The 144,179-nt window shown below is 35.9% G+C and overlaps 3 protein-coding genes across 3 annotated transcripts in view; 1 reads left to right on the plus strand and 2 right to left on the minus strand.

Annotated features, from left to right (window-relative positions):
- The first annotated feature begins 19,579 nt into the window (after positions 1-19,579).
- Positions 19,580-37,863, plus strand: sinu (claudin family member sinuous). The gene is made up of 3 exons (XM_081769813.1): positions 19,580-20,271; positions 30,645-30,800; positions 33,952-37,863. The coding sequence occupies exons 1-3, from the start codon at positions 19,998-20,000 to the stop codon at positions 34,185-34,187; spliced, it is 666 nt and encodes a 221-aa protein (XP_081625939.1). The 5' UTR covers positions 19,580-19,997; the 3' UTR covers positions 34,188-37,863.
- An 11,731-nt stretch (positions 37,864-49,594) lies between these two features.
- Positions 49,595-95,279, minus strand: pck (Claudin superfamily protein pickel). The gene is made up of 6 exons (XM_081769814.1): positions 95,044-95,279; positions 88,587-88,653; positions 79,283-79,458; positions 69,171-69,332; positions 65,635-65,789; positions 49,595-56,524 (listed from the first exon to the last, which is right to left on the minus strand). Exons 1-6 carry the CDS (start codon positions 95,084-95,086, stop codon positions 56,435-56,437), a joined length of 693 nt encoding a protein of 230 aa, XP_081625940.1. The 5' UTR covers positions 95,087-95,279; the 3' UTR covers positions 49,595-56,434.
- A 26,177-nt stretch (positions 95,280-121,456) lies between these two features.
- Positions 121,457-144,179, minus strand: part of LOC145693636 (uncharacterized) — a 265,246-nt gene continuing 242,523 nt past the window's right edge. The window contains exons 6-8 of the mRNA XM_081769816.1: positions 144,146-144,179; positions 132,514-132,653; positions 121,457-121,767 (exon numbers count right to left, since the gene is read on the minus strand). The exon at positions 144,146-144,179 is cut by the window's right edge and continues 97 nt beyond it. Of these exons, the coding sequence (XP_081625942.1) occupies positions 121,593-121,767; positions 132,514-132,653; positions 144,146-144,179 (349 nt within the window). The 3' untranslated portion in view covers positions 121,457-121,592. The remainder of the gene's footprint in view (positions 121,768-132,513; positions 132,654-144,145) is intronic.

Consider the following 144,179-nt stretch of genomic DNA (forward strand, 5'->3'; position numbering starts at 1 on the left):
GGGGCTGGATCGTTCTATACTATTTTACTGGCAACATACATTAGTTCGTTTAACCAGGATTTCGTAATGCGGGGGGGGGGGAGAGAAAGAGTCGTAACATGAAATATTGTGATTACATATCAGGGGATCGATCAATCTAAACTATTTTACTGGAAACATACCCATATTGGTTTATTATAGTATTCGCGCCGACTCGTGAAGCTTGGCCTAGATCTACTGATTTCACTACCCAATAGAACGAGAGGGTGTGTTCCATTCGTCCACCTCCACCCATCAGATGTTGTCAGTGTCTTCTCTCGCGCTACACGGAAAACATCTCCCGAGAGTACATTGTTGTCGGATTGGCGCCAAGTTCCGTTTTGTTAATTGTTTTTTTTTATTGCGTTCTATTTTCGTTGTTACTATTCGTGTTATTGTTACAATTTTAGAACAATTGTTACACTGGTTAGTGTTGTGGGGTGTTATTATTGGTAATATTTAAATTCTTTTTTAAATATTCATTTACTATGCCTTCAAAGTTTGGCAACATTGTTGGTGAATTTCAGCTGTTTGACGATTCCCCAAGTGTGCACTCGGGAAGCGGCTCCACGAATTGTACCGAAGTTTTCCGATGCATCGGAGCTCAAGCAAAATATTTCTATGATTGGTTTAGAGCCTAAGCTTCACGACTCGGCGCGAGTACTATAGGTCAATAAAATGAGGACGTGTTAGTAAGTATTTTAATAACAAACTATAAAGAAATCTCCAGTAAAAGAATGTTTTAAAAATATTGAAAAATATATAGCCTTTCGAGGTCGTTCGAACTCGGTTCGTCTTGTCTTCTTTTTTCTTATCTTCGTTTAATGCCGTCAAGGATAGCAATGAGATCTCTTTGCCAGCAAAGACATCCTATAAAATGGATTAGTGTTGCTACGAAATTGAAAATTTCTTTAACACGTGTACTGGAATCTAAGTTGCCAGGCTCATATTATTGGTGATTGTGGGTATTTCGTAAGTTCTACCTGAGAGTCTATCTGATCGAACCGATTCATCGATTGTCATTTGTAGTCCATAGGATTAGCATGGAGTTAGACGTAACTCGGAATGCTCCGTTCCAATAATGTCCATTTTAAACTTGAACCCCTTCCGTTTCCTCTTCACAAAGCTTCTCATAAAAAAGAGTAACCAAACGTTTGCTGTAGTTTTATATTTTTAACGCTGATTTTTCTTTTTCTCGTTTCTTTTTGTTTCATTGTTCCTTAATTTTTTCATTTATGGTTTCGAAGGGGGGGGGTCCGGACCCACTTCTAATTACTTTTATCTGATGTTTTTACAGTCTCAAAGTGGAGGAGTAAAACGAGTATCTTGCCCTCCATGAAAATTTCAGAGAGGGGGCAGTTGCCCCCTTTGCCCCTCGGTTCCGACGCCCCTGGTTACGATGTTTTTTGAACCTACCAGGAAAAAAAAACAGGTTGCTCCTGAAAAATAAGAAAACTACATAAAATAGGTCGAGGACATTAAAGGTTATCTTGTCTTGCAAAATGTTTTTGATGGGGATAATTATCATATTACGATCGTCGTAAAGTATGTAAATCCTCATCACAAAGCGAAAGCAAAGACAAGCTTTAAAAGTGATATGTTCAAATTGCTTATTTTATCCATCTATATGAATAAGAATTTCGATTATAATATTCAAGCAGGTGGAGTCCAATACTTTACGTGAGATTGATTCCAAATTGGAAAATGATATCAACAAGAAATAATAATAATAATAATAATAATAATAATAATAATAATAATAATAATAATAATAATAATAATAATAATAATAATAATAATAATAATAATAATAATACGAGAGAAAACTACCTCGTTAAATGAATTGTATTTAATCCTACTTGGATTTTTTATTGATTTTCAACATTGAAAACTATTCAAAGAAATGCCAATCTTATTCCTCCTGGTGGCAGTAGAAAGCGGCCGACTTTTTGTAGTGGCAACATCGGACTCCTCTATAGGGCCGCTAGTGCTCTGTTAACAGTTTTACTGCCAATAAGGAAAACTGGTTATGTTTTTAGGCGAACTATAGAACAACTATAACTACTTGAATAAAAGAATAAAATTAAAGATAGAACCTGTTGTTCAGACGCTGAATCCATATGTAAAACCCATTACTCGCTGTCTTACTGTTGTTGTTCTATGGAGATAAATATTGAAACCGGAAATAGATTATTTGAACCGCTTCCGGTTTGAATAGAGGGCTAGCGAAGATGAAACCTATTCTTCGGACACTGGAATCGATTGCAAATATCCACTTTTTGATATGTCTTATCGATTTTGCTGTGTAGAAATTAGTATTGAAACTAAAAATACTAGAAAATTTCAATTACTTCCAGTTCTTGTAGAGTGTTGTGGCTGGTGATTGTATATTCTCTTAAGACGATAAATCGATTTCTAAGAGCCGTTTCTCACTATCTATTACCATTTTTGATCTATGACGATCAACCTTGAAACCGGAAACAATTGATTTTCACGACTACTGGTTTGAATAGAGGGTTAAAGATGAAGATGGCAATTATTCTTGGGACGCGGAATCGATTGTTAAAAGAACCGCTCCTCGATATCTCTTATCGTTTTTATTCTATAGAAATCAGCATTGAAACCGAAAGCAGTAATAAACTTCAAACTTCCGGTTTTGATGGAATGTTGTAAGTTGTGATTATGTTCTCTGGAGGTGTTGTATCGATTGCAGGAAACAGCATACTGTTCTCTATTACCGTTTTTGAAACCGGAAATGGTTAATTTGAACCACTTCCAATTTAAGTAGAGGGTTAACGGAGGAGAGGAAACCTATTTTTGGGACGCTGAATCGATTGCAAAAAACTGCTTTTTGATATCTCACTGTTTTTGTTCTGATACCTGTGACAGACGGACGAACGGACATAACTGTTCGACAAGGGCGCCGATCCTGGGGGGGGGGGGGCGATGGGGCCCGGGTCCCCCAAAGCTCATGTGGGCCCCCTTTTATATATACGAGTATACAATATTTGGCATAATTTGAGTGCAATTTGTCTTTAAATCTTCATCTATATGCCTTCTGCATCTGAATGCCACCCCTTCCAAAAAAAAAAAAAAAAAAAAAACAGAGAAATCGGCGCCCTTGCTGTTCCGAAACTTATACATTGCATAGTTTGTAAGTCTAAAATGGCCTAAACAAGTCATTGAACGTGTTGAAGAAAATTAGATCAAATTATAGCCTCGGTATTTTAGTTTTAGTTTAGCTTATGTATTAGCTGAATTCATATGAAAAAATGAAATGAAATCTTTAAGTTTTACATCCCACGGTTATGCCGGTTAGGCTAAAGGAGACGGTGATGATGAGAAATGAATGAAATGGTGGAATGAAGAAAGTGGGAGGAAACGGGAGAACCCCGAGAAAACCCACGAGCAAGGTGTTTGTTCACCACAAAGTCCACATGGCGCGAGCTGTTATCGAACCAGGGACCCCACGCACCTGAGATGAACACTCTACCACTGAGCCACCGCGCCCCCTGGATTCATATGATTTTGCTTGACTCATCTGTGGCATAACCAGGATTCGAACCCGCAATAGATTTATTTGTGATCACTTCAATTGATCATCCCAGATAATTACATTTTCACCTGTGCCTTTTTCTTCTTTATCCTACAGAATATATCAGCGAGTTGTAGAACTAAAGATTTAATTTCATGTTTATTATATATAAGGATTATGACAGAAGACAAGAATTGTAGTACCTGGTTCGAAACAACGTTACAAACGCAATCTTACGAAACTTAAGCTAATTTTCTCAGTTTGTTTTGTCTAACCACGCTCATTATTCTTTTCCAATAGTCTAGTTTGAATCATTTCCTTGAGTTACGTAAACATGTTCTTGAAGCACTCTTTTGACTCACTAATTTATAGTAGTCTTTTGAATAGCAATTGACGATTGGGTGACACAAATTGAAAATTCTTAAAAAAAAAAAAAAAAGAACAAAAAGAAAGAAAAGAAAATCTTTGAAGGACTTTTAAAAGACTCACACCCAAAAGTATTTGGTTATAAAAGAAAAAAAGACATAAGTTAATACAGCTTGTGTTTTGTTTCATTATTTCGTGTAATGGCATGCGTGCATGTCAGTGTCACGTAGGTGTCTGTGATTCAATGTATTTCCTGTTTCTCTTCGATAACGAATTCTTTTTACTAAACTCTGAAAGCACATTTAGCTGTTTTAACAAGTCGTACAATAAAATTTCAGTTTCTCTTTTTATATTTTTAATGTGTTTTTTCTTAAAAAAAAAAAAATACCCTGTAAAAATATGCGCGTAGAAATTGTAGTGAGTTGGATCCTTTATCGTCCACCAAACTTTTGTAACAACTCTTGCTTCTTCTTCTTTTGTTAGAGCAGTATTTCCAAATTCCTCCGTGAAGGCAGTGGCGGCGCTAGGCTCGTAATATTAGGGGGGCAAGAGTGGAGGCAAGAAAATTTGGGGAGGCGAGGCAACCTCACTTGTATTGCTTTGATTTTTCTTATTATTATTATTAGGTTATTATTAGAGACCGGATTTTAAGGTGCAACAATGTGCTAGGAAAAAGGGAATAAAAGGTGCTGAAAAATCATTCAAAAAGGTGCAAAAAAAAAAAAAAAAGTGCTAATAGGATATCTTTATTAAGTGCTATAGTATACAGTTACGTGAACATTCTTTATTCATTACACCAGTAAATATTATTAAAAACTTGGCTTTAAACATTTGACATAAAATGCAAAATTGTTTTATTTAATGTCAAACTTGCACAACATTCAACATACTTGTAATAAAATTGTTGTTAAAACCACCTCTATGTTTAAAAAAGCATTAATTTAGCAATAATGTGGCTTGAGAAACCGTTACATATTACTTGGTTTATGGAAACTAGTTATACTGGATTATGCACAACATTTCTATGGTTTCGAATGTTAATTTCTGTCGCTTGGAGTTCAGGAGATCCTTAAACATTGCTCGACATCAATGGAAACTAGTGGTGCATATCTTGTAAGCACAGCGACAGGAAGTTCAGTTGACGTTGCAAAGGTTTCTACATCCGGATTGTTTCGCAAATTCAGTTCAAATTTGTCCCTAGCAAATCCGTCAAGATTGTGGAATATTATATATAAACCAGATTGAAAATAAAAATATTGTTCTATCCATTTTTTTAAAAAAAAAGGGAAAATAAAAGTGCTGGAGGCTAAAAGAAGTAAGAAAAAGGGGAATTTTTATTAATTTAGCAAAAAAAAAAAAAAAAAAAAAAAGGTGCAACATTCACGAAACAGGTGCAATAAAGTGCGTTCATTTAAGTTCGTTTTATACCCGGAAATACATATTTTTAACTTTGATTGTTTAACAACTACATTTTTTAGAAAAGGTGCTGCACTTTAAAATCCGCTCTCTAGTTATTATTATTTAATTCTGAGCTACCACTTAATGTTAAGTGAGTTCCACTGTAACATTTTTAATATAATGAATATTTCCATGATTCTTTTGCAATTCATAAACCAATTATGGAATTATGTTATTTCCAGAAATACAAAGGGGGTTATGTTTATGTTATTTAACTTTATAACACACATGTGGTTGCAGGTTATCAATAGTTATCAATAGACGGAAGTACAAAGATTGTAAAATGTTCAAAGTTAAACATGGAAACACTCAGTTTTTAGCCATGTTCAGAAGAGCTTAGTTAATTAGGGATCAGAACCAGCATTAAAGAATGCGTCAATGAACAAAGGCAGTCTCTATATCTGTAAACATGTCAATGAACAACAAATATTTCAATGTCATATAGATTTCAGTGGCAAATTCAACAGCAGCAGTTCATGATCATGAGTTCACCGGTTGTAAATAGAAAAATGAGGAAGGGGCGAAAGGGGAGCTAGAAAAAATATTGGGGTGGCGGTCGCGCTTTCTCGTCCCCCTGTAGCGCCGCCACTTCGTGAAGGTTCTGGCTTCTTGACTCTATCGGAAGTCAGAGAGTTTATATCTGACGAGCGGTAGCGTACGCAGAATTCCGTCTAAGGGGGCGAAGCTTCCAAGTTCATATTATATCAGAAATTTGTATATACCCGTACTTTGAACTTCAGGGGTAACTTTGCACAAAATATGAAAAGAGTTGCACAGTCCTCTGTCAGTAAAACCATAAACTGTAAAGAGAAAATTTCAACTGTCACCGTAAGATAGAATATCTAACTGTATTTTGGCTATAATGTTGGCGGTTAACATTAATTACCTGGAGGGTTTGTTGTTGTAGAAGTATGTATAGAAAACAGTCACTGAAATTTGAAAAATATATCATCTACAAGAATTTCCGTCAAAGTTTCGTAGAACACTACTGTGTATAATGGGACTTTGAAGCAATAGTTGAAATTGAAGTGTGAAACGTTATAAAGTCATTAAAGAAAATAAATAAATAAATAAATAAAACTGAGAGAAGGTGGTTTCAGCCTCTAATCGGAGTTACGTCGCACCGGTTCAAAGTAACCCCTTAGATAGGAAATAACTATTGCTGGTACCTCCTGCCTTCTAATTTCAATTAAATTGCCTATTTAGGTAGATGCCGGAATGGATTTCTTGTTGCAAAATAAATTACGAACAGTGGTGAATCCAGAAAAATAGTGTGAGAGGAGATTCATTCAAAAAAGCCTTGTTTTTCCTTTTTTTTTTTTTTAAGAAAGAAATCATTAGACTTTCGAGGGGCTTGAAGCTTATATGCATAGGAAAGACTAACATTAGATTTTTTAAAAAAGAAATCATGCAATTTGGCTGGGCTTCAACCTAAAAGTCCCAAACCCTGTAACTATTCCATTGATTACGTTTGGGATTATATTCTTGGACATAAAGAGCAATCAAGGCAGATCAGTTCACGGGGATTTTTTTCTGTTCCTGGGTTGGCATTTTTGTGAGGGATATGCTAAACTATCAGAATGTGGTTTCTGTGCCGGTAACAGTTGCAAATATCAATATTTCACAATACGTACTGTTACCGGTACCATCATTCTAATATCAATCTTTGTGGACTGCATGCAGTTTTGTGTAGGAAGTGAAATGTATAAATACTGAAGGGAAAACATTGCACAGAAACATTGTTTGTATGATGAACATACTTTTTGGTATGTTATGTAAAGTATCCCCACCTATGGGATAACTTTGTACCAAAGTTTGTATTTCAGTAACTATGGTCATACTGAATATTTACTAATGCACTTGTACGAATCTTTTTGCTTATATATCTAGTTATTATATGTTTAAAATACAGTGTTGTAAATCATTACATTTGTAAGTTATATGCGATTTAAATTCCTTAAATCTGGTGGTGCAAAGTAACCCTGTCTTACGGTATTTTTAATACGGTAAAGGTTAATTTTTGCATGATATTTTGTTCAAAGAAGAGTTTAAACCCGGAAACCACCATTACATACGCCTCTGCTGACGAATATAAATCAGGGACATTATTTCGGGGAGGGGAGGGAGTAATTGCTCCCGCTGGGTTTGAGAGAGAATACTTTTAATCAATAGAGTAGTATCTTAATACACTAATAGCAAAGGTTTCTGTACTTAGAACGGTGGATAATCATCCCCCCCCCCCAAAGTAAAATTTGAAATGACTCCGCTGAATCAATTGATAATACAATTGTCTAGCTGTGTACACGTAACACAGTACTTGAATATTATGATGAGGATTAGGGACAGTATCGGATCTATAAACCGCAAGACCCCGTGGCACGGTTGAACCCGGACCCTAAGGGACACAAGGGCTTTCATTCAAAGGTGCCCCTGTACCTTGCCTGTAAATACTAATTTTTAAAACACTTAAAAGAGATTTATATTTTCTCAATAGTTTAATTATTTGAACCAAGTAATGAGGTAGCAGGACTAACAACCACGCACGAGATATCTCTTACTTTCACTAATCAATCTATCCAAAGGTCAGATTAAGTATTTCATCCATGATATTCAAAATTAAATCATCCATTACCTGTCTTCATAGTTAGAAGCTAGTTTGTTGAAGGAAACTAAAAGAGTGCCATTTTTGTCATTAATCATTGATACAACTCAAGATTTATTAAAGAAAGATCAAATGCATTTCTTTACTCGCTATGTAGCTTTTACAGAAGTAAATGATAGATTAGAAAACTAAGTTTCTAGACAGGTCGAGATTGAAAAAGTGTTTTTAGGATTTTTACATGTACGAAATCCAACTGCATCCGGACTTGCAACTCTAGTGTTAAGTCATTTGAAGAAATTGGGATTGTCTGTGAAAAATGCAGAGGGCAGGGATATGATGGCGCTACTGTGCTGAATGGTGCTTACTTAGGTGTTCAGAAGAGACCTCAAGAAACTGGGGAACGAACTATATACGTACGTACTTATATTAACTGCGCAGTACATGACCCAAATCTTGTCATTGATGATGCCATCAGAGGTGTAAAAGAAGTTGCCAGTTACTTCACAACGCTCCAGGATCTGTACATATTTTGGCCAAAGTATAAATAGGTGGGATATTCTGTCATCACTGACAGGAGAATCAGATGTCGCTTTCAAAAAGCTCAACCCAATCAGATGGGCCTCACGGTATCAATCCATTGTAGCTATTACGTTGAGGTATGCTGATGTAATAAAAAGCTCTCCGTAAACTTTCACTGACAAGTAAGAAGGCTAACGAGGTATTAGAAGCAGAGTGATTGGCGAAAGTCATGGGTTCCATCGATTTTGTGTTTCTGACTGTGGTGCTGTCAAAAATCTTTTCACAACCTAACCTCGCATCGCAACTTCTCCAAACTAAAGAAATTGACTTTGAGAAAGCTTGAAGAGAGCCGAGAGGAACTGACGAAAATGAGAGAAGAATACCATCAAATAAAACGCAAGAGTTCACAGCTGTTGCTGCGAAGTGCAAAATTAACCCTGTGTTCTTAAAAAAAAAAAAAAAAAAAAAAAAAAATGGAAAAAGCACTTCGATGAACGAGTAGAAGATCATCGGTTTTCGGACATAGAGGCTTGCTTCAGGATTAATGTTTACAATAGACTTCTAGATATCACGTACAATGAAATAGAGAACTGTTTTACATTGTTACAAACAATTTTTGATGTATTTTCGATCATATTCCCGATAGCACTTGTGAACCTTCCAGACGAAGAAATTTTAGTTAAGGCTGAAAAACTACAAAAGAAGTACCAGCAAGACATTGGTCCATCGCTACCATTGGAATTAATTTCCATTCGCACTGTACTTTAAAACCATATTTCAAAGATCAACATTGTTCTTGAATTGGCACTATTACTATACTTCCAATTTAATACTATTGCCCCAAGTTATCTTGAAGTTTTGACCGCTCTTGTTTTATTCCTGACTTTATTCGTGACTGGTTTCTGCTGAAAGGTCATTCTCAGTACTAAAGAGGACCAAGAGCTATTGAAGGTGTCTAATGACATGGGAAAGAATGAACTACTTGGGAATGTTGGCAATCAACCATGAGAGGGCTTCGATCATTGAAAAGAGAGATCTTATACGGAAGTTTGAGGGAAGTATTTCTTGTAAAACGTATTTGAATTTCTGTTCCGTAGCAAATAGAACACTAGGAATATTTCATTAAAATAGTACTATTAGAAAAAATATTGAATAAATAGGGCGGCCCTTTCAAATATTCTTGCAGGGGGACCCGAAATTTCTAGATTCGGTACTGATTAGGAATTAAGTTTCTGGACTTTCGGCATCCACTTGTTAGCACTTTCCTCGGCGATCGTATGAGGCAGTAAGTACGCCAGAAATTTTAACTTGGGGGGTGTTCAAAATAAAAGGGGGTGTGTGCTCTCGGAATAGTGATATACATTTTTAAACAAACTCAAAGAAAATAGTATATTTTGTTACGAAACTATTGCAATACTACTACTACTACTACTACTACTACTACTACTACTACTACTACTACTAATAATAATAATAATAATAATAATAATAATAATAATAATAACAGCTCTTCGCAATGGTAGGTTCAATAAAGTAAGTCCACACATTTGAGCATTTATTATTATTATTAAACTAAGTGATACAGTGAAACCTCTCAAAACGGACATCGGTAGAACACGATTATTTGTCTGTAAATGAGAGGTGTCCTTAAAAGGAAAGGTTCTCTCTCATAACACCAGACCAGACATATTTATGGCATGGAAGAATAAGAAAGTTTGTCCTCTTATGAAGATGTCCACTATTGAGAGATGCCCGATAAGAGAGGTTTCACTGTGTTAGGAATTAACCTCCACTATTTTACCCAGTAATTACATGTGAATTGATTACATACGAATAATTGTAATTGTTTTGCAAAATTCTGCTATTATTTCAATTTATTCACCCCAGAAAGTTTTAGTAGGTGTTTTTTTTTTCCAAAATATTAATTGGGAAAAAATTCCCTCGTTCCAATGCTGAAATCACATTCGTTTAGTAATTAATACTGTACATAGTTCCAATTTCATTATTTTAATATTCTAACCCTGTTGTTAACGTTAATTGTTGTAATATTATTTGATCTCTTTATCTCCATTCCTGCCCCTCCCTGGCTACGTGATTGGCTCTGAATATCTTTCATAAGAAAATTATTCATTGATTTAGCTGTTTTCCAGAAATCCAGTTTTTCAATTTACAAATATTTTGTATCTTTCTGTTTTGTCTTTTTTAATATACCCTAATTTTAATAATCCCAGGGCTCATAGAGGGCAGGGTTCATAGTTGTAAATAGTTGAAAAGTGACCAAAAATCGCCAAAGCACACGAAAAAGTGACCTAAATCTCATCATACCCCTTTTTTCGTTTGTCAATTTTCCATCACTCATCTCTTTGTTTGTTATTTTGTTTCATCTTTAATTCTTCTTTTTGAGCTTCTCCTTTCTTAGGTTTTTAAAGTATGCTTTGTAGTTACGGTAAGCAGACTTAACAGATGTAAGAAGCTTCTGAGTAAGTGGAACCAGTTCTGGCCTAGTTCCGAATTTCTTCATCCCAGACATTATATTTAACTTAGCATTGAGAGTTCTCAAAGCCATGAAATATTCAAATTCATCATCTACTCGTAAGAAGAACATGCAAGAAGTATAACACAAGACGAACATGATGAAACACACACACAACGTTGAGCGGAGCGTTAACTATTACGAGAAAAAACTAAAAGATTATTATAATAGAAGAAAGAATAGACACAGAAGGGTTCTCAACCCCACCTTGAGAGCTTAAGCATCCACCAACCATCCACTATGCTTTCGAAGGAATAAAAGCTGAAGTGAGAATAAAGCTGACTCTTTCACATATGGCAGCAAGTACTGTAGCTTTCAGAAGAGTAATGAGTAACAAGTTTCGCCTTTTCCTTTTTTTTTTTTTTTTTTTTTTTAAGAAAACTATAATGCAAAACATAAATCACACGAAAAAGTCACTTTACCTTTCAAAAAAGTAACTTTTAGTGACCAACTTCAAAAAAAGTAAATTTTAGTTAAAAAAGTGACTCGCTATGAGCCCTGCTCAATGAATTTACGTGAATAAAAATATACTTTACAAAAATTAAGCTAGCGCCAAATCCGTTCGTGCATAACACTAGACTCAGTCTAAAATATATATAATTCTTACTTCGATGGATCTCTTCATTTCTAAAAACGTTTTGACTACACCCTTCTAACGTCCGTCCGTTGATACACCACTTGAAGAGCAGGCTCGAAACCAGCCACAGAGCTTTGGGGGGCCATGAATATGTTAGGAGGGACCAAGCCATTAAATATCCTCTTACAAATATCTAAATTGTGGATTTTGTATTGAGGTCTGGAGGAGACATGAAAAATTTAGGGAGGGCCAGGTCCCCCCTAGCCCACCTCTGGTTGCGAGCCTGTTGCAGAGTAGCACTTACCAACTGAATCTGGTATAGCCTTATTTCTATATTCTCACACTTTTCCTTGTTGAGGAGGAGGTAAGTAAATGACCGCTCAAGACGTTGCCAGTTTCAGTCATCTGCATCTGTCCATCAATCTCTTTTCTCGGAAACGACCGCGGAGTCCAGGAGGCAGTGGCGGATCCGGAGGGGGGCGATCGGGGCAATTGCATTCGTCCAGAACAGGAAACTTTCTTATTTTATATATAAATAAAACCCATCCCAGAGTTTGGAGCTCCTAAAAGTAGCTCCAAGTAGCAGTATTACAACCCACTTCCCCCCAGAAGTCCGTCCTGGATCCGCCCCTGCCAAGACGGTAGGTATGAGCGGTCTGTTTTGTCAATTGTTTCGATCGAAACACCGCCTAAAACAATGTGATGTGGTTCTCGAAGCCGTACATTAGAACGAGGTCGCTTCGTATTTTGAAGTGAAACAAATAAATATTGCCTTCTTTCCTAAACGCTAAACCTCAATCTATTCTTCTACTCCAGTCCTTAATTTCCAGTTCCCCATGTCCTTTCTTGAACCACAGGGGGAAGAAACTGGTCACCCTACTCCTGTTTACTGGCTTAGTACTGTCTCTCGGATAAGTGCAGTAGAACCTGCGTTTGGGCGGAACACTCATAGTCAGAAAGACAGTAGCTCCTAATCTGAGAGCACGGCCGTGAGGGGAAGCACTGAAAGATAGTGATGTACGGACTAAATAAGATTTTATATATACAGATATAAATAAGGTTTACACGGATCCAGCGACGTTGATAGATCACCCTATACCTAATAGACGACTTCAGTGTGAATGCATCATGCTCTAGAACACGCTGAAATAGAAGACGGTTGAAAGTGTGGTGGACGTAAAATGTGTTTTGTTTTAAGGACAAGAGCCAAAATATTTTATATAGTGTACGGTCTCTTCGATAAAGTTACTTTGAAGTACAATGCTCTAAAGCTAGAATTGTAATCTACGGAAAATCTTACTTGCACTTTAGTCTCGAACTTCTACAAACCTCATTGGTGGTCTAGTGGTTACTTCTATATGCCAAGTCAACAGTGTGGATTTATATATCGATAGAGATGGGCACGAGCGAGTTCGAGCGAGTTTTCTCTGAAACTCGACTCGACTCGAAACAGACATCTTTGAGCTCGACTAGAGAACTCGGCTCGAAAAATTTCCTCTAACTCGACTCGAATGTGGTCGAGTTTCGAGTCGAGACGAGCCAAAATAAGCCCAATCAATCTAAATCCTGTGTGTAGTTTCAAGTATCCTACATAGACAAAAAAAATTAAATGAAATCTTTGAGTTTTACGTCCCACGATTATGCCAGCTAGGCTAAAGGAGAGGGGATCCCGAGGAAACCGACGCACACGGTGTTTGTCCACCACAAGGTTAACTGGTGGGAACAGGGTTTGAACCCGGTATCCCATGTACCAGAGTTGAACGCTCTACCACTGAGTCACCGCGGCCTCTCCTCAGGCCCGTATACAAGGGGGTCTAGGGGGCCCGGCCCCACTAAATTTTTACCGGCCCCCCTAAAATTTTCACAGTAGGCTTACAAATGAACTATATAATATGGTAATGAACTATAATGTGTTTGTATCGGGCCCCCCCTAACTTCTTCCGGGTCCCCCCTACATTTTTGGGCTGGCTACTGGCCTGCCCCTCCTACATAAACAATATAATTAACAATGATACTCTTACTACTACTACAAATTATTATTATTATTATTATTATTATTATTATTATTATTATTATTATTATTATTATTATTATTATTATTATTATTATTATTATTATTATTATTATTATTATTATTATTATTATTATAACAACAACACTGTGTATAACCATGGAAGATAGGCGGTTTGTATCTGAGTAGAAAGCTAATTGACTGACAATCTTGATCGTCGAGAAGTCTTCATAAGGCAAGGGCATCGCCAAGGAAATTATGGGTTTGAGTTCCAGAGGAGCAAGTATTCGGCCTCGAGGCAAAAATTGTTAAAATTTATAGGGCGCCGGCCAAACATGTTCAAAACTGCTCAGCCTGGATTGAAGGATGTCAACTGCTCGAGCGGCTCGGCTCACTATCGAGCCGAATCGAGAAGTGAGCCGAGCAAAGAACTCAACCAACCGAGCCAGCTCGAGCTGATGGCTCACCCGAGCCGGTTCGAGCGATCGGCTCAGTTTAGCTGAGTCGATCTGAGCCGATAGACTCATTTCAATGAAGCTGGCTCGAGCCGATAGTTCACCTGAGCCGAGTCGGTGGCTCATACCAACAGAGCCGGCTCGAGCTGTTCGCTCAGTTGATCCGAGCAGGTTGACATCACTACCTTGGTTAAGTTTCTGCTTGAGCTAAAAAAATTCGACCGTGCAGGTCTCAGCCTTGGTGGTAAGAACTACAGTAAATACTTATATTGGTGCTCATGACATTTGAGGCTGTCTCGGTATCGAGACGAGACGAGATGCGAGTAGTATCCTCTGTCGTCAGGAACACTGAAAGTATTCCACATTACTGCTTACATTTTTCATGGCTTTCGCTTTTTCAGTCAAATTAGGCCATGATTTCTAAAAGAGTTAAAACGAGCTGAACTAGCGAGCCATTTATCAAACTTGACTCGACTCGAAACTCGACCTCAAAAACAGTGACTTGGCTCGGAGCTCGACTCGAGGAAATTACCTTTGATTCGACACGAAGCTCGAGTCGAGTCGAGTTTTAGCTTGACTCGTGCCCATCCCTATACTGCATATCAGACAACTAACATTTATATATATATATATATATATATATATATATATATATATATATATATATATATATATATATATATATATATATATATATATATATATATATATATATATTATATATATATAAAAGATGCAAGCAGTAGTGTCCGCTTCGCACGCGAGAATAATGTTTATGCACAACATTTGCAGCAAAAATAAAGAACTGAGCAAAATAAATAACAACAAACAACGCCATCAGTGTTGCCCTGTTAGAAAATAACTTAGCCATTGTCCCTGTTAATTCTCGTGCCACTTGACATTCACGTTCTTGACTAAACTCAGGGGCGTAAATAAGGGCTCCGCAGACCCCGCATTGCGGGGAGGCCTCGAACTATCAGGGGCCCCCAAATTGTGAAGTGGGATGTAGAGAAGGGGCCCCAATCCATGCTGTCTGCGGGGAGGCCCCCAAACCTTTAGTTACGCCATTGACTAAACTTAAATGTCATCTGGACTGTCACCAATTAGCTTATCCACCCTGAAATCTATGGATTCGACACAATCTAGGTCATTTTGGACATTCTATCTTTCATCGTCCCTTATTTTCCTGAGTTGGACTTACATGGCATCTGGAGTGTCGGTATTCATCTTAGTGACCCCGAAAAATATAAATTTGGCATTAATAACCGTCGTTTACGATTATTTTTACACGTAATCCTGTTTCCATCCCCTGGGATGTCTTACCATCATAGTATTTTTTCCAGATTATTAATCTATACTATATGTATGCCTACTTATTTTTAGAAATGAGTTTACACACTGATTTTAATCTTTCTAACATGAGTACTTCGTGAAATTGTTTTTTATGTATATTTTAAGCCCCCTTCTTTCCTCTTAAGGTACGTATTTAAAAAAAATCTAAATAACTACTGTCTTTTCCAGACTTCGTTGTGTTTCGATAGAATTATTTAGAAGCATGACAAGCCAACGATATGAATTTGTATACCCGACAAACAAACAAACATTAACTTTTATATATGAGAAGAAATATTAAGGATGCGCACGAGACGAGTCGAGACATGATTTTCCTGACAAAATTCGAGTCGAGACATCACTTTTACAGCACCTTTTCGAGACGAGACAGGCACAAATCCTGTCTCGTACGCATCCCTAAGAAATATATAAAAGATCTTCTTATGCGTCTTTTATATGTAACAAGATACGTATGTATGTTGGTATGTGTTCCACAATAATTTTTAGAACACCTGGAGCAATTTCATTTCAACAGAACTTGGTACGGATACGACTTACGATGGGCAAAATATAGTAGGGGTAGAACACTCCAACAGCCGCTAGTTGTAGTCAGGGGGATACATGTAATAATAATCGAAAATGACTGATATTAGTGTCGAATCCATAGTTTTCGGGGTTGCTGAGATGAATAGTGACAACCTCGGTGCCGTTTAAGCCAAAGTTCAGCTTACATTGGTATAGGGGTGCGTAAGAAGAAGTAAAAATAAAATGTTCAAAATAACTTAGATTAGTTCCGTGTACATAGTTTTCCGGCTCCAGTTTGCCAGCTCCGCTTGAAATGACTTTGGGAACATGTACTCTGTAATAACTTCAAGCTGTTTTTTAAAGAAATAATAAACACTTCTGACCAGAGTATATACACTTGTTTATTAAAAACTAAATTCCAGTGTAAAAGTTTCAACAACGTAACGTTGTCTTCATCAGACACTAACTCTGGTCAGAATTTAAGGCAATTGGTCAAGTATAAACAACAGGTGTGTCTGGAAAAAATAAACACAGGTGGGAGAGTAATTAAGTCAGGGCAGGTGGCCGAAAGATGACGCCCGGGGAAGTCCGACCCAGGTGGCTTCCCATGCACACAAGGACTTTCACTTTTAGTATAAATAACTGCGCTCTAAGATATCTCTTTTAGTTAGTGTCTGATGAAGACAACGTTACGTTGTTGAAACGGTTACACTGGAATTTAGTTTTTAATAAACAAGTGTATATACTCTGGTCAAAAAAAAAAAAAAAAGAGTTAGTGTCTGATGAAGACAACGTTACGTTGTTGAAACTTTTACACTGGAATTTAGTTTTTAATAAACAAGTGTATATACTCTGGTCAGAAGTGTTTATTATTTCTTTAGTGATTTCCAGAGTCGTGATGGATACTGTTTTTTAAATAATGTCGCTTTGATTAATGGGTGCATTCTAGGGTTGGGGGATAAGATGTTTGAAAATTTATGCCAAATGTAGAGTATCTTGCACATAAAAAAATATGTGGCATACACAAAAACGTAGGTTACATGCGTAAATCCTGTAATTTTTGAATTTAAAGTATGACGATATATAACTTCCTGCAGTAAACGTATAGACTTAAGTGAAAACGTATGTTTTATAAAACTGTTCGTATAAATGTTACATCTATACGTATTTTCCGTATGACTTATATAGGCGTTAAGGATCTCATATGCAGATAGACGTATGTAACATATAGCTGACGTAATGTATCACGTATACGAACGTAATATACGGAAGACTGTTAAACGTCAGACATCCTGCAGCGACATGACGTAACATCTAAACGAGAAAAAAGCTGTACATATATAGCATATGGATAATGTATGTTCCGTACAGATTTTCGTAGTAAACATATGGATTACCGGTAGTATATTTGTACAATATAGCGCTTTCCGGATAACGGATTTTTCTCAGTATGTGGATTTTTATCATTACATTTTTATCGACATACGTATCCTAAGGGAAAAGGAGATTGACATATTTTTCGTAAACCTATTTTCCCTGTGCGTAGAACGGGAATTTCAACTAGTGAGCAATAATTACTACTTGTCATCTAAAGTCGAACTCAGTATTGTTTGCTGATATATTATGAAACAATCCTACGAAGAGGCATTGATTTTTCATCTATTGGAGTAGCTATAACCGTTAGCTCCTTAACCTATGCTATAGCGTCCCTTATCAGGACGGGACTTTATTGGAAAATGGTCTTTATTTGGACGGGACTTTATTTGAGCTTTTATTCAGGCCTTTATCTAATCAAGATCTGGCTCCATCACAGGTCCTCAGTTACAGATGGTCATGGGCCCCCGATCGAGAACTTTTCAAAGTGTATCTTCGGTACTTGTGACAATGATGATTAAATGTTTATGAATTATTTTAAATCTATTTATATAACGATAAACAGCAAGGTAAGAGTCATATTGTAGTGTCATTAATGAAGTTTTTATTTATGAAAGATGAAGAAAGTCGCCTGAGTCGTTTTGAGAAAATCGTCTAAAGATATTCACTCCCAAGAATACATTTCCCCTTCTCGATTTTTCCCAGGGAAATGACATACCAGACGATGGGATTGTTTTTGAAATATTGATTTATGAAATAAAGATAAAATCGTTAGAATCTTTTTTTTTTTTTTTTTTGGACAGAATCGTATCTTTTTATTTTTACCCTTCAGTAAACTACTCTTAGTATTAGGGGCAGGAAAAAACTCGAAAATTTCCCCTGGAGAATGACATAAAAACACTGGTTTAAAATTTGATTGAATGGTAAGGCCTCAGGACGAACAGGCAGATAGATGTTGGAAAAAACACTTTTTTGGTATCTATGTTCAACGAAACGTGTAAATCCATCGAAATCTCGAATTCGATTGTCTTCACGGTCACCATAATTTCTCTCCTTTCGTCGCTCGTTAGTGAAAACAATGTGATTCAATTGTGTGGAGTGAAGCATCCGTAGAAAATTGACTTTTCGAAAAAAAAAATCGATGCTTTACATAATCGACACTTGGACCTACAATTGAAGATGAAATTCAAACCATCGTAGTGGGTTGAAATTTCAATTTTCTCCCAGCGGAACCCTATGCACCAAACAGCCATGTGTGCTAGGTTCTATAACAACAGGGACGGCTATTTCTATCTAAGCATTGATAAAATTGTTTCACAATTTTATGGCATTTTCATTTTACTTTATTAATTATCGGTTTTGTTTCAAAACCCTAGCCCTCAATAATAATAATCTAATTTTCTCATGTTCATAATTTTATCCATTAAATTTTACATTAACTTTCGCAATCCATAGGAATTATTATTGCATAGTATTGAGAATTGTCAATTTTACTTTTAATTTTGTGGTAAATTATTTGCAAAGTATAAAACAACTTTCCCAAGGGAGAGACAAGGTTCAAAATTTCCGTTGTCCACCAACCTATGGTTGAGGAGAAAAATATGATTTAATTTTAATCAGTTCATTTTGAAATTAGCTTTAATATTAAGCGTTACTTTTTCATTCATTAATTTAAAATTTAATAAATTATTTATTTCAGAGTCATAATTTGTAACTTTAATCCGTTAAAATTTTTAATTGATTTCCTAACTGTGAATCTAACCAACGAGAATTGAAAATGATAATGTCGCATTTTAACCAAAAATTATATGCACTTACATATTTTTTTCTATTATATGCTATTATATTTACTTTCTTTATTATTTTTACTTACTGCTTGCAATACTTTCCACATTTCTGTTTTCATTTGAACAAAAATGGAGACAATAAATTCATGACTCAATAAATTATTTCACAACTAGAACTATGAGTAAGCACCAGTTAGAGCTGGTAGCATTGAAGAACCTAAAAAGATGCCGTTCGAAATTGTATGCTAAAATCGTTGCCAACTTAATTTTACTTTCGCTTCCAGATTCGTTTGCTAGAGAAAACTTTGAAACATACCATTTGAAACAAAATAAGAACAATTCCTGGACAGTGTAAATGTTTTAATTTTCTTACTCAATGTTTAATAGATATATATATACCTTCTTGAGACGTACTAACAGAAAATTTAAAAGTAAATCCTCCGGAAAATTCAATTTTTTTTTAAAGACAAAAAATTGAATTCGTATAGGAGTTGGCGCTCCTGTTTCAGGGCGTAGACATGATAATGAAGACAAAACGAGCGTCAAGTGAAAGTGTTTATATAGTTAAAAGTTAGTAACAATGGCGAAAAGCAAAAGATAATGACTGTGTGGTACTTTATGAACCGCTAGGTACTGTTAACGATAATTCTTATCGTGCTCCACATTCTACCAAGAGGTAGACATGTAAGATTCGTTAGGAAGACACGACTGCTGCTGTTTGCTTGTAAGGCGGTACCGTTTTTATTTGTTTATATATGTACATGCAATGTTAGTCTGTTAAATCTTCTGAACGTAATACATAACATCCGTGAGGTTCACACTGTAGCTGTGTCCACGTTTTAGCAAAGCCAGGCTTTGAAAAAGTAAAAATTACGAAGAGGAGGTGGAAACCTGAGTGGCCCAAAATGAAGAAACGTACGTTATCTGGAAACACAGGAATTGGTATTTTCGTTATAGCATTTGTATGCGTTGCAGTTTCCTTTTGTTCACCAGCATGGCTTGTGAGTGACTATAGAATAACAGGTGCAAAGTTAGACAAGCTCGGATTATGGACGCATTGTTTTAGATCTCTTCCAGACCCTCAAGATGACTATCAACGCAGATTTTTTGTTGGGTGTCGGTGGGTTTATGACCCATTCACAACGGGATACTATGAAATACGTGATTTTCTTCTACCACGTAAGTTTGGATTTCTTTCACATTTTAATAGATGCACAGATTAAGAATACGGAGTTTAATCTACACAACAATTGACCCATATTTCTTGGTAGAAATAATACTGTAATGCCTTGTACATTTTTTGGAATAATTTTGGATTTGGGGGGCCAAAAAGAGATAAAATAACCATGTTTACAGGAGAAATGAGTTGATGTTACGTAAGTGTAATTACTAACATAACCTAACCTAGCCTAAACCATCAAAAACACAGAAAATATAAAAAGAATGTAAGAATTTTAAGTAAAGAATTATGGCCCCCCAAATTCAAATGTCCTAACGTAACCTATCTAAACCATCAAACAATACAGAAAATATAGCAAGACAGCACGAAATTTAAGCAAAATATTCTGGCCCTCCAGTTCCAAAAATATGCCCATTTTTTCTGTTGGGAAATACATACCCCAGATGTCAGGTGTAAAGGGTAGGTATTACAGAAGGAAAAGAAACTACCCTACTCTACTTCACTGCACCTACCATACTCTTGACGCCTATACTCTCCTAGAATTTGTTTGTAAAGGGGGGGGGGGATTTGACATTTTATGCAAGTGGCTCCTGCTGTAACACATTATCCTAGGTAAAATTGCGGAGCGCCAGTAAAATTGTTCAAAAATAATTTTTCTTATTTCATTAGCGGTAATTATCTCCTAATACCACTTAGATAAATTATTTTTTTGGCGCCCGTCCACAACTGTGTACAGATTTATAATATATCTGCAAATATCCGGGTTTAAGTGCTGTATCGCCGGACCAATATTAGGAAATTTACCGAGTTAATTGGAGAATGTATTTAAGTTAGTGAGAAAGAATGAGTACAAGGGAGATAAGGGGAATAGTAAAAGTTAAGAGTGGTATTTGTTTGTTGTTTTTTGATGTTGTAAGCGGCACTGTTTGTGGAGGCGGATGGTCTATTTAGCTGAGAGGTACACTTGTTTTACTATACGGATCCATAGATTGTAAAATTTACAGAAAAATTTCTGGAAGCCTTTAATTTGTCCATTTTATGTCGAGAACAGAACCCAACCAACCCCTGTGGGGCTTCTAACCCGTTCCTACTACTACTACTTATACTATGAATCCGTGTAGTGAAACTGCACGCCTAATAACGTAATCTAACGTAACTGAAAGTAATCTAGCCGAATGCAGTATATTTTGGAATTTTTTTTCGATTTTCAAATTGGTCCGGCGATACAGCAGTATGTACCAGAAATAATATCCCTCACATTTATATGCCATAAAAACGACAAGTAAATAAATAATCACAAACACCAACTTGTGTTTGATTATTACTACGACCTAATTTTGCATTGCAATTGCATAGTGAAGAACCACAATTTTCAATCCTGTCTATGTTCACGGGTGACTTACATGTTTGCTGCGTACACAAGTAAACATTACTTTTCTTCTGTGAATTATCCGATTTTACTTTTTCTTTAAGTGACCTCGTAATCTTAACCTGCACTGAAATTTTAATAGAATTTATGTTGTTACGAGGTTGTTTTAAACTGAGGGCACAAAGTAAGTGTTCTTAAATAAGTATTCCAAAGTAAATGAATTGATACTCATCCGTGAAACTCATCCGTGTCTCCGATCGTGGCTATTGCCATATGAAAGATAATGAACTGTTGTTTATTTGCAATTCTGCTTCCCGGTGAAGGTGTAGAGTAGTGTCTGAAACGTTTTATTAGTCTGAAGTAAGGATATCTTTTATTAGTCAGAATGTTCCGTGGACCCCTAATGCCGACAGAAAATTTATCATAAAAAAAGTTTCGAGCGTATGCTCTGTCTGCTGGCCTAGTGGCTAGCGCTCGTGCGTTTGGTGCACGGGGGAAAGGTTCTAGAACAGGTCCCCTTCCCACGTAGCTGTAATAAACACAGAAATCGTGCCCTGCGGGGCTCTAACCCGCCTTCACTCGCTAACGCTCACTCGGCACTACTATCTGAATTAAATATTAAACTTTGGTACAACCTAGCTACTAACCTATATGGGGGTTCTAAATTCTTCTCGTGCACGGGGTCGCAGGCGCGTTTCCCGGTAGGAGAATCTACATTTGAACGCATATGGTGGTTTGGATTCTACCTTAAACCGTAGGTTGACGTCTCGTGTAACCTCAGTGTTCAAAGGAGGCGCTAGACTCCAACCAACTCTTGAGCATCATATGTTAATACCAGTGAACTTACATTTTTAAACTCGTATCAGTAAAAATTTCCTTTATCAACAAACTTAAGAAATTCGTTACTGAATTCTCAGTGTGTGTGTTATTGGCGAATTTTTCAATTTTGAGCCCTCCAATCGATAGAGCATCAAAAATTATCTAAGAAAGTGATGGAAATTTCTGCGCCATTCTTCCCTTTCCAAAGAAGTTCGGATTTCGGGAGATTTAAGGAGCCATATCTCGGGATGATATTTTGCGAATTTTTGAATTTTCAGCATGTTTTCGTAAAACAGCGTCTCGTTGAACGTTTTTACAGAACTCTTAAACGAAACATGTGGAACAATTCAATACTCAAGGAATTTGTAAATGGATAGCTATATTAGAAGTATTGTTTAATGAGTATAATAATAAAGTACATAGAACACTTGGTATAAAGTCTGTAGAAGTTAATAAGAAAAATTAATTCTTTTTTAAGTTCATTCTGGCAGTGCTCTTAGAGCATTCTCAACTGGTTTGATTTTGGTATTATTAAAAGAAAATACATATTAGATTATACTGAACGATTTTTAACATACCAATTCTTTTATAGCACAGTCAAGTAAGAAGGATAGTTCATTCTAAGTAGAAAATATAGCATTATAACCAGTTGAGAATGCTCCAAGAACATTGCCAGAACGAACTTAAAAAGGATGGAGGGGGAAGGATAACTGTGATTATCACTACATGTAAAAGTAAATCATTATATCCACACCTTCTTCTGTTTCTTGCAAAATATCATCTCTCTACGGAGAAAAGGCTCTTCAAATCTCCCGAAATTCGAACTTTTTGGGCCAATATCTGGGAAACGGTGGCCAGTTTGCCAGTGGCCACCGATTACTATTTGGTACCAAAATATTCACCATCCTCTTAGGTATTGATCAACACTAACATCAACTCTCTATGGCCTATGGCTCCAGAGATCTGGATGCTTAAATCTCCGGAAATCGGCCATTTTTGGCCAATATCGGGAACGGTAAAAATAACGCGAAAAATTCCATCGCTTTCTCAGAGTTTTGGATGCTCTATCGAATGGAGGACTCAAAATTGCAAAAAAACGCAAATAACAGACAGACATACAGACATAGAGAATTCAGTAACGAACTTCTTAAGTTCGTTGAAAATGCACGAAGGTTATTGTTTATATAACTGTTTAGCTAGGTGAGTGTGTATCAGCATTTTGGGGTTCCAAAATATTGTAGGATAAGATAAGATAATTTGGATGTATCACTTAGTTTCTCTTCACAGCTAACAAGTACGCTCATCTGTAATAGCCACTTTTAAATATCGAAAAAGTATATTCGACACATATGCCATACTGTTGAAACTAAAAGTGGCAAGCAGTTGTATCCCATGAGCTCAATTGTTCAGAATGCCTTATTCCGTATATTGTGCATGTTATGTCCATGGGTTGATGTGTAGAAAATGCCAAATTTGTTGAAGTAACATGTCGAGAGTTACGATGTAATAAATTGTCTCCCAATTATCCCGTGTAGGGTAGTTGGGTGTCAGAGTAAGGGGCAATGGGGAGGCAACATTTATTATGGCAAAAGTAGAGTAATTGGTGAATTTGTTGCGTTTCCTCTTATTTCTGTTTGCCTTAAAATCCTTATCCTTCGCTGTCATCACGTATTATTATTATTATTTTCATTGTACGAAATTTTTATTACCCGCATTATAGGCTATTTTGTACTTCATTACCTTTAAAATTAGGTCTAATCTATTAATAATTTTTTTTTCAGTGGAAGAGTTTACAGTTTTGTTCCAAAGTAGGCATAATAGGTCTAGTAAGGATACAAAAATGTATACTTCAAATGCCTACAATGCTCTCATGTAACAGTTTTATTAATTCGCCCCTGTTATGTCCTGCTTTTGTTATTTCAGTGGTCATAACTTGCTGATCTAATTTTTTTCTTTAAATGTGATTAACATATCATATGATAGAGTTGAATTTGTTTAAAAACTATCATAATTCTATGGGCCAAAAAGCAAATTGTTAAAATTCTTTTGTATAGTCCTATGCAATGCGTTCAAATGTGCCAAGAAACATCCGATTATTTTATGTGATAGGTACTGTACGGTTAGGGGCAGAAAGTGCTAAGAATTAGACATAGCATTTCGAGAATTGGAAAAGAAAATGAACCGAATTTTATTTCTCGCATCTTCTGATTGTGGGGATAAATTAAATGATTAAATAAATGATCATTACAACTAGATCCGGTAATTCCTAGTTCTATATTTCATGTTGTACGGTTAGAGGAAAAAAAAAAAAAACGCCAACAATACATTTAAAGAATTGAAGAGAAAAGAAATAGAACTTTTTTTTTTCATTCTTGTTGATAAATAGTATTGGCGAGTATAATGCCTATTGAAATAAAAGTATCGAAATGAACCAAAGAGTTTCTGTAATAGTTTATCTAGGTGAGATTTACTTGATGTGATATAGAATAATATGGATTAGTTATAATCTTGTAGGTATGAAACTAATAGTATGGATTCATGATTGTGTTATGACAGTGGTACGGAACTTAGCAGTGATAATGTGTATGCTAAATTATTACAACTGGCGGCGAATTTTAGTGAAACCACGCGGAAATATGGAACTAGTAATTAATGTAATGATCACGTATTTAATTTAACTAAATTGTTATCCCCACAGTCAAAGGCTACGAGAAATCACATTTGGTTCCTGTTCTTTTCCAATCTCGAGATGCATGTGTCTAATTCTTAGCAGTTTCTGCCTCTGACCGTACATGTACCATTATGTATGACCATTTTAAAGAAAGTTTTGTCACGCCTTAACTTCTATTTTGCAAGTTCTTTTTTTTTTTTTTTTAATTTAACTTTTATTTTGAAGCTGAATGTTTAGTATTTTCATACCATTAAATATAGCAATCCTTGTATAAATTAACAATTTTAAAACCAACGTTTTGTTAGCGTTGATATAATTATCCATAAGTTGCTTCTTTTTTTCTTCTGTTGAATAGAAAACTGCTTACAAATTTGAAAAGAGTAAAGTTTCTTTTTTTTTTGTAATAAATTATCCTTCACAATATGTGTATCTCAGGATACATTTTACAACCGTGCCTTCGAATTACCCCTCATGGAGTAATTTGTAAGCAGTAGAGATAAATTCAGTCGTAATTGTGCGACTGCCAAACTAAAAGCTTTAAAATTGTTTGAATTGATGGATTATTTCTCTCTTCATTGCCTTGAAAACAAACTTAAAATTAACTTATCTAACAGGGCCGCGGTGGCTTAGTGGCAGAGTGTTCACCTTTGTTGCGTGCGGTTCCTGGTTCGGTACCAGCTCGCGCCAAGTGAACTTTGTGGTGGACAAACACCATGTGGTTTTCTCGGGGTTCTCCCGTTTCTTTCCACTTTCTTCATTCCGTCATTTCATTCGTTTCTCGTCATCACCGTCTCCTTCCCACCTAGCCGGCAGTCATGGGACGCAAAACTGAAAGATTTCATATATTTTTTTTAGTTTATCAAACTTATAGTTTTTTTAAAGAACTTGAGAAATAACAAAAACTACTGCCCATTTACCTCGTCAGAGAATTGGAACTAAATTATTTCGACATATTGTGATGTCTTCTTTAATGATCCATAACCTAGTTACAGGTACCAGACTCTTCTTACAAGGATCTTCTTAATGTTGGACTATCCTAGAGGAGTTAACTGAGTCGTGAATCATCAGAAACATGTACAGAAATTCAGGAAAGCCAATCATCACTTTCTTCTCTAAAATCATTTTTATTTGCCCAACTTCTTCGCGGAAAGTCAATTTCCGGCTCTTACAAATGATTTTCTCTAACCAGTTGTTATTAATGTAAAATGACCTTTACGATTTATATGGATTAGTGTGGCTCAACTGAACACAAATTTCAAGAACTGGTTTAAATGTAGAGAAGTGACAGTTCACATTTTTCTGGTTTGGTGAGGCTAAAGTTGCAGACAATTTTTTAAGAAGAAAGGAGAAGAAAGTTACGAGTACTTTAGTGCAGAAAGTAATAATTAGCTTTTGTGGAATATCTGTGTTTATGTTTCCGATAATTCACGTCTCGTTAAGTCCGTATCAACATTGATAAGATCCTTTTAAAGTGTCTGGTATGTTATTAGGTTATGATTTACTGAAGGAAACATAAGAGTGTATTCAAATGATTTAATAACAATTGCATGAATTGGATACTAATAGTAAGAAGTTATTTTCATTTACTGTGCAGCAATAATTTGGTTGTTCAGAATAATAACTATTTTAGATTGTAGTAGTTGGTAAATATTGTAAAACTTTGAGTGAGATTTTATTGATTATTTTTTGTTAGATTTAGTTTTCAAATGTGAAAATCAACCAGTATCTTATAGAGAGAAAGTTTGAGCTTAAATGTGTGGGCATGTGCACCCAGTCTTACCAAATTCAAACCTAAAAACTTTCCTTAATATATGTATCCCAGCTGTGTCTACCAAATATATGAAGATATAAATAATAATATTTCGTTACATATTAAATTACTTGTATCTAGAGATGCAAGGGCTCGGAAAAAAACCGGCATTTTTTGGAAAAAAACTCGGTTTTTTCTGCCTTGCTTTTTTGCTTCGGAAATTTTGGGCTTTTTTCAAAATACTGCTTTAAATTGATAAAACAGACTTTGTATCGCTTCTCTATAACACAAAAAATAATTTAATTAGTGGTTGATGCTGATAATAATATAAAACATCGAAAATAAACTATGAATTTCGAAAAAATATTTCAAACAATTTTTCTTCAACATATTTACATTATGAATTCCACAGGATTAACCAATGTATATAATAAGAATTTTTTAACCTCCTATATACAAAAGTAAGCAGAGTTGGCAAGAACCGAGGTTGCTTTTGAAAATGCCGTTTTTTGGGGGATGTTTAAACCAGGCTTTTTTGACTTAGATGTTTTGCTTTATGTATTTATATTACATATTCACAGAAATAGCCTAAGTTTGTTTCGCCTTGATGTTATTATGCAACAGTGGGGTTATGCCAGAAGAACTCCCATAAGCTTAAAGAAGTGCGGTCAGTAAATTTCTTAAGTTGAGAATCTCCCGCCCTAGCCATTGGGAAAATCCCGTCATTACTTGAAATGTAAGACAATAACGGGAAAATCCTGTTATTGCTTTGCATGTAAAATTTAAAGGTCAACGTACCATAATCAGTACGCTAAAACTGAGGTATTAAATTACAAATTTAGTACCGGTACGTAGATATCATTGAAAGTCCAATCCAAGCTAATGTTGGAAGCTACGTAGGCAATCGATAAATTTTGCCAATTTCTATCAATATATTTAAGCAATCTTGGCTTCTTTATAAAACAGCACGCATTTAGGCATGTAGAAATATACAATTTGGTTTGTTTCGTATATTTAGGCTTAACATCCTTACGAAATACCGAGGTTATCAAGGAGAAGACTTTCGCTTAAACTGACATCCGAACCGCTACTTGGGTTACGCATGAAAGAAGGATTGTGGTTCGACCGAGAATTGAACATGGGACACCTTGATTAAAAGGTGAAAGGGAAATAAAACTATTGCAGGTAGTTTGATATCTGGAAACGTTACCATGAAGTTCACACGATTCGCATTTTTCATTCTTTTTATTTTTGTGGTTTAAACCAGTTATTAAAAAAAAAAAGTTGGTGTAAATCAGCCAACCCTAAAAGTAAACACTTCTTTTTAAAAAATACACAAATAACTAGCAAAATAGTATGTAGTATTTTTACTTCAAAATATTCCATACCCTCTTTTTGAAACAAAATAAAATTAAAATAAAACATAAGAGAAATACTTAGATTTATATGATACACTTAAAGGCTGCACATCTAGAGCTTTTGGTTCTGTATATTCTTGAAATTCTACAGTTAAGTTTTATAGAACCACCATCACAGTTTACCCAATCCTCAAGTTTTCTGAATTTTTAACAAGAGGGATTCAACTTATCATTACGGAACTCCCCCCCCCCCAAAAAAAGACTACGGAATATATTTAAGTTAAGCTAAATACAACTGCACAACAAACATGACTGATTGATTAGCTTTTGCGCTTCTATCGGGAAGTCCGGGATTCAACCAGCATTCGACCATTCTGACAAAGCTTTTCTTCATTCCATCTGTGAATGTAGAAATAATGCGTGTACTGTGAGTTGGGCGACTTCCTTTTTTATTGTTTTTAAATCGTTATTATTACTAATTACCAGCAGTGACGGTTTTGCGAAGGTTAGGGGGGCGGTCTTTCGAACTGAAGTCCGTTCCCCAAAGTTACGGAATGTCTGCAACAAACGAAATATCTATTATTTATGCCTTTACTCATAAACTTTAAGCTCCCGTCAAATAAAAATTACGAATGTTTATAAAAACTAAACATTAGTAAGAAACCCTTCCCAAAATACTTTTCTAAATCCGCCACTGATTCTCAGTATAAAATGATTTTTAAAGTTGTATCCGGAAGATTATTGCTAAACATATAAACGAAACGAAATATTAGTTATGCCTGTACTCATAAACTTCAAGCACTTCCCAAATAAAATTAGGACTTTTTAGGAAACGAAACAATCAGAAAAAAACCTCCTAAAGTACTTTTCTAAATCCGCTACTGATTATTTGTATAAATTGGTATTCAAGGTTGTGTCCGGAAAATTATTGCTAAATCACTTCACAGCTACAGTATAACAGAAATGTGGAAGTACGGTTTGACGGATATATTGAAAAACGTACGCTTTGACGGATAAATAGAAAAACGGGCAAGTTTAACTTTTGCGCTAGAAGCTAGAGTACTAAAAGCTCTTAGAAATGAAACACGGACTACAAACTAGAGAAGAAAAAAGATGTCGATAACTCAAAAGTTAAAATAAAGTTAAATAGCCTCTAAAATTACCCTCAAATACTACATTCTTCATGTTAGCTTTAATTCGTAAAACATGTGCTCCATCCATCTTGATGGTGAATTCAGAGCGAAATATCACATTCAGGTCATGGAATTTTTATCTAACTATAGAATATACTATAAGAAAGCTATTTAGATAGAAAAATCATGAAGTTGAAAAAAGCCAAAATTTCCAAAATTCTCGTTTTTTTTCCCAAAAAAGCCGGCTTTTTATGTGAAAAAAAACCATCGATTCAAAAAAGCCGGCTTTTTTTGCATCTCTGCTTGTATCGGAGAGGTAGGATAAGTTTATTTATTTGTATAATTAGTTATTAACAAATCTTTTTCTTCCAAAGAAGAAAGTTTATTTTTATTTTTTGATTTTTTAAATAACGTTTTACTTTCCCGAAAGAGAGGAAGTGTGTGTTACTTTTTGGAAGTGAAAGATTCCAGTTTTACAGGTAAAAATGTCATCGAGAACTAATTTTATTTCATGTCGAATGTGAATTATTTCGTTTCATTTCTTGTTTACATTTTGTATATTCTTGTGTCAATAATAAAGAGCAAATAGTTGTTGCAGGTGAGATGACATAATGAAATTGAACTAAAGTGGAATGAGAGTTTACTATGGATAAGATCGTATCTATAGAATTCTACTGCCCTTTCCTACTTCTTTTCCATTCCATAGATTTTCTTTTCATTTCCCTCATTATCAACTTCTCCTTTAATCCCCAGGGAAATTGTGGGACTGTAACAATTGATTTTATTTGATTGATATTATGAACATGTTTCTTTTAAAATTAGTACGGATACATTAACGGAATATTATATAAAATTATTTTGTTTAACTCTTTGAGGATAAAAACATTAATCTGATAAAGAAATTTTGGCGGCGTGTATCTAATATTTTAATTAGATACTTAGAGACGAAACGAGAAAAATGATAAATAATATTTTCTATGTAATTTTTCACTGCTGTTTTTCCACGTGGTTTCTGTACGTAAGGGGTAGGTGTACTTCTGTACAGAAGATGGCAACAATAATAATCAGTGCTGCGACGTGGTTTCATCGTGTAACTACCAGAAAGTACGGGAAGCAGAAAGGAAACATACATTAAGGTGGCTTCATGGAGTAACTACTAAAACACAAAAGGTTAATTCAGTGAGTGTTTTATAATGAACAAAATTTTTCAGATTCACTCTCGTGAACACAGGACTTCTGTTTGAGTAATATAACTTTAATTTTGTTTTCCAGCTTTCATTATTGCTACGCAGTTTTTCTTCACCCTGTGCTTCTTATTTGTGCTGATCTCCTTCGGATTGGTTCTTTTGTACTTCCTGTGTTGTGGACCAGATCAAGAGAAATTCGTGAAGCTGATATACGTTATTGGACTCATTCTGTTAGTAGCAGGTATGTGCATTTTAAAACAAAGAGAAAGAAATATTACATAGGTAAATACATGAAGACTAATTAGTAAAGTGATAATATTTATCAATATATATATATATATATATATACAGGGTGACTGGTAATTCGATTCATTTCTTGAAAGGCGTTACTGAACAATTAATTTGGTACAAATTTGTCCCTGTGAACCGGGGGCCGGAAATCAGTGATTTCGGAATAATCTGCAAATTTGTGATTTTTTAATAATTTGCCGACTTGCAACCAATAACTGCCAATAGTGAACAAACTACCTCACTCTGACCACCAAATTGATACTTCTCTAATAGCTGATGAATGAAATACTTCTGCAAAAATAATAATAATAAATAAATAAATAAATAAAGGAACGTATCCAAAATCACCAGAAAGTTTGACATGAAGGGGTCATAAATCGCAAATCAGCATTTTTAATTGCTTTATATCAAAGCGAATAACTTAAAAATAAATAAAGGCACGTGGTGTACAAATTGTTAAAGTATTATTTATAGCTGAAATGACTAACTCATTTCATAAGCTTTCCACAAAGGTATAAATGTCGTCAAGTTTCGAAAAAATTAGGACAAAAACTCATTGTAGCACTAATTTGAATTTGATTTAGAAATTCTCTTGAGCGTGAAAAAGTTGTCAGTGTAGAGAAGTAAATGAGAGAAAGTTGCAGAGTAGTTAAGATTAATGAAGAGAACCGAAAATACATTTACAAATTACAAATCTTGTTCGAAGTGCCTCCCTTGGTTGGGTATACAAGCATGCAGCCTACGACATACTTCAGTCACTGTCATTCGCGTTGGAAGCATGTCTTTTATGTGCTTAGGCTGGTACTAAAATCCTCTCTCTATCTCTCTCTCTTTCTCTTTCTCTCCCTCTCTCTCTCTCTCAACTCATCTACGGTGCTAGCGGTACGACATCTTTCATGTGACTCCAAACGTAGAAGTAGCATTCATAAATCCGGATTTCGTGCTGGACATTATATCGGGCCACTTCAACCGATCCGTTTGAGTGAATAATTATTGTCCAGCCACTGTTGTACGCCTCAGTAAAAGTGGACTGAAACGTCATGTTGGTAATTTTTTTTTTTTTTTTTTTTTTTTTTTTGGTAGTTAGCGGCACATCCTCGAGCAGCATGGCCATTTTCTCTCGTAAAAACATACATGATGCACACTAAGTTTTGCGGCAGATTTTTTTTTTTTTTTTTTTCGTAGAGGAGATGAACTTTTCTAATAGCTGATGATTAAAGTACTACTGAAAAAAGATGCCATATCTTCCGCGTAGCCGGTTTTGGAAAATCGAACGAGTGTGGAAGTGGCCTGATATGCTTGGCGCGAAGTCAGGACTTCCCATTTACTTCTCCACATTAACAACTTTCTCACGCTTAAGTGAGTGTACAAATTAAATTCAAATAAGTGTTACAGTGCTTTATCTTCTAGCTCTTTCTAAATTTTAACTTTTTTTTTTTTTTTTTTTTTACCTTTGTGGAAAGATTATTAGATGACGTAGTCGTTTTAGCTATTGTACACCAAACGTCGTAACTTTTTTTTTTATTCACTTTGATATAAAGGAGTTTTTTAAAAAAGCAATAGTACAATTTACGATTTATGACCCATTCATGTCTGACTTTGTTTCTTTTCTTTTTATTTATTTATTTATTTATTTTTAGAAAAAAAAAAACAGTAGTATTTCTTTCGTTAGTTATTAGAAACTTAACAGTTTGGTATCAGAATGGAATAGTTCGTTCACAATTTACAATTTTTGGTTGCAAATTGATTTTTTTTTTTTTTTTAAGTGCAAATTCCTCCGAAACCACTGATTTCTGACCTCCGGTTCATAGGGACAGATTTGTTTCAAATTTTTTGTAGTTTAACCCCTTTTTAAGGAATAGGTCGAATTACCAGTCACTCAGTGTATAGGGCTATGTATTGAATGAACATTTTATAATGTACCTGTTAGATCGGTCTAGAGGTGTTCAGAATTTTTGTAATCATCTGATCTATTTCAGGTTTTGATTTCCATTGTGTTCTAGAAGTAGGAAGCGAGATAATACAAGGATTCCGCAGAAATGAAAATTGTAAGAATAATGAGAAAATGTCTGTTAGAATTCATTGTGCAACTAGTGCTGTTTTCTTCTCTTAAAATAGAAAACGGAAATGTGGTTGTTTTAGCTTTCATAAATTGGACTTATTTTTTCAGGGTAGTTAGATCTACATAGCGGCATGTGAATTAAATGATGAACTACAACTAAACGAGTATGATTGGTTATTGAGTATATGGAACAAATTATAATAATGATCGAAACTAACCATGAAGCATATATATATATATATATATATATATATATATATATATATATATATATATATATATATATATATATATATATAACATTGTTCAGGTTCGCTTTAATTATTGAACGAACATATGTTCTTGGGACATAGGAACTGAAAATAATATGGAAACCATCATAAATCTGTAATTATACTGTTAATAAATGTGTACACCAGTCACGTACTCATTTTATGTGATGCATTTTCACAGTGGATAGTTCATTTCTCTAACTAGTGAAGGAACTGAACTGACTCAATTATAATAACTATTAACAATTATAATAACTCGGGAATGCATTTAAATTTTCAATGGGGACCCCCATCTGCGTTAGCGGTTCGTTTATTTACATAAACCACTGTTGTTTGTCACATTTCAGAGCTTCCATTGTATAATGAAAAGCCATTTTAGGTATGTTTAAGCATACCTGTTCTCACTGATACAGATACGTAGCATTTTGAATAGATAGAAAGATTCCTTTGACGATTTGCTTAATACTCAGTCAAGAATTAATGTTCGTAGAGAACATACTTGGACCTCACCAGATGGAAAAACACATAATCAAATTGATCCCGTTTTAGCAGATATACAGGTCTCTGTTTTATTTTAATTATATGGTTATTCCGATAAAATTCATTCAATCAGTATCTATTCCCGGCGGGAGCTCATGTGGTTCGGATTCCACGTTAATCAGTAGGTCCACGTCTCATATAGCATCGCTGCTGAACGGGACGTTAAACTCAAAATCAATTCAATTCAATTCAATCAGTATCTATGATTATTAATATTATTTCCACAGGATTCGTTGGTTCAATAGCTGTGATTGTATTTGGTTCTATAGCCAATGGTAAAGGATGGATGCCTGAACCGGAGAATAACTACTTTGGTTGGGCATTTGGCTTAGCAGTTGTCGGAGTGTTCATGTGTTACATTGCTGGAATTCTGTTCTTAGTGGAGGCAAACATTCAGAAAAAGAAGCGGAAATATTTGAAGGAATCACAGTCAAGATTTACGCTGGAAGAAACTAAAGCGTAATGTTGTCTATCAGTGTACGGGTAACAGCTCATTTTTAGTATTACATTGTGAGATAATGTATTCTTTTAGTTTTCATACCTTTACATTAAGGTAGTGTGATTTGGGACAACGCGAAAAGTCCTGCGGTTGCCTTTTATGTATGGATGTGTATATATGTTATTTTGTATTATGTGTTATAATGATTTAGTAAAATGAGTATGTTTACTAATTACGTAATAGATTAACAAGATATTGTTCTGCGTTAAATATGTGAGAAGCAGGATTTATGGTGTAAAGCTGCCGAGCGGTAGGAAATTGAGTTTGTATATTTCGTAAATACAACCTTTGGCATAAACACAGTTTTGCTCACGGATGTTACAATTGCTACATTTGTCTTAAGATATTTCTCTGCATACAGAGGATGCATATGCCATGTTTGTCTCAGGTACAGTATTCTGTATACACGAGTTGTAAATACTGTACTTTTTGTCTTGATATCAACTTGTATGCTAGCAGAAAGCGAAGATAGAGCGGTCCATATGTCCAAATTTTGATCTTTTTTATGGATCTTTCAAGAAGCAGATTTTTAAAAATTATTTTTATAGTATTTTGGCATTTACAAACATTCCAGATTGCGTATCTCAGTGCTTTGTTGAGATTTTATGATAGTACAGTGAGTTTTATATAAATATATATATTTATATATTTAAGTATATGAGTTTTATCAATCAGGTACATCCAGTCGATCATTTTTTTTAAAGTAAGTGTTAGGTTGAATGCATAATTCAATCAATGTGTGTGATGGATCAGCTATATTTTGCCATATTGTAAAGGTAGGCCAGTGTTCAAAAAAGGTAAGCGATGTGAATGCCATGTTGATATTTTAAAACATTTTTATGAAAGTTAATTTTTGTCACATGTATATACAATCATTAAGATAATTTTCTGTGTGGTGTGGTAGTTACGTTTCGTTGTATGAACAGGGTACTTAATGTTGGTAATAGTTTAGACCAGAATCAGCCGTGTTTCATTTCCAGAACTTCCCCCTCTCCCTCTTTCTTTGTTATTCCACTAAATGTTTCATCTGTATTTCTTTTTGAGTCACAGCCGTGACTTGTTACTGAATTGAAATATTTTTGATTATTGGAAAAGTGTTTGTTTTGTCCTCTACAATATGCATCATGTAAAGGATACAAAAAATAAAAACCACTATGCATGATTGATGCCTCTTTCCCTGTCCATCAGCAGATGGATGTACCATACAGTTGCTTAAAAGCGAACTAGTATATGTATGTATAGGAAAGTTTAGTAATTCACTGCAGAAAGTCTATATATGTGTACGATTTTATTAAAGTACTAATATTTTGTCAAGTAGCGTTTTGTACATATTAATACGGTCAGTGATTAAGGAGTTAACTGGTACATTTGTTGCTCCATAAATCATACTATTATTTACAAAAAGCTCTGTCCATGTTTCGTAATTTATTTTGCTAGTTCTTTGATTTCAGAGTTAATTAACAATTGAATATACAAATATATACATCAGTTTCACCTGTCTTACATTGAACACTGGCATTTAATGGTTAGCTTTTGTCATTTTTCGTATACTTACATAAATTTTACGAGATAAATAAAATTGGAGAGGAATGGGGAGGTTGCGATCACATTACATAGCGACAGGCTATGTCTGTATAGTTAGAATACTGTTAGAGCACTTATCTTTCAGTAAATAAATAAAGCAGGGTGTTTTGCTAAACTTTATGAAGAACGACCTTGACATGTGAAAGAATGTCGAAATTAACTTCCCTAGCTCAAAAGAATACACCCTCTTCGTAGATGATCCTTCGTTATTAAATTCCGAACACTTGCCTCTGTTTATTTGTAGTTCGCTTACAGAAAATTATCTTGTTTCAACATCAAAGAAAACTACTTAAATGGGCCGTTCCATCCGGCTCATGCTTAGGGTGGGTACTTTTATTAGCTGCAATACTATAGGTAAACAATGGATCAGATTTAACACATAGTAACATTCCAAATAATATGAAATTTTTGTTTGTACAATTCTTCATTAAATCTTGATCTTACGATAAACTTGTTACGAGATAACAAAGTTTGGCTACTTTTAAGTTCTGAACTATGTTGCTGAATCTAAAACGACTTCTGTTTCGTACACATGTTTCTATGATATAGTCATTTTATCGGTAATGACATGTCTATATTAAGCATACCAGTAAAGAAAGTAGTTACCCAGTAGTTTGAACCTCTTACGGCATACTATGAGTATGGTTCTCTTAAAATAGTAAGCTGTGAATGTTTTTTTGCCTTATTTTTCCTGTAGAATTCGCATCATCTTCATGCTTTGTATTGAAGAGTGATTATGTTAAAATCAACAGGTACGAGGAAGAATTTGATAAACATTTGAAAGAAGATAAGAAATCGTGCTTATATGTAATTTAAGGAAGATAACTTTATAAGAAAGGAATCTCAGTAGGGGCATATGAAAATATTGAAGAAAACAATATTTAGAGGAGTTAAAGTTCAAGGAGACAGCCAGATGTGTAACGTCGTTGAAGATGTGAACCCTTGTATGTCCAATTTTTGCGATTTTGAGTTTTTGGCAGAAACCTGATGAGAAAGCAGTAATCTATGTTCTAGCAAACCGTCATGTGTTACAAAACATCGATTGCTGAGAAACAATCGATTAGAGCGTTTGCATGCATGTCGATTCTTGGCAACTTCAGGTGATATCTCGTATGCCAGTGAGTTCAATGTATTATAGCCATATGTGCTGTGATGAGAGCAGCTGTATCAGTGTGTTTTTAAAGAATAAAACACCTTTTAGGTCTGAAATGTTAATATTGTGATTAGATATAGTAACTTTTTTTTTTTTTTTTCGTCTCCTGAAAAATCAACAAATTGTACATACGAGGTTTCACATCTTCAAGGACGATACACAGAAAAGTTTTGCAGTATAAAAAGTACCTGATTGACTTTTTTTAATGAGCAGAGAGAAATAAAATAGTAAGGTTGAAGAGGGCAGCCAGAAAATTTTGTATTTTTATACAAGAAGTTTTTATGTATCTAAAAATATCACGTTAGTAGTACTAGTTACTCATTTTAGTTATAGTACTTCATTTCTTTTCTCATTAGTATTATCGTAAGTAAGATGCACCGTAACCGTCCATTTTAATGAGATTTGTGTAAGATTGTGATAAGAGATTATATGATACTTATATTTTTGGTGGTAAGAGGGCGAATAATGTTGTAAATGCATATAGATGTACTTAATTTTTGATTGAGAGAGATTATGTCCTTTTAGAACAACCAGTTGAGCATTGTGTACTTCTAGAACTATCGAGAAGAAGTTACTGTTTTTTCTGCTCATAGGGAGAAAGATTTCGGTAATATTAAGGATAAATGCGTTTTTTTATATTTACATTATGTTCATTTGTAATTGTATGTTTTTTTTTTTCTTCTAAGATGTAGAAAATGTTTTGTTGTTGATAGGAAAGCTTATAGGAAAAATCATCCGTTGTGAGTAACCTACTGTCAATGATTTCTGAATTGTATGGAATCTCCTAAGTTGTATTTCTGTCCATAAATCATTATGGAGTATTATTGGTTGCGATTTTAATCTTGTTTTTGAAACTTTTTATAGGTAGTTTGTAAGTGCCGTATTCAAAAAATATATTTGTATTCAATATCTTTTCAATATTCAATATTTTGGTATTAAAAAAAATAGTATAGGTTTTAATCAGCACTTAAAATTGAAATGTTTTTTTAATATGTTTAAAAGTATTTAAGCAGTATATTGTTAATATTTTCAAAAGAGTATTGTTCAAATTTTAAGAACACTAGTTTTAATCTATATATGGAATATTTTCTGGTTTCGCGTAACATTCCAAGTTGCACTTTCACCGTGTATTGGAACAAACTATGGTATTGTCCCGAATATAATATGATATTTTGAATATAGAAACTGTTTATTAAAAACCAAACTCGCGTTATAATCGCAGCCGAACCCTTTATGCTTTAAAATAACGTTTTATTTCATACCATGCGGGTAAGTACCGTCTGTGTCACTCTCCTGTGACCGGTACTATGCCTTTGCGTGACCCGTCAAAGTCAGACGTATATAGGAAAGGCAATGGGAATATGGCACGTTATGGTTTGATTTCATTGACACCTAAATGATGTTAATGTGTTTTCACTACGCTTCTGCAATGTTTTCAAATTGATCTGGGTATACTTTCCATACTCAATACAATCCTGACAGGGATTTAAATCTTAAAATAGCTTTAATAAAGAAGTTTTCCATTAGATAATATTTTCAAAATGTGTGTACTATTGGTATTTTATAATGAGTCTTTTTATTTTACCTTAAAATCATCTAAATTTAGGCTTGTACTATATTGAAAGGTCATACCATAAATTGAGTCCAATACAGAAAATATTCTTGTTCATGCTCATTCCGTCCATTTATAATGATCTGATATATGTAATATGTTTTGTGCTGTTTATATGTGCCTTAGATTATTATAAAATCATAAAAGCAATGTACGTTTTTTAACTTTGTACAGCAACTAACTTGTTATATAATACAAATAATTATTTTGTAGGAGCACAGCGATATTTCCCATTCCAGTACTGTAAACTTTCCAGTACTATATGTTTCAAACTGTAAACTTATTTATGTTAAAATATTTTTCCAAAGAAATTTGTATGTTATTCCGTCAAATATAAAAGAATTTAGAGAAAAATATTTTTATTTATTATTATACAACTACTGGTGTTTTTAAACGATGTGTGCGTACAAGTGCATGTTTATGATGGACATAAAGTTCCAGTAAATAGCAAAAGTTGCCTTATGTTCCGTAAGTTCAATTTATTTCGGTTGAACAGTTTTACAATCATCTCTGGCCATTCTCTCCGAAGTCGATTAATATTAACGTGTTAAATCCCGCTGAATGTGTTCTCTTCGTGAACTGAATATCAGTAAAGGGTAGATGCTGTCTTGTAATGGAACGGCTAACATGTAATGAGTTCCTTACTACAAAATGCTTTTATTTACCTCGATATATACTTCCACTCTGGATCTTCCCTAGCACCTTAAACTACTTACAGAAAAAAAAAAGTATCGTTAAGCTGACTGGCTACAAAATATGCATCAATTTTCTGTAATGACGACAGTACCCGAATAATGTGGTGTATTTACACTTTTGTTAGAATGTGAATAATATAAATAGTTAATTAGATTACTTTATCTAATGGTATTTTGACCTTGTACTGAGGTACTTTTTACTTATGATTTTCTGAGTTAATACACAGTATATCTTATTTCATTACTTACGACATGCTGGGCCAATTTTAACAAGCTTTTCTGTTTCCTGTCATCGAGAAAGGTTCTTCATCAATGAAGCCAGAGCTGCTGTTAAGGCAATAGGAGAAGACTGTAGTAGTCATTGTGCTGAACGTACGCTCTAGCCTTAGGGAGCGTTCTTGATCTTTATGTAACATTATAAATTCGAAAAAAATATTATCTCTCATTTTATGACTGCCCTATGACGAAGGCGGGGACGGGATGGTGGAAGTGAGTAGGGGCCAGTACAAATCATGGCAACCATGACAAGCTTCTCCAGACGTTAAATATTAGGATGTTCTTTTAATCGAAAATAAAATAACAGCTCGATACAACGAGAATTCTTGGAAATTTTTAATCTTATATTTATTTCTGAAATATAAATTTAACCCTTAAAGACGGTCCTGATTTTTCTCAAAATTATTTATGTATGTCCTATCATTTGGCTAAACTTTTCATGTTGTTTTAAAAGTAAATTTATAAATAACCATAATATTGTGTGTTATTACCACACGAAAATGGTAAATTGAAATGTAGAATTTTTATAAAAATCAAAATGGCAGATTTCTATGGGCGGCAAACTGGTAAATCCTCTCCCTGCTTGCATGCGATACTCGTGAAAGAATACAACTAAAAGGAAAGAAAAAAAAATGAAAACCTAGGGAACTGAGAGAGAACGGCTGATATTCTGTTTCTTTTAGTTTTAAGCTGTCTTGCAAAACAATAAACAAGTACGTATGTGCGGTATTGAACACAGTGAAAGCCATTTTTTTAAGGTTGTATGTTGGAAAAATGTATTGTTTCTAAGAGCAGTATCTTCAGTTCAAAAAATAATGGAAGAGAATATATTAATGCTGGTAGTGCAGTGATGGTTTCGAAATTTTCAAGCAATTTTTTTTTTTTTTTTTTTTTTCCACAGAAATGTAAATACTGTTTGGTTTAGTTAACCAGCCATCATTTCCATGGAAGATGATAATCTTGGCAAGAATACACTTGTGCAAAATCATTAATCACTACAGTTAAATCAAGACTAGACTAAACACATTTAAAAACAGCAATTCATACTTATTTCTTCAAGTAAATAGTTAGTTAAACTCTGGCTACTTTTTATGGCAATGTTGATCGAGAATGTGTTAGGGGTATAACACAGAATGAGACTTGAGATATATTTTAGGGAGGAAAATGTGTTAGTGTTAAGAATAGAAAAAGAGAGAGAGAAGTGGTGGTGCCAATAGTTGCTAGGTAGTTTGAGGAATATCAAGATAGTTATTTATGGAGTTTGAGAGATATCATTTTGTTATTGTAAGTTCAAGTTGGTGACAGAATAATGTAGAGTTGTAAACAGAGTTAAGTAAGAAAAGGCAAATCGAATTAGGTAAAGATATGTGTAGATCTTCGGAGAATATAATATAATGAAGAGAGTATCTTGAGAAATACAATGTTGTTGTAATGTCAGAAGTTTTAAAGGAGAAGATTATAGGATATTAATTAAAGGCTGACATTGTAAACTTGATTAAGGCAAGAGTTTACCTTAACTGATTTTAAAGAACAACAGAATGAAACGGAGAGGAACGAGTTAAGAAAATGGTGTACAATGTTTTCCATTAGATACATGGAAAACATTGTGAAGTGGACAGTGGAGTTAAAAACTGTCCACTCCCCAATTTTTAACACAAGAGAGTGGACAGAAACAAATTGAGAAAGTTCTTGAATCTTTATGGGTGACACAATGCACTCACTCAGATGCCATAGCTTGATCTTAGATTACTGCACCCAAGCGATGAATTACTGTTTTATATGCAGTAGTTTGTCATAGAAGCGATTTTGTTTCATATTAATGTCTGTGATACTGATACTTTTAGAGAAAATGCATCTATTTGGTCTTGATAAATTTAGTACAATTGTAATCAGGGGGAAAAAAATAATGATTTTTTAAAAATAATTTTTGTTGATTTTTTTTATTTAAATCGAATCTCCCATCATATAATACAAGTTGCGAACTGAAAAAAAGGAATTATTATTAAATGTTAATTATGCCATTTAAGTGAAAGTATTGGGATTGAATTTTGAATTAATCCCCAATCGTTATGCTATTTCGATCCCAAACAATGTTTCTTAAGCATTAAGGAAAAAGTACAGCAACGTTTTCAGGGGCATATTTTTAAAAAATCGGAAGTAGCTTGCGGCACGAAATATACACATTTCGCCTAAAGTTATAAAATTAAAAAAGAAAAACACGTTTCGGAGAGGGTATCTGATCCATCTAAATAGTCCCCCCACCCCTATTATCTGCGAACAAACAGACGCGCACACAAAAAAATTTTCATCTTAAATGTCGAATAGTAATTTCTCCGGTGCAATAGTTTACGATTTACAAACCCTATGTTACGAAGAGAAGAAAGCAAGATTCCCGCGTTACCCGTTCGAAACTAGATTTTCCCTAATTATCCTCTGCAAGACACTCGTTTTCATACTGTGCTGTAATACATTTAAGTCTCATTGTATTATGATTATTATCTTCCATAATCGAAATAACAGAACAGTAACGGTATTTTACTTATTTTCAATTTAAATTAATTTATTTCGGAATTTGATTTAAATCAACGATTTTTACTTAAAAAATCAAGTGATTTAAATCAGACTTAATTGTAATAACTAAACTATGTGTAGCAAAAATTTTTGTGTGTCAGATTGTTTTTAACATAGTGTTGAACACTGCGTTAGTCGCGCCCTCCATCGTTACGTAAGTGGTCGCGCGTTCTACTATTGTAGAACATCAGTATTATTCTATAGTGTTATGATATTTAGCAATATTCGGTTTTGGGTATGGTACTTGTACTATTATACACGTTTTAAAATTATTTTCTTTTTTAATACAAGAATATTGACAAAAATAAACATTTGGTACCTCTTATTTTAACATATAACAACGTTGAACAGAAAATCAAATAAGTGTTTAGGTATAAGTGCTGAAATAGCACCATAAACCTTCTTATATGATAGATCGTACAGGTAGAATGATTTGATGTACTCTTTTTGAATGATTGTCTACTCCAAGCAATCACCACACATGCTTTTGTGGTAGTCTGGGTCTCTCTGGTATTTTCTATAAGATTTTTCTTGACTTGTTGCGAGAACGGCTACAAAGGAAACATTTTTCTATCCCGGAAGTACTGTCTTTTGGTAATGAAACCCCTTTTCTGAAGCCAAGCACAGTCTTCCTCTGCGTCGAAGCTGTTTTGGCATGGATTCCATGGCTAAACGTTGGCTGATTACTGGTTTTATCAACTCAAAAGTTAGATCATGTAGGAAATTCTTGCGTCTAGAATTCTTATCGTCATAATTTGCTCTAGCTATATTAACCTCTCGGTATCATTTACCGTTTTTGGACGGACAAAGCCGTTCTACATGACTTCGACATTTATGCATAGCATAGTTTGGAAGTCTAAAAGGCCTATAGAATATTCACTACTTAAGGAGTGTATCGAAAAGTAGTTAGCAACATTGTGGTTGTCGGTGTGCACTTGCGAGGCTGCGTAGACGGCAAAACCTGGAAGCACCTGGTCAGTTGAAGTCTTGTAAACGGATAGCTGCGTGCTTGTTGCTGTGTTCCGAGTTGAATGGGAAATGTCGCGTGTGAAACGGGAAGTGAAGTGGGAAATCCTCCACAATAGGTGCACCGTCAAAGGCATAACATACAATCAGGTAGGAAAAAAGTGTGGGGTTCATCATACAACTGTGAAATCGGTCATTGAAAAATTCGGTGAACATTACAGCTTTGAAGATATGCCGAGATCCGGGCGAAAAAAGGGTCTCAGAAATCGTGAAGTTGTGCGGTTGATACACCAAAATCCATCAATGTCTGTGCGGGATTTGGCTACCAAAGCGAGAACGTCCATGGGAATGATTCAGCGTATCAAGGCCAGACATAATTTGAAGACCTATAAGAAGCAAAAACGTGCGAAACAAACACCAAAGCAGAGACAAACGGCACAAACAAGAGCCCGCAAGCTGTATGACAACATCGTAGTCACCAGAGCGATGTGTGTTGATGGACGATGAAACGTACGTAAAACAGGACTCAAAAACACTTCCGGGACCCCAATATTGTACTGCACGCAATGCTGGGGATGTATGTGCTGCACAGAGGTACGTTGACGTGGAAAAATTTGGGAAAAAAGTACTGGTGTGGCAGGCAATCTGCTCCTGTGGTTTGCGCTCCGGTATTTTTTATGCAGAATCCACCATAAAGGAATGTCTAGAAAAAAGACAGCTGCCATTGTATAAAAGGCATGCAATCCCCCCCCCCCCCTTGTTTTGGAGAGACTTAGCAACAGCACACTATGCTAAGACGACAGTACGGTGGCTCAATGAACGGAAAATCGAGTTTGTAGGGAAACACATGAATCCACCAAACTGCCCACAACTCCGTCCAATCGAAAGATATTAGGCAATTGTCAAACGCAACTTCCGAAAGAATGATAAACCAGTGCGCAACATGGCGGACTTCCAAGAGAAACTGGGCTGCAGCATCGAGGAAATGCACCGTCGAGACTGTGCAACGGTTAATGGCTGGAATTAAACAGAAACTACGTTCATATGTACGACGGGACATGTAAGTTGTATTTTCTTTTGTCATGTAGATACATAGAGGTTCTCTATTAATACAAATGTGGGTTTGCTTCACTTTTTATTTTTTCTTCTGACTTTCCTGACATATGCAATGTTGCTAACTACTTTTCGATACACTCCTTAAGAATCCTGTGTTCCGCAGAGGCTGGCTATCTTGATTGGTTTTCAAACTGGCATTTCTTCGGATGCCAGGAAATGTAAGTTACGCAACCTAATATATCCATGTCTGTTTTCTTAAGTGTAGTACAGTGCCTATGTTATACATCTTGCCATGTGTTTTACGGGCTGCCTAAATTCAAACTGGAAGCTAAGAAAGGAATCATATAAACCAGTGGTCGCTAAAGTTATGAACCTTCTGAGCTACCGTACTGTTTTTAAATCCTTCTGTTAGCTACCAAACAAAAGAACTACAGTGAAACTTCTCTAAAGCGGACAGCCGTAGGGAATCAAAAATTGTCCGCTATAGAGAGGTGTCCGCCTTAAAGAGGTTTCAATATTTTCTTACGTAAATTAGTAAATAAGGTAATATGCATTTAGAAAAAAAATATTTTTGCATGAATCATGTATTCACGAATATTACCAAAATGTTACTGTACCTGCATTATCCTTCGCCATCCAATACTTTATGTTCTAGGCACAACATGCAAATAAGATGTTATAGTCTCTGCACTTTACATTTATCACTACTTACTAGGTTTTCAGTATGTCGCTTTAATTTGTGAGTTAATTGCACTCCATTAGTGTCTTTTTTGAGACAATATGCGTACCGGCAGGCAAAAAATAACGAACATTTCTTCTGCTTTGTTAGAGATTCCAGCGGGACAGTAGAATAATGTGTCATCCCAAAATTCGGGCAACTGCCAGTCACTTCTGTGTCTAAAACAGCTTGGATGGGAGTGGAATGCAAGAAAGAAAAAAAAAACGAGAGTGTTGTTAAACAGAAGAAGCTTCGTCTGGGCTACTGAGCAGTCAGTTGAGGAGGCAAAATGTTGTCACAATACTTCCTTGGTGACACATGTATGAATTACTAAAGATGTACTTTTACAGTACTTTTCAATTTGTTTCTAGAGAAAGTGTCCGTAGTGCGGAGGTAAATAATACTTATAAAAGACAAAAGACTGTCCGTGTCCGTACTGGAGAGTGTCCGCTTTAGAGAGGTTTGACAATATGTTTTTTCCTATTACAGTGTTTGGGGATTACAAAATATGTCCGTTACGGGAGGTGTCCGTTAGTAAAGGTTTCACTGTGCCAACTTTCTTTTAAAAATCTTACATTTGTTTATCGTCTATAAATTTACATTTCTAATAAATATGAAATTAAACTATCTAAGTTAAGGGGCCGCGGTGGCTCAGTGGTAGAGCGTTCACTGATGCATGGGGTCCCGGGTTCAAACCCTGCTCCCGCCAAGTGAACTTTGTGGTGGACAAACACCGTGTGCGTGGGTTTTCTCGGGGTTCTCCCGTTTCCTCCCACTTTCTTCATTCCACCATTTCATTCATTTCTCATAATCACCTTCTCCTTTAGCCTAACCGGCATAACCGTGGGACGTAAAACTCAAAGATTTTAAACTATCCAAGTTAACAAATGTCTAATACACACACGAAAAACATAACGTGCACAACCCCACCCGTATACAATAAACTGTGAGATGAGGCTGATAATGGCATTTGCGCGGGAGAAACAAGCAGTTGTTGTCGTTAGCGTCAGCTTAGTGGAAGAAATCAAGGGTAGCCAACCGGAGCGTTAACGGGATCTACCGAAAATGTCCCCGCGAGCTACTAACACGTTTGGCGATCACTGATATATAGGGATATTATTAAATGCGTTTTCACCAGTGTATTTTGTAGGAGAGATATTGAAAGTCAAATTGATGTTGAAATTAAGGTAAGATTTGCATCTATTTGAGAAGAGACAAGTTTCAAGGACCCAACTTCGAAAGTAGGATATGTACGTTGACTGCTCTCCAGTAAGCGACTTTCGGACACATACGAATAAGAAATCTTATCTTCCTGTTATGAAGTATGTACAGGAAAAGCGACATTAATGAGTTTCTGCATAAACGATTTCGTCGAACGATTTTTCAGAAGTTGAAGTTTCATCGTGTTGCGGATATTCTGTAGAATTGTTAGCATACCTACGATTGATGAATGTTGACGTTAAGTTAATTTAGCACATGGGTGTTCCTTGAATAGCTAGGGTGTGAAGTAAAAAAGTACTTTTTGTGGTAAAGCTGGGAGCTTTTGGATTGAAGGTATATTGTTACGAAATGCATTTAAGTTACTGGTGACAAGGAAATGTACTGTTTAAAGATCGTAGAAATTGTTTCAATGTAGCTGCCCATAGGTTCAGCTTAAGAAGATATTTATGGATTGTAGCCGTATGAAATTCTTCACATTGAAAATGAAGTGCGATAGTTGGTTTCGGAAAGATATACATGATTTTCGAAATTCAAGGTATACGCTGAGAAAGTTTTTACGCACCTAAGGCCATAGGTAAACGGAATGTTAGTAAGATCTATAGAAATAGAATGGTGCTCGTATCGGTCTGTGATGAAATGTTGATTGAAAATGAAATGAAATCTTTGAGTTTTACGTCCCACGGTTATGCCGGTTAGGCTAAAGGAGACGGTGATTATGAGAGATGAGTGAAATGGTGGAATGAAGAAAGTGGGAGGAAACGGGAGAACCCCGAGAAAACCCACGAGCACGGTGTTTGTCCACCACAAAGTTCACTTGGCGAGGGCTGGGATCGAACCCGGGACCCCAAGCACCAGAGGTGAACGCTCTACCACTGAGCCACCGCGCCCCCGAAATGTTGATTGACATGAAATAACTTGTACCTTTGAGAAATGACAGAGTGAACTTTGAACATACGGGAAAATTATCTAATATTGGTCCTAAGAGCAACCCAAACTGACGAAGTTTGACATATTCAATTTCACACACTGTGCCTTTTGTACATATAAAAAAAACTAATTCTGCTTTGTCCAAATTCCGTTTACCTGAAGAGGACTGTATTGATCAGTTCTTTTAATACATAATAATATATAGAAAGAGGACAATGAAAGTGATTAACAAGAATTTTTTTTTAAGTTTTATTAATTGCGTAAAAAATATATTTAATTACAAAGTGATTATGTCCGTGCATATTACGTTTATCATTTTATAATATTTTAATAGCAAACTTCACGTGCTTACTACTAGTCACACACCACTTTAATACTACAGGAATACAAAAATGGAACTATTTACTATTTTCATCTTAGTACAAGGGAAAGTCATAAGTCTTGCAATATTTCCACAACCCAAACAGCAGGCGCGTGAATTCGCCGTGATCGACCGTAAGTAAGGGGTCGAATTGGCCCAAGAGCCAAATTGGATCAAATTGCGGCAAGTAGACTATTTAACAGAGACGCCGCCACTTCAGTCAGTTTTTGGTGGCAATGACGATACGTGAGCTGTTACTGCATGGGCTCAAGCTCGGGCCTAGTGTTGCAGCAGCAACCCAAAATATTTGTCATACGAAAAGGGAAGGTGCAGCAAACCACAGCACAGCCATTTTCAAAACCAGTCATCACACGTCCCTTTCGAGTATGAAGTCGCTCTGCGTGGTGGAACTACATGGAGGAATAATTCTTTTCGAGTTCGTTCGTAATGGTCATACCATCAATGCCGACCTTTATTCCGAACAGTTGGAGTGAATGCATGCTGCACTACGTCAAGAATATCCTGCATTGGTTAACGGTAAGTGCGCTTTGCTGTAACAAGATAACGCAAAACCACACTCGACTCGAAATGCAAAAAAAAAAAAAAAAAAAATTCAAGAACTTGATGGCATTAACTGATATCACACCTAGCACATGGTCCTGACCATGCCCTTCGGATTACTACCAATTTTGGTCCAAGGCACACCTCCTGCATGATTACCACCGACCTGCAATCCTGAGAAAGTCGGGGAATTCAGCTTACTTGTAACAAGTTCTGGACAAGTAAGGGAGTTTTATGAAATGGGTTAAAAACTGGAAAAGTCAGGTAATTTTAAGTACGAATTTTTACTTATCGGAACCCCATTTCTCTTTTTGCTTTACCAGGCTGTTTGGTAGAGGTATTTTATAAAATAAATTAGTTTATTTTGCAAAACTATCCTACCCATACACACCATTTACATGTACGTGCATAGTAGATGAGCAACCCCTGATTGAAAAAAAAAAAGTTTTTTTTTTTTTTTTTTTTTCACATCATATTGAAATTTGTAAATCACAACCTGGAAAAGTCAGGGAATTCGTGCTCGCCAAACAAGTGGGAACTCGGTCCTGAAATCACGTTGCTTCACCAACCAGCAGGGTTGACTAATTTCTCTGCCTCAAAGGACAAGACGTGGAATCAAGAAACTAGCAGGAAAGTGGCTGCAGACAATCCAACACGAAGGGCCTCAACTAAATACAGGTATGTAGTATACAAGAATATTGCAAGACATATGACTCTCTGTACATATGACAACGAAACAAGTATTTTAACAAAAATACTCTAACATAACAAACAAAGAAAAGCTTGGTCAAACGAAAATGGAATTTTATATTGCAGTTTGTACTTTTGTATATGTACTACAGATTTCTGAATAAAAGCCACACTGCTTACTCAAAACAAAATTACAACACTGTTTGTTATATGTACAGGGTGTTTCACAAATAGACAAAGCTTTTGGAAGAAATCATGTTTGCATATTGGTGATGGCTGCTATTATAAAATGGAAAATATTACGAGTTACTTTAGTTGGGAGTATAACTATACAATTCTCGAAAGAATTTTGCCTTTACTGCACGATCTTTGTCCTATTTCTTCGACTAAAAAGGCATTATTCAAGTTTTCTCGGTATGTAAGTGCGAGTTTATGTGATTGAGAAATAGTACACATGTAGTCCTAATCCAGTGGCCGTTTTTAAGGGAAATCACATCAGTAAATATTTATTTTTTTATCGCTTCAAGTTATATATAGCTTTCTGGAGTTTTATTCCCTTAGCTTCAGAAATAAAATTTGAATTTTTACTGGTGATTTCCCTTAAGAGCCGCCATTGCTGTAATCTCACTTCTCATTCTATTTCTATAATATTCACTTTCTCACAAATTTTTAAAACCAAATGGAAAGGAACTGATTCCACTTAGATAAGCTGAAAAAATAAACCAGATCCTGGGTTTAGCAGATAACAAAAGCTTTCTTACACATTATAAAACGACCTGTACATATAAGAGAAGTACTGTGGTTTTAACAACATATGCCTTATCAGGAGCTGAATAAATTTAATATGTACAATATATTCTATGTATATATATATTTCTTTCACAATGTTTCTGAGAAGTATATTGTCCACAAAGCATTCTTCAACTGTTATAATAGGAACACGAGACTTCTATTATATATATGAAAAAAGAAAATACATATTGCAAAGAAAAATAAATTTTATTTTGTTATAATATGGAATGGACGAATTTATTAGTAGGTTTTCTGTTTATATTTTTTTCCATTAAAATAGCAGAAAGCTATGAGATTCCGTAGAAAAATATAATTTTTAGATCCATGTGTCGAAAATTCAGCAACAGCCATTGTGGAATAATTAACATTGAGAAATCAAATCACGAAAAAATAATCTATATGCATTCAGTCTTGCAATATATCAAAATTATCACTACACTGGCCGCCAAAACAATTATAACTTAGGCTATTAAGTAAATTACAGCTACCGAAGCATTTATTAGACTGCTTTTGAGCACTCTAACCGTATTTCCACTGGTTCTATCAAAATTTTCTGTTGCACATTTAAATAAGTTTTAACTGATCATCTCTTACTGGAAACGTTTTTAATGAAAGCAATACCCGAAATTCCTTTCTAAGCTATGTCCAAATATTACAAACATCGAATTTTTAATCTTCGCATGGCCAAGTTGGATGAGTTACTCCACGTTTATTTCTTCCTATATATATATTTTAACGGTAGTTTTGAATATACTTTTCCTACAAAATGTGATTTTTTTTTTTTTTTTTTTTTTTTTTGTATGTACATATTTTTAAAGCTTTCACTTTTCCACGATTAGCGAATTGTTTTTATGATATGCTAATTGTTTATTGTCTCCAAATAGTTGGGTAGCTAACTCCCTCCACATTATATTACGCCATCCAAATTTTTTAATAGTATGGGATATCTAAAATCCAACAATGTTATACTGAATGTTTTTTAAAAAACTTACGTTGCAGTAAATAATACACTTGTGTAGAGATTTATTTTGATTATTAACACTTTTAAGAATACAGCCTACAGGGTTTTTCAGAACTATGGGGACAAAGTTTGGGAGGTGATTCTAAAGTGGAAAGAAAGGAAAAAAAAAAAAAAAAAAAATGTCCTCCGAATCCATAGCCAGCAATCAGTTCAGAAGTTACAGGTTTTTGCAATCATGGGATAATGCACTTGCGAGGTGAATATTGTCCAAATATGTGCCCATTATAGACTCGTAACTGATTTATCCAAAACTGAAATTAAAACTTTCAGTTTAACGTCCCACGCTTGTGGCCTTTAGCCTAAGTGAGACAGATGATTTAGGGCAAGTGGAATCAGAATGTGGGAGAAAATAGAAGTACCTGTGAAAGCCTACGGACACAATGTTGTCCACCACAAATTTACTTGAACAGGGATCGAACCAGGGACTCTATACACCAGAGGTACGTACTGTACCACTGAGGTCCTGATTTATCCAAAGTCAAACATTTGAGATATGTACTGTCGATGCTTCTGATTTTCTCATAGGGCGGAAGACTAATAGCAAATTTGGGAAGTAAACACGAGCCTAAATAAGCATGAATGGAACCACTGATTACTAACAAACGATAATTTGTTTTGAGATCTCGAAGTTTCACATACTAATGATATAAGTGCATAGTTCTCAAATGTTTGGCCAGATCAGGTCACGAGTCTGTAATGGAAGCATATTTTGCCAATGTTCAGCTCGAAAGTTAATTATTCCACGACTTTATTGCCAGACAAGAGTAGATAGGAACATTCATTATTACTTGTAGAATCATCTCCTTAAGTTTGTCCCCGTAGTTCTGAAACACTCTGTATTAAAACATAATAATAGGTCAGTGAATTATCCTAACTTTAATATTTACTTAATAATATTGAGTATGATCGTGCATTATACTAATTTTCAGATCTAAAATATAAAAGTTCTTCCTAAAAACTATAAGATCAAAGAATGCTATAAAAATATGTTCACAGATATTTAGAGATATGGATTCACACATGTTTATAATAATTTGTAAACGTACTCTTATTTACTGTCTAATACATATTTAATGTCTATTAAATGTACAGACACATTTCTCAGCAAACCGGAAAATCCACTGGCAATCTATCTCACTTCCTGCCAGTGAGTTATCCGATCTGCCGACGAAGGTGTCACGGAACACCGAAACAGTGTAGTTAATAGCACAGAATACACGTGGTAAATTAAATATTAAGGGTGGTAAATAAAATAGTTATAAGTTGCTTATAGCTAGTTTCTGAAAAGAAAGAAAGTCAGTTACATATTAATTTGCTGATGTTTATGTGAACTAACATTATGCAACTTAGCCGTACGAAGATTTTTACATAAGACGTCCAAATTGCTTTTAAAGTTGAATATTGCTGCAATCAGGTACTGCAGTATAAGAGAATGTCACGACTATACATATGAAAAAAGAAAATATATATATATATGCTCTTTTTGTGGTTGTACTTTTCTTCCAAAATTTGTTCATAACAATCCTAATGGTTTTCACAATTCGTTCGTTATAACATTTTCTTCTTTCTCTAAATATTAGGTTACCAAAGCATTTACTTAACATAACTTACAATCTTTATCCCAAAGGGAACTCACTGTTCGTTAGTCCTTTAAGAAATTATGATGCATGGGGTGGGTAACTACATTAATTATCAATTGAAACATTATCTTTACATCTTTAGTTTTGCAGTTATGCGGTGTTAGTTTAAATGATGATGAACACAAATGAATGATGAAGTAATAGCTACATTAATGGGAAGAACAAGAATATCTAGGCCACAAAGCTTGAGAATAAGGTTCTTCGAATATAAAGTCAATCCTCTGGAATTAAACGTGAAAATAAAATAAAAATTGAAATTTATTGAAGAAGCATAAATAAATTTTTTGCCATTTAACTGTTTAGTCAGTCATAACTATTCCGATTTTTCGTCACTGTTTTCGTACGGAACATCATCATCTGTACTGTCGAGGTTCAACTCAGTGTTTAAACACACTACCAACGATTTCTCTTCAGTCTCTACAAATCCACTACAATTAAAAAATAATCCATTGACTTGGCAATATTGAATCTGCATCAGGACGAAAACTTACTTGCGGCGTCTTCTGACGATACTTTTCGGAACCTTTTCCTATTCTGTTGATAAAGGGTGTCGTCTACTTTACCAGCCATGCTAACACAGTGATTCTAAGACATGGGTCTTTTTCGAACCAAGAAAAAGTAAGATTAAAAAGTCTGCTTACAATTGGGTCAGCATGGTAAGAGAAAAAATCAGAAACAGCTCGGAAAAAGCTCTAGGTAGACTACTTAAGCAAATTTCACACAATGTTGTGTAAGCTTCTGATGAGTTATTACGTTTCAAAGATTGTGACGCTATAGTGATCAATCAGGTCATTTCAGTCGGACTATAATAATCCGAGAGTTGCCCAGGATTGAAGCTGAAAGCCGTACATCTTAGATGTGCATTCCACTATTAGGCCACTTTGAAACACTATAGTTATATGAGATTTAAATATAAAGAAACAATTGCTTTCGTTACCAAGAAAAAACGTAAAATTCTTTAGTTTTATAATAGTTTTAATATGTAAAATAATGGACGGTTGAAAACTCATAATCTAAGAAAACAAGTAGAATTAAGTTCGTAAGTTATTGTAGATATTAGCTGCATTTTTTTGCTTTAAGAGAACTGATAATATATCAAAATTATCATTATTATTTGAAATACACACGATGACACCCTGACTCTCGCTTAAACCTTGCGGTATTATAGCTGACTTGTATGCTTTAATTTAGCAGGATAATATACGTGCAAAGTCACCAAGATTTGTGTTTTCTTTGCTTATGTAGCTAATAACTTCAGCAACCTTGTCTGTACCTTCTTCAGAGCATTTAGGGACAATGGGTTTGGAGTTTAAAGTGTTAACAAAAGGTAAATATACATCAATAATAACATAATGTCTCGTAACCTAATTTTCTGAGATAATCTTTTTTTTTCGCAAAGCGACAACAATTTCTATTTACTTGAACGCCATATTCAACGTAAAACGTGTATAGCGTTGGACTGATTAAAAGTTAAAGTATCTTTGAAAAGAAAAATATCGTATTATCGTGTATTTACATGTATCTTTTGTAACACCTTAAATTCGAAACCGTTCTTCTTAACTCCATAAACAAAGACCAAAATACGTATATTCAGTGAGGTTATGCGTTCAAAACACACACTCATTTCTTAATGTAACATACTATAACACATACAGTTGTTGTTGTTAATACATATCTAATAAATAATCAAAAACTTTACCAAATATGCTTAATATGATATGTAAACGCTTGATGGTATGCATGCACTTATGAATACATTTTTCATGTGTTCAAACTGCCTGTCACTGTTCAATATAATAAAACACTGTTAGCTTAGCTGCTACACTATTTAACTACTTTCGTTATTTCCATTTTCTTTATATATATATATATATATATATATATATATATATATATATATATATATATATATATTAAAAAAAAAAAAAAACTATACCACAACACACTGTAAAATTTTTGTATCAATACTAGCTAGTTTGTCCTAAGTAAGTGTCTTTAGTCCTACCTATAGAGATTCCTAGATAACCATTTAAAACTGTATTTTATTGTATAGAATAGACAAAATTGCGTTGGAAGAATAAATAGCCCCATTTCTTCCATTTTGCAAATGATAAACAAGTGATGAATGACGAACATGGAAACTATAGCTTAAGCTCTTAAGATTGTTTATCATCAGTTTATCTGGAATGTTTGTCACCTTATTTTTAAATACAATAAAAATTATCTTATTTCATACTGAAATACAAAACAGGTCAAGTAGGTTAAGGACGGAAATGAACTTGATAGATTTATCAACTAAATAATAGTACAATATCATGATTAGCTACCATTACAATAATAATAATAAAAAAAAATTACAATTACAATAAACGCAAACTGTAATACCCATTATATGTATCCACCAAAATACATGAGCTTCTGCTTAACACTGGACTCCAAACAGCTGCCAAGTTACCTCATTAATTAACTTCTAACACTTTACTACATTATTTATTCCTGAGCCAGACTTCACTGAACTAAAAAGTAGCGAAAGATTACCTTAAAAATTCATTGAAAACAACTGTTCATTTTGTTGTTCATGAACTATATTTTCTAAAAATCACAAAAATTTTGTTAAGAAATGGAAGTAGGAAACTATCTCCTCATTTGTTTTTAAATAATTATTTACAATTCATTGTTCAACATAGTCTTCGATATGCAATTAATTAAGATTACTTCTAAAAGGATAGAAAATTTATTTGTTAAATACTTAAAATTTCAACAACGAAATTAATGAATCTTTATGTAAATTAAAACATATATTCAGTCCTCCCAAGTGAAAAGATGTCAATTACACTATTGTTTCAACATGAACATGAACAATTTAAAACGTCATCGAAGTAACTACACTATTAGGTATTAAATGATCCTCAAATTCCGTGGTAATGAATACCTCTCCTTTGTTAACACTTCTGCAACTGCATATTGCATTTTGTCTATGCAGACTTCGATTTTCTTATGAACAGAGATATAGATACAATAACCATTAAATAACGAAAACTAAGATTTCAAAATGGCAATACATTAATTGTACAGCTTTGACTCTAAATGCTGTGAATAAAACTTCTATATGTAAACCTGCATTGCCCTGCCCACAGAAGAAAATTGATACGTCAGCACAACTTGCTTAGAGTATTGTAAGAGCTACAGTTGTTTTGATGTATATACATTTTTCCTATAACTGTAAATCAACCCCAATAGGAAAAAAGCACTATTAGTTTCTTTTTTCTTTTAGTATTATTTACTACGGATAACATTTCCCGCGACATCAAGACTCGTACTTGGCTAACAATGTGAACACATGACATAAGAGAAACAAAACACTTCAAAAATTCCATATTTATTAGTTTTAACTGAAGAGTATGTATGGTAAATTTCGTGTACCATATTTGTTTCTTGTGATCAGTATAAATACATACATCTTTTTGAATCTTTATATGAAATAATTGCATTTCAGTGCATTTTTTTTTTATATTTTTAATGCATTTTATTTAAGTATATATATTCCATAATAGATGACTTTCTGCTAAGAGATTCACGTACGGCATGATATACTGAGATATAGTGTATATTAGTACAAGATCATCACAAATATATATATTAAGGTTCCTTTCCCACCTCTTAAGACAGATTATGTAAGAAATTCATTAAGTACTTAACGCGACTTTTAATGACATATTCTGCTTATTGCGTGACTAGGTATTAACTAAGAACAACATATTTATTTACGTTTATACCTTCCATAACAAAAACACGACTTCACTACACCACAGAAGTTACACCACTTGCAATTCTACTTACTAGCCGTTATATATATATATACCAGTGTAAAAAGGTAAGGATATATATATTTATATAGTTTAACAAGTCCTACATTCACAAGTTGTGTGCGACATTATTATTATTATTATTATTATTATTACTTTAATTCACTTTCAAATATAAATTTACAGTATTTAAATTGAGCTGATGTGTTATGAATGAAAGTGAAGTTTGTTAAGGCAATATTGCTGAGCGTGAAGATGCGTTTACAAATATTTACATACCTATCAAATAACTTATGTATTTATTTGCCATAGACTAAAAAAAAAAAAAAAAAAAAAAGGAAAAAAATACTAACAAAATTTCTCCAACAACTTTCTTGCAATAAAACCTAATTTCTTTTATGTTTGAAACAAATATATCTATCTATATATATGTAAAAGAAATATCGCATATAAAAATTTATTTAATGTATACATGTTGTAAAAAAAATTCTAGAGATTCAACAGTTTCCTCATCTAACTCAGGAGCAGTAAAAACATGATTGTAACTTCTTATCAATAACTTCAGACGTAACCATTTCGACCAGGATTCGGGTGCATCTGAACTACCAAATTTTGACTTTGTTTTCTGTAGTACCAACCACGTCTTGTGTCCTGAAACAAAACAGCAATGTTATCATTAAGCATTATAAACGCTAGCAAAACAAGAAAATTTATTTATTTGCAGACTATAACTGACGCATTTTTAACACTAACTTTTAACCGAGAAATGCACAACACTTATCTTATTAACTGCGTCTATAAGAGTTGACCGGAAAGAGTTTCACCCGCTTAATTCTGTGGCCTTTTTCACCAAGTTGAGTCACTCATATAACGATAGATTCACTTTATAAAAAAAACGTTATGTCTTTTAGGTGCAGGGGCTCAAAACTTGGAATAAAGTTCTCGATAAACTGGTAATTAATGTGGGAACTTCTTTCGGAGATTCCTTGTAGAAAGTACTATCTATTCAACAGTTATTGTAACATAACAAAATGTGAAAATCACGGTAATAAATGTGGGAATTTCTTTCGGAGATACTTGAAGAAAGTATTTTCTATTCAACGGTTATTTTAACACAACAAAATGTGAAAATCACGGTAATTAATGAGGAAATTTCTTTCGGAGATTCCTTGAAGAAAGTAGTTCCTATTTAACCGTTACTGTAAAACAACAAAATGTGAAACTCACTTAGTCATTACTTCTCTTCTTGATGTAACTTATGCATATGATATTACCGTCTATCTAAGTATTGCATTTTAGTCGAACATGTTAAGATATAATTGAGCATGAAGGAATTATAAAACACGGAAACTCGGAAATGTTGAAATTAAACCTAACCCAGTTGTGTGTGACCACATTTAATTTATGAAAATTTCTTAATTTTAATAAAATGGTCGAAACCATTCAGATAAACTTTTATAGAAGCAATTAACAAAGTAAGTGTTACACCTTTCTCAGCTGAAAATTAGTTTAGTTTAGCATCTAAGCAGATATAAGGTAACACCAGGAAGAATTTGCACCTAATGTGGACAGATTAACATACATCGAGACTGTCTCCTGTGTAATAACACTGCGCATTGATTAAGTACAAATTTACGTTCAACGCTACACACAATAAAATAATTTATACACTACATAATTTATAACTAATCTTTATTATACTATAACCGCTACCAGGTTATAAAAGGATTTTTTGTGGACACCCTGTATATTTCGTGAAGACAGTAATTATTATTTTCAATTTATACTTTATTCTGCAACGCATATAAGTTCTTTCTTTGGTGGGAATTGCTTCTTTCCCACACAATTGGACAAAAAAGTCTTTCATCGTTTTTTCATATATATATTTAAAACGTTGCTTTTGCTGAAAACATTTCGGTTAGTGACTAACCATTTCAGTGTTTCTCCCTGACTTATTATATGCACAGTATATATTCTGCAGTTATTTGGAACTGAATTAAGTGCTTTCTTTAATCGTTTATGGAAACATTACAATAAATTAGAGAAATACGGGCTGACCAGATGTCCCAGTAGCCGAAGTGGCACCAACTGCGTTGTATTCCAGCCCGTTATCTGTACTTTCTCACGCCAGTGTTATCGCCGTGTCTAGTGCATTATAGGCAGTTGACTAAAATTAACATAAATTGTTTTCCGTATTCTGTTTGTATGTGCATACAGGTGAGTAACTGAGTAATTTTTGAAATGAACTGCCAACACTATTCCGTTGACCATTGCAACCCGTAGCTTGAGCTTGAACGCTCGAGGAGTTTAACTCCAGGTCTGAAAGATGTAACCACGCGTCTCGCGTTAAACTTCAAACATAAGTTTTGTAAAGGGGCACAAGCTATTTAGCCGGTGAAGGACGATTTCTTACGGCTAGCCCCAATCAGTGAAATCTCAGGTCCTCAAACCTTGTGCGTTTAAAATGTTATATACGCGCCCTCCAATATCTGTATTCCATTATAAAAATCTTCTTTTGTGTGTTTACTGAAGATTCACCTTTACGCTGCAGGGCTATTCAGCGTAACAACTGGATTCATCATGGAACAATCCACACAACTTTTCCCCAGTGCTAATCCCCCAAGTGTGTTAATGGTGTGAGCAAAGTATTTATAGTGGTACCTAAATTATAATCATATATATAGAAAGGGCTCTATTTCCCAAAAAGGGCAAAACGTAATTTCAGCGGCAAAATTTATTAGTGTCCAGTGTTGTATTCATTTCTCTTCGTTATTTTTTTTTTTCAAAATAGTGTTCTAATAAATAAATATAGTGTCAATCAATCCAGTGTGTTTTCGTTGTTTATATAAGTAATGTTTGTGTGCGTTATGGTCTAAATGACCGTCTAATCGTCCGTAAGGTTTTCGAGACAAAACACCCGAACCTCTCGGCGCCTAATGCTCATCTCATTATTAAAACCAACAAGCTTTTTAAAAAACAGTTTATAACCTTTCTTGGAGAGGTCTTCATCGTCCTGTCCAGGTAAGTTAAAGTATCAAAAATATACTCATTAATAATACCACAAGCCAAAAACAGCAAACAAAACTCCTGGCGGTTACAAATAAATGTTCACCCGAACAGTGACCAAACCTCTAGGTGGTTACAAATAAATGGCGCCCGAACAGGGACCCGAATCAAGACCGTTGGTGCTCGAATATACATATAAGATTAATATTTTAATATATCATTTCTCTTTCAGCTTAGTACCAGGAATTTAAAAAAAAAAATCTCTTTCAGGTGATTTTAATCATATATTCTTGTGATAGTTCATTTTATTCTAATTGTATGTTTTAAGCTTTATTCTTGTTCAAGATGGCACACCAGAGACTTAATGCGATGGCTAGGGTGATTTCACTTCTTGAAGAATTATTGAAACAAAGTAAAGAAAGTCGTGCTGAGTTTAAAGAGAATGTCGATAGATATATAAAGCAAAGTAAAGAGAGCCGTGCTGAGAATAAAGAAAACCTAGCTAGATTAAAACAAAGAAATAAAGAGAATATTGATAGATTAGGAAAAGAGCTAAAAACTAATTTAGGTCAAAAGATAGACGCTTTACGGGACGTGTTCCGTGAAAATGATCAAGAAACAGAGAGCGCTGAAAGCAAAACACCGGAATGTGAACCCCAGTTACAGTCAGATGTTCCTACTGGATACGAAACACCGGAATTTGAACCTCAATTAGTGACTGATATCCCTAGTGAAAACAAAACATCGGAATTGGAACCTGAGCTAAAAACTAACACTCCTAATGAAAAGGAAACGCAGAAATCTGAACTCCAACCAGAGACAAACAGTCTAAACCAACCTCGTAACAAATCTGGCAACGATTTTATCTATTCAAGATCTAGTGACGCCACTTGTAATAGAAGTAGTGAAATCCACAAACATATGATTGTAGACGACAGAAGTCGTAAGCGCACAACAACAGCTGTCACAAACCACAGAGTAAAAAAGCGCAAACGAGGTTACAGTGATAGCAATAGGCAAAGATACGCAGACCGGAGCGTAAACAATACGAAATTTAAAGGGAATCAGAACCAAAACCGCACTCAAAAAGGTAGTAACAGAAACAGAAGGAGTCGCAAATCACGGCCACGAAATATGAGTTATCACAAACGAAATTGGAAACGCAACTTGAGTGAGAACATTAAGAGTATTTTTGTACATAGAGGTAACCATCGTAAAAATAAACGAACAGACTGCAGTTACCAAGGCAGAAACAGTAATCATAGGAAAAGAAAAAAAAAAAAGAGGGGCAACCAAGACGTTGTGTGTTGATACAAATTTTTCTTTCAGAAAAGCGACACATTTCTAAGCGATAAACATGTATTCATTTTATTTCTTTTTGCTTTTAGTTTTTGATAGAACACCTGGATACGAAAAGAAGAACTACGCATTTCTCTCAAACTTATTTTTGCTTCTAGCTTTTAACTGTTCGGCAATGAGCAAATAACACGTTTTTCTTTCTTTATTTTGATAAGATAGTCGCTGCATTCTCGACCACCTGTGCTTATGGTTACGAATGACGAACGACACACAGCTGATTCTTTTCCGCTTTTGGTCTTTACTCCGTGTCGCGCCTCACAATTGAATACTAATGTTGCAAACCTTATCACTGGCTTACTATTAGTTTAATGTCATTAATTTTTTCTTGTTTTCATTTCAGATGTTTGAATTTAAATCTTTTAGTAAATAATTAACGTATCACATACGTAGGGAGATTGCATTTATCCAAAAGCAATCTTGAACTAGTGGCGCAGTTCCGTATTCCTAGCTAGTGGGAAGATGTTTTGGCTTTATAATATATATTTTTATTGTATTTTAAATTTTAAATCCCTTTTTAGGATCCCTTCCCACTTTCGAAATTCTTAAATATGTTATTACATGTTATTTAGAATTAATGTTTGATTTTCTTTTAGAAAAAAAAAATGTATCGAGATGCCCAGGATAAGAAAATTTTTAGTTGTTAGTTATGTATATATTTCTGTATTTGTAAATAAAATTTAGTATGTAATCACATACGTAGGGAGATTGCATTTATCCAAAAGCAATCTTGAACTAGTGGCGCAGTTCCGTATTCCCAGCTAGTGGGAAGATATTTTGGCGTTATAATATATATATTTTTATTGTTTTCAATTTAAAAAAAAATTTTTTTTTAGAATCCCTTCCCACTTTCCAAATCCTTAAACATGTTATCATACGTATGACTCACAATTAATGTTTGATTTTCTTTTCAGAAAAAAAAAATATCGAGATGCCCAGGAAGAGAAATTTTTTAGTTATTCATTATATGTACACTTATATATTTATGATTAAAACTTAGTATGTAATCTCATGCGTAGAATATAAAACTTTACATTTATAATCAACGTTAAATTTCTTTTCAGTGTTAATCTTAAATTTTCGTTTTCATTTTAAAGTGTTTACTGTAATTTTATTAAACCTCATTTACGTCATTTACCCGATTTTGACTTTATTTGAATTTCCAGGATGTAACATGATATATTTTGTTCGAAGAGAAAAGTTTAGAACGGAAAGTAGGCTAAGCCTTAAACAAGTGATAACAGACATTTCCTTGTTGGTAATAGAATGTGCAGGAATGTCGTGTGAATAGTATAATTCTCCGAACGAAAGCAGTAATCTTTTTATTGTAGAAGGAACTATATGAACAGATATTCTAATGGTGAACGGTCGTTTTTCCCCACATATTAATATGTATGTGGAAATATGTTTAACTTCTATATTTTCTTGTAATTTCTAATTAACAGTTTTTTTTTGTCTTCTCTAGACCACTGAACGACCGTAGGAAAACTTCTTCGGGTAGGATATTTTATGGGGATAAATATTTTTTTTTCAGGGAGGCAATATTTCCTGGAATTGCAGATCTCTTGCAAAAATGGATGTGGCTAATCCATTGGATATTCCATAGCTAACTGTATTTTCGCCATCAATCGCAAAATATAGTTTTTCATTTCTCTTCTTCCTTTATGGTACCCGTAACTAAGCATGCGTATTCTTAGGTTAGATTTTTAGAGTATATTTTAATGTCTAGTAACATTTCAGTGAATATTTTAATGTTTATGAATCGTAACTATATTGTGTACTTGTATGCTAATGAGTTGTAATGTTTATTTTTCATGTTAATTTTAAAAAAGTTATATTTTAGTCACAGTATGTCCCAAAACTATTTGGAATTTTTTAGTAAAATTGTTTTTGTTATGGAGGATTTCCTTCAGAAATCAACATGGCCAAAGGTTTTGAAATATAAACCTTTAGGTTTCAGCCATACTGCCAATGACAGATGATTTTCTTCAAAAATCGACATGGCCCATTATTTATGAGGTTTCAGCCGTCTTAGAGATATTAATATAAATCCCGAAAAATAAACTTATTTTCTTTTTTTCCAACAGTATGAAACCATAACGTTTTTTGAAAATTACTTTCTGTCAATTATTTCATATGCTCAATGACTGAATTTTAATATGTTAATAAGACCATTTTAAAAATTTTGTAGCGAAAATGCCTAAAAAAGCTTATTACAGCTGTTTTGTAGGGAATTTAATTGGATGTTTCAGACCAACCAGAAAGTTGTAATGTCGTTGACTATATTCTTGTTTGTATCTCATGTTTTTCTTTTAATAGGTCTTATGTATTTTGTCTTATAGAGACATATTTTACGGTGCTACGAGAGCATTTGTATTTTGTGTGTTTACACATCTTTCCTAGGTGGAAAACAACGTTATGTTCCAGGGAACATACGTGTATTTTACTAAATATTAGTGTTAATATTTCAGTTATGTATAGAAACATTTTGTAAGTGCCTATGGTTGCAGGCCTTTCCATGTTTCTAGTTTTTTGCCTCGCAGGTGTCGATGGCATATTGTGTGTGTAAGTACGTGTAGTATTACACATTTTTCCCACCTATGATTTTGGTCAATTCATGGCGTAATGACCATTTATTTTCAGGAATGTTTGGACTAGTGAGTCAACTTCCTTAATTCAGACCTTCGAAAAACTTGGATCAATATTAAATAGTTTTCAACGCTTTATTAATAAAATTTTTTGCAGATAATACCCACTTATTCTGGTAACCCTACAATGTTTACGTTTTTAAAAGTGAACAACAACCATTATTCTAGGCCTAAACTAATAATAACTTTGTTTCAGAACAAAACCATTTGTTGTATTAAGCATTATTGAATTAAAGTCTCGATTTTCACGACGAGCAGATGGCATTTAATCTTATGGCGTGCCAAATTTTCTTCATGCATGTCAACGAAATCACAATCTTTTTCTTTGATATGCAGAATCATGCTTATTTCTTAAAATTACTATAAACGTCAATTTTAACACTTAAGTTTATTTTTATTTTATTTTTAAAAAACGATTTTTCGTTCTTTTCTGCCAAACAACACGAGGCACAGTTAAAAAAAAAGGGACATACAGGTAAAAACCTTATTTTGTTTATATATTGTCAGTTTATCATGTGTTTATATTTCCATTCATTTTACTTTTTCAATGATTTTCATATTTTTCAAATATATCAGAGTGATATCAAAACTAACAATAATTTTAATATTTTAGTACCTTTAACATGTTTTGCTATTTGCTTATTCATTCACATTTTCATATTTTAAATACAGATACCAATATATTTACTAATTTTTATTGAAATATTTGATAAATTCTTTAAGTTAATGTTTTCATAAATAGTTATCGTGTGTGTATATTTATTTCATATTGCACAAAATAAAATAATCAAAACGGAACATTTCACAACGCAGTTCTTGAAGTATCACACTATTAAATACTGTGCTACAATAAAGATTAATAATTATGTTATATTGATGTGTCAGACGCTTTCGTTTACTAATTTATACACTGTTTTCTTCGTAATCGGACATTCTTTGAAACATAGGACACATGGTTCGGGGGATAAGGTATTTCAGCGGAAATTTTACCAAAAAATTCCCTTGTCGCAGTTTCCCGCCCTTGCATCATTGCAAGAGTGACGAAAACAATTTTGAAGTAACTCACAATATTGACAATAAACTACGAAATCTTAATAGCAACCGAACAGACAGTATTATTTGACAGTTTCTTTATTAGGTACAATTCATAATCTGGGATAATTATAGCTACTGCAGTGATAATTAAAACAAAATTAAACACACCATTTTGAGACAAAGAGGAGAAAACTACATATTATATTTAATCTCATTTGATATATATATATATATATATATATATATATATGAAATTGCAACATGTTTAAGGTTTTGCTGTTCAAAATGATGAATATAATTGTCTCTTTTTTTATCACGTTCCAGAGACATAATCATAGCTCACTATATTCGTAATAAGGCAAGCTTTCCATTGGTAATTCAACATCGTATGACTTGTAAGTCGGATTATAACAGAATTTTCGTCGAATTCCCACTTATCAACTCATCCAGAAATTTTCCATTTACGTTATCTCCTGGCTTATACATCCTATTGTATTATTTGAAATCTACCGTTATGAGGAATATAATATTGTTGGTTTAGATTTTCAAAGAAAATTACAATGATAAAAAGAAGAAGTTCATATCCGTCAATTCGTGAAATGAAGAAAGTATTATTTGAAGCTGTATCTCTAGTCAAGGGATGCAAATAAGCAACAAAATTTTAGTAGCCCAAGAAAAAAGCTACTAGTCCACATCCCACAATAGAAATCATTTACTTATCTTCGGTATGATATTAAATACGCGCCCGCACCGATGAACCACTAGCCCCGGGCGAGTGGTTATTTGTGTCCCTGCTCTAGTCGTATTCCTTGGATTGTTTTTCAAGTGACAAGTTTGTTTTTTTCTTTTTATCGTTTTTTGAACACTGCTTTCTGTGTCTCACTTTAGCGTCCACGAAAAGAGCAAGTGATGGTGTTCGTGAGAGAGGAGAATAATCAATAATGAAAATTGTCTGAAATTCCCTAACAATATATAAGAAGTGTTCAAATGAAAAGGTACGATACGTCGTACGAACCAAACCTGTTGAAATAGGAGTTGTCCTCGGTAGTTACGTGTTCGTGTCGTTGTCGTAATGGATCCAAGCCAAACTCCCGTAAGCTAAGTAAACCCAAGTAACCGAGGTTAACTGTTATACGTTCGGTACGTCAGATGAATGAGGAGGAAAAAAAAAGACATGACGTAAAGAACTAGTACTCCTTAATACAGGCGAAAGTGCTCTTAAATAGCTAGGTGAACCAAAGTTGAGTGTTACCAAGCGTTCAGTATGTTATACACAGAAAAGTATGTTATAAGCTACATTAAATTCATCCTTCTACTCAGTGGCGTATTTAGGGTGGGGCTTCCGGGCTTAAGCCTCCCCTCCGAAATCTTACTTACTATAGTAAAGTATATGAAATATCTTGCAGAATTTTCACATTTTCAGGCAAAGCCCTCCTCCCTCCCCCGAAACAAAATCGTAAATGCGCCACTGCTTCTACTTAATCCAAAACCTATGTTTGATAATTAACAAGAACTCTAAATACTATTCAACAGAAATAATGACCTAAGGATAGCATTCATAATTGTATAAAACGAAATTTAGAAATAAAGATAATTGTAACTTGAAGAAAACCTCCATAAATGCATTTAATTTTATGCATTCAAGGCAAGAATTGTTCACATTATTACCTAACTATGTTTCGTCACTGCCTGGATCTATATATTACTAGAACTTACCAAGAACAATAGGAATGCCGCCAGTCCATGTACGAAGAATGATATGACAGCGAAGGCATATGACCATGACAAGTAGTTGAAATTAGGATACATCAGCCAATCCCGTCTCCAGCATTCTCCACCAAATATTGATACAGCAAAAAGCAGGAACACAGCTACCAAAAGACATAATAGCATAAATCGAAAATTTTTCACAAGAACACTATTAACGACCTATTAATAACAATAATAACAAATAAAGTTAGCAATAAATTTCACAGGAACATAAGCAGGATGTCTACTAAAATTCCAAAATGAAATTTCGTGACCTTTCCTTTACCAAACCTAAAATTTCTTAACATTCTCAAATGCGAATTTGGGTTCGAATTAGACCGAGTTTTCATGCATGCGATAGTAGCATACTTTGCTTGCGATTTGGTAGCGTCTAAAGCCAACCATAGACATTTTTGATGGTATTCTTTTACGTTTTATAGAATAAAAGTTTCCAATCTGTACTTATATTTGTACAGATAAAAAAAAATAATAATAATAATAATAATAATAAAAAAAAAACGTAACCTAAAAGCTAAATTTCGTGACTTTTTATTGACTTTCATGACCGTTTTCTGATTTCGTGACTTTTTCATGACTTTCGTGACCGATAGACACCCTGATAAGGAACTCAACTTTTAAATAAGCACATGAGGTCAAAGTAATTTCAACTAATTAATGAAATAATTACAAAAAAAAAAAAAAAAAAAAAAAAAAAAAACTGACCCTTCTGCTTTAGAACTTTTCGTTTTCGGCAGCTTTCTGCCTTAGGGAGCCGTTTTCAATAGGAGTAAAGCACCAGTACTTCGTGCGCACGTTTCATCACTATTTAACCTGGTTGTGTGATTTGACCAATGCGTCTACTTAAGGTTTAAAATTCTTACATAGTACTGATTCAACGAAAGGAATGAATGTATGCGTTAAATAATTAATTAAAACTTACCATTAAATAAGCCATGTTGAAATTATCTTTATTGTTTCGACAGACACGCTTGTTTTTCTCGGTAGATCCGAGTTATTCAAAAAGTAATTCGGACCTATCGAAGAAGATACAAATACCTGTTGAAACCAAGGTTTAAAAAACAATTTTTTAAAAAAACGTTCACATTTAGGGTTTATTTGGGGATTTTTCCGATTCTCTCAAGTTATAAGGGGCAAAACTGTTAAAATTTGATTTATGTACGAGAACATTACGGTCATCATTTACAACATTCAGGTTATATCCTCCTCGCAGGTCTAATGGTTAGCAGGCGCGACTTTGGTGTACTTGGTTTCAGGTTTGATTTTCGGTGGGAGAGCATTGAACGCATTAGAATGGTTCGGATTCCACCTTAAACTGTAGGTCTACTCCTATAGTCTCGGTGTTGAAAAGGAAAGCTAAATTTCAACAAACGAACGAACGAATGCTTATCCCCTGCTAGATAAAGGTAGCTTCAAAATTTTCCCTTTATCCATTATAATGGTTGAATTTCGTGTTTTTCTGGTGGTCAGCGTTTGAGTATATGGTGTATCAGTATGCTAGTTAAAGGATTATTACACACCTTGTTACCCAGCGTTAATACACAAACTTTCAATAGTTCCTCAGTAGGTAGTCTAGGTAGAACTTTCTTCTTCATCATCTTCTATGTTAAGAATAACTTGTGGCTCAGCTAATATTGTTGGATGCAAAGCTCGAAGATGCTTCCGTAGGCTGCTAGTACTTCTAGTCGACTTAAAGTTTGTTTTACAATAAACCAATCAGTTTTATCTTTTCTAAAGTGCTTCCAAATTACAATTTTTCCCATAGCAAAGTGCAACTCACCAACATTGACGACACTCAGGGGAGCAAAGGAAGGGGGGGGGCGAGCGTTCCCGGTGGCATCGGTCGCCCTCCGACTGCCCCCAGATGCGTTGTAGGTCAAGTAACATAGAACTATCATTTTTAGTATACAAAAAAAGCTGCCCTCCCCCAAATGTCTGTCCCCTCCGCTTGTTCCCCGAGAAATTAAAGCTGATGTCGTAACTGCTCACCAATGGTAACGACTTGTTTGTGAAAACGTTTACTCGTACTTCATGAATTATGTTTACATACAGTTTCTACAATGGCTCCGCTTGTTTTCAAGTTATTGTCGTGAATTCTACTATTTGGTATGATTTGACTTTTATCGGCTAAAGATCCAACGTCGAACCACGTATTTATTTACAGTCACTTGCGACAAATCGGAACAACAAGTAAATTTTAAGTTTTTGACGGTAGGTGCTTTCCGTGACCTTCCAGTTTTTTTCTGTGGGGAATACTCTGCTTTCTAGACCTTCAGCAGGGAATACAAAGCAAAGGACCTTCTCAATATTCAAATTGCGTTTTCATCTCTCTCTCTCTCTCTTGTTGATGTCAAACTAATGCACACTTCCACATTTTGTCACAGAACTACAAATTAGCTAGCTATTTATCAGCAATGATCATATTAACTTGTGCTGTAATTAAATATATATATCTATAAAACGTGGCAGTGGGTACAGGAATGTAGAATATTAATCAATTTATCAAACATTTTGTTTCGCCATTTTTTTTCTTAACTTGAAAATTAAGCTACTGAACAGAAAAGAAAAGTGTTCGATAGCTAAGCATGGACCTGAATCTGAATAACAATAAGTAATTTTGTATGCTCTCTGACCTGACTGTCCTTTTAGAATTGCACGATTTCTATGGCGTTTTAATATCATAATCATATTTAATATATTGATGCAGTATGTATACGGATTTAAATAATAATAATAATAATAATAATAATAATAATAATAATAATAATAATAATAATAATAATAATAAAAATCGAAACGTAGAACCAAAAACCACGTACCTGGTTTCAGAATCAGAATCAGAATCGAGTACCCGGTTCTAGAACTTACAACAACAACAAAAATCAGTAACGTCCCACGTTATGCTCTTTCGGCTAAGGGAGACAATGATTGAAGCAAGTGAATGATGATGGAAGAATTGTTGGAATGAAAAGTGGGAGGAAACGAGAGTATCTCGAGAAAATCCACGGACACGGTGTTGTCCACCACAAACTTACTTAGCTGGGATCGAACCAGCGACTCCACACACCAGAGGTAAGCGCTCTACCGCTGAGCCATGGAGCCCCTCCTCTAGAACTTAGAATCGGGTACCAGGATCTATTATTATTATCCAGGACCCGGGTATTTAAAGAACCGGTTCTAGCCCTCCCTACCACAAACACGCAAAAGAAGAAATCTGAAATATATGAAATGTTTAATTAATACGCCGTATGGTTATGCCCTGTAGGTTAAACGAGACAGATGATTAGTGAACGAATATGAAATAGTTGATGGAATGAAAATGTAGACGGAGACGGAAGAACCACGAGATACACACGGAAACGATGCTTTTCACAAACTCACATGGCCGAGCATGAAACCAGAGGTCCGTCGCAGCAGAAATGAGCGCTCGAGAACAAATTTGTTAACTTAATTTGTTACGCAGTCAGTCCTGCACTATCACTTACCTGCAATAGCGTTGGCTATAAAAGCCACTCCTGACAACAACCACTCGTAGTTCAGGACAAATTTTAACGGCCAGCGAACTAATTCCAAAGCAATAATTCCTTGTGAGAAGAAGGACAACATCAAAGCTAGGGTCACAAATGCCTGTACAGCCATTAACCAACCTGCAATGAAATTTTTTTGTAAATATTTCAAATTAACTATACACTTATACTTTCAATTTGGTTGACGAGTAACATATGGCGTACTTTTTTTTTTTTTTAATTTCTTAAATACTTATTCTACGCTTTGACGACAAGTTACTAAGGATGAAAGCTCAGAGCCTTCGTTAGTACTTTCAGTTATATGGTTCTAAAGATATGGTGTAAATACCTACAGTACAGCGCGAAATATCAAAATTAGGATACTACTAACACAATGAGAGATAAAACAATATTGCATTCAATATAACAAATGCAGCTGTCTTAATTAAAATTCATTTTTGCTCTAGATCTTGAAACATAAAATGAGTAAATATACAATTAATATTATGTTGTGGAAAGAGTCGCGAGTTGCCTTAAATTCTATGCAGTGAAACATGAAGAATTGCTAGGACTTGAAAATTCTCGCGCGCCAGAACGCCATAGTGACTGCAAATACGAGTAAGTCACCTACCTTTGTTGATATTAGTACTCTCAGTTTTTACCTGCTAGTACTTCTGATTTTTATGTAACAACATAAAAGCAAATTGAAATAATATAACAAGGATTATACTGATCTTATTCATATTCCTAAGTAGACCAATATTATTTCAAATGTTTTGATATTTCGGATACCTTAATCGAGTATTTGCTCAGTAAAATTAGGCTTTAACCTCGAAGAAGTTCCGAACACGCTGGATTTTTGTAGAGACCTTTATTTTGATGTTTTCAGCATATCTTAAAACATGCCCTTATTTTAGCTGTTTTTTTTTGGGGGGGAGGGGGTCGAGTTTTTTTTTTTTTTCAATTATCTCGAAAACTCAATTTTTCGAAGAAAATAGTTGAGAGAAAAACTATAGTTTATAAAATTCTACACAGAAAGCTACTTAGACTTTTTTTCCCTCCCACAATCAATCGCTTCAAAGATATAGATTGAATTATGACTGAACAGAAATAGCGCATGGAGTATATCCTTTTATTTACTTTCTTTTCTGTCTTGGCATTAATCATACCAGGGTTGGCTGGTTTAAACCAGCTTTTTTTTTTCCAAAAAATTAACTGGTTTAAAAAAAAAACGAAAAGTGCTTTAAATCGTGTGAACTTCATGGTAAGGTTTCCACATATCAAACCATCCGCATTACGTTTATCTACTTTTCACCTTTTAATCAAGGGGTCCCGTGTTCAATTCTCGGTCGAACCACTCGGTAAACCAAGTAGCGATTCGAGGTGTCCCTCAAGTTAAAGTCTTCTCTGTGATAACTTTGGTGTTTCATAAGGATGTTAAGCCTAAACATACGAAATGAAACCAAATTTTATATTTTTACTTGAATGAATGCCTGTCGTTTTATAAAGAAGCCAAGATTGCTTAAATATATTGATAGAAATTTGCAAAATTTATCAACTGCCTACGTAGCTTCCAACATCAGCTTGGATTTGAGTTGGTTTTAATTTTATTGAATATCTACATGCCAAATTTGTAATTTAATACCTCAGTTTTAGCGTAGTGATTATGTTACGTTGACCTTAAAATTTTACATACAAATACATTTAAAGTAATCAGGATTTACCCAATGGCTGAGGCGGGAATTTCCCGAATTGTTGTATATAATTTTGTATAATGTTTTTACTTGTGTAACTGTTTTTTTCTTTTTGTCCTTCTGAGATGACTCTTGACATTTATTTTAACAAGTAGGCCTATGTAAAGATCAGTACAACGTATTTTTTATCACGAGTCCTTCGAGAGTAAGTCGGCAATCGCATTTATGACCAATTAGTCCCGGTTTCGTGCCCAAATGGACAATTTCTCTTGGATGTAAGCCGAGAAGCGGTTTGGATTCTGCTTTAAGCTTATGTGACCCCTTCCAGCATAACCCTACTGTTCCATAATAACACCAAGGCGAAACAAACTAATTTCTGTCCATATCTAATATAAATACATAGAGTAAATTATTTAAACCAAAAAAACCTGGTTTAAACAAACAAACAAACAAACAAACAAAAAAAGGTTTAAAGGAAAAAAAACTTGTTTTTTTTTTTTTTTTTCCAATAAAAACCATGGTTTATGCCAACCCTGAATCATACCATGCAGATTGAGAACATATCTATTAATAACATCTGAAAATAAATAAAGCGCATGTAATAATAATAACGAATAAATACTGGTAAACAATTACGGAACATTTGTAACGGCTCCTCAACAGTGAGACATTATAAAAAGATCAATAACATTATCCCAAGCATCCAAGAAAGTGTGTTTCCGCTAGCAGCTTCGATGTTGACCTAAAAGCATCCTTAGTGCAATGAGTAGACTACGCTGATTAACAGACGTTAGATAAATTCTGATATCTACATACAAGATTAGTTATTGGGGGGGGGGGGGGGGGGAGAGATTCGCGTCCATTTCAGCTACGAGGCTATATGAGACGTGGGATCTGAACCACATGAGCTCCCACCGGGAATCAAACGCGTCCGAAGATGGGTACGTTAATCATATAGCCACGACGGAGCTCTCTACTTAGAAGTAAACAAGAACTTAATATTTATGCATTGATTTGTACACTTTTCTCTAATTCTTAATTGCTCTCCCCGCTGGTTTAATGGCTAACGCGTGTGTCTATGGTGCACCTGGTCCCTATTTGATTTCCGATGGGAGAGTACACAAAATTTAATTTCACAACTATTCTCTCATTAACCATCTAAAGGGCATAATTGTGAAACATTATTATTATTATTATTATTATTTGTAAAACATCGACATTCACCCAACGACAAAATTCCTCATATACCGAGCTAAGTAGTTGACTACTCATTATACCGAGGATGATGTTAGCTGCATCTTCAAGCCGCAACCGGAAGAACGATTTCTTTGATGCTTCGGATAAGGACACTGATCAATTTTATCTACTATACACAGCAGCGTATTTAGGATATTGTTTCGCGGGGGGGGGGAGAGACTATGCGCAACACGGGGAAGCAGGGGGGCAATTGCCAACCTGAATTTGAAAATTAAATATATTTAAATCGATTGTCTACTAATATACTAGGAAAACGGTGAAACTCGTAAGTCGGTGGACGATCTCCCCCCCCCCCTTCCCAAGCAAATCTGAAATGACGCTCCTGCAAACATACATTGAATATTTGTAATCTAATTTCAACTTAATTTATTTAATTTTACAAAAAATGGAAATATTTAGTTTTATTTGTATACATTTCTACCTGGAAGAAAATGTTGAGACAAGTTGAAGGTGAAATATACTAATTGCAGTTTGTATGGCAAGAACTGCAGACTGGTGAATTTTATGTGATACGATACACACAAAAATTTAGCAGTGAATCTAACCTCTTATTCCATTCATAGAAGAAAAAGGAAGAATTCTCTTGGCCTACTTAATTTCCCGGACTACTTATTCCCCCACTTGATTTTCTTTATTTCAAACATTTACCTTTCTTTTAACTAGAAAGTAACAACTAAGAAAAAGAAACAGAAGAGCAGAATGGACGGCAGAAAGAAAAAAAAAAAACGCAGTTCTTACATGGAATGAAATTTGACACATACAGTATTATTTCTGAACAAAGAGCATAAGAAAATGGAAAGTCAATGAAATTCTTAGAAATGATAAGAAGGGCTTTTGTACATGGAATGCTAGAAACTAACAAATTTATTTCGAGGGGAGGCTTGAACCCGATACCCTCCCCTAAATACGCCACTGAGCAAGGTTGGAAAAAAATAGTTAAAAAAAAAGAAAGAACAAAACGTGTGTTTAAAACATGAAAAAGGTGTTCAAAATGTTTTAAACATTTTGAACAGTTTAAAACATCATTTTAAACTTATTTCAAAATCGTGTAATAACGCATTTAATAAGACTTTTTTGCTCTGGCAACCGATCTTTTCATTTATTTTATTCTCGTTAAGACTACACTGTGTTGGGTACATAATATTTCAGTATAGATTAGTATCTCAACTTATTTCATATTAAGACTCTCTTTTTAGGTAAGATTTTAAAATCTACCTACTATAGAGATTTCACACAACCTATTAATATACATGACAAAACAAGTCCTCACCATACTTGTGTATTGAGAACGGGGAAGAGGTCTGACACATCAGATGGTGCTATCAAGCATCACGGCGGACATCTTTGATTAGTAATCGAAATTTCAAATGCAAAGGGAGTCATGTTACATGTTTTAAGGCTAGACCAGAAATACGGTTGTGCGGTTATTTTAGTCCTAAAGCAAGTCATTTTGGAGTTACTGCTTCTGAAAGTGTTCTAGTTATGCCTTTAGGGGCTAAGCTCGCGTTTCAAGAAGGCGGCTGAGATTTTTGTCGCAAAATTTGATTACTATTTCAAAACACTGATGCTAATAAAATTATTTTAAAATAATGAATTTTAGAAAAGTATTATTTGAAGCATACTTCATGTTGTGCTAACTTTATAATATTTTCTGCAAGCCTATGTAATTTTTTTTTTTTTTTTTGTTTTGTTTTTTTAAGTCAATAATTTATTGAAGAAAGGTATATTTAGGGCGTTCAGTCCAAAACAAATTTAACTAAAACCATGCGAAATGGCGTGGGATAGTTTTATATGACAGCCGCTAGACAGGGGTATCAGTGGGGCAGGAGGGCAACCACCCCCATTCCCACTCTGGATTTCAGACTTTGGCGGCAGTAAGGCAGTTTTAGAAATCTTTTGATAAGCAAAGTCTAACAGAACAAGCTTGAGGTCCTTACACCAAATAAATACGGATAACATATATATGATTAAAACTGGAAAGTTGCTTAGGCCCGATTTCCAGAATTTTAAGCAGGCCCAAAACTCGAAAGTGGAAAGATCTGTGGAATCCTTGAGCCAAAAAATATACAAGAGATCAATATAGACCTATGGCTCTTTACGGCCAATGGAAATGGATTATAATTGTTTAAAATCCGTATTTATTCCGTGTAAGGACTTCAAATATTTTATGTTGGCCTTTGCTCAGCAAAAGGTTTCTAAATCTGCATTACTGCTCCCAGAATCTGAAATTCAGGATAAGGGGTGGATGACCTCTAAGCGAACGCCCCTCTCTAGGGGCAATTGTAGCGAACATGCAGCCAGAATGGGATAAATTATGAATTTAGCCCATTCTGGCTGCATGTTCGCTACACCTGTTCAGCGTAAGCTCTAAACTCCGATAAACAAAATATTTGTATCCTTCCGCCTGTCACAAATACGACTGGCTAGTGATGCACCACTCCCTCTCCCCACGGGGAGGAGCAAATTATACACGTGCATTTTTACAATACTGTCTCGTGTTGTCCAGGTACTTCCAGCAGCAGAAAAGAATGAAAAAACTGGAAAGATAAGAAAAAAAAAAAAAAAAAGAATTTCGCTGGTAAACAATTGTTGCTTAGTGAGTAAAAGTTTATCTTGTTGGTGTTTCATTACAACACTCGCGGAACCGGGATTCATGCCCGGAACCGGGAGCCGTCTTTCAGGCTTGAAAGCAGAACACGCGTCCACAGTTGAATTGGCGCCATAATTACTGCGCATGCTTAGTGTTTATTTCTATTGTTTCATTAGCAACACTTGATTGCAGCATTATTAGGTATTCCATATTATATTTTTATCATTTATAACAATGTAGCAGTTTTATATGGAGCTTCATAGTGAAAGTAATAATCAAATCATATGAACTATTTGGCGGAGGAGTACAAGCGTCGGTAGTCCAACAGCAAATCAGCGAGATTTAGTTTCACGTGGTTTTGTTTGCTGCAGCTTAGAGTTTAGGCCGAACAGGGTTTAGATTGCACCTTGTCACGTAGTTTTTCTTTCTTTCATTTCCGGATTCGTAGTTGCGAAGATATAACGTTTTCCGTCTTCTTTTTGACATATCCTGCATTTATTTAACATGATTATGCATCATTGACTATGGCATTCGGAGCTTGACTTGTTAATCATTCTCACGTTGCAGAGTAAACAATATAATGCTAATATCTTAAATTTATGAGCAAGGAGGGGGAATTTAGCCCTCCTCCCCCATTCATCAACGCCCTTGTCTAGCGGTTGTTCTGTAAAACTCTAGTCCACACCCTTTTACGTAGTTTTTGTTTCATTTATTTCGTACCCCTGGCTACGAAGATACTACGTTTGCTGAGCAAAAGTGAACCTTTCTGAAAATGGGACTTAAATCCCTTGTGCTCTGAACGCCCTATATCTAAAAATATTTTATAAAAACTGAGTTGGAGCCAAATTTATCCTGCAACCCAAGTTTGTTCGAAACGCATAAAATTAAGTTTGTTTAGTTTGATTGATTACACTCTTGCATCAATAGCAAGGCTATATGAGACAGGGCTTTTTGTTTAAGCGGGATCCGAACCACTAATTTTGAAATTTTACATCGGATTGCAATCAAAATCTATACAGCAAATTACTACGTCTCGTGCCTCTACCTTCAAGATTTAAGGTTAAAAGGCCGAAAATTGTTCCCTGTAGCGTGGTACATACATACAGACAGACGAAGAAATTGAGATCAAATTGTCCCAGACACTCACGTTCGGCATTGATGTTACAGTAAGTATCATGCTTTAATGGTTAGTTACACGGGCGACTGCCATACCTTGCGCTTCCTCACCTGGTTCCTTCATACAAGCTATGCCAAGGTGTAAAGTTTTTAAGAAACTTAGAACTGAGTCAGGGAAAACGGACGAAATAAAATTTTCATAATTTAATGAAAAAGATATTGTTGATACAAAATTAATTCTTACATCTCAGCCACATCACTGACGTTAGGATCAGCAGAAGCAATTTTCGGATCAACACTTTTACCATTTGTTTGGCTTTCCACTTTTTTTTACAGCATTGCATTTTTCATAATGATTCTTCATTCCTTGAACTAAACCAACCATTTCTTTCTTACACGTTTAGCAACGAGCTCGTATGTCGTTTTCCTATCTGATGGAGTTTGAATTACTTAGTTTGCTCCAAATGATGTCCTTTTTTTCTTCCCGTAAAACTCATGTTAAACGATTCCAAGTTTACGGAGACTGAGAACCAACATATACTGTATCAACGAATGCCTGCGATATTTTAATTTCAGAATCGGAATATAGCAAATAACCTTTTGTTTGTTTTCTGAATATAACAAAAATTTGTTTCCACGATAATTTGTTTTATTTATTTATTTATTTTTTTTATTTCAATGTTTCAAATATACTTACAATTTCTAGTACATAAAGTTGCATTAAGTTATAAACGAACATACATAATATAAAAATGTAAATTAAATGACAAACCAGAGAACATACAATAAATTAGACATGCAAAACATTAAAAGAAATATCCTCAACCTGTCATAGATAAAAAGTTAACTGAAATATACAAAGAATCAATGCATTACATAATATACGAAATTCCAGGCAACACTGTGCTGTGCAATGTGATATAATTGAACCTTCATATAACAGTACTTGATGGTAGATGTGGCTAGCGTGGAACGGATTTACTATTTAAGATAAAAAAACTTCTTCCATAATAGGAGCAGAGGGGAATCATTTAAAAATGCAAGCTGCGTTTCCCCGCTGAATTGCTAAACTGAGTCTCTGTATTAAAAATTGTTTGCTCCGCGGATCTCCTGTTTTCACAACCAGCTGTGAACTTATTTGTTTCACTAGATTCTTTGCCTCTTTGCTGAAAACACCATTTGTTTCAACAGCAAAGGGAATGAAAAAATGGTCTTCTTTTAAGCATTTATATTTTAAATGTTTTCGTCTGCACGCTGTTTCTGCCGCACTTCCAGCTTCCTTAGATGATGATACGATATGAGAAGCTGCAAAAGTATCAACACAAGTGACATCCCATACTAGACATTGCCCATTTTCCCAGGGGATTAACGTGATGCCATCTGGTCTTTTCCCATCATCCCTTGATAAACCTGATGGTTCTAAAATTGAAGGCACGTCTATGCTGGCCAAAGCACGTTTTAGGATATCATTTAATTTAGCGTGACGGGACACTCTGCCTGCGCTTTTGGGACAGCTCAATGGATGCAAACACTTTTCATTGACTTACTCCCGACAAATGCATGTAAATTTTTTACACATGTTCATGCCAAGGCGTAGAGCAACACAAAGACGAAAAGAATTATTATCCATGAAAGTTCCAATATTCCTCGATGGAATTGATTGCAATCATGCGTCAGATTCTTTTTCTTGTAAGGCCTTAAAGCGAGCTATATCAAATACATTATCCAAGAATAGCTCTTGTTCAATAATTGATTTTAAGATTATTTTGTCCCAGCTTTTCTGTACTTCCAATGTGGATGGTATATCTTGTCCAAATAAGAACTTCCATACGTCAATTGCCTCTATCAAGTGGTGGGTAACCACATCATCAACGGGAATGTTAAGAATGTTGGAGATGAGTGGTCTCACCCCATAACACAAGGAAACAAAAGCTGGAAGGCTGAGGTCGGAGACTCTGCGGATATTCAAACCTGCGAAACGAATTGGAAGACTAGCTTGTGTCCATTGTATTTGATTCATAGATATATTTACGATAGACTCTAATGCTCTTTTCAGGCAAGCATCCATTTGGAGAAGTAGAGATGGCATATACCATGTTGGAGTAGTTCGAAGAAAATATTGTAACTTTGGTATACCCATGCAATTTTTTAGGAGGAAATATGCCAAGTGAGATGGTAAAATTTTTAACCGTTCAATAACAGTTTTAAGCTGATTTAGGTGCTCATTAAAAGCTATTTCGTAACCTGTTTCATGCAGTGGAGCACCTAGAAGAAATAACTGGTTCGCATTAACTGTTCGAAGTCCAGGAAGAAGCTGTTGAAATTGTGATACAATCGTGGTGTCCACCTGTCCAGATGTGAAAAACAGTTCACATTTAGAAAGATTAACTTCTAAACCAATGCGTTTAGATTCTGCTAATAAAATATTCACATCCTGAAAGACGGATTGTGGGGAACCTCCCAAAGTACCATCATCCAGATAATAATTTGCGAACTATAGGATGGATTGATAAGCTGAAAAGCACTGGGCCAGCGGGATCTCCTTGTTGGCAAACGACCTGGGACAGTATTGTTTTCTCTCCAAAAAACAGCATTGATGGACAAGCATAGCTTTGCCAGAAAAAGGGGTAGGTGGCAGGGAGCTGTTGCTTTATTTCACTTAACATGATATCACGTTCCACCGTATTAAAGGAATTTTTATAATCTATTTTGAGAATGACGTGCTGTGAATTTTCATGGTTCTTGATAAAAGTTCGAGTTGAGTGAATAATTGCTTCACATCCTCTTTTCGTTGCGAACCCTAATTGGTTGGGCTGAAAATAGGAAGAGCATTGCTGGTAAACACTGGAGCATGCGAGCTTAGAAGCCAATCTTATTAAGGTGCAACCTACAGCTATGGGACGAATTCCGCCTTCTTTCTTACGGAGTGCACAATTTCCACGATAATTATTTTATTTATTTTTAATATCAATTCTACAAGTACTCCAACCTTCGACTACGACACTTTCTCACAAGTTAACTGAGAAGCATTTAAACAACACAATATACGTTAAAAATAAGAGTAAAAAGGGACAAAATAATTGTAGATCACCACATTGATCTGCTTTGGCTACGAGAAATCAAAACATTCACATGGGATGAAAATAGTATTCTGGATGGAGAGCACTTTTGACAATTTTCTTTCTCTGGCATTTTTTTTTTTTTTTTTTTTACAAAAATAAAATAAAATAAAAATAAACATATGTTTAAAACAAGTCTTAAAAAATACACGTTGTGTTTAAAACAAAATGTTTAAAACGTATACAAAATTTGTTTTAAACAAAACAACCCTGCCACTGAGTATACATATATGTCTCACACAGCCTTGGAGCTGAAAATAGAATATCAATTTCCATATAAACGCTCAAAATAACATTTCTAGTCCATTAACTTACCTGGCAACAACCACTCTCTAATAACATAATATTCTTCACTAAAAATATAATGACATCCGTCGAACAATTTATCAAATTGATAATGTGGATATCGAAATCGATCAAAACAGAACTCCCATAAGCCCATGTGCTTGAAATCACTGAATGTCTTCTCATACGACTGAAGCCAGTAGGGACTGCAAAAACAAATATACAAAGTTACAGTAGTATATACTGAGGCTAGTATATAATCACATTATAATAAACTATGCTGGATCACAATGAAACTTTTAATCAAGTTGGAACAATCTTGAACAACGAAAGTGTAAAATGAAATCTTTGAGTTTTACGTCTCTCGGTTATGCCGGTTAGGTTAAAGGAGACGGTGATGATGAGTAATGAATGAAATGGTGGAATGAAGAAAGTGGGAAGAAACGAGAGAACCCCGAGGAAACCCACGCACACGGTGTTTGTCCACCACAAAGTTCACTTGGCGGGGGCTGGGATCGAACCCGGGACCCCAAGCACCAGAGGTGAACGCTCTATCACTGAGCCACCGCGGCCCCCAACGAAAGTCTAAAAACTCAAAATTTTAATAACATTGAATAAATTTCAATTTTGAATATAAATATAAAAATTAAAAATAGTTTCCTTTCAAATACAAATATAATAATAATTCGAAGAAAAATTTTAATGGTATGAAAATATTCAGTACTGAAAATAAATTTAACTAAATTTTCTTTTAGCTGCGTGTCATAATTTCGACTACTTCTATTGTCTATAGATAAACAGAAATGCCCCTACTAAATTATTATTACAATGTTTACACTAATCTTCTAAATAACAACACATTTTTTTGGCAAATAACTATCAACACTAGCAGAGTTAGTGAGGCGCTTTGTTTTCTACATTGTTGCCAAACTGTGAAGCCAAATAATATGGTACAGACCATTAAAACTGTATAAAGTTATTTAACAGTAGAAACTTCAGCTGTAAAATATAACGTATTTTTATCTTGTATCTGAAGTTACGTGTTCTACAGTTTCGGTGTGCCTAGCCACTTTCTTTAGTAACTTCTTAAAAAATCCTAAACTGGACTGTTAATGCTAATTGACAAATTATATTTTTTATGAAGTTTCGCTGAAGTATGACTTTGTGTTTTTATGTGTATTTTTTATTATTTTTTATCGAGCTACCATAGGTATTTCGTACGATTTCTGAAAGAGACTGGATAGCAGAATAGCATTTCAAAAAGAAAGTGTCAATTCAATTCAAACTGCTTTCTTTCTTGCTTGCTTCGGCGTTCTGTCCAGTTCTGTTGCCGTATAAGCTATGACTCACTTTTGAATTCTGGCTAACTGAAAAGTTCCTATACACTCTATAGGATGTGCAAATCGAATCATGGACTATACAACGTCATAACTTAGGGTTCTGATGAGTTATAACTTAGGGGACACTTAAACATGTAGCTAACAATATTTATTTTTTAAAAGCATATACTCCAATTACGTGCATTTTTTAAAAGTAAATATAGTTTAAACTTTGTCCATGCAAGCTGGTCGGCTTCGTATCAGGAGTTCGTTTAGTTCATAAGCAACATGGAAAGGCGAGAAACATAAATTGATATGTGCAGTAAATATTAAAGGGAAATGCACATGAACCCGCCTCTTTGTATGACAATGTACTTATTGGTAAAATTCACCTGTATGTAGATCTTAGGTTGCGGCGCTTCTGTTTGAATGTTTCTGCTTTTAGGCATTCTGACCGATTTTGTGGGTATGACTGTATTTTTGGTAGATTAGACCGATCCGAAAGTCGAGCGTTCTGAACGTTAAAAAAATTGAAATAATTTTTATTAACAGCACAAAATAGGAATTTCGACTAAATAAAAACATTGGTTTTAAAACATTCACGAGGATTAATGTTCCACAATTTTCCCAGAATACTTCAATGGGGAACAGGATCTAATATTGAACCCAATTTAACAATTTTAAGATCTTACTGAAGAAAGTGGCACAGAAATTTGAAATTGTATCACCTAACTCGAGATACAAGATAAATACGTTGTATTCAAATTATGATCCCATAGTATTTATCAGTAAATACACTGACATCAAGCTTCAAAAACTAAATTTTATTTCTCTTATTAATAGCTATTAATAGTCGTAATCTCAATCTTTCTTTACGTTTCCTTTATCTGCATTAAGAGCTGGTCTATCGTGTTAGAAAAAAAAAGTTCAAAAATGTGTCTTTTCTATTTGTAAAGCTGATTTATATATAAGTTTGTTTTCATTGAGTATATTATGTGTTTCTTGAGCACGATTACCAATTATATTCCAAATATATTATTTTCATCATTAATACAGGGTGGACATAAAGTCTCTCCCTGATAACAAACATTAATAAGAAAACTAAGAATGATAGAAGCATGTGATTTGCGCAAATAATAGGCGAACTCAAACAGTTTTCTTTTTTCTTTTCTTTTTTTTTTAACCTGATTTAGAGAATTTCTACATGTGCTCTATTAGTTGCCAATGCGATGTCACATGCGAAATTTGCGCGTCGGGGACGGTCTTCTTGTGCTAACGCATGAAGAATCTGCACCTTGTATGCGTATAACTTTTGTGTTAAATTCTTAACACAGTTCATTTCGGAATGTCCAGTTGACATGATGTGCAACGCAAAGATTCCCTTCGGCTTAAAGCGACACGAACAGCTTCCAAATGTTCACTTACACTCGGTCTACCGCTTCTATCCGATCTAAAACACTTGTTGTTGGAATAAATTTGCTATACCATTCATTTATGCTCTTAATATCTGGTGGCTGTTGATCAGTGTTGGGCAAAATCAATTGAAATCAATTGCAATTGATCAATCAATTGCAAGTAATTGCTCTGAAAATCAATTGCAATTGATTTGAATTCCAATTGATTTCAATTTGTAATTGACAATTAATTTCAATTGCAATTGAATTCAATCATAAAATTAGCAATTAAATTTTCGTCAATTGTTAATTGTTAATTGGTCACCAGGCAATTGAAACTTTTAATTGTTAATTGTCAATTGCAAAGGGTGCAATTGAAACATTCAATTGTTAATTGCAATTGACAATTGAAACTTGTAATTGTTAATTGCAATTGAAATCAGCAATTAAAACTGAAGATAAGATGTGTGTATATTGTATTGTCCACTTGTTACTGTTTTACATATTTCAAATAAGGTACTTATAAGAAATGCTGGATACCTACCATCCATTCCCCCCCTGGGAAGAAAGCCGTCAAACTAAGTATTATTTAAATATATTATGTTTATGGTTCTATCCCCCTTGAAAGAACTCAATATGCCCGTCATGCATACAATAGGAATGAGCACGAGCGAGTTCGAGCGAGTTTTCTTTAAAACTCGACTCGACTCGAAGCAGACATCTTTGAGTTCGACTCGAGATCTCGGCTCGAAACATTTTCCCCCAACTCGACTCGAATTCGGATCGAGTTTCAGGTCGAGTCGAGCCAATTCGAGCTAAATCCTTTGTGTAGTTCCAAGTACTATTATCTTCAAGTATCCTACATAGACAATATAATTATCAATGATACTACTACTACTACTATAACTAATTATTATTATAACACCGTGTACATGTATAAACATGGAATATAGGCGGTTTGTATCGGAATACTAAAAATTAGTTAACTGTCGATCTCGGTAGTCAAGAAATCTTTAGGAGGCAAGGACATCGGTCACGAGGTTCTTGGTTTGAGTTCAGGAGGAGCAAGTATTAGGGCTCGAGCCAAAAATTGTTAGAAGTTATGGGACTCCAGCCAAACATGTTTAAAACTGCTCGACCCGGGTTTAGCGTTGTCAACGACTCAAGCGGCTCGGTCACAGCTCATTCACTTATCGAGCCGAACCGAGAAGTGAGCCGAGCCAACAGCTCATCCAACCGAGCCAGCTCGAGCCGAACCGAGCCGAGCTGATTGCTTACCCCAACCGAGCCGGTTCGAGCCATTGGCTTAGTTAAGCTAACTCGAACCCAGGCTATGGACTCGTTTCAACGGAGCTGGTTCGAGCAATTGGCTCCAATTGAGCCGAGTCGATAACTCGTCTTTACCGAGCCGGTTCAAGCCATTGGCTCAATTGAGCCCAGTCGATGGGTAATCCCAACCAAGCCAGCTCAAGCTGTACGCTCAGTTGAACCGAGCCGGGCCGGTTGACATCATCACTATTCCGATTGGGCTTCTACTTTGGCTAAAAAATTGAACCGTGCAGTTCTCAGCCTTGATGGTAAGAACTACAAAAAATGATATGAAATCTTTAGTTTTACGTCCCACGCTTATGTTGGTTAGGCTAAAGGAGACGGTGATGGTGGGAAATGAATGAAATGAAGAAAGTGGGAGGAAACGGAAGAACCCCGAGAAAATCCACGAGCACGGTGTTTGTCCACCATAAAGTCCAAACTGCGCGAGCTGGGATCGAACCAGGGACCTCAAGCACCGGAGGTGAACGCTCTACCACTGACCCACCGCGCCCCCTGGTAAGAACTACAGTATATACTTATATTGGTGCTCACGGCGTCATTAACTTGTTCCACTACCAACGAATTTCGAAGTACTTTGTTTTGCATCTTTTGTGCGTGTTTTGTGTCGCTTTGTGCGCCTATTCCCACATTTTGTGCATCACCGGAAGTGGGTCAAAATGGGCCTACAAATATGGCGGAACAAATTATTGCTCTTCCGCCACCAATGAATTTCGAGTTCGTTTCCTTCATATTGTTTTGTGCCGTTTTGTGCGTCATGGGAAGTGGGTTAAAATGAGTCCCCAAGGTGGGACGAAAATGACCAAGAGTTCCGCCACTATTAAATCTCGAGGTCGTTAATTTAGCACCGCGTACACTTTTGTGCGCCTATTTCGACGTTTTGTGCATTACTGGAAGACGGTCAAAATGGCCTCGAAGGTGGGACGAAAATGACCCACTGCTCCGCCACTACCGAATTTCGAGGTCCTTCCTTTTGCATCGACTACTGAATTTTCGTGCTGTTTCGTGCCCCCATTTTCACGTTTTTTGAGTCACCAGAAGTGGGTCAAAATGGGCTTCCAAGATGGGACGAAAATGACCCACTGTTCCGCCACTATCGAATTTCGAGGTCGTTAATTTCACATTGCGTACCCTTTTGTGCGCGTATTTCGACGTTTTGGCGTCACTGGAAGACGGTCAAAATGGGCCTCGAATGTGGGACGAAAATGACCCAGTGCTCCGCCACTACCAAATTTCGTGGTCCTTCCTTTCGCATCGACTAGTGAATGTTTCGTGCCCTTATTTCCACGTTTTGCCAGTCACCAGAAGTGTGTCAAAATGGGCCTCCAAAGTGTGACCAAAATGACCCATTGTTCCGACACTATCGAATTTCTAGGTGGTTTCTTTCGCATCGTTTAGTGCCCTTTTTTTAAAGTTTTCTGCGCCTATTTCTCGTCTTGTGCATCACCCGAGGTGAGTTAAACGGGGCTTTAAAGTGGGAGTTAAATGGCTCACTGTTCCGCCACTATCGAATTTCGGGATTGGTTCTTTCGCACCGTTTAGTGTGTATTTTGTACCGTTCTGTTCGCCTACTTCCACGTTTTGAGCATCACCAGAAATGCGTCAAAATGGTCCATCAATGTGTGAGGAAATAGAGCCATTGTTCCGCCACTATCGAATTTGGAGGTCGTTTCTTTCGCATCGTATAGTGCCTACTTTGTACTGTTTTGTGCTCATATTTCCACTTTAGTGAGACAACAAAAATGGGTCAAAAGGGCCTACAAGTATAGCGGAATAACATAATGCTGTTCCGTCACCATCGAATGTCGAGGTCGTTTTCTTCACATTTTTAATGCATGATTTGTGTCGCTTTGTGCATCAGTGGGAGAGGGTCAAAATGGACCTTTAAAGTGGAATGGATATGTCTTTTTCTGCCATATTGGTAGGTCGTCTTTGACCCACTTTTGATTGATTGATTGATTTTGAGTTTTACGTCCCGTTCAGCAGCGAGGCTATATGAGACGTGGACCTACTGATTAACGTGGAATCCGAACCACATGAGCTCCCGCCGGGAATCGAACCCGGGTCTCCCGCATTGACCCACTTTTGTTGGCCTACAAAACGTGAAAATATGCCCAGAAACGGTAAAAACATGCACTAAACAATGCGAAAAAGCGACCTTGAAATTCGATACTGGTGGGAGAGTGGATCATTTTTCTTCCCACTTTGAATGCCCATACGTGGAAATAGGCTTACAAAACGGTAGAAAACACGCACAAAATGATGTGAAGGAAACGACCTCGAAATCGTTCCTGACGGAACAGCATTAAATTGTTCCGCCATATTTGTAGGATAACATTGACCCATTTCCGGTGACGCAGAAAACGAGGAAATAGACGCACAAAACGACGCAAAAAATTTCCATGTAATTAAGCTGAATTTCCATTTAAGTTTGTAAGCTTAATTATATGGAAAATTTTATACATTTTTCCTTTACGTTGGTCTACTTTACGTTGATTTTGGACTTTTAAATTTTATTCAGTTTTCCACTGAAAAGTATCTATAATTCAACAAGGAAATAATTATTAATTATAATTATTATCTATATAATTGAATTCATTGTAATTTGTTCCATAACAAACACTTTACCATTTCGTACTAGCTTTTATGCCCGTTCTTCGCATGGATCAGATAAAATATCAATGTAAACGAACTGAACAACGGAAGAACAATCAAAAAACATTTCTAAAATTGGATATATTTTGTGTGAATATATATCCAACAACCGTTTCCGTACATGTGTTTTCATTGGGAAGGCTGATGGGGGCTGAATTTGAACGTATACACTATCGGGGGTGTCACTATACGTCTGAGCAACTCCCATAAATATGGATTCGAAACAAATTCTACTACTTCGACATGTCCCGGTGAACCACCCCTCAGACCCCCTTGGTTCATATTGTGAAAAAATCTCCTCTGGCCCCCACCAATCCCCAACCAATACCGCGAAAACTATGAATGTGATACTAACATCTGCCATTTTCTACTACTTTTTACATATGCCGGTATAAGTCCCTATAATCCTCTGGTTCCAATTTTGAAAAAAAAAAAAAAAAAATGCCTCTGGCCCACAGCCGATGGGGGCTGTATTTGGAAGTCAACGCCTGTGAAAGTATCACCATTCATCTCAGCGACAGCGAAAACTATGGATTTGAAACTAATATCGGTCACTTTCCATCATTTTTACATGTCTCGCAATTTCCCACCCCGGTGACTCCCCGCCCGCATACAATGGTGGCTAAATTTGAAAATCATCGCTAATGAAAGTATCATCATTGATCTCAGCCACCGCGAAAACTACGGATTTGACATCGGCCATTGTGGATTATTTTTACATGTCTCGTGATCCCTTTTATAATGCCCCCTTTCTTAGCTGATGGGGGCTAAATATGAAAGTAAACGCGGTCTTGAGTTTCACCATTGAGCTCAGCTATCCCGAAAACTATGGATTTGACATTAATATCGGTCATTTTCGATTATTTTTACATGTCTCGGAATTCCCCCCTCTGCTGACCCAAGGCCCGCATACAACGGTGGATGAATTTGAAAGTCATCGCTAATGGTAGTGTCGCCATTGATATGAGCAACCGCGAAAACCATGGATTTGACACTAATATCGGTCATTTTGGATTACTTTTACGTTTCGGTATCCCCTTCCCGTTGACCCACGGCCCACAGCCGAATACGGTGAATTTGGAAGTTAATGCGATCGGAGGTTCACCATTGATCTCAGCGACCGCGAAAACTATGAAATCGACACTGATATCGTTCTACTTTTACATGTCACGGTAAACGCCCCCCTGAGACCCCCTGGTTCGAATTTTGTTGAAAACGCTTTGCCTTGGTGTGGGACCTGGACCAAGGTATCTTTGACCAAAATTTGGTAACTCTCGGTCGACTTTTCTGGTCTCCAGGCCGGTCCCGGTAAACGTCCCCTGGGGACCACCTAATAAGGAATTAAAAAAAAAATCTCTTCGTCTTGGTCTGGGGCCTAGACCAAGCTACCCGTGAACAAATTTTGAAAAGTTTAGGTCCACTCGTCTCGTCCACAGGCTGCACAAAGATAGACAGACACACGAACAAACTCTATTTTATTTATATTAGAAATGTCAGATCCGCCGTTATTGTATTAGTGCGGTGCTTGAGCGATTGATCGTAGAAATTCAAACTCCGATGAGTGAATATTTTATAGGCTTGTTTTATTACAAGTTTAGACTCTTTAGTCAGTAGAGAATAGGGCGTGAATCATGGGTCAGAGTTGATGACAATGGGTTTTGGTGGGTCTGTGGGTCACAGTGGGTAAGAGTGGTTTATGATGAGTGGTGGGTCAGAGTGGGTCACGGTGGGTCGTGGGTCACGACGGGTGGTGAGTCAATTGGTCGTGGCTAAAGTTTTCATTGCCCCACGCCCTCTCTGAACTATAGTGTTGAAAATTAATTGTGAAAATCAATTGCAATTGATCAATCAATTGAAAGTAATTGCTGTGGAAATCAATTGCAATTGAATCAATTGCCAATTAATTTCAATTGCAACTGAATTACAGAATTCAATTGCAATTACTTTCCACTGCAATTACTTTCAATCAATTGATCAATTGCAATTGATTCTCCTTTTTCAGTGGCCAACTGCAATTAACAATTAACCATTACTTATTTCAATTGTTAATTGCAATTAACAATTAAATTTACAGATTAATTGTTAATTGTTAATTCAATTGAAATTTGCCCAACACTGCTGTTGATCAATCTCTCTTCTTACTGTTCGTCGAACTGTGACGGGAGATTTTGTTTCATGATACCACAACACACACTTCGTTCTCTGCTGTGCTGACGCCATTTTTAAACAAATGACTGTCCCGCTAAGGTCAGCTTCAGTAGATGGCAGCACAGCCTGTAGCAAAATCTTGAAGTATCATACAAGCGATATTTTCAGATCGCATTCTTTGTTTCCTTGTTATTATTGTTTGTTATCAGAGGAGATTTTATGTCCACCCTGTATTTCTGAATATCTAATACAAAATCATCTTGATCAACTGTGTATGTCATACGTAAATATTTACACGAAAACAATATGATAATGCTGCTTCTGATCTACAATTACAGTTTTTGTTTTACTTTCAGCAGTGTGCATTTCCTTTAAGCGTTATGTATATCTACCTTGTTTCTGTCCTCTGTGTATCGTATTACTATTTTCTGGTTAAAGCGTACATAATAAATAATACAATGACTTAAAAAAGAGAGAAAAAAGCCTTACCTTGCAAATGACATTACAAGCAGCAGTCCCGCGATGTAAGTTAAAATGCCACCAAATAACAAAGCATCTGAAAGGAAAAAAAAGTTTCACATTTAAGAAAAATAGCAATACTGATTATCTCACATTAGGATTGTTGCTTGTTAAAAGAATCATTTGTAAATTTACACCGGATCAAGGATGACGACAGTGAATTATTGAAACTCGATGCAATCTCCTTGTGGTCGCTAAAAGGTGTTTCTTTAATTATTACCTGATATAAGGTTTCAATGCCAAAGATACTTACTGGGATCCCATGACATTGTGGAATTGTGTTAGAAAATATTGTGTGTTTCTGACTTTCCTAAGGGACTCTCTGTCTCATTTTCCGAATGTGAGGCACGTGGTTCAGTCGTAGAAGGTTTACCTGTGGTGTGAAGGTCACTGGTTCGATCGGAGACCAAATGACTTGTCCGCAGGTTTCAGGGTTTGCCCAAGTGGGCCCAGCCCGAAAAAAACCCACCGGGTTTTTTCGGGTTGGACCCACCTGGGTTTTTGAGCTTTTTGTTAGTATATTGTTGGAACAACTAAGGTGATTACATTAAAAGTGATTTTTATCAGATTTTGGACTTTCCTGGGCGAATTAGATGCTTTCACATTAAGGTATACAACAACATAAGACTTATAAACATCTGAATGCAGCGAATGAATTTTAAAAATTAAAAAAACCTTAGTTTGAAGTAAGATATGCAATTTTATAATTTAGAAAATACTTTCCGTGAAAAGTGTGCTCCCTGACTCGGCGACGCCGAGGGACGTTATCGCTCATCGGGTTTAAGGCCATAGGTGCCGGTACTACCAGTAAATATGTAGTGCATTAGTAAAACTATTAGTATTATTGCTTTATTACCTTTGATGGTAACACAAGTATTCTTCAGTAAAATTTGGTTTTCCAAGAACAAGAGTTTAGTTCAGTTATTTTTCGCTACTTTTCAAATAAGCATTCTGTAGAATCAACAGCAGCAATAGTGTGAAAATTCTTGTCAAATTTAAGACGATTAAAGCTCGGGGTATCGAAGAGTAGGTAACTCTTACTATTTCAAATGCTGAATTCAAACTTCCTTACTAGTGAAAGTTTCGATATACACCAAGAAAAAGCTGCAGTTTCGAAGAAAGAAAAAAAAAAAAAAAAAACGTCGCGAAAGAAGTGCTCGGGAAATTCCCGCAATTCAACGCACAAAGCGTCGCAACTGAATGATTCAACAATAACACTATTTTACGCTGAAATATATTGAATTTCATTTAAGACATTTTGAAACATTTACTTATAAAATATGAATTATGTCTGTGTTAATTGTTTTAAATTAATTTTCTGGAAAGAGCCGCCTTGCAACAAGTGCTCGGGAAATTCCCGTAATTGAACGCACAAAGTATCGGAAGTGAACTCCAACCAGTGACGGCGGTTGAACGTTAAAAGTGTGTTTGTGGAGGGGGGATACATGATCTGAATATTTTATATCAATGTTAGTTTTTCTGGTTGCTTGTAACACTTTGTTTGACGAAAGGTTGTATAACTATTAGGATACTGTCTTTTTCAGTTAAAGTACCGTATATCGTGCTTCATATTTTATTAAGTAAATTGACAAGAGCAACGCAAGTAGGTACTACCCATTTGTACTCTTAAACAACGAAGCTGTAAGAAGAGATTTGATTCCTTGTTCATGAATATCTGTCTGGAAAATTGTGTGATCAGATTGGGAGCCTATTAATAACAAATTTGCAAAATATAATAGAAAGGATAATATTAATCAAATAATCATAGTAATGAATAATGAGGCTTGTTTTGCAAAAGTTATATTGAAACTGGAAATTAGTGAACAACTTATATATTTTAATTCCACGGATGCTATTATATGTGTTATTACTCTTAGGATGACAGTGAATACTACAAGCATATGCTACGACATTTAAAGAAATACTTTTGCAGCTTCCCGAAACATGTTCGCTGCCAATAAGTACAGTTTTCACTTTCTTGGAATATATCAAAACTCAGCAATACTTAGTCCCTCCACATTTCAGTTATACAAAATAATCCTAAAACCTAGAATTATGCTGAATTCACTAAATTTAATTGTACATACAAAACTGTATATGTACACCCCTAAACCTAAACTCGTATATTACACTGCAAAATTAATATTCCTTACTGAGCTCATTCGTGGCTAAGCGGTTAGCGTACACGCCTTTGACGTGGGAGACCCGGGCTCGATTCCCGGGAGGAGCTCAGATGGTTCTGACTCCACGTTGATCATTAAGTCCACATCTCATATAACTTCGCCGCTGAACAGGATGTTAAACTGAAAAAATCAAATCAAAATATTCCTTATTATTAAAAAAAGAAAATACATTTTAGGAACTGTCGATTTTTGTGCAATTAAAGAATAACTTGTGAAGGACTTCTTTCCTTGCGAAATGTTATATCAATTAGTTCCAGAGCGGCTGACTGCTCAAAGTCCGCTCGAATTGTGGCGCTCAAATAGGTTAATTTTTGGGCCATTTTAAGTGGCAGTTCAAACGCAATTCCTGTAGCTTTCTTAATTCCACGGGAAGACAACCAATGCGTACTCATGGAACGACAAATATTTTATGGCACCATTTTTATTCTATGAACCAATAATACATTCAAAACTTTATATTTCCAAATGAAACTATATACATTAATGGGTAATTGCAAAAAAGTGAGAGGCAACTGCCCCCTTTGCCCCTCTAGTTGCCTCCCATGACTCCAACAATAAAACTATTTATTTTACACTGGAAAATATTTATGTCGTATAAGACATTTTGAAACACTTATTTTGTAAAACACGAATTATATATCTTCGTTTTAAATTAATATATTTGAGTTCATATTTGGCGACGTCACTGAGGCTCCTGGGATGATTCGATCTACATTTGTTCGTTCGTCTGCCTGTACACACATACTGCAGGGTATCACTTTCGGTCTTTTAAGTTTAAATTTCAGGGTACAAGCACGAAACACACTAAATTTCCTGTATAAATTTTGGCGGCATACCAAAGTAAAATTTCAAAATGGCGGCCATTCTTTTTTCAGAATAGCGGATATCCAAGCTACAAAGTGTAATTTTTGGTCTTTTAAGTTGACATGTTCAGAGTAGAAGCACGAGATACTCTAAATTAGCTATATGTACTTTGGCAGCGATCCAACGTAAAATTTCAAAATGGCGGCCGTTTTTTCAAAACTGCAGTGAATAGAAAATTGTTGTGACAATTGTGACAAGTTGTGACAATGATAATCTTGAAATATAAATCACATTTTAACACTTTTACCCTAAAAACATTGAAATATTTCGAAAAAACCCAATTAAACCCGAAAAAACCCACATGGGCCCAGGTGGGTTGGGCTTTTTCAAAAAACCCGGGTTTTTTCAAACCCTGGCAGGGTCTTTCCGCTTCCTCCCACATTCTCACTCCACCAATTCTTTCATAATATTTCACTTTTATTAATCATCTCTGTCCATTAGCCTAAAGGGCTTAGTCGTGGGACGTTAAAGGAAAAACAGCGATAAAATTATACGAATCTGAAAGATATCCATACTTTAACGTAAGTCAATTTTTAAGAAAAAAAAAATATTTAACACAAAAAGAATGAGAATCCGCTAATCATTGTTGAAAAAAATAAACAAACCTCTCAATTTCACATACCGAGTCATTCGGACATGAAAATCTACGCTAGGCCACACATTTCAGCATACTTTTCTTATCTATAGGGACTATGGCTGAACAAATAAAAGGAATTTTACTTTTAACACAGACAAAGTCTGGTACATTTTGTTAAAGATTACATAACCGGCCGCGTAATAAGCCTGTCAGGATATTTTAATGCTTCAAAACGTTAAATTACGGGTATTTAAGCAGGGCCACAGCTAGGGGAAAAGGGCAAACGAAACACGTGCTCCGGGCATGTGATTGGAGGGGCGCTAAAAGGGCTCCTTCCCGCCTTTCATTTCCATCAGAGCATTTCCGTACCTTGTAAATAACATCATGCGGGAAACGGATGATTAATGGAAGTTAACAATTATGAAAGTACAATTCTTGTATTCTCCTATTGAGAATCGAAGCGGGGACCACGCGCACCAAAGACGCACGCACCAGCCACTAGACCAGCTGCAAGGGCCAGTGATTTCGTGTTTGTCTCGGGTGACACGAACTCTAGTTGTAGGATTCAAATTCAGTCTATCATCCCAGCTAGTGGACAGTTGAATCAAGGAATCTTTGCGAACAAAAAAAGTTGGAAGCAGGACATATTCTCGCTTAAGCGTATCCTCCACTATCCTCGTTTATGCATATACTTACCGTCAGTGCCACGCCTACTTCCTACGGATGCAACCCCTCGCTTACGCTCGAGCTCTCCTACTGCGTTTTGCTCTGACTCGGTTAGACAGCATTTGTGTTTTTTAGTAACCACCTAGCAAAAGTTGCTTCGTGTTTTATGCACTGTAGTTTTTATGCCATACTTAAGGCACCGTATTTATACTCAGCCTTCTTGAAGTCAATCTGCAACTAGAACTGGAGCTCCTCATTTGTTATGGTAAAAGATATGCATTATTCATGAACATAATGACATAGCACGTAAGAAAGAAGTATTTTGGCATAAATTTTGTAGTGATTAATATCGCAGAAAGATGTGATTGATAGTGGGCACCATCCCGAAACCCCTTTAAAAGTTTATTTTCCTAATGCCGTAAGGATTTATCGTTTTAGTAATTTCTGAGTAGAGCGTAGTTTGTAACATTTAATGGTTGGAGGGTACTAATTTAGCGCTATAATACTGTATAGTTACATACGGATGTAGGAAAACGCAAAAGAAGCACGAGAATAAGAAAGAGGAGTAATTGTAGGTAAGGTATATTAAAGCATCACGTAAGTAGTAATACAAGGTTGAATCCAGCCTTATCAGCGGCAGCCATCTGCGGAAGATTAGTCTAAAGATTTTTTTGTTTTATCTATTAATAAACTATACAAGAAATCAATTTTAATTTACCTCAGAAACGACATAAATGAATGGCACAAGCAACCAATTATGTACATGAATTTGAAAAAATGAAATGAAATCTTTCAGTTTTACGTCCCACGATTATGCCGGTTAGGCTAAAGGAGACGGCGATGATGAGTAATGAATGAAATGGTGGTGTGAAGAAAGTGGGAGGAAACGGGAGAACCCCGAGGAAACCCACGTACACGCTGTTTGTCCACCACAAAGTTCACTTGGCGGGGGCTGGGATCGAACCCGGGACCTCAAGCACCAGAGGTGAACGCTCTACCACTGAGCCACCGCGGCCCCTACATGAATTTGAAGTGTAACACAAAAACCTTTATCAAAAATAAGAACTACATCTATAACACAACATCTTAGAAAGTAAGCTCCTTTGTAGGCACATTCCAACAGCCCACTTGGAACAGAAAGTTGAGGGGCGCCACAAGAAATGATTGTTTGAAGAAATTCAATCCTTTCAATAAGTATCTCCAATCTCCTAAGCCTTTTGCACTTATTTTCTTGGTGCTCACGCACCAACTGCGTATAGATTCATAACATGCCTACAAACACATATGCCACACATAATATATTTACAAACTTATGTGATATTAAAACGATCATCCGTTAGAAAAACACGTACCAACTTATCGTAGGAGGTCACTACAATGCGTAATACAAGGTTGCATTACTACTTATACATTCCACCTTAGGGTATGAAGCTAATGGACCACTTACTACAGCGGGGGTATGTCCATATGGAGGCGGCGTGTCAACGACGGTGGGTATACGCATAAAAAATAAGGGTTATAGTTAATGAGCCGTACTTCCCATTTAGGGAAGGAAGAGAAACGCCATACTTTCAGGAATTATTCATTGACTATCTAGGATGTTAAAAAGTAGGTAATAGACTGAGTTCTTGCCCTTGTACTTAGGGTGTTTAGGTAGTGCAACAGTAAGATGTATCCTCGTGCACGGGAGATGAGAAGTAGCTGTTCTTAACTATTACCAAAATAAGTACGAAAAACACGCAGCAAACTGTACTAGGTGGTCACTACAACGTATCTTCGAATTACAATTCTATACTAACGAACCACGATTTTTAACGCTATTTATGTGCTTACAGGTGATTAATATTTTCTTCCTCTGCGAAAATATACTTTAGTCGTCCTCTGTGAATTGGCATAGTTTACATATAAATTTAAAATTGCCTCTTTTTTTTTCCGACCTGTTACTGTACGGATAATTAGAACCAAATAATTAAGTACGGTAAATATTTGGTTACAATACCTATAACACTATATAAGAAAAATAACACTACTACATGTAGACAACACTGCCAGGTTAACTGTAAAAGTACTTCAGCTTAAAATGTGTGTACATAGATTAGAATTTTAATTCAAATAGAAAAACAAATCATAAACTTACTCGATGCTTTCGGATAATCTTGTTTTCCTCCATCCGACGTCATTTTTATTTTAGACTGAAGAACTTAACCAATATTAATTGATTAAAATAACAACTGTGTTTCAAGTTCACAGATAAATATTCTCGAAATTTATCGACTCAATTTATTATTTCCAATATTATTGACACACCTCAATTTCCACCATTTTCCGACACCAGCACCATCTATTATAAAATTTCTTAACGAGACAAAGTAAACATTAAAGTAGGGTAAGGAGATGTTGAGACGAGTTCAGTTCTATCCCCTCAGAGGAATTAAAGGAAAGTTACACATATATGATGGACATTTGGGGATATAATTTCACTGGATTTCAATTTTTCAGTGCACTGTAGGTATCTAATTCCGTAACGATCTTCGCAAAATTTGCGGATCTGAATGCACCACAAATAATGCTTCAAATGATCATAACTGTAGTGCTGATTAACGTAATCAAAAACGCAAACTTTGCATTGCGTTTTTGCAACCCGCTATGGAATGCTACATTTTTCTTTCTACATAGAGTTTATGAAAAATACGGTTTTACGTAAAAGTCTGTATGGTACAGGAAGTACATACTATGCACACTCAGGGGCCTCATGCATTTTGGTGGTAGGAGTGTTTTTTAGTCACGACTAGTGTTGTAAAATTTCCGGAAATTTTGAAGCGGCTGGTAAAAAACCGTTTTTTCCGGTTTCTTTCCGGAAAAATAAAAAAAATTGGGAAAATAACAAAAATCTTTATATTAGGTTAGTTTTACTAGTAATGGAACCGTTTTTTCTAACGCGTAAAAATGTAAATTGAGAAATTTCAATATTGTGAATATTTAAAAAAAAAAAAAAGCAGCATTCGAAAATAAAACTGTTGTAATTATCTTGAAAATTAATAGTCTGCACTCATTTCCTTTAAATGCCTTTTAGTCGTTTACTCCTGGTTGTGCATTAGTTACAGAACTTTTACAGTTCCATGCACATATACCATCATAAAGCGTTTCTGTTGAAGCAAATAGGGCTCTTGAACGAAACTGACTTCTTAATGTACTCTATGATCTTGTGAAATTTTGTTGATTTTAAGCAAATTACTTCTTAAAAGAAAGAGCAGTAGCCAAATTTCACTAATACTCATGCACTAAGACACATAATTAATATTATTTAATATTCAAATGAATATTTTAATATAAACTTTATGCACAAAATTTTGTATGTAAACAAATACGTTTTTTAGTGCGAGGAATTATCTACATAAAAAATGAAAGTGACTATATTTGTAACTTAACAACTCTTGAAACACCAGACTGATCCGATAAAAGTTTTCAGCGTAGATGAGGTTCGGGCCTGGGATGGATTTTACCATATCACTTTGAAAGTACAACTTGGAGGAAGGAAGTGCGGATATATATTGAAAATTACCGATCTTAGTGTCGAACCTATAGTGTTCGGAGTTGCTGAGATGAACAGTGACACTTCAGATGAAGCTTAAATTCAAATTCAGCACTGCAACTTAGGGGAGGAGGGGATATTTAAAAATGATGCAAAATGATTCATATATTAGTTTGAACCCGTAGGTTTCAGGGCCGCTGAGGTGAACAGTGACATTTCTGATACAGTTTAAATCCAAATTCAACGCCGAAATTTTAGTGAAGAGGAAGGGGGGATATATAAAAAGCGATCCAAAATGACTGATTTTAGTGTCGAATCCAAAGTTTCCGGTGTTGCTGAGATGAACAGTGACGCTTCTAATGCCCTTTTTATCCACATTCAGCGCCATGACCAGGGGCGGGGGAGAGGGGAGATATACAAATGATTGATATTAGTGTCGAATCCATAGTTTTTGGTATTGCTGTGATGAACAGTAACACTTCCGATGCCGTTTAAATCCAAATTCAGGCCCGCAACTTGAGTAGGAAGAGATATATAAAAATGGCTGAAAATGACCGATATTAGTGTCAAATCCATAGTTTTTGGGGTCGCTGAAATGAATAGTAACAATTCCAATGCCGTTTAAATCAAAATTCTTCCTCGTAATTTGGGGGCGGGGGGAGAGGTCGAATCCATGCCCTTCTTGGGATCCTGAAATGAACATTAACACTCCCGATGCTGTTTAAATCCAAATTCAGCGCCGCAACTTGGGTGGGAGAAGGGGTGGATGTATAAAAATGATTGAAAATTGCTGATATTAGTGTCGAATCCATAGTTTTCAGGCGGCTGAGATGAACAGTGACACTACCGATACCGTTTAAATCCATATTCAATCCCCATTAGTATTCCTAAAGGGGAGATTGACATGTAAAAGTAATTGAAAATGACCGATACTAGTGTCGAATTCATAGCTTTTGGGGTCCCTAAGTTCATTAGTGATAGTTATGGTGGCCTGAAACGTATTCTCAACGTGCGAAGAACGTATTAACTAAAATGATTCTGACCCTGTTATTTTAGCACTTCCCTGCCATAAAACGGTAACTTTATAAGATTACTTAAGATAATGTAAATGCGTCTATATTAATTAATCTAACCAGAATTATATTTTAGGATCTTTTGTAGTCATAACTTCATTCTATCACAGTGCTAACTTTAAAGGAGTGGTACAAACATATTTGTTGCCACATGATTTCCCTATTCTAATACAAGAAACATAACTACTGAATGATCTTAACCGCAAACTAGTAAATATAAAATAGGCCCTAGTTTTCATTTTAAAAGCATACTGTAGTAAAATGTTCGAAAATTTCAATTTTTCCCAATTTTTCGTTTTTTTCCAAGCTCGGGAAAAAACGGTAAAAAGCTGGTTGTTTACCCAAAATTTCCGGTTTTTTTCCCAGGCCTTTACAACACTAGTCACGACATTGTTTCTTGATGCATATTTTACATAGAACAATGTGTCTTTGCATCTCACATAATATACTCTAAGACTTGTTATGTAGCAAAATGTTTTGAATTGGGATGCTTCTAACAAAATGTTTTTAACAATTTCCATTCAGAAGACAAACTGTAGTGGACAATAAGACTTCCAGGCTGTTATAATATTCCTAACCTTATTAGTTTATTGACTGATTTATGAGAAAAGTGTATTAGTTTACTACGTTTGCATCTCAATAAAAATATGAGAGGCACGGGGTCTCAATGGTAGAATGCTTACCACTGGTGCATGGGTCCTGGGTTCGATCCCCGGTCAAGGAAGTTTGTGGTGCACAACATCGTGTCCAAGGGTTTTCCTTGGATACTTGTTCCCTTTTCATTCTCATTTCATCAATTCTTCCATAACCACTCATCTGCCTTAATCATCATTCTCCCTTAGCCTAAAGGACGTAATCGTGACAAATTGAACTGGAAGATTTTATTTCATTTCATTTTCAGTAAAAATAATATGTGTATCCGACATCTGTTCTAAAAATATGTTCATGCAATCTGTTTACATGTGGCAAATAAGCTAACATCCTCTCCAATCTGTATAGGTGAATGTGAGTATAGTAAAATGCAAGTACTATATAGAAATACTTTTATTTTGTTGTTCCACCTTTCCCTTCCTGCATTTGATAACATCTGATTGTATGCTCTGTGTTCAATTTGATACTCTCTAAGCATTAGGAATCACACAAGTTACTTTGTCTTAAGATAGTGCTCTTGTTGGGGTTTGTTGAAGTTTGGTGTCTCATTTCACCATCGAGGGTATAAAAATATGAGATGCACAATTTAAGCTGGTAGCCATGATACCTTCAATGCTTAGAGGCACGAGAAAAAACAATCAAAACTGTCTGTGACATAAAATATCAAAGTCATAGTGTAAGTTTAATAAAAAATACTAATAGGAAATTTCGTTTTTAGAAATATGCACTCAAGGGATTGAAGTACCACAAAAGAGAAAATTGGGCACCTCTGAAACTGTAAAACTAAACGCGTCTATTCAGGAAGAGATGGTCCAAGTGTACCAAAATTAAAGTTGTAGTTCTCTTCACATTAAGAAATTTAAACGTGGGTATGAACCATGTTCCCATAACCAAAACAAACCCAAACAATAATTATTCATAGATGTAAAAATATATGTTATACATATTAGGTATATCCTCATTAACTTAAGTAAAGATGTTATTGTCACCCGGAAATTTAGATATGTAACATGGGCCTTTAACCTAAAAAGTGAAGATAAACCTGAAACTGTCAAATTAAAAAGGCACATCATAGTAACTGGCATAGAGTAAAAGAATTATATTACAATATGCGACGTTAATTTTGATGCGGAAATGCATGTATTAATAAAGCAAGTTTAAAATCTACAAAATCTCTCTACAGCAACAACACATGGCTCCAGCGTACCAAGTCTATACTTAAACTTTAAGAGTCCTATGTAAAGTCGTTTTTAGCACAGTTTTAAGAGATTGACCAACGCGTGATGCCAACTTTCGTATTAAGAAACTCGTTGATGCAATGACCAGCGATTTATATCAAAGTAGTTATATTTAGAAGGCTGTGAACGTGAATATGAATGATGTGGGGCATTGGAATGGGGATATGTCAAATGAACATTTTCAGTATAAAAACACGAAGTAGGGCTCAATACAAAAGCGTCAGATTAAAGAGACGCGTCAATTATTTTGCTCCTACCTGTACATACCTAGAGACTTTACTATTTGGTACCGTATACAACTGTAACATTATTAAATGACCCTGACCATGTCTAACTAACCATATTTCAATGCCACATTCACAAAAGCTGTCCACTGAATTCTGATTTTAGCCAACTGGATCCAGTTCCTACTTTATATTCCTATTCTGTATTTCTATATGAACTTGTCTCTATCATTTCCCAAAATCATTTTCTGACAATATTGCACCCATATACATGAATCGGACAAACTTTATCATGACAATTTAAAAAATTTAATATAGGATGGGTGTGCACACTCTTCCTAAATTTAGAGGGTGCAATAATGTACTCATGTCTTATGGATAACCCATAGTCATTGATATCAATAACCTTCGAAATTTATATTTTTAGCAATTTCTTACCCGCAAAAAGAAACGAAGTTGCTCACAAGTTACGTACTATAGTTCTATACTAGCATACCATGGCAATTTGTAAAATAAGATTAGGACTGATTCAGCCTTTCCGAAATTTTAAAGGGGTATGTCATAATGTAACCCCTTTCCTGGGCTTCTATACTCAGTCATGACATAAAATATCGTCATTCAAGAGAATCCTTGAGGTCAAAAACCTTTTAATTTAGTAATTTCTGCTCATAAAAGAGAACGAGATGAATCACGAGGTACATACTGTAGTTCTATACTGCCATAACAAATTTTAAAATTTGGCATTTTCCAAAATGTAAGGGTGAATCGGTACAGACTCTCTCGATATTTCTAAGTAGGAGGCCAAACCAACTTTAAACATAAGGATCTCTGAGGTCAAAAACCTTCTATTTTGCCAATTTTATACACATAAAAGGGAACAAAATGAATTACGAGATTCTATGCTACCTTAATACCATGGTCCTATGCTACCATACTGTGGTAATTCCCAAATTTAAAGGCTGGCTTTTAGATCCCTTCCAGGGGAGGTATTAATGTGTTACTGTCCTGGACCACAGTACTGAATCAAACAACCATATAAAATAATACCTCTCCAAAGAGGTTAAAATAGTCAAACATCTCAACATTTATATTTTTGGCAACTGTATACCTCTGAAAGGGAATGAGGTGGACCTCAAAACTTCTAAAGGCCCTTTACGCTCCACACGAGATGAGTAAAGGTACCCATTGCCTTGGAAGGTAGTCTTATCACCTATGCACCACTGGGGGTGTTCTATGCACTCTGGACCATGGTTTCTGAGCCATGGACCCGGGGCCACAAAAGTTCAGCCAAGTCATGTTAGTATTACTCACCTGGATATCCAGTATTGTTGTGAACTAGTTTGCATCCTTTGAAGCTGGTGATGAATAGTTAATGAACATTCTAGCTTATAGGTTTAGGCGTTACGGCCGTTCCGAGTTTAAGATACATAAAAAACATTAAGAACAAATAATAAAGAAACTAAATGGGAAATTATGTAAAAAGCAATAAATTGACTGACGGGACTGAATACTTACTTTTGGGCCACCTTGTACTTGAGATAAGAAAAATGACAGTCCGTGTTATAGACTGCAAAGATATTTTGCCAAATTGTTAATGGTAGAAATATATTTTGTGTGATTTTGGCCAATCCAACAGTTGCTTATGGGCAATCATGACTTTATACAGATTATTCACCTTGATTATTTACACAGATTATTCATTATTCGGCAAATTGAGTGAAATTATACCAGTAAATGCACTTGTTTTTCTACGATACAATCCAGCTATATATTTAAGAAACATACCAAAGAAGAGAAAAATTGTTTATATTTTAAAAATAATGATAATCTTTAAATAACGTCAGTGCTGGCTCGCCGAAATTTTACTTTAACGCAGTAGTAAAATGAAATATTAAACATACAATTGTTACGATACAAGTTTTGAGCCCTCATACTTTCAGAATACGGCCCTGTCTAGATTCCTAAACGGGCACCAAACGCACGTACCACTGATAAGTGCAGTTAAGGGAACTAGAAACGATAAACATTAACATAGAATGTTGACGGAAATTGTAGTCGAGTTTAACACTTGAAACGCAAGCAGATAAGAAATTTAGTTTAAACAGTGCTTATAAGCGACAGAAAGAATAATTAAAAAATAAAAATTTAAAACATAATAATGAGTCGATAATGTGGATAGATTTTATATTCATCTTAAAATCTCAGTAACACCATAATAAAAAACAGCATTTTTGTGCTGGGTTGGATCACGAATGAGAGGTGTCCTGGTTCGACTCCCTGTCGAGCTCAGTACATATTAAAATGTTATGTAATAAAACAATAGGAGGACAAAGTATGACACTAATTGAGTTGTACTTGGTTAGCTGAACGCAACAGGAATCTTGGCCGACTGTATGCATGAACATACCTAATGTGTGAAAGTTCTATCCTAGGTTCGAAGTAAGTCACTGGCGAAGCTATAAAGGGCCGTAAACTTGCTTTGAACCTGTCGGAACCTGGATTCCTGGCTTCTGCGTTAGGGGTGTCATGAGGGCAATACAAGAGATAAGTAGAGTATGTGTTAGGTAAAGTGAAATGGGTATGTGAGTGATGGTAAGCAGAATTAACGGCGATCTGTGATGTTCAACAGAGAGAAGGAGGAAAAACGCTGTTGTAAATGATAAGGACCTGATCTGGACGATTTGGAGAATATTCTCTCCCATTAAATTTACTTTAATGCATTCTGCTAAATCGTTGTTCTCTTCAACAAATTCCATCTGTTTTCTCATATAAATTGTGTGTTGATAAAAAAAAACCTTACTGATATATTTACCTTACTTCCCGAATATATAAACGCGAGTTCGGAGCCCCGCGTGGTCCGACAGGAGCTTTTTCGCAGTGTCTATCTGAACTCGATACACGCTGTTTAGAAGGTTACTCTGAGATAGAATCCAAACGGTGAGTAGAACACTAGCAAACATGTAAAGAGAATAAAAGGTAGTGCGCGGATGTTAAAGACAGTAAGGTAGTCGACATACACCCATGTCCGTCAGCTTAGAAACAAGACCGAGTAAACAACCTCCTCCTCCGTTCCAAAAACGAGAGTTCTAAGGTAAGTTTTGTCCAAGTTAGGAATTTTTAACAGTTAAGCGATTTTAAAAGCGAACCAAGTCTGTTTGTCCATGGCAGACCAAAGAAACCTAAAGATTTTCCGTATTATTTTGGCCGCGTTGGTCGGCTGTGTCAGCAACCATAGGCTGAACCCAGCCGAGCTGGGCATGGTATAAAAGTCTATGCACTGTAGACTCAAACTGTATTAGGCAGAAATGGTCTGGCTTGATGCTGTAATGTGTTTTAATTAGATTTCTCGAAACCAAGAATTTAAGAATAATTTTAAAAACTCTATAAATTTTCATTCTGTTTTAATGAGATAGTTTCGGGACGAGCTGAAACGTACTCGTCCCTTGTTGACAGCTTGAATTACATGTAGAGCTATTAGCACCAATATTAATAACACCCGACGAGCGTATAATTTTCCCGTTGTTCCGAGCAAATTTGGTTCATTTGGAGATTTATTTCAATTTTTCCAGTTTTCTGAAAAACTTAGATTTTGCATAACTAGCAAGCCTTCCCAAGAAGAATTACATTGGATCGTGATCGACTGATCTTAATTCAAGGTAATTCCCATCAATAGTAGACTATTGGGGATATAAACAACCCACAATGATTGTGAACATCTCTCTAAAATTTTCTCAATGCTTTGTGAGCCGTGGCCCGACATCAATGGAAAGGCTAAAGAGCTTGTTCTGTGATTATTTCTAGTGTTCCAGGGAAACTCATGACCAACACGAAGGTTATGTATGACACAACCGAAAATTTAAAATCGAGAAGATCATTCTCGGCCCTAGGCGAGTGGTATGTTGTAAAACACTTTTGTATTTTGTTTCATAAATTCTTTAATAAAGCTACTTAATCGAATTTAATTTCTTGAGAAGCCCTTAGGACATGTTTTACAAAAAATAATAAAAATAATAATAAAAATAATAAAATGAATTTGTTGTGTGTTTTTGTATGATGTTCCCTTTCCTTGAGATTACATGCTATGCTGAATGTATCACTGACTAGTGACACCGAACCTACTGGGCCCGTAAGGGCTCGTCATCAGCAGTCACTGATACAATCACCAAGCCAATCATCTACGGAAAGTAGAACTCAAATTTGGCCCGAAATATAAAGCTTCCAAACTCTCTTCCATCTCAACTCACAGCCCGACATCCAGGCCTGCAGTTCGTCATCCACATCCCATCCGGAAATAGGTTGTGAACCACGACTACAGACACAGGACACCGACCTACAAGTGGAGCTGGCACTGAGCACAAAGAAGATCTTGATGTTGTTTGTGAAAGCCCTATCTGAATTAAAAAAAAAAAAATCTTTTGAAACAGAATTTTGTAATTAAAAAAAAAAAAATCCAAACTAAGATTTTGATCGCAATCGATGAAATGAGAAATTTCTACAGATTCGGTTGTTTTCAACTCGGTCACACTAAGGAAAGTCTCTTCCCTGAATTTCACAGCTATCTCATTTCCCCAGTAAACTTATTCTGCACACTGCTCTTCGCTTCTATCATGCTTAGCATGCATACCAAAAACATCGACTACATGTTTCTACGACTTCTTAAAATTACAAGCTAGTTAGATTTCGTATTCAAAAGAAAGATGCATTCACGGCTAGTAAGTTTTATTTTCTTTCAAAATATTCATGAATGTAGCACAAAATATTCGTTAACAGGAAAATATTTACATTGAACTGACATACCCATCTGAATAAAATTTAATAAAATCGATTTCTATACTTTCAAAGCCAAAAACATTATTTACTTTCGTTTATATTCTCGAAATATTCATATTCTTTGATATTCATTGAATATTCTTGCCTTCTAGAGCATTTCCATGGTATCGACACGCAAAACAAACAAAAGAGTACAATAGAAAATACAAAATACTACTGAAAATAATAAATTCACTGCCTACAGATTGTGGTTAGCTTCATTTGCCTTCGTTTACATATATTCCTCGGTGCTTACATTCTTTTGTGCATCGATTTCGTGGCCGGCGTAGAGGATTTACGCTCTTCGCGACCTCTTTTCAGCTCGGACGCACATGACAATCTAGCACAGGCAAGACATGCATATAATATATTCACACAACTTAAACCTAAAGCCCTAATCTAACTAAACTAACTTAACCTAAACAAGTATATATATTTAAAAAAAAATCACACATACATTTCCTAAAGCACCATACTTAACTTGCATTTATATTTTATTTTCGCTACCACATTTCTACCGAAGACGCAGTGGTTAGTTTTGCATTAGTGTCGTTCAGAATATATTCAATTTCTTAAAAAGAAGGAAAAATATTTACTAGTAATTATCAACATTGTATTTCTAATTTGATGGGTATCAGCTTCTAAAATAGTACGTAGGTTTAACCTATTGATGAACGTTTTCGATTATCGGTACGCAAGATGCATGTACCCTTGCACTAGACCATTAGCCGTGAAACTGACACTTGTTTACATATTCGACATTCATAATCATTCTACGTCAAACCAAAGAAAACATGCCAAAATGAATAAAGGTTGAATTTTGAGCAGAATTACCGAAATAAATAATTTCTAGGTTTTGGGGAATCTAAAACATCTTTCAACACTGGGGAAAATGTGTGTGTGGTACACACATTTTCTTGAAATTACAACAATCGCTCTGTGTTGAGATTCTAGCTTTCTTTTCCCCCCCATCGAATGAAAACACGATGTCACATTGCCTAAATCTACATGCGTGCGGCGTTGAGGGAAACTTTACGAATTTAGTGCTTCATATTACAAGTATTACACAAACACCAGAAAATATATTCACTCATGATAGTTTGCCAGAACAAGGAAAAATTTGAATCCAAATACCTGAGTTTCACTTTCACTGTTCCTTACTTACTTGACATCCTCTTCTTACACCAAGATTAAACGGATATGTTAAACAACAAAAAAAGTCCTGATAACTTCCACCCGAGGTTCCTGGGAAACTCGTGATACGTGGTCTCAAAAATAGGTTTTTGGAAACTCCTTCAGCACCTTTCCAGAAAAGCCGTCGAGCGTGGCTTGACTTCTTCTTCCTCGGGTCTGCACCAATACTCAATATTCTTTCTCTCTCTTCCACCGTCTCCTCTTTCTTCCCTTAGGTTCTCTGGTTGACCGAGAACGCAAAATTTGCTAAGGAGCTCATTCCATACCACTGGATAGCTACAGGCTAGTATCCGTTGTGTTATGCGAAATTACTTCACAATTGTCTTATTTCCAGATTAACAATTCGTTGAAACACCAAACGTCGTACGGTTATCTCTTCCAATATTCGCCAAAACGAAGAATTTGACACAATTTTCACGTGATTACAAATTATTCCACTTTTTCGCAGACGCTAAACACTGCACGTCTGACTCTTGAAAAGGCTGACGCCATAAGACAAAGAGTTACGAGAAGATGATCCCCAATTGGAAGATAATTATGACGTAATCCTAGGATGATAGGCTTCTGAGTGAAGATCAAAGAGAACCGAAATCTCAGCCGCAGCTGTGATTGTGGATTAGCCAATCAGATAATTTTACTTCGAAACAAAGAGATGCACCAAGAAGAAATTATGGCTGACTTTATTAATTTGGAATTTTGATGAAGATTTTACGAAATAAAATTTTTAGCTTTCTTGTGAAGATTCCCTATGCCGAAATATGAATAGAAACGAACTGAAAACCATTGAAAAAGCCGAAATATATACTTATTTGTCTAAAATAATAATATATTCATGGATAAATGCGTAAAACATATAAAATATAATTAATAATCATGTAATCTTCATCCAACATATATTGAAAAGTTTTGTTTTACAAAATTTACGCAAAATTCTCAACCTACGGTTTGCTCTACTATAAAATAAAAGTTTCTTTTAACATTTTAAATAAATTTAAAATTTTCTACCAACATACAAGGTGCTCAAAAGCATCGGGCCATGTTACATTATGCTGAGCATAAGGTAACATCCTCCGGGAGCTTCGGAGAAAAAAAAAAAAATCTGAACTTATGAGTTCTTCTTAAGTTGGTTTTTTTTTTTTCTGTTACTACTAAATTACTAGAGACTATACAAGATAAAACATTCCTTTTTTTTTTTCTCTCAATTCTAATTACAACTATACATTCTAATCAAGCTTAACCTAACCTTAACCTATGAACTAAGTTTCTTCTTTTTTTTTTTTTTTTTTTTTTTTCATCCTTCTAATAATTCCTTTCTTTTCTCTTCTGAACAGCGAAACAGTTTCAGATTGTCAAAACTCTGAACTCCTATATTTTCTCCCTGCAGAGTCTGCAATCTCGCTGAATTTCGAGATAGAGATACCACTTGGTAAGGTCCGACGTATGTGTGCATAAATTTTGCAAACACCTTTTTGGGTATTGATGATATATGGTGCGTTTTCACCATCACCAAAGAACCTTCTGTAACGATGTCTTGCTGTTTCCGCAGCTTTTTCTCCTTCTTCGGTTCTGCCGCCGGAACAGAAACTACAAATTTCTTGTCTTCATTTACTTGCACCGTCTCTTTGGGCCAAATGAAGTTTTCCTTGAAGCTCTTGGATGCTGAATACGTTAAGAAACGCTCCGCTGGAGTACATCCGAGAGCATCACACCAAGAGTGATTACACAAATCTTGGGCTGCTTTTAGAAAATTACTCCATTTGGACTGATTCTCACTACAATTGAGAATCCTTCCAGATGGCATGTAATTTTCTAAAATCCCCGAATTTCGGAATCTGCCAAAACATTGAATTTTGAATTTAGAAGGTTAGTATCGAAATCGAACGAGGTTGGTACCAAATTGGAATTTTGACTACTCGCTAACCGATCTTGTTCTTTCTGGGGAGTTGAGGAATCCACATCGCAGTCCACACTCTCCCCTAATGAGGGCTGCGATATGCATTTCCCAAACTATTCCCGTTCGTTTCCGGTGGCTGAGCCATCGTCGGTACGAATGACGTGTATTGCGGAGGCCATCCAGTAGACATCGCCATGTTCACTCCTGGGGAAGAAGTGGACGTGGGAGCCGCCACTCCCCCTCCAGGAAGTAAATTCGGCGCGTATCCCGGATAGGCTTGCGCTCCTGCTGAGGTCATCGCGTTTGGCGCGCATGTCTGAGATGTACCCCGCGGATACCCATAACTCATCGCTGCTGGATAGTAGCGTTGGTTGTACCCATACGGAGCATTCCGATTTCCATTACCATCTCTTACCCAATTCGGTCTTCCTTGATTGGGCCATGGTCTTCGAGACTGAAAGTTCCTTCTTCGACCCCGGTTTCCGGAAAATCGGTCATCTCCTTTGCCATTGGAATTTCCTTCCTTCCTCTTGCTTTCGTCTTCCTCCGTCTGAGACGAAGTATCTTTGGTGGCTTGTTTCCCTAGCTTTTCTGTCTTTTTGACGATTTTCGTCTGACGTACCTGAAAGCGTCTAAACTTCTTGTCCGTGACCGGTTCACTAGGCTCTGGATGTCCCTCTATTTCAGCTATTTTCACCATAAGGTGTTGAATGTTCTTTGGCTCAACAGCTCTCAACAACTTGGCGTCACCAGCTGGTAAGCAATCCAAGACTATCTCTATCAGTTCGCTTTCATCCGGGTGTTGTGCCACAGCATAATATTCTGCCACTATTTTCCACGCAAAGTCCGTTAATCGGCTGTACTTTGCTCGATCGTATTTCATTCCCTGAATGAACTTCTTTTGCAACCTTTCCATTCTCGCCGAAAAATAGTGTTCTCGGAACAGACGCACAAAATCCGCGTAACTATTTATGTCTTGACATACAGTCTGGAACCATGTCTTGGCCCCAGCTGTTAAGCAACAAGGTACCAAGGTTAGACGTTCGTGTTCAGATGCCGAAATTACCTTGAAAGTTTGTTCCAAATTTTCTAGAAATGTTCTGGCCAAACCGTACTCACCAGAAAATGTAGGTAAGTGATTTAATTCAGAGAGTCTTAAATTTAGAGTTCGCTTACCAATGCCTTCCTCGCTTCTACTGGGGTTCACGGGAGAATTGTGGCCAACCACGGGGCTCTTTGCACCCAATTGATTTTGACCGAAAATGGAATAGTGTTGGTAATTTTGTCCAGAAATTAAGTTGTCTGGCATTGATACCACCGCGTGACCACATATTCCCTCCTGAACTCCAGCACACGAAGGAGTCATGTCTGCTACACTACTAGAGGACACCACATGGTTCAACCGACAACTAGGATTGGAAAATCCTGACACCTGAGGCGAAACTAACAATGGATTCGACCTCCTGGACAACGCCTGACTACCTATCGTCTCAACACCGGACATATGTGACTTGTTTAAATTCAACGTTCGTGAAGACAATTCAAAGGGAAGGACATTTGTGCCGTGTATGTTGGTCGGCTGACAGACAGAGACAGTCACCGTGGGAATAGTACGAGTCTCCTCAACTGAAGAGACCGGTACATCCACTTGGATGTCTGACTCGGTCCCGTCAGACTCGATTCCATCACCGACAACAAAGTCTCGCGCTCGCTTACGACCACACCGTTTATCTTTTCTTTGGTTTGTTTTTCCTTCTAACGTCTGAATCCTGGCTTCAAGTGCCTGACACGACCTTTGGGTACTGAGTTCGAGATGTGAGAACTCCTTTGTCAAGTCGTCACATCGTCGATTTTGCGCTTCAACCGATAACCGGAGACCTTCCTCAACGGCATCTACCCGCGCGTCTATTTTATTCTGATAATTCCCAACAGAGGTATATAAATCGCGAACTTCCGACCTAACCGCCTCTACGTCTTCGTTCACATGGGCTACTTTTTCATTTATCGTTTGTAACAATTCAAATTTTACATTATCGAATTTCTCATTCATATCCTGGAATTTACTATCAACCTGATTGCTCATCGCCTGGAACCTTTCGTTTAGGGTTACAGTTAAAGTTTGACTGAAGCGTTCCATCATGGCCGCGAAGTCCGTTAGTTGCACATTCGAACCGGAAGCTACGTTTCCACGACTTCCTGCCTCTTTATCAGAATTGTTCGGACTACCCCGCGTTCCACGTTCACCTTCATCACTTTCAGTTTCCGAAGATTTCGGCAGTGGCAACACTGTCGCCTGTTTCGCCAGGCAGGGCTTACATAGCCACGGCTCACTACTTTTGTCTAACTCCTGTACTTGCTCCTCGGACAAGCCATAACATTGGGCATGTACCCATCTATAACAGCTGTCACAATAAACACTAAACCCAGCAATTTCGTCTGAACAGCATATATATTCACTCGGATGACGAGATTCATTACTTGATCTGCTACCCACAGACATTTCCACTTTCATGAAGTTTGTTTCCCACAACATCACGCACATATAGATTCAGAAGTGACCATGTTTCATTCAATGTAGCGATTGTCGTAATTATCCCCATTACAAATACTCTGCTGTGATTGTTTGCTTTCCTTAGCGCTCGCGTAGGATTGAAACAACAGATATCCTGGATAGGGGTCGCCATTTTTACTTTAAAAATAATAAAAATAATAATAAAAATAATAAAATGAATTTGTTGTGTGTTTTTGTATGATGTTCCCTTTCCTTGAGATTACATGCTATGCTGAATGTATCACTGACTAGTGACACCGAACCTACTGGGCCCGTAAGGGCTCGTCATCAGCAGTCACTGATACAATCACCAAGCCAATCATCTACGGAAAGTAGAACTCAAATTTGGCCCGAAATATAAAGCTTCCAAACTCTCTTCCATCTCAACTCACAGCCCGACATCCAGGCCTGCAGTTCGTCATCCACATCCCATCCGGAAATAGGTTGTGAACCACGACTACAGACACAGGACACCGACCTACAAGTGGAGCTGGCACTGAGCACAAAGAAGATCTTGATGTTGTTTGTGAAAGCCCTATCTGAATTAAAAAAAAAAAATCTTTTGAAACAGAATTTTGTAATTAAAAAAAAAAAAATCCAAACTAAGATTTTGATCGCAATCGATGAAATGAGAAATTTCTACAGATTCGGTTGTTTTCAACTCGGTCACACTAAGGAAAGTCTCTTCCCTGAATTTCACAGCTATCTCATTTCCCCAGTAAACTTATTCTGCACACTGCTCTTCGCTTCTATCATGCTTAGCATGCATACCAAAAACATCGACTACATGTTTCTACGACTTCTTAAAATTACAAGCTAGTTAGATTTCGTATTCAAAAGAAAGATGCATTCACGGCTAGTAAGTTTTATTTTCTTTCAAAATATTCATGAATGTAGCACAAAATATTCGTTAACAGGAAAATATTTACATTGAACTGACATACCCATCTGAATAAAATTTAATAAAATCGATTTCTATACTTTCAAAGCCAAAAACATTATTTACTTTCGTTTATATTCTCGAAATATTCATATTCTTTGATATTCATTGAATATTCTTGCCTTCTAGAGCATTTCCATGGTATCGACACGCAAAACAAACAAAAGAGTACAATAGAAAATACAAAATACTACTGAAAATAATAAATTCACTGCCTACAGATTGTGGTTAGCTTCATTTGCCTTCGTTTACATATATTCCTCGGTGCTTACATTCTTTTGTGCATCGATTTCGTGGCCGGCGTAGAGGATTTACGCTCTTCGCGACCTCTTTTCAGCTCGGACGCACATGACAATCTAGCACAGGCAAGACATGCATATAATATATTCACACAACTTAAACCTAAAGCCCTAATCTAACTAAACTAACTTAACCTAAACAAGTATATATATTTAAAAAAAAATCACACATACATTTCCTAAAGCACCATACTTAACTTGCATTTATATTTTATTTTCGCTACCACATTTCTACCGAAGACGCAGTGGTTAGTTTTGCATTAGTGTCGTTCAGAATATATTCAATTTCTTAAAAAGAAGGAAAAATATTTACTAGTAATTATCAACATTGTATTTCTAATTTGATGGGTATCAGCTTCTAAAATAGTACGTAGGTTTAACCTATTGATGAACGTTTTCGATTATCGGTACGCAAGATGCATGTACCCTTGCACTAGACCATTAGCCGTGAAACTGACACTTGTTTACATATTCGACATTCATAATCATTCTACGTCAAACCAAAGAAAACATGCCAAAATGAATAAAGGTTGAATTTTGAGCAGAATTACCGAAATAAATAATTTCTAGATTTTGGGGAATCTAAAACATCTTTCAACACTGGGGAAAATGTGTGTGTGGTACACACATTTTCTTGAAATTACAACAATCGCTCTGTGTTGAGATTCTAGCTTTCTTTTCCCCCCCATCGAATGAAAACACGATGTCACATTGCCTAAATCTACATGCGTGCGGCGTTGAGGGAAACTTTACGAATTTAGTGCTTCATATTACAAGTATTACACAAACACCAGAAAATATATTCACTCATGATAGTTTGCCAGAACAAGGAAAAATTTGAATCCAAATACCTGAGTTTCACTTTCACTGTTCCTTACTTACTTGACATCCTCTTCTTACACCAAGATTAAACGGATATGTTAAACAACAAAAAAAGTCCTGATAACTTCCACCCGAGGTTCCTGGGAAACTCGTGATACGTGGTCTCAAAAATAGGTTTTTGGAAACTCCTTCAGCACCTTTCCAGAAAAGCCGTCGAGCGTGGCTTGACTTCTTCTTCCTCGGGTCTGCACCAATACTCAATATTCTTTCTCTCTCTTCCACCGTCTCCTCTTTCTTCCCTTAGGTTCTCTGGTTGACCGAGAACGCAAAATTTGCTAAGGAGCTCATTCCATACCACTGGATAGCTACAGGCTAGTATCCGTTGTGTTATGCGAAATTACTTCACAATTGTCTTATTTCCAGATTAACAATTCGTTGAAACACCAAACGTCGTACGGTTATCTCTTCCAATATTCGCCAAAACGAAGAATTTGACACAATTTTCACGTGATTACAAATTATTCCACTTTTTCGCAGACGCTAAACACTGCACGTCTGACTCTTGAAAAGGCTGACGCCATAAGACAAAGAGTTACGAGAAGATGATCCCCAATTGGAAGATAATTATGACGTAATCCTAGGATGATAGGCTTCTGAGTGAAGATCAAAGAGAACCGAAATCTCAGCCGCAGCTGTGATTGTGGATTAGCCAATCAGATAATTTTACTTCGAAACAAAGAGATGCACCAAGAAGAAATTATGGCTGACTTTATTAATTTGGAATTTTGATGAAGATTTTACGAAATAAAATTTTTAGCTTTCTTGTGAAGATTCCCTATGCCGAAATATGAATAGAAACGAACTGAAAACCATTGAAAAAGCCGAAATATATACTTATTTGTCTAAAATAATAATATATTCATGGATAAATGCGTAAAACATATAAAATATAATTAATAATCATGTAATCTTCATCCAACATATATTGAAAAGTTTTGTTTTACAAAATTTACGCAAAATTCTCAACCTACGGTTTGCTCTACTATAAAATAAAAGTTTCTTTTAACATTTTAAATAAATTTAAAATTTTCTACCAACATACAAGGTGCTCAAAAGCATCGGGCCATGTTACATTATGCTGAGCATATGCCATTTTTACTTTAAAAAAATAAAAAAAATAATATAATAATAATATGTTATGTATTGTTGTGTTTTCTTGTATGATGTTCCCTTTCCTTGAGATTACATGCTATGCTGAATGTATCACTGACTAGTGACACCGAACCTACTAGGCCCGTATGGGCTCGTCATCAACAGTCACTGATACAATCACCAAGCCAATCATCTACGGAAAGTAGAACTCAAATTTGGCCCGAAATATAAAGCTTCCAAACTCTCTTCCATCTCAACTCACAGCCCGACATCCAGGCCTGCAGTTCGTCATTCACATCCCATCCGGAAATAGGTTGTGAACCACGACTACAGACACAGGACACCGACCTACGAGTGGAGCTGGCACTGAGCACAAAGAAGATCTTGATGTTGTTTGTGAAAGCCCTATCTGAATTTAAAAAAAAAAAATCTTGAAAACAGAATTTTGTAATAAATAAAAAAAGAATCCAAACTGAGATTTTGATCGCAATCGATGAAATGAGAAATTTCTACAGATTCGGTTGTTTTCAACTCGGTCACACTAAGGAAAGTCTCTTCCCTGAATTTCACAGCTATCTCATTTCCCCAGTAAACTTATTCTGCACACTGCTCTTCGCTTCTATCATGCTTAGCATGCATACCAAAAACATCGACTACATGTTTCTACGACTTCTTAAAATTACAAGCTAGTTAGATTTCGTATTCAAAAGAAAGATGCATTCACGGCTAGTAAGTTTTATTTTCTTTCAAAATATTCATGAATGTAGCACAAAATATTCGTTAACAGGAAAATATTTACATTGAACTGACATACCCATCTGAATAAAATTTAATAAAATCGATTTCTATACTTTCAAAGCCAAAAACATTATTTACTTTCGTTTATATTCTCGAAATATTCATATTCTTTGATATTCATTGAATATTCTTGCCTTCTAGAGCATTTCCATGGTATCGACACGCAAAACAAACAAAAGAGTACAATAGAAAATACAAAATACTACTGAAAATAATAAATTCACTGCCTACAGATTGTGGTTAGCTTCATTTGCCTTCGTTTACATATATTCCTCGGTGCTTACATTCTTTTGTGCATCGATTTCGTGGCCGGCGTAGAGGATTTACGCTCTTCGCGACCTCTTTTCAGCTCGGACGCACATGACAATCTAGCACAGGCAAGACATGCATATAATATATTCACACAACTTAAACCTAAAGCCCTAATCTAACTAAACTAACTTAACCTAAACAAGTATATATATTTAAAAAAAAATCACACATACATTTCCTAAAGCACCATACTTAACTTGCATTTATATTTTATTTTCGCTACCACATTTCTACCGAAGACGCAGTGGTTAGTTTTGCATTAGTGTCGTTCAGAATATATTCAATTTCTTAAAAAGAAGGAAAAATATTTACTAGTAATTATCAACATTGTATTTCTAATTTGATGGGTATCAGCTTCTAAAATAGTACGTAGGTTTAACCTATTGATGAACGTTTTCGATTATCGGTACGCAAGATGCATGTACCCTTGCACTAGACCATTAGCCGTGAAACTGACACTTGTTTACATATTCGACATTCATAATCATTCTACGTCAAACCAAAGAAAACATGCCAAAATGAATAAAGGTTGAATTTTGAGCAGAATTACCGAAATAAATAATTTCTAGATTTTGGGGAATCTAAAACATCTTTCAACACTGGGGAAAATGTGTGTGTGGTACACACATTTTCTTGAAATTACAACAATCGCTCTGTGTTGAGATTCTAGCTTTCTTTTCCCCCCCATCGAATGAAAACACGATGTCACATTGCCTAAATCTACATGCGTGCGGCGTTGAGGGAAACTTTACGAATTTAGTGCTTCATATTACAAGTATTACACAAACACCAGAAAATATATTCACTCATGATAGTTTGCCAGAACAAGGAAAAATTTGAATCCAAATACCTGAGTTTCACTTTCACTGTTCCTTACTTACTTGACATCCTCTTCTTACACCAAGATTAAACGGATATGTTAAACAACAAAAAAAGTCCTGATAACTTCCACCCGAGGTTCCTGGGAAACTCGTGATACGTGGTCTCAAAAATAGGTTTTTGGAAACTCCTTCAGCACCTTTCCAGAAAAGCCGTCGAGCGTGGCTTGACTTCTTCTTCCTCGGGTCTGCACCAATACTCAATATTCTTTCTCTCTCTTCCACCGTCTCCTCTTTCTTCCCTTAGGTTCTCTGGTTGACCGAGAACGCAAAATTTGCTAAGGAGCTCATTCCATACCACTGGATAGCTACAGGCTAGTATCCGTTGTGTTATGCGAAATTACTTCACAATTGTCTTATTTCCAGATTAACAATTCGTTGAAACACCAAACGTCGTACGGTTATCTCTTCCAATATTCGCCAAAACGAAGAATTTGACACAATTTTCACGTGATTACAAATTATTCCACTTTTTCGCAGACGCTAAACACTGCACGTCTGACTCTTGAAAAGGCTGACGCCATAAGACAAAGAGTTACGAGAAGATGATCCCCAATTGGAAGATAATTATGACGTAATCCTAGGATGATAGGCTTCTGAGTGAAGATCAAAGAGAACCGAAATCTCAGCCGCAGCTGTGATTGTGGATTAGCCAATCAGATAATTTTACTTCGAAACAAAGAGATGCACCAAGAAGAAATTATGGCTGACTTTATTAATTTGGAATTTTGATGAAGATTTTACGAAATAAAATTTTTAGCTTTCTTGTGAAGATTCCCTATGCCGAAATATGAATAGAAACGAACTGAAAACCATTGAAAAAGCCGAAATATATACTTATTTGTCTAAAATAATAATATATTCATGGATAAATGCGTAAAACATATAAAATATAATTAATAATCATGTAATCTTCATCCAACATATATTGAAAAGTTTTGTTTTACAAAATTTACGCAAAATTCTCAACCTACGGTTTGCTCTACTATAAAATAAAAGTTTCTTTTAACATTTTAAATAAATTTAAAATTTTCTACCAACATACAAGGTGCTCAAAAGCATCGGGCCATGTTACATTATGCTGAGCATAAGGTAACACATGAAATATAGAAAGGAGACCAATTTCTTTCCTATGTTGGAGGACATGCTGTATGAAGGTGCAATCCTTAAATACCAGCGTTTCGATCGCCCACCTCTCGTAGGTGCCAAGTTTAGTGATTCACTTTAATGCTCTACCATTTCTGGGTCTCGATGGTACATGATGGACGCAAGGCCCAGTAAAGAATCCCATATACTTCGGGTTCTCTCGAAGTGCGATTCGACCGCTTGAGTTCAACCAAGCTTTCGGCTGAAATCGAGATGTACCGGGAGTGTCTTGACCCAGGCATTATTCAAGCTACGCCATGTGTCACCACAACACATTATTTTTTTTTTTATCTTATTGTTACGGGCCTCCGTAACACAATGATTATGTCCTATAGATAGAGACGTGAAGTTTTCGTTTTATTTTATTCCTGAAATCGGTGTTATTTTTTGTCCAAAATTCGTGTTATTTTTCGCGATTTAATACAAGCAAATAGTGGTTATTTGTTTATTCTGTAATGGTTTTGAAAAGCAAGTATATTGTAAACATAGAGAAAGTGGTCTGTGAAAGGTAATCAAAATTTAACGAATAATTTTAAATTTTGACATCCTAAATTTAAAAGAATAAATTATATTTTTGGACTTACCATCTGAAAAAAATGACTCGATAGCCCTTCTAAACATGGATTTATTTAATGTATGATTTGAATACATATTTCGACTAAAAGCCACATTGCAGTGTTTCTTAACATTTTTTTCACTTCAAAAAACAATTCAATTATACTTATCTAAAACGCAATTCACAGCATAGTGTTTTTTAAAAACATTTTCTTCACTTCAAAAAAAAAAAAAATCAATTAACAATACACTTATTTAAAGTGCAATTCATATCATTATGAACACACATTTCCACTTAATGTCGAATTTATAGTTTCTTCACTGTTTGTTATTTTTCAAAGGACAAAATTGTCAGTATTTCCACATTTTCTTCTTTAATGTTTTGTCTCCTTACCGTAACTAAGGAGTTATATTCTGAAAAATATCTTTCAGAATCAACGTTGGAAGCTGGCAAAGATATTGCTTCAAGAGCACAGACAGCAAAATTTCAGGGGCAAACTTTCACTAACCAATCCGTATAAAAATACACTACACAATTAAACTACAATAACTTATATTACAATACCGTAAGATGGGATTACTTTGCACAAAATATGAAAAGAGTTTCACAGTCCTCTGTCGGTAAAACCATGAACAGTAAAGAGGAAGTTTCAACTGCCACCTTAAGATAGAACATGTAACTGTATCTTTGGCTCTAATATAGACTGAAATAGTGTAATGTCACATCCGTCTCGTTGCTATGGTGATCGTAGTTTTATTTTCTAAACAACATGGCCTTAGAACCTAAGTACAAAGCGAAAACAGTGGCGTGTTAACTTCCGGATTGCAAACATCAGAGTAAAAGAAACACTTGTATATGTTTTTAAAAGATTCCATTGAATGGAACTACGAAAACATAGAAAAAGCAAGCAATTAGGTAAATATGTAAATATGTCAAGCGTTGAAAGTGTAATGTTTCCCCTGATATCGCAGATTTTGTGTTTTATACATTTAGAGGTTACGTTAAGTGCCAAAAGATATTTAGCTTATTTATTATCGGATATTATATTTAAATAATTGTGGAATTACTTTTATTTAGTACAATCGATATCACACATTACATTACAAACGTGTAGGTCTACAAAAATAAGTGTTTAAAATTTATGCTGAACCAGTCATAATTGGATATTGGTCAAGATTGAAAACTTTCAGAACGCATATAGTTACAAGCTTTGTGTCGTTTTTTTCATTGATTGTTTGTTTATTTTGTAGCCACTGTAACTATGTACTCATATTTTAAACGGTGGGCGTAAAATATCTAAATATGCTAATGCAATTAACATCAAGGATTTCAAAGTGGATTATTATTTTTTCTTGCAGAAAAATCAAGTATTTGTTTTGTTTCCGTTGTGCTGACAGCTCGTCAGTCTGTAAATTATGAGTATTTGCATTGCGTGTAGTTGCTTTTGTTCATTGTGCATTACCTGGTAATGGCGTTGGTATTACTTATGCAATTTCTATCTTATCAGATTACCTAGAGATGTACCCCCTGCAGAAAAAGGTTCATTATATGTTACTTCGTTAATAACTAGATTTCGCTCGAAAATTTTCTGAATATTGGACCCATATTCTTAATCTGCATCTTTTCATGTCAACTTTACTTTGTCCTCAAAATATTCTAAAATTATTATTAAATGTGTGTTCTTATTAACAGTATACTTCATAGTATTTCTGTGGCTTCATGCGTTTGTTTAGAAAACAACATGGCGATCACCATGGTAACGAAGCGGAAATGACGACATCACTATTTCAGTCTATTGGCGATTAACATCAGTTCTAATTGCGGGAGGGTTCGTTGTTGTAGAGGTATGGAAAGCAGTCACTGTAAAGGCCGTCAAAATTTGAAAGATATCATGTACTAGAATTTCCGTCAAAGTTAAGTCAGTTTCGTAGAATACTACTGTGTATAATGGAACTTTGATGCAATAGTTGAAGTTGAAATGTGAAACGTTTTAGTCATAAAAAATAAAACTGGGAGAAGATGGTTTCAGCCTCTACTTGGGGTTACATTGCACCGGTCCAAAATACCCCTTGGATAGGAAATTATTACTACTAGAACCTCCTACATTCTAAATTTAGGAAAATTTCCCATTTAGGTAGATGCTGGAATGAATTTTTTGTTAGAAAATAAATATGAACAGTGGTGGATCCAGAAAAGTAGTTGAGAGAGGCTTTAGTCATAAAGGCTTCATTTCTTTTAGAAATCACTAGACTTTTGGGGGACTTGCAGTTACACGCATAGGAATTACTAAAATTAGAGTTTTTAAGAAAGAAACCATTCTGAAAGTCCCAAACCCCGTAAATCTTCACTGATTGCAGTTGGGATGTTATTCTTGGACATAAGCAATAACCAAGACAAATCAGTTCACGGGGAATTTTTTTCTGTTCCTGAGTTGGCATTTTGTGGGACATGTGGTTCCTGTGCTATACTAGAATGTGGTTCCTGTGCCGGTACCAGGGAATATATATATATTACAAATATCGATATTTCAAACTAAGTACTGATACCAACACCATCATTCTAATATCAATATTTGTAGAGTGTATGCAGTTTTGTGTAGGAAGTGAAGTCTATAAATACTGATGGGAAACCATTGCACAGAAAGTTATATTCGTATGTTAAACATATCTTTTTGTATGTTGTGCAAAGTAACCCCACCTATGGGGTTACTTTGTACCAAAGTTTACATTTCAATAACTATGGTCATATTGAATGTTTACTAATGCACTTGCACAAATGTTCCCTTTATATCTAGCTATTATATGTTTAAAATACAGTGTTCTTCTTGGAGGTTCCTGGTCTTCTTGGAGAAGGTAGGTTTGGAAACTGGCGGTAATCCCGAATATCAATAGTTATTGATGTTACAGAGCTGGCATAATTTAATTTATGTTTACCATTAGCAAGCGGTAGTTTTGAGGATGCGACAGAAAAACGTTGATAAGCTGAAGAGCTATGGGTGGTAGAGATTTCTTCGAGAGAATGACATCTCCATCTTATCGATTTCCTGTTAGAGCAAGAGAGTTCCGGTGCAACAGGCGGTAAACCTGAATGTTGACCAACCACAGGTTGGGATGCCATATGCCACATTTAGGTTGATGATGACTTCCGGAATGTAGTAGGCTGTCTCAATGAAAATGATAAAATGAATGAATGATGAAGCTAAGCTTCCAGAAATATATACACTGGTGTGTACGATATCGCACTCTCCACTTGAAAGATTAAGATCTTTCTCATTTTCTCGCCCCTTGCAGGTACCTATCGTGCTTGTTCACAAGCATATAATAATCCCAGCCTAACTTGAAACTGCAAAACAGTGTCTCCAGTGAGAAAACTGGAAGTCGTTGAGCAGGGGTGAAAATCCCCCCAAAGGCTGTGACGCCAATCCCCCGAAATTAACCAAGTATCCCCCCCTCACATTTAATTTTACACTTCTTCCTATAACAACACATGAGATCATTAGTGAAGAAAAGGACTCAAGACTTACATTGCAATCACAGAAACTTTAAATTTAAATGTAGTTTATTTCAATGTAACATTGATAATCTTTGTACACTTTAGGATGTTTCATTTTGTAAATCAAAACATAAAATGTAATATTTTTGCAGACTTTGCTTAAGTCCCGAGTCTCAGTGATGTAAAAGATATATATAACAAATAACAAATATAACAAGAAGATTGGGTAACATTTAGATATATTTAAAAGTATTGAGTGAAATTTCGTTATGTATGTGTTTGAAGATGCGCGTGTGCATTGTAAACATTTTATCATATGTAAGCTGAGGTAATCAGGTTCAGATTTTCAGGATGCACTACTGAGATCACTGTTCTTAAAAATGGAACTCTATCGTGGTTTAAGTTGATCTGCTGACCTTTTACTGAGTGTATATAATTATTATACAAGAGTAGAGCATGTAGTACTTGTAATTTCATTCTCCTACTTGGTTGATCTATGAGCATGTTATGTTATAGTTTCCTTCATTTCTGTAACATTTACGCATTGTATTTCTGAATACTGGTTTAATTAGATTTAATTTGGATGATTCACCGTGTATATAGTTCTTGGGACGTAATTTGTTTAGAAACCATTCCCTATATTATTTATGTCGTTACGTCATTATATATATATTTGAGCACGCCCAGCTGTTTATATAGGCCTACTACAACCAATTAATGGATTACTATTGTTTAGTCGTAGCTGAGGTCGTTTTATTTTTTTCTACCTGTACAGTACGGAATGGTCATGCCATAGATATTTTATTTTAGGGTTTCAACACTTCTTGAAAGCAATAATCGAAGTACTTGCTTAAGACTCTTCTGGCCATGGGGCTATGATCTACGTGTAGCAACATATTGCAGTACATTTGTGACGAATGGCTTCGCCACGCCAGAATAGGGTTACTTTCCAAATTATCTTCGTAAACTAAAAATAAAATAAATAAAAATTCATTTATGTAAGATAATATATTTTAAAGTCAGATTCTCAGAGTAAAAATATACAAAAAACATAATTTTATTAAGATTGTTTTCATTTCGACGAACGAATTCCACAGGAACTAGCTTCTTCTTCTTCTTCTTTATTTACTTCAAATCCTGATAGAGAGCGTTGCAGGCCCAATCAATCTCTTTGTGACGAAGATTTTCTGAAACCGTTAGCATCGACTGAAGAGACAAAGCTGCAGCCCTCATTCCAGCTGACACACACTGTTGTTCCGTAAGACCTCGAAGCATCCCTGAGATCATTCCAGCTGCAAAACTGACACAAAGAAAACTTTAAATCATTAAGATTCCTTTTATTACATGCAACGTCTAAAAAATATTTTTGTGATATGAACCACGTGACGTTTTAGTACTGTTATAGAAAATCCTACAGTACTAATAATGATCAAAATGTCAGTTTAAACTAAATTTTGTTTCGAACTGTTTTGGGCACCCTGTAGCAGCTCATGACGGAGGTCAAATTGGATAACAGTAAATGTAATGGTTACAAGTCATGGTAATGTAATAATGTACTAATTCATAATTGCATTTTTGTTAGCCTGTATAAACCTCTATTCCAGCGTTTCCCAACCTTTTGTAACTTGCGGCACACTACGGGTGTTACTTGGATTCTCGCGGAACACTTATAGGCATTATTATTTGTGAATATAAAACACAGTGGTATTTTTTCTGTGATTATTGATCTCCTTCTCACAGAGAAGAAAGCTCAATCATTGGTTTTTTCCTCGTGGTAAATCATTATGCTTATTTTTCATTCTAATTTAAAAACAGAAAACAATTGCAATGAAATATTGGACTCAGGGTTTTAGAAATACACTTTCTTTTTAAAAACTGTATCCAACCTTTTACTAAGAAGGAAGATCACTAAATAACGAACGAACAAACAAACCTCTTTTACTTTTAAAACACAAATAGGCCTAGGTAATTTGTCGAAAGGATTACATGGTATTTTAAATTTTCAAGTTACGAAATAGTCTGCAACAATAAAGAAGCAATAATGGTCATAACAATGATAACAAATACTTTTTTCAACATTAGAAATGTACAGAACAGTAACCCGATATGAAACTTAGAAATGTAGATTCATAGTAGAGGTTCATAGTAATGTGAAATACAAATATACATTTTTCCCTACGTTTTGAAATTTGATTGCTATAAAATTAACAATTTTGTTTCGATTCCTCGCGGCACACCAGCGTCTCATTCACGGCACACCAGTGTGCCGCGGCACACCGGTTGGGAAATGCTGCTCTATTCCTTTAGTTTGTAGCGCTAAAATTAATTTGTTACCGAAGTGACTTTCCTCAAGAACCGCCAGTGCGTAGAACTAAAATCTGTTCTGTTGTGAGAGTACTGTTAACGTCAGGAAATCATCTGTAAGTTTTTATAAATACAAAAAAGAACAAGGAAAAAGAAAAGATAAAGGAAAACTGGTAGCGTGAAGTGTATGAATATACACAAGGATGTATCCAAACAGTGCTCATAACATGCAAATCGTTTGCAGTTCACGAGTTTCTCGCTAGGATATGTTGCGGTTGTGTCTTGTGAGCCAGTGTGCCGAGTAGCGTGGTTTGAAGTGGAAGCATTTGAATGTTGCACGTGTTTTCGTGTGTGTGTGTGTTGCATTAGCCGTCTGCGATTTTTCTTATCTCGACGGTATGGCGGAAGTTGAAAAACAAAGGGTGTGCATCAAATTCTGTGTGGTATTGGATAAAACGTCGTTACAACCGATGAGAGCATCGTTTATGCTTACGGTCCAGAAACTAAACTGCAGTCTTCTCAATGGAAGAGTCCTGGGTCTCCCAAGACCCAAAAAAGCACGCATGGAAAGAAACAAATTGAAGAGATGTTCATTTGTTTCTTTGACCAAGAGGGGATTGTACACTGGCAATTTGTCCCACATGGAAGCACGGTCAATGCAGACTTCTACTGTGATGTCCTAAGAAGGTTGCGTGAAAATGTGCGTCGCAAAAGGCCATAGAAACGGCATAACGGTAACCTCATTCTCCACCACGACAATGCACCTGCACACCGGTGGCGGTTTTTGACTAAGAAAAACATGACAGTGGTTACCCATTCCCCATACTCACCTGACCTGGCTCCCTGGGACTTTTTTCTTCCCCCCAAGCTGAAGCTTCGAATGAAGGGCCGAAGATTCGACACCATTCCACAAATTCAAGAAAAATCGCAGCGGGTACTTTACATTATTCCAAAAAATGATTTCTAGAAATGCTTTCAAGCATGGCGAAAACGCTGGGACCGCTTTATTAATGTAAAGGGGAGTACTTTGAAGGTGATGGAGGAATTTAACTTCAAAGGTAAGAAACTTTCATTTTACGGATTCAGTCCTGGAACTTTTGGATACACTCTTGTATAACGACGCCAATTTTCCTACTTCTTTTCCCTTATATATATATATATATATATATATATATATATATATATATATATATATATATATATATATATATATATATATATATATATATATATATATACGTATATTAAACAATCACCAGATACAGCTCAGAGGCCATTTCATACTGGATATCTAACAACAACAATGGAAAGGATTTGGAAAGGTACCGGCCAGCGCCTGCTTTAGTGGGTACCATCCCGGCATTTCCCTGGTAGGACTGAGGGAAACCCTGGAAAACCCCAGTCAGGATGATCGGCAGCGGGAATCGAACCCACGACCTCCCGAATGAGAAGCCAACGCTCTACCGCTTGAGTACTAAAGAGAAAATGTTACGTTACTAGATAGAAAATGTCTATTCGTTGGTAACTAGTAGTTCTGTTGGAGCTGAAACAAATAATCAGGGCAGGCCTTAAGCCGATTGGGTCGATTGCTCCCAATGGGGCTCCGCGCCTATGGGGGCCCCGCGCTAGTGCCGTCTACTCTACTGTCCAGTCTCCAGTCTAATCTACTCTCCAGTGCCGTTTTAACAGCATATTAGGTCCCAGAGGAAACAAGTGTGTTGTGGTCGCTATGACTAAATTTTGCTCCCAATACATGTAATTAATACATGCAATTCTGGTCGCGAGGTCCCCAATGCTTGCGGGGCCCCCAGCCAAGTGGCTATGGTACGGTTCAGATAGTTCTGCTACTCTAGGTTGTCAAATATAAACAACACTTGCAATGCAAGTACATCCATGGACTCCACATTGCGCTAACACAAATTCTGATTTTAAAGAAATGTATGGTTTACGTAATGGCATTTAATTGTGATCCTGAGAGAATCTAAAAATACAATTTAGCATTAAGTTCATTGACCAAGAAATATAATGGTGTATTCGTTGTATTGTTAACCCTTTCGAACCTAGGTGGCCAAACTGACAGACACGGGTGTGTCAGTTTTTCAATCCGCTCCTGTGTGGACATTAATTAAGATATTGGGAATTTTTGGCCAAATATGGTTGGACCATAGTTTATTTCTGGGTGTCGAATTTCCTTCTCAAATTTCAGCTTAAAATAAAAAAAATCGAATTTTCTTTTTATCTTTTTTCTCTGTAGCTTCTTTTGTTGTAGAAATATTTCCTTAAGACTTGTCAGGTAGATACCTCGGATGGACACCTAATTGTTGACATCAATTGGACCTCCCCGCGCGCAGTGCTGCCAACTAGGGGAATTAAAATTATCCTAAATTTGGGCAAGAAGTTCGAAATTTTTGTTTATAAATCTGTACCTAAATGTCCGAGCACAAGTCAACTTACGACAGTTAAACATTGGTCCTGAATGAACAAAATCAGGTACAGATCGTTACAATGGGGTAATTAGAGGGTGCACGAAAAATTCGTATTTGGATTCTAACCTTGGATTTTTCTAGTTTTCCCTACTTTTCTGTTTACCGTAACCTACTTTTTGTAATTAGAAGCGTTGTTTCTTAAATATCGCCATGATACTTGTAGGATACATTAGTGTTTTACCAATGTTTATTTTAAGATAGTTTGCGTCTTTCTGGTACCTGTGCTGCCAGCTACAGAAAATTCTCGATTTTAGCGGAACATTTGCAAAAATTCCCTTTTGTCTCTATTATTTCCCTCTTGTCGGCTACACAACACACCATAAAAAGATTCAGTAGGATAATTAGGGGAAGTACAGTTGAGGTTTATAATAAACCATGTTCTGTAAATGGTAAGAAAATAGCGAATTTCTGAGGTAGTATGATATATTCTTTTAAATTTCATGCTTATTTTGTTAGATATCGCCACGATACTTGTAGGATATATTAGTGTTGTACCAATGTTTATTTTAAGATAGTTTGCGTCTTTCTGGTACCTGTGCTGCCAGCTACAGAAAATTCTCGATTTTAGCGGAATATTTGCAAAAATTCCCTTTTGTCTCTATTATTTCCCTCTTGTCGGCTACACAACGCACCATAAAAAGATTCAGTAGGATAACTAGGGGAAGTACAGTTGAGGTTTATAATAAACCATGTTCTGTAAATGGTAAGAAAAGAGAGAATTTCTGAGGTAGTATGATATATATATATATATTAAATTCTATGCTTACTTTATTAGATATCGCCACAATACTTGTAGGATACATTAGTGGTGTACCAATGTTTATTTTTAGATAGTATGTGTCTGTCTAGTGACAGTGTTACCGGCCAAAAAATTAATTCCCAATTTTAGGTGAGAAATTCGGAAATTTCCCTTTTTGACCTATTATTTCCCTCTTGTTGGCTACATTGGAAGAAACGTATCACTCTCTAAAAGCCTCCTCTAAGGCCTACAGACTGCACCATAAAAAGTTTCAATAGGATAATTAGGGAAGCTGTAGCGTCGGCATATCTGTTGATTTTTCTTGTGAGGCGTAAAAAGTGTCAAAATTTCATGTGTATGATGACAGAGAATTTTTTCTTTCTCTTTTTGTATGTCAACCAGCGACTACAGATTTTTACTGTACCTTGTCAACATACCAACAAAATTTTTAGGTGACTTGGACCCACGTGGCAACAGTGGTGCCAGCTACAAAAAGTCTTAAAATTCGATTCGGGATTTTTTTAGTATAGTTTCACTCCTACATTTCTCTTAATAATTTCCCTCCCATTGGCAACACTGCAATATAACTTTCACCAAAAGATAGCCACATTGCTCTTCTAAACACGGTCTTAACCATATCAATCGGGTAAATAGTTTCTGAGAAATAAGTCACTAACTGAAAACGCCAAAGATGACCTGGTTCCGAAAGGATTAAACCTGTCTTCCGACCTCATATAGGTACCTAGAAAGACTTCAATTTCCAACTAAATAATGCGGGTCTTCATATCACCTAGAAAACTCAGCGTACTGTACTTGCCAGATGCTTTTTACCCTTTGCTACCAGGTGTCCAGATATAAATCCTATCGAATACGTGTGGGGCTGTGGCTGACTTTCAGATGAGCTCTGTTAATTAGCGTCACCCTGCTACGTCAAACTTCATGTAAGTATTCAGTATTGTACGACCGACTACCTGCTCGAATACCTTCTTCTGTATTCACTTTGGATGAATGTAGTACTATTATGTTGAGTACCGTCTATTTTGAGCGTTGTATGACATATATGCGGGATATCCCAAGAGCAACATGTTAGGTTTACTAGCAACCAACTTTGGGCCACATCAGTGAATTTCTCCTGGGTGTGTTTACTTTTATATGTAAAAGTACAAGTATATAGGTAACAGCTATTCCTGCTGAGTGTTCTTACTTTCAGCAGTGTATAGGTATGTATAGGTAAGGAGTATTCTTATTGGATGTTCTTACTTTCACCTGTGTAAATGTAAGAAGTATTTCCATTGGATGTTCCTACTTTCAGCAGTGTATAGGTAAGAGGTATTCTTATTGGATGTTTTTACTTTCCCCAGTGTAAATGTAAGAAGTATTTCCATTGGATGTTCCTACTTTCAGCAGTGTATAGGTAAGAGGTATTCCTATTGGATGTTCTTATTTTCCCCAGTGTAAATGTAAGAAGTATTTCCATTGGGTGTTCCTACTTTCAGCAGTGTATAGGTAAGAGGTATTCATATTGGATGTTCTTATTTTCCCCAGTGTAAATGTAAGAAGTATTTCCGTTGGGTGTTCCTACTTTCAGCAGTGTATAGGTAAGAGGTATTCCTATTGAATGTTCTTACTTTCACCAGTGTAAATGTAAGAATTATTTCCATTGGGTGTTCCTCCTTTCAGCAGTGTATAGGTCAGAGGTATTCCTATTGGATGTTCTTACTTTCACCAGCGTAAATGTAAGAAGTATTTCCATTGGGTGTCCCTACTTTCAGCAGTGTATAGGTAAGAGGTATTCCTATTGGATGTTCTTAATTTCACCAGTATATATGAAAGAGTTATGTATATTGGGCATTGTATAGGCAAAATTTATTCCTACTTTCGCCAGTGCAAATGTAAGACATGTTCCTAATGAGTGCTCTTACTTTCAAAAGTGTAGACATAAGAGCTATTCCTATTGGATGCTCTAAAGAGGTATTCCTACTGAGTGTTATTACCTCATCAGTGCATGGGTAAGATGTACTGGGTTTCCCAGTGAATTTTTTGCAGTCAGAACATACATTTTATAGGTATAAGAAATATACATTTAAGAAGGATCAATAAACATAATGAACGATATCAATTTAAATTTAGAACTACGTCTAGCACATGCTGTGTATATAGAATTATTGTATTTTTGTTATGCGAACAGTATAAATTTATAGTTATGTAATTTTTATTATTGTTTATCTATTACACTGATATGCAAATTTTTCAACTTTTTACTGTTCCTTTGAAAAGAAATGGTGTATCGGAATTGATTTTGTCTGCAGATTTCGAAAATGACCTTCAAAGTTGTGTATTACGTTACGTTTTTTTTTACACAAGTCACAAAAACGTGAACATTCAACGAACACTCTTTTAAATGACACACACACACACACACACACACACACACACACACACACACATACATATCATATATATATATATATCACAGATGACGAGAAGAACCCTAGTAGAAGTAGTGTGATGTAGGTAGGGCTCTCCCACTTTTCGCACGAGGGTTTCAAATGACACCACGGAATAGCACACATATAACTTTACCCGGACTGGCAGACGACATCTAAGTATAGACCACACCTCAGAAACCGAAAATAGACTTGACCGTGTCGTTGACCTTTCCCCGCTTCCCCTTTTGTATGTATATGTACTAGTACAATCAATAAATAAATTCGTGGACTGGTGCCCAAAATATAGGCAACCAGTAGAACCCATGGTTGCTCTGCTCGCTATGGACGTCCACACAGGCAAACAGACAATTACACAGATCCACACTGACCTTCAAAATAATTCAAGCATCATTTTCTCTTTTGACCTGTCTTGTCTCGGGTTTTTGCGTTTTGGAGATGATGGCGATTTCCAGGTGGCTGCTTGTCTCGTTAGTTGTGGACCGTAGAGGAGACACCGTGTTTCATCTCCTGTTATTATTTGGTTCAGAAACATTCTATCAGCGACAGCACTTTTGACCGTTGGTCTTGTATCAGAATGTGTGGAACACGGTGCTGGGTGACACACAACATATTCAAGTCATTCGTCAGAATGCTGTGACACATACCAAGGCTGATATACTGCTGCTGCGATGTCATCTACCGACTGGAAGCGGTTAGCGTGCACAACCATTGCAACCTCTTCAATCTTGCGTTCTGTTCGGACTGTTGTTGGCCGACCTTTTGGTTTATAATCCTCTAAACTGTTTCTCTCCTCCGTAAGCCGTTGGTGCTACTTAAACACTGCACTGCGGCCCAGGGCGTTGTCACTATACACTTGCCTGATCGTCTGCAACGATGCCTAGTTTTGGTAGAACTTCATGTTTACCCGTTGCTCAAACTGCGACATTCTCCAAGTCCACCGCGACGTAATCAACTCCTTTCACAACAGAAACAGTACATCTGTTTTGCACTCTATGCACAGACCTGCCTCTTGTTGGGTTGAGAGATGAACTTCTACTGCTTCCTCCAGGATATCATTTATCAGCTGTAATATACCACTAGCACCACACTACGTCCAGTCCACGAACTTATTGACTATAGTAGTATAGCATGTTGAATTCTCTAGAGGGATGGAGAGATTGTTGGTTGTGTTGAAATTGTATGTCTCGATCAGAAGCAGGACATGTGAAATGTGAACCAACTGTTTAACCTGAACCCTCACAGAGAACTAAATCCAGAATACTCATCCAGAAGGTGCGTATGCTAACCATTTAGCTACGAAGAAGCGTATGGAATGAATCTGCAAAGAATATATAAACATAAATACATCGCTTATAACAAAATAGTACCGATTTATCTGTATTATGTAAGGATTTACAACATTCACAAAAGTGGTGAAGGGGAGAAAATGATGTTTGCACGTTAGTAGAACTCATACTCAACCCCAGCGTTCCTTTGATCGTATGTGGCGCCACTCCGGCTAGAACGCGCACTTGTCAGTGCAAAGTAGGTACTGTTTCCAGGTGCTTTGCTTTAAGTAGGCCCAGCTGACCCTTTGTTGTTTTTGCTGTGCGCAATGGCTTCACGTGATTGCGTCAACCACCTAGATTTATTTTGCTACATATATGATTGTTGTACTACAGGAAAACAAAGGCAAAACATTACACCTTTCGTACAAAATGCCTATTTCCAATAGATCTGGATTAGACTACAGATCAGGACAAAGTGTGGGCTCCTCACAAAGTGTGTCGTGCATGTGTGGAAGGGTTGAGGTATTAGAAAAGTGAAAAATGGGAATCAATGCTGTTTGGTGTACCCATGGTGTGGCGTGCGCCAAGAAATCACAGTGATGAATGCTACTTGTGCACAGCGAAGATCTTGGGCCATACCAAGACCAGCAAACATAACATTGTGTATCCGAATATCCCATCCGTCATGAGACTACTACCCCATAGTGAATCCATCCCTGTACCATCTCCGTCCAACGTTAAGTCTCCAGCAGACATAGAATCAAACAGTAATACAGGTGATGAGACGTATCAACCGGACAGTTTAGACGAAACCAGAGTTCCCTTTGCCCAGCATGAACTGAATGATTTGGTTCGCGATCTTAATTTACTTAAAGATGCAGAAGAACTGTTAGGATCACGACTTCATGAAAAGAATTTATTGTTTCCTAATAGAAGATTCTCCTGATACAGACATCGAAAAGCAAAATTGTTTCCGTGTTTTGCAGAGGAAGGCGGTTTGGTATACTGTCGAGACATTCCAGAAGTAAGGAAATTCTTCAACATTGCTTGTGATTCAGGAGAATGGAAGCTGTACATAGACGCTAGAAAATCCAGCTTAAAAGGTGCTTTATTACACAAAACTAACATCCATCCGTCCATTCCAATAGCACATTCGGTGACCATGAAAGAGTCGTACAAAAATCTCAAATTTCTACTGGAAAAGGTGCAGAACAAACATTATGAGGGTCTGTGTGCGGGAATTTCAAGGTGATTGGAATATTGATCAGCCAACAAGCAAGTTGACTCCTGCTTTTTGTGTGAACGGGACTCCAGAGCAAGAACTAAACGTTGGGTTCGGAAGCAGTGGCCAGTCAGAAATACCTTTATACCTGGAGAAAAGAACATTGTTTCAATTCCACTGGTTGATCCCTCGGAAATTCTGTTGCCACCGTTACATATAAAGCTAGGTTTAATGAAGCAATTCGTGACAGCTTTAAGCAGTGACAGTAAATGTTTTCAGTACTTTGGTATTTCCATCAATCACATCTGAAAAAAAATCAAAGCTGGCATTTTTACAGGCCCACAAATAAGAAAATTGATGTCAGACAAAACATTCGAGAAAACTGTGAGTGAGACGGGATTGCAAACATGGACTGCATTTAAAAATGTAGTACAAAACCTTTTGGGGAACACAAAGGTTGCAAATTACAGCATTTTAGTCGACGAGATGCTGGAATCTTATATACTGCTTGGCTGCAACATGAGCGTGACAGTACACTTTCTTCATGCTCATCTAAATAACTTTTCTGACAATCTTGGTGATTTTACGGAAGAACTTGGTGAGCGTTTCCATCAGGACATAAAAGTGATGGAAAAGAGATACCAGGGAAGGTGGAGTGTCCATATGATGGCTGACTATTGTTGGATATTAAAAAGATACTGTAATACGGAAGAACACCGAAGAAAATCCAAAAAGAGGAAGTTTCATGTGAAGCCCAGCGGTGAATGTTAGTTATGTATGCTTTAAAATACATATTTATGGCCTTACACAATCATTCCGTCTACCTAGAATGCTATTGAACATGTTACAAACGTTGCCATGTATCAAAATCAATTTTTTAAAAATAGGGCCTACATACTTTTCAATTTTTACATTTTCGTGATTTCTGAAAAAAAAAAAAAAACGACGCAATATGACATTTTGAAGGCCAATTTCGGAATTTGCGGACAAAATCCATTCCGATACACCTCTTCACTTCAAAATAACAAAACCTTGCATATTATTGTTATTTGCTAAGTGAAGTGAATTGTGTTGATTTAGCTATTTGTTTTGATCCACTACTTACTACTTTAATAGCTTTATTAACATCAAATAAATTAAGAATGCTAAGGCTATTTGCACCCATTTTCTCATATTACCTACCCATTGGAACAAGGGGAAAAATATGCTAATCTACGGAAAATTATGAAGTAGCACATGGTTTTCCTAACAATTCCTGGAACCGATAAGAGATGGCGTTGAGTAATACTGCCTTGTGGCGCCACTATCTTCGATTGGAAATATAATGATCTCGTTTTTGTTCCTGCCTACAGATTATATATAAACAGGGTGTTCGGAGTGAAACTGACAGTGCGTTATTTTAAAGGAATTAGCTAGAAACAAGAACACACATTATTGGGACAAACTCACTAAGTTTTATTGGAGATAGTTACCGCTCCATATACAGGTCAACATATAAAGTAGCTTATCATACAATCAAACGAGATCGAACATGTTTCTGGTTTACCCTGCATTAAACTGTGTATAACTTAACTTACCAATCTCCTGCACCAGATACATTTAATACTTTTACAAGCGACGGAGGTCGATATAAACGAGCTGATGATGCATTCCCTATTTGAGTTAAAAGCTTCCCGTTCTCGAAAAAGGCTTCATTTGGACTACCTTTCCTTACTATCTGTAATAATAATAATATAAATAATTGTTAAAGTAAGTAACTTATTTAAATTAAATAACATAAATAGGACTGCATTTCCCTTAACATTTTCAGTTATAACACAGAAATATCCATATTATATATAAAGCAAAGGATTATGAGCTAATATCAAGAGCTCTATTGCCCAATTAAGCTTTATATTTGTGATGTTATTAACATCATATTACAGGTGCAGATTAAGAATTTTGGTGCCATTCTTTCGAAAATTTACAAATAAAATATATTCATTCAACAGAGGAAGAGCAATGTTTAGGAACTTAGTTATATAAGAGTCAAAGATGTACGAGGCGTGATTTTAAAAGTAAGTTCCGTTTTGAAATTCGACTTTTTATAGAGCTGTAGTTGGCATCCCACGCATACGCGCTGTGTACTTGCATCTGTTGGCAAGCCACATACACCATTGGGAGATCTTAAGTTGACAAAACCAGAGCACCACACAATATGACGTCACTAAATGTGATAGTAAGTTGAGCAGTGTTTGCAACTGATTTGGTGGCAACTTATTAATTTTATACTAGAGTAACAGACCGGTAAAGAAAATATGTTTAAAAATGATTATCTGTTAATGAAGTAATATACTTAAAGAGATATTTGTATATTTGTATGAAAACATAGCATTTCCACACGCGATATTTGATGATGTGCTCCGCGAAAGATTTGTTGCCTCAAAAAATTTGGAGATCCACAATATATAATTGACATAAAAATTAATGATAGGTCTACATCATATTAATATGTGACAGGCCCTTATCCATGGGGTCTAGGGGGGCGGGCCCCTCTAAATTTTTACGGTACTGGTCCCCTAAAATTTTCACAGTACGCTTGCAAATGAACTATAACAGGGTGAAAAATTTCAAAGTCAGACGCACTCGCCAATCCAAAAATAATGGGAGCCAGTATCTCTCACGTACAAATTGAGATTCCCCCCCCCCAAACGGCCTTTGGTTTGACAAAGAAAGACTTCACATTCCGTGTTTTCTCTCACTCAGTGACAATTATTTTCTTACGAAACAGAAAATGCGCTGTCCTGTGAGTTCAGGCAGAATGCATTCTTACTGAACGCTGGTCGCCAGCTCTAAATTTCTAATTGCCAATTTCTAGTCGAAAATTTGTACGCTGAGCTATAATATGATGATTAACTATAATACGTTTGGATCGGGACTCCCTCCCAAACTTTTACCGGGCTTCCCCTAGATTTTTGGGCTGGCTACCAGCCTAGTATGTGATAAGTGACAGGGCCGTAACTTGAGAAGGGAGAGGGCAAATGCTTCCCCAAGGAAGCTCCCCGCCGTTCGAGGGGACCCATTTTAAGACAACATCTTCTTACTCCGTATACGATACGAACATGAAATTATAAATGAAGCATCGAATATGTCCACTATATTACATAAACAAAACAACACATAAAAGATAAATAAAACAAAAATGAGTCGTGGGCCCACTTCAATAAAAAAGTTTCTATTAGAGGCCCTAGAAGTAATGTTTATTCGTATGGTTTTGATATTTGTCAATTTTGCCCCCTTAATTCATTTGTCATGTATGGAACGGAATCAAAGGTGTAACTAACGACCCGGGCCCATAAAGAGTAAGAGAAAGATGGAAAGAGGGAGGCCAAGATTAGAGAAACAACTTCTTTCTTTCGTATATTTGTATAATATACCGCTGTCCGGAGAACGGATTTTTCTTAGTGTGCAGTTAATAAGCAAGGGTGCCCATGTTGGGGTTTCCAAGGGGGGCAAGTATAAGGGACGTTCCAAACATAGTTTCAAATTTTGCTGTAAGAAATGTAAAAATTCTATTGGGTTTTCAGTATTCCCAAGAACAATTTCCTCTTAGGGGGTGAGCGCCCCACCTTGCCCCCCTTGATGGGCGTCCTTATTCATAAGTAATGCAGTTATGTGTGTGCTGAACCTGTGGGTTCAGTATTTCTTGATAAATCCATTAAATGTTGTGCGTGTAATCCACAACGCTCACAGATATAGGCGGAAACACAGATATAGGCGGGGATTCATGTCACTTAAGGACCTCCCCATTTTAAGGCAGTAATAAATGCGAAAATTGTCGATAAGTGATTCGCCTACTTTGATTTTGCGAATAGTTCGTACTATGTGCGACTTTGTCCATGCGGCGTCTAGGGTATGGTCGACGTCGATAAGCTAATAAAACGAAATACTTCAAAAGTTGAAACGGTGGGTGCGTAAACGTAAACCTCGTGTAGCTTAGGTATAGGCTGCATAATTACTTTATTACATCGGTGTTAATGTGCATCCTTAAATTGGGATAGAGCAGTTTCCGCAGTTCAGATCAATAATACGTGGACAAATTCATATTAGTTTGAAACCCACATTTCTCGGTGAAAATAGCGTCATCACGCCTTCTAGACTGTACATGTGTTGGCGCATGCCAGTGATCCACCAGGAACAGGTAAAATTCAGGGGCGCTACAAGAGATAATTGTTCAAAATGTTCAAAAATTACATTAAAAAAAATTATGGGTGCACACTTAGTAGTAGTAATAGTAGTAATGATAGTATAGTAGTAGTAAGGCAGTAGTAGTAGAGTAGTAGTTTAGTAGTAGCCAGGCCCGCAACCAGAGGGGGGCCAGGTCCCTAAACTTTTTGTGGCCCCTCCAGACTTCAATACAAAATTTTATTATTAATACAAAAAACACAATTTAGATATTTATAAGATAATTTTAAAGACTTGGTCCCCCGTAAATATTCACGGTCCTCCCAAACCCTTGTGGCTGGTTTCGGCCCTGGTAGTAGCAATGATAGTATAATAATAGGCTAGTAGAAGTAGTAGTAGTAGTATAGTAAGGCAGTAATGGTAATAGTTGAGTAGTAGTAGTAATAATAGTATACTACTAGTAGTAGAGTAGCAGTAGTTCGGGTTAGGTTAGGATAGGTTCAGGCAGCGAAATAGTCATATTTCAAGTCTCTTGTATATTAGTTTGCAGCCCTGGAATAATGCCCTTATGGAGAGTTTCATAGAATTAAAGCAACATCTTATTGCTGTATTTATGTTCACAGATGACTTACATATTCTGCGCCGTCATAAATAAATTCCCTAAACATTTGTCTTTTGTTCTGAATTAACAACTTTTACCTGTAAATTGTAATTTTAAAAATGTCCACGTATTTTTAATCCCGTTTCTGCCACTCCAAAACACTTACTAAACCTACAAGAGTTCATTTGGTGCTAAAAGAAATTGATATATCATGAATGTCAATACGCTTATAAAATAGAACATAACTGAGGAAACCTGAAATTTCAATCTTGATACACGTATCAGCGCGCAGCACGAAATGAGATTAAAAAAAAAAAAAAAAAAAACCGGCGTTCTTCCCGCCTTTGATGGGACAAGCCGCAATTATTTACGCATTATTCAGTGCAATGTTTGTGTATAATCTTGTTCGTTTGTTGAATGTAAAACGCAACTCACACAACCGCTGTAACAACATAATGTGTTTTTTATTGTCCACCAGTATACGAACAAATTTCAGGTATGTCTTAAATTATAATCCACCTTGGCATATTATCTCAGCAGTAATACTGTCAACAGAGCTGCCTTGCTTATGGATACACTGCGCATTAAGTGCTCCAGGGTAGTGACGAATTTAAGTGACGTCATGTCCTGTTGCTGTGGTTATGTCAACTTAAGAACTCCCATACACCATTACGGAAACATTCGAACGTGTTTACGGTTTTTTTTTTCTTGTGAATAGTTAAAATGCATCCGTCGATTGAGAATCCCGCCGACTGTGATCCGTTTTCTTAGTGCTAAAGGCGTGAAAGCGGGTGAAATTCATCGCCATATTAGTGAAGTGTATGGAGAAAACATTATGAGCGATGAAATGGCACGGAAATAGGTTAGAGTATTTACAGACTGCCATACGAATGTTCATGAAGAGGAACAAAGTGGGCGACTTTCTGTAATTACTGAAGAGTTGGTAAGCAAGTTAACGAAAAAGTGAAAGAGAACAAACACATTACAATTTCGTCGTTATCTGATAAGTTTTCTCATGTGTCAAGTTCAGCGCCACAACGACAATGTTGAGGTCAAAACGGCCGTGTTGCAGTGGTTGTCAAATCAGGCGAAAGACTTCTATGAGAATGGTATCCAAAAGCTTGTTGTACAGTCACGAAATAAAGTTGACAAAATTTGTTTTTCTAATAACTCAATAAATTAACCTATTAGAATACCAACTTTGGCAAGTTGTCAAGTTATAACTATTCTAAGGATAACAACAAAAAGATCCAAATTAATTCATTTGTTCACGAGTTATTGGCAAAAGAAAATTTGTCAATCGTCAAATACTTTCTTTTCCGTGTGTACAATACGATAAATGCCTTAATATTGGTGGAAACTATCTAGAAAAGTAGATTAAGGAACAGGTTTTCATGCAACAATAACATTGTTACGAAAATTACATTTGTTTTTTAATATTTTAAAACGGTACTTACTAAAAAATCACGTCTCATATATCACCTATCAACATAGAAACAGCATTAAGAAGTGTGCTTCACTATTATTAATATTATTAAGTATTTTGCCTTTCCGCAGGTCCTGGGACTAAGGAGTTTTTTTTTTTTTTTGTCAATTTTAGATTTAGGCCTGGAAATGTTTCTTCCAAATTTTTCGATCTTCAACTTCCTCTTTTAACTCCCAATATTTTCTTCTGTTTCTTAAATCTTCGATCAGGTGTGTTCTTCTTCCTATTCCTTGCCTTCCTTCCATATTTCCTTCTATGGCGGTATGAAGAAGACAATTACTTCGCAAGATGTGTCCAATCCATTTGACCTTCCTACGAACGATGCTGGCTAGAAATGTCCTCTTCTCTTCTATCCGTTTTAAAACATTTTCGTTTTTTGCTCTCTTTGTCCATTTTATCTTCTCTATTTTCCTCCAATACTACATTTCGAAGCTCTCTAAATATTTCTTCTCTAACTTCCGTAATGTCCAAGTCTCTGAACCATACAGTAAAATCCTCCAGATATAGCACTTGACCAAATTTTTGCTAAGTCCAATATTGAGGCTGCTAATTAAGAGTGATCTTTTCTTATTGAATGCTTCTTTGGCTACGGCAATTCTTGACCTGATCTCTTTGGTGCAGTAGGCGTCACTTGTCAAAATACTTCCCAGATAATTGAAATTCTCGACCTCTTCAAGTTTTGTAAGGGCTCGTTCCCTCGAGATATTCTTATGACTATCGACTTTTCGATGTTGATTTACGTTCCATATTCCGGTGTCAACTGTTTTGTCAATCATATCCTGTAGTCCTTCTTCGCTTCTAGCTATAATAACCGTAACATTTGCATACCTGATCTTGTTAATGATCTGCCCTCAATCTTGAAATCCCCCAATCCCCAATTAATGCTTCCTTCATTAAACATTCATTGTAAATGTTGAATAATTGTGGCGACATACTACATCCTTGCCTGACTCCTCTTCCGATCTCCACATTACTACTTTCTCCTTCATTCAAGCTCAACTTCAATCGTTGTCCTATCTACAAGTTTCGAATGAGTCGTCGGTTTCTCCAGTTGACTCCGATTTCTTTAAGTATTTTTCAGAAGTTTCGTCTAATTGACTCGGTCGAAAGCTTTTTTGCCAGTCGATGAAGCACAAACATAGCTCTTCCTTCACATCAAGAACTCGTTCTGATATAATTCTTATCAACCCAATAGCATCTCTGGTGCCTTTCCTTTCCGGAATCCAGACTGATCATCTTCTAACATCTCTCCTATCTTACTTTCCAGCCGCCGCGCCCGTTCAGTAAGCGCTAAATAATATTTTCAGTGTGAGAAATAAGGCTAATGGTTCTGTGATCGCACTGCATCATGCTGCACTTCTTTGCTTCCTCTTTCTTGGATAATGCAATCATTGTAACATCAAGAAAATTCTTTGGCCATTCTCTACTCAGGTAGATCTTGTTAATAAGTGAAGTCAGTACTTTTATTGCATTGTCTCCTAATCCCTTGAGCAAATCTACTAGTATGTCGTCGTCTCCAGCGGCCTTTCTCCTTCGCATGTCTTTGATTGCTTGTATTACTTCACTTTTCAATATACTGGGTCTTTCTTCTTCATCATCGACCTCTTCCTCTGCTTCGATCGCAATGTCTTTGGGGCGATTCTTCTGATCATACAGCTCTTTTATGTATCCCTCCCAAATTCTAAGGATTCCTTGATGGTCAGTGATCACATGATCTTGTTGATATTCGATTGCAAACATTCGTATACTTTTGTTAGCTTTTCCTCCTAATTCCTGTGCTTTCTGATACATCAGATCTTATCCGCCGCGCCGTTGAAGTTTCATTATTTCTTCACATATCTGTTCCATGTACTTTCCTTTGGTTTTGTTCGTCTCTCTTCTCAATTTATTATTCAGCCTTCTCTATTCATTGATGTCAGTGTTTTTTGCCTTTCTGCGTCCCTCCATCTTCTTAAACATCGCTTCAGTTTTCCATGGTTTTCTCGGTGCTCTTCCCATCCTACCAATGTTATTGTGGAGTGTGTCTAGTAGAATATGTTTAACTTTTCCCCAACTATTTTCTACATTGCCAACCATATCGCCTATTGCACAGAATTTTTCTTTAATCTCTTCTTTCGCATCGCTGTCGATATTTCTTAGTCGCTTTAAGTTCCATTTTCGACTTCTCCTCCTGTTTTTCTTGACCGACTTTAACCAGATTTACCACTAGGAGATTGTGGTCCGAATCAATTCCGCTCCTGGTAGTGTCTTCACGTCTCGCACACTATTCCTGAAACGTTGCTTCACAAGAATGTAATCTATTTGGTAGCGTTTCTTATCTCCTAGACATTTCCACATAAACAGCTTGGTTTTCCTTTTCTTAAACCAAATGTTCATCACCACAAGCTCATGCTGCCTGCAGAAATCGCTAAGGCCTCTTTCACATTATCCGGCGATTTGTCGGATCCGGTTCCGGCTGTTTGCCGGATCCGGTTTCGGCCCCTTTCATATTATCCGGCGTTTTGCCGTGGATGAAAAATATGCGAGCAGGGTTGCTGTGCAACTGAAGAAACAAAACTCAGTGACTCTTGTCGTGTTGTGGTGGTTGTAATGGACAGACGCAAAATGTGTTTTCTACTCGCCTTGTTAAGACAGGCAGAAAAAAAACGTCAGAGACACATATTGGTTCACCCTTTTTTAGAGAAGCGGTATCTTGAAGGAGATTTGTCTATACTGTTTCCACAATTAAGGGAAGACGAAGGAAAATTCTTTAATTACTTTCGTATGTCTATCGCATTTTTTGATGAGTTGTTGGATCGCGTACGGACCCAGCTGCAAAGGCAGAATTCAAAATTTAGGAACTGTATTCAACCTCCAGAAATGTTGGCTGTAACATTAAGGTAAGTAATTTGTATTTTTTATACACATAGATATCGTTAAATTTAATGTAATTTAATAGATGGTTGAAGAAAGGATCTGAGTCAATTTCGTGTAGTCATAAGATATTGAAGAAAAAACATGTTAAAACGTTTCACTACAATATACGAGACGAAACACTCAACACAAGAAGTTAATTCCTTTATCAATAATATACTTTACATATATTCACAGCTGAATTTGCAGTGGACAAATGCAAAATAATATGCATTTTATTCGTTTTGTTACCAGGCCCGTAGCCAGCCCAAAAATTTAGAGGGGGCCCGGTAGAAGTTAGGGGGGGGGGCGACCCAATCATAGTATACTTCATCACCATATTATAGTTCATTTGCAAGCCTACCGTGAAACTTCTAGGGGGCCAGCCAAAGTTTAGGGGGCCTGGCCCCCCTAGCCCCCCGTGGATACGGGCCTGTTTGTTACCGAATGAGAGAACATGCCACATACAGAAAAGATGTGCACTTTTTATTAGAGAAGCGGTATTTTGGAAGAGATTTTTCTATACTGTTTCCACAATTGATAAACTTGGGCAAAATAGCGGCCCGGTTCTGGATATTTAAAATACCGTTCCAGTATTCAACTGTTGTGACTGAGAAAACCAGGCTAAAGTCCTCTCGGGAGAGTCAACCGTTGAGGTCTATCCGAGAATCTCAAGCCAACATTCAGCCACTGACCCCCAAAGACTGGTCTGTAGGCATTATTATTGTTATTACTAGCTGTTATGCCCGTTCTTCGCACGGGTCAGATAAAATATCAATGTAAACAAACTGAATAATGAGAGAAGAATTAAGAAACATTTTTAAAATTAGATACATTTTCTGTGAATATATATCCAACAACGTACGTGTTTTCATTGGGAAGGCCGATGGGGGCTGAATTTGAACGTAAACACTATCGAGAGTATACATCTGAGCGACCTCGATAAATATGAATTCGACACAAATGTTGGTCATTTTCTACTACTTTTACATGTCCCGGTAAACGCCCCCTGAGACCCCTCCCTGGTTCGAATTGTGAAAAAATCGCCTCTGGTCTTCAGCCGATACCGCAAAAACTATGAATGTGACACTAACATCTGTCATGTTCTACTACTTTTACATAGAAAGTAAACGCCTCTGTGATCCTCTGGATCCAATTTTGAAAAAACAACCCTCTGGCTCTCAGTCGACGGAGGCTGTATTTGGAAGTCAACGCCTTGGAAGTATCACCATTCATCTCAGCGACAGCGAAAACTATTGATTTGACACTAATATTGGTCATTTTCGATTATTTTTACATGTCTCGCAATTCTCCAGCCCGGTGACTCCCGGCCCGCATACAATGGTGGCTGAATTTGAAAATAATCGCTAATGAAAGTATCACCATTTATCTCAGACCGCGAAAGCTGTGAATTTCACACTAATATTGGTCATTGTGGATTATTTTTTACATGTCTCAGTGATCTTCTGGCCCAAGTTCCTTAGCTGATGGGGACTAAATGTGAAAGTAAACGCTATCTTGAGTTTCACCATTGAGCTCAGTGACCCCGAAAGCTATGGATTTGACATTAATATCGTCATTTTCGATTATTTTTACATGTCTCGAAATTTCTCCTCCCCCCCTCTGGTGATCCCCGGCCCGCATACAAATGGTGGCTGAAGTCATCGCTAATGGTAGTGTTACCATTGATCTCAGCGACCGCGAAAACTATGGATTTGACACTTAATATCGGTCATTTTCTACTACTTTTACATGTCCTGGTAAACACCCCCCTGAGACCTCCTGGTTCGAATTTTGAATAAAACGCATCGGTTTGATCTGGAGCCTGGACCAAGGTACCCGTGACCAAATTTTTGTAACTTTCGGTCCACTCGTATGGTCCCTAGGCCGCACAAAGACATACAGACACATAAACTCTTCATTTTATTTATATTAGATTATTATTATTATTATTATTATACTATTTCGGGTTTATTCTTTTGTTTTAAGCGTTCCGACTATTGACTTAAGTCTCTTTAAAGCACTGCTCTAGTCTCTGAATTCAGAGGACTATTCAAGAAATTACAGCCAGATAATTATAAAATATATAAAGTACGGTATATTTATCAAATATCACATCATGAATTCTCTCTTGCTTTGCGTAGCAAAATAGTACATAAATATATAGCAAAAGACTGTATTGCTGAAATATTTGATAGTGTATATTTCAATTTTGGGTCACCACAAATTTATAGAAGGTCATTTGTCCAGTGCTACACGGACATCTCCCAATCTTCTATTGCATAGAAAAATAATAATTTATATTGATTTCGACACCGGTAGTATTGGTCGTTTTCAATTAATTTTACATGTCATCTTTCCCCATATATTGTATATACAGGTTTGGTTAATTACTCCAGATGTACTGGGCTAGAACATAACCACATACACAAACACACTCCACATAACACACAAAACCACACGCTTCCATATTATAACAGCCACTTTCTGCTCTTTCCTGGCAACACTTGCTTCCTCCCCCAACATCCATCCGGTAGTTTGCCTCGTATATGTGAAGAGCTTCATTGCTTGTAATGTCCTGCTTGGCTATACACGGCGATTTGCCGCGCCGGATTCTAGGAGGGAGATCCGGCTGTTTTTACTCGCCGGATGAATGTCTGGCGACCGCCGGACATATGTGAAGAGCTTCATTGCTTGCAATGTCTTTCTACCTCGTCCGGCAATTCGCCGGAACCGGATCCGGCAAATCGCCGGATAATGTGAAAGGGACATAAGCATTTGACCCCGTTCTTTTCTTCTACCTAATCCAAATGGCCCCACTACCTTATTCGCAGCTCCTTATCCTATTACGCTGTTGAAGTCTCCCACTACTTTGGCGTTGATCTTCCTGATGCAAAATGTCACTAATCCCATCATGCATTACTTCTACTTCATTGTCATCATGGTATACACTCCTCCGAAACATTGAGCGCATGAATTGAGAGTATTTTCTAATTCCTTAAAATAGTCATTTGGATAGCAACGCTTCGAAAGAAAAAGAGTATTGAAGCATTCCCAACACACCTCGCTGTTTGTTGTTTGGAATATTCAGCTTCTATTTTGTTACCTAATGCAGTCTGACTTTCAGAACAAAATAGTGCCTTGGCAAATGCAGTTCTTGTAGTAAAAAAAAAAAAAAAAAAAAAAAAAAAAAAAAAAAAAAAAAAAAAACTATATTTTTCGACCCAAAAAGAGTGAAAAATAAAAGAGAGTTGCTAAGGGGTTCCTTACGTATCAATACAACAGAAGGGTAACTCTACAGTCGTTTCGATAGCCGTGCGTGTTTGGATTCAATACTTTTGAATTTGTTTCGATTCTCACTGTGTGATTTTGATTTATCTTATTTTTCCAAACTTTACCATTGTTCTTGCCTTACATTTGTTGACTTTGCCTTGCATTTTCATTTTTTTTTTTTTTTAAATTTTAGAACAAGTCAGGGGAACTGAGTCTCAGGGCGCTCCTTGATTATTCTAATTAATATATTTTGTTCTGTAACCTTCACACCTTGAACTAGGAAAGCCTCTATTTCAATTGGATATGTGAAGATATGAATAATTTTGGTGGGCCCTCGATCAGAACGGATTCTGGTGTTACTATGGAAGTACGTCTGTTGGTGCAAATCTTTTTAAAAATATCAAATCAGGAAACGTTTTCTACTTTTTGCCCATAGGAGCACTAAAACTAAACCCGCTTTTCCCATTCTGTCTTATTTTTGCTTCATCGCTTCCGAAAAGTTGTTTCTATACAACGAACGGTGTAGTCACTTGAGTTAATTGTAATGATAAGTTACTGGTGGTGGATCATTTAGTTACATGTTACCAGTGAAATATCATTTATAATAACAGAAACGACCAATGCTAGTTCTAAGGGATGATATTTTTGTTTTTAAATCCCGGTTTGCTTATAGAGTTATGAAATCGAGTCGCTCAGTAAAAATATGTTCGACCGAGAATATGTATTCAAGAACTCTAATTTCCTCAGGCGCGCTTTTGGTAGTGATTATAAACTTAAAATTCAGAATACTTACAACTACACCACATTTTCCTAGAGTTACAAGTACG

Source organism: Thermobia domestica, chromosome 8 (genome assembly GCF_964235325.1).
Source record: "Thermobia domestica chromosome 8, izTheDome1.hap1.1, whole genome shotgun sequence".
In the NCBI taxonomy this organism is placed as follows: domain Eukaryota; kingdom Metazoa; phylum Arthropoda; class Insecta; order Zygentoma; family Lepismatidae; genus Thermobia; species Thermobia domestica.

What these genes read in the sequence shown, in the direction of transcription:
- pck (XM_081769814.1), bottom strand. Translation starts at nt 95,086, where the DNA reads ATGACGTCGGATGGAGGAAAACAAGATTATCCGAAAGCATCGA. An exon ending in AGATTATCCGAAAGCATCGA is followed by an intron (nt 88,654 to 95,043) that starts GTAAGTTTATGA and finishes TTTTCCTTTCAG; the next exon opens with ATGCTTTGTTATTTGGTGGC. An exon ending in CTTGTAATGTCATTTGCAAG is followed by an intron (nt 79,459 to 88,586) that starts GTAAGGCTTTTT and finishes TTGTTTTTGCAG; the next exon opens with TCCCTACTGGCTTCAGTCGT.
- sinu (XM_081769813.1), top strand. Translation starts at nt 19,998, where the DNA reads ATGAAGAAACGTACGTTATCTGGAAACACAGGAATTGGTATTTTCGTT. An exon ending in ACGTGATTTTCTTCTACCAC is followed by an intron (nt 20,272 to 30,644) that starts GTAAGTTTGGAT and finishes TTTGTTTTCCAG; the next exon opens with CTTTCATTATTGCTACGCAG. An exon ending in ACTCATTCTGTTAGTAGCAG is followed by an intron (nt 30,801 to 33,951) that starts GTATGTGCATTT and finishes TTATTTCCACAG; the next exon opens with GATTCGTTGGTTCAATAGCT.